The sequence below is a fragment of the Ammospiza caudacuta genome, chromosome 19 (genome assembly GCF_027887145.1).
Source record: "Ammospiza caudacuta isolate bAmmCau1 chromosome 19, bAmmCau1.pri, whole genome shotgun sequence".
Lineage (NCBI taxonomy): Eukaryota > Metazoa > Chordata > Aves > Passeriformes > Passerellidae > Ammospiza > Ammospiza caudacuta.
Genome location: NC_080611.1, coordinates 12,125,451 through 12,243,115, shown reverse-complemented (window position 1 = coordinate 12,243,115; position 117,665 = coordinate 12,125,451). Strand labels below are relative to the sequence as shown.

General features: G+C 53.2%; 2 protein-coding genes across 2 annotated transcripts; both read left to right on the top strand.

Moving 5' to 3' along the window:
- The first annotated feature begins 203 nt into the window (after positions 1 to 203).
- Positions 204 to 102,084, top strand: RPTOR (regulatory associated protein of MTOR complex 1). Its single transcript, XM_058817064.1, has 35 exons — positions 204 to 517; positions 11,055 to 11,157; positions 13,139 to 13,221; positions 27,180 to 27,338; positions 30,188 to 30,334; positions 32,446 to 32,621; positions 36,899 to 36,958; positions 39,759 to 39,859; positions 40,751 to 40,895; positions 47,750 to 47,825; positions 49,358 to 49,459; positions 52,890 to 52,973; positions 53,886 to 53,996; positions 55,967 to 56,041; positions 56,500 to 56,565; positions 57,127 to 57,318; positions 58,755 to 58,895; positions 60,152 to 60,269; positions 61,813 to 61,953; positions 62,785 to 62,943; positions 68,462 to 68,580; positions 72,153 to 72,256; positions 73,029 to 73,203; positions 73,981 to 74,091; positions 78,919 to 79,024; positions 80,824 to 80,938; positions 81,350 to 81,474; positions 83,245 to 83,349; positions 85,297 to 85,344; positions 92,363 to 92,469; positions 94,949 to 95,076; positions 95,832 to 95,918; positions 97,669 to 97,785; positions 98,025 to 98,154; positions 99,380 to 102,084. The coding sequence occupies exons 1-35, from the start codon at positions 356 to 358 to the stop codon at positions 99,446 to 99,448; spliced, it is 4,047 nt and encodes a 1,348-aa protein (XP_058673047.1). The 5' UTR covers positions 204 to 355; the 3' UTR covers positions 99,449 to 102,084.
- A 1,047-nt stretch (positions 102,085 to 103,131) lies between these two features.
- Positions 103,132 to 108,093, top strand: CHMP6 (charged multivesicular body protein 6). The gene is made up of 8 exons (XM_058817404.1): positions 103,132 to 103,230; positions 103,721 to 103,830; positions 104,539 to 104,626; positions 105,615 to 105,701; positions 105,790 to 105,855; positions 105,933 to 106,013; positions 106,295 to 106,349; positions 107,502 to 108,093. Exons 1-8 carry the CDS (start codon positions 103,168 to 103,170, stop codon positions 107,552 to 107,554), a joined length of 603 nt encoding a protein of 200 aa, XP_058673387.1. The 5' UTR covers positions 103,132 to 103,167; the 3' UTR covers positions 107,555 to 108,093.
- The last annotated feature ends 9,572 nt before the right edge of the window (positions 108,094 to 117,665 follow it).

Genomic DNA, 117,665 nt, shown 5'->3' with positions numbered 1-117,665 from the left:
GCTCGCCGAGCCGCCCTCGGCCCGCCGGTGTGCCAGGGAGCCGCGATGGGCCGGGCGCCGTGCCCGCCGCAGGGAGCGCGGGGCCCGCGGGGGTAGAGGTGCGAGGGAGGCCCCGGGCCCGGGCCCTCGCCGGTCCCTCGGTGCTCCCCGGGCCGCGCCACCGAGCCCGGCCGGGGCCGCTGCCCGCGCCAGGTGAAGGCGCCGCGTGCCCCGGCTCCGTCCTTGCCCGCGCACCGGGGAACGCCGCCCCCGCCGCCCTTGGCCCGTCGTGCCCCTCCGGCCGGAGGGACCCCCGGCCCCGCTGGGTGCCGGGCTGGACAGCGCTGCCCAGCCGGTGCCCGGAGCTCCGCCGCCCATGGAGTCTGAGATGCTGCAGTCCCCTCTCCTGGGGCTCGGGGAGGAGGATGAGTCCGACCTGACGGACTGGAACTTGCCCCTGGCCTTCATGAAGAAAAGGCACTGCGAGAAGATCGAGGGCTCCAAGTCTTTGGCACAGAGCTGGAGAATGAAGGACCGGGTAATGCTCCAGGGCACCGTGGGGTTTGCACAGGAGCACTCGGGGGACAGGTGGAGCAGGAGTCGGAGCTCAGGGGGTGCTGAGCTGTAGCCAGGTGAAGCTGGCTGTGGATCCCATGGTTTGTGTCCTGGTGGTGAGGGGTGCTGAGCTGTAGCCAGGTGAAACGCTGGCTGTGGATAATGTGGTTTGTGTCTCAGTGGTGAGGGGTGCTGAGCTGGTTTGTGTCCTGGTGAGGGGTGCTGAGCTGTAGCCAGGTGAAGCTGGCTGTGGATCCCATGGTTTGTGTCCTGGTGAGGGGTTAGGGCAGCAAAGCTGCAGCTGCCCCAGAGGCACTGGTGTGATGCTCACGGCACTGGCTCATGGAGCAGCTCCATCACTTGGGCTCTTTAAATGCAGCTTGGTGTGTTCTGGGCAGGGCTGTGGAGTGCCCAAGCTCAGCAGGAGCAGCAGGTGCAGGAATTGCAGCAGTCTGGGGGTGCAGCTGCACTGGAGCTGCGTGGGTTTGCTGTGCCAGCAGTGCTGGGTGCAGGGGACACTGAGGCTGTCCTGAGCACTGACAGGCTGTGAGATGTTGTGAGATTTTGGAGACAGGACATGGTTTTCTGATGGAGCTCTGATGTGTTATAGGATATGGTTTTCTGATGGAGCTCTGATGTGTTACAGGACATGGTTTTCTGATGGAGCTCTGGTGTGTTACAGGACATGGTTTTCTGATGGAGCTCTGGTGTGTTACAGAAGCTCCTGTGCATTGACAGGCTGTGGAGCTCTGGAGGCAGGACATGGTTTTCTGATGGAGCTCTGGTGTGTTACAGGAGCTCCTGTGCATTGACAGGCTGTGGGATTTTGGAGGCAGGACATGGTTTTCTGATGGAACTCTGGTGTGTTACAGGAGCTCCTGTGCACTGACAGGCTGTGGGATTTTGGAGGCAGGACATGGTTTTCTGATGGAACTCTGGTGTGTTACAGGAGCTCCTGGGGTGTCTGGGGACCTGTTGTGTGTCACTGACAGCACTGGAGGTGACACAGACATGTTCCAGCTGGGAGTCTGGGATCCTCTGCTGCCTCTGTGGGACACCTTCAATGGCTCAGTAAAGAGGAAAGCAAGCACCTAAGAAATGTCCTGGACATCATCTGCACTCATTCTGCCCTTGGGAGCCGCTTAGGTTCCAGCCTTGCTGGCTCTCCCAGTTCTTGCACCCATAACTTTGTGTTTGTAGGTGTTTCTGGATTTCTGTCATGTTCACGCTCCTCTTGTAAAGGATGGAAGAACTCATTGAAATGCAAGCTGTAATTTCTGTGCCCAGGCTGTGCCTGAGTCTCAGTGTTCCCAGAGTGGAATTGCATTGCTCAGAAGTTCTGAACCATGATCTGAAGGTGGGACTTGGCAGCTCACTGCTGGAGCTGAGCCTTGGGGTGTGATGTGAAGGCAGCACAGACACCACGCTGGTGCTCTGCTCCAAAGGCTTCTGGCACACAGGAGACTTTCTCCACTAGACTGTGGAGGTGTGATGAGCTTGCTGGGCTATTTTAGGTCCTTCCTGGGAGCCTTCCTGTTCCTCCATCCCTGATCTGCAGAGTTGCCTGTTTCTAATTGAGGAATGACTTTGCCCTGCTTGTGCTGATCAATAGGTTGTGCAGCAGCAGCACAGATCAGGGGGTGCTCAGGGCTTCTCTGTGGCTGCTGTGAAATGTTTCAGGTGCCTGCTGCCATCAGTGGCCATCCCAGCCCAGCTCCTGCTGCCTGGCTCCGTGGAGCTGCAGTTCCCTGCTCTGGGACTCTCTGTGCCATGAACCTCGTGGCTGTTGCTGCTGCTGCTCTCTGGGGATGAGCTCAGTGGGGCTGGGCCCTGCTCACTCCCCAAGAAGCTGAATCTGACTCTTGTGAAAGAAGAAAATAGAAGCAAATCTCAAATTTTCAGTTTAGTCCTTCTGCTTTCTCTGCCAGCTGGAGATAACTTCAAACACCAGTACACCAAATAACTTCACACCAGGGCAGTGGTGCAGCTCAGGCATGGTTTATGTCTGCACCCTTTGGACAAACTTGCTGCTGTGTTTAATTACTTTTTGTTTAAGAACAGGTGCCTAGGAAGATACCAAAAGCAGGTAAAGACACCTGAGAGAGCAAGAGCAGCTGATTTGAGAATGCTCAACCTCATTACTTTTAGATCTCAGCAGCTGTTTGTCATGTCTTGTATTTTGTTCCCCTTTGCAGCCGTCACTGGCTGTCTCCTGAGTGCTGAATGTGAGGTAACAAGGGCAGAGCCTCAGCTGGGGAGGGAAGGGGCTGAGGATGGGGTTTGCAGTGCTGCAGGGGGGATGGCTGGGGTGAATATTTGCACCCAGTGAGCTGGAGTTTGCCTAACCCTGCAAACAGTTCACGGAATCTGGTCAGGTCTGACCTCGTGGGAGTAGGAGGTGGAGGGAGGGCAGCCACTCCTGCTGCTGTTTTCCCGTGGTTCAGGTTTGTCCAGGGAATGGAGCACCTGCAGAAACCCCAGGAGCTTGGGGTTGTGGGGTTTTCCTGTGAGCTGTGAGGGCAGCCTGTGCCGTCAGGGTGAAGCTGATGGGCTGTAGATTTCCCTCTTTTTGTTCCTGAACTGCTTTGTTTTGCTCTCTGACATCACAAATTATTTACTTCCAGTTTTAGCTGTCTTCAGGAAGTTTCTTCTCTTCCTCTTCCCTCTCCTTGCAGCACTGTCCCCAGTGCCCTGCAGCCCTGTCAGTGCCCACAGCCCCTGGTGTCCCTGTGTCCTTCCAGCCCAGCCCATGGCTCAGCCCCTTCCTTCCCTGCAGGCCCAGGGGGAGCCTCTGTCCCCATCCCCAATTCCTGCAGCTCCTTTTGTTTCTTGGCTGCCTTTCCCACAAGGCAGGGCTGATGGAGCTGAGGTGTGCTCCTCTCTCTGGGCTGCTGCTGCTGCTGCAGGGGATGTGCCTCTGCCTGTGGGCTGAGTGTGGGGAACATTCCAGAACCTTCAGTGTCATCCATGAGCTCCTCACAGCCCAGCCTGGGGCCATTCTCTGCCATTAAACACCCCAGCCTGAAGAAGTGCTCAAAGGGGAGCCCAGGCAAGGCTCTGCACTCCCAGGGCAGGTAAAGCTGTGGCATTTCCCCCTGTGAATTCCCATTCCCCCCTGTGAATTCCCATTTCTCCTCTGTGAATTCCCATTCCCCCCTGTGAATTCCCATTCCCCCCTGTGAATTCCCATTCCCCCCTGTGAATTCCCATTCCCCCCTGTGAATACCCATTTCTCCTCTGTGAATTCCCATTCCCCCCTGTGAATTCCCATTTCTCCTCTGTGAATTCCCATTTCCCCCTGTGAATTCCCATTTCTCCTCTGTGAATTCCCATTTCCCCTCTGTCAATTCCCATTCCCCCCTGTGAATTCCCATTTCCCCCCTGTGATTTCCCATTTCCCCTCTGTGAATTCCCATTTCCCCCCTGTGATTTCCCATTTCCCCCTGTGAATTCCCATTTCCCCAGTGAATCATGGAAGCCCCAAGCAGATTTTGCCTTATTCATGGAGGAGTCATGGGGAGTGAGCAGAGCTCTACTACAGTTTGAGGAAGTGATTCACAGATTTGGGAGTGCAATGACTCCTCTTTTCATCTTGCTTTGTTGCTCTACAAACCCCAGAGTTTATGTGGAGTTGAAGGTTCTTTAGAAGGCAGAGCTCTGAGAAAGGGAGAATCAGCAGAGTAATGAGTGGTAAATGTAGAGAAAATAAGTGAGAATTCACTGGTGTCCCCCGCCCCTTCCTCCAGGAGGGTTGCTCTGAAAACATTTAATCCTTCCTCTCCCCCTTCCCTGGACTGCATATGCCATCAAAGTGACACTGCTTTGATCTATTATTTATTTAAAGAATATTTTTAACACAAGAGGGTTGGAATTATGCTTTGTGTATTGAATTAAATCTCTCAGCCTCTGTAGCAACCAAAGCATATAAGTTGATTTAAAGAAAAAGACTCCAAGTACACCAGGTTTTACTGACAAGTTGCTATTAAATTGAGAATATTTAAATTAAGATTTGCTGTATTTATATTGATTTCTAAGATAAGCAGAGAGCAACAAAGCTGATTGTAATAGTCTCACCTCAACTTTTTTTTTCCTGCTGCCTCATAACTAGCTGAGTGAGAATTAAATCCTGTTTTTATGAGAAGAGGAATCCACAATTAGGTTTCTCTGGAAATGCAGATTTAAGCAGGACTGCATACAGATGTGCTTGATTCAGATGAGCAGAGTTTACCTGCTCAGGATAGCAGGGAGGTGCCAGCCCCAGGGCTGGTGGCCAGAGGGGTCACTGATCCCTCTGGGGCTGCAGCTTTGCTGCCCCTGCCAGATCTGATCAGCCCCTTGGTCCCTTTGGTGTTTGTCTTGTTCCTCTGCTCTTCTCTGGCCTCTTTCAGTGGATTGGCTGATGAGTTACTCAGTGCCAGGTTTGTGTTGGTGGCATCCTGCAGTGCCAGGTTTGTGTTGGGGGCATCCTTCAGTGCCAGGTTTGTGTTAGTGGGGTCTGAGGCGTTCCTTCTGCTCTCCTCGTGCCACAGGCTGTGCCAGCAGCACCCTCACCAGTGCTTTTATCAGTGTTTGCATTTATTGACCCGTCCTTGCTCAACTGGGACAGGGTGACCTCCTGCTCTTGCTGGGCAGGGATGGAGCAGAGGGTAATGAGTGTAATTAGTGCAGTGCTGTGCAGAGGGCAGAGCAGGGGCAGTGCCCGGGGAGGAAGCTGTGGGAGCAGCCAGGGGTGGGTCAGGCCAGCACTCTGCAGCTGTGGATGGAGCTCTGGGCTGGGTTTCCTGCAGCCTGGCAGAGCCTGCAGCAGGAGCTCAGGTTGCAGCCAGCTCTGTGCCCTCCTGTCCATGCACACCACAGGAAGGAGCTGGAATGGGAGCTCAGAGGGATAGAGGGGCAGGGCCAGCGTTCTGTGCCATGTTCTGTGCCCTTCGGCCCAGCCTGGCCCTGCAGGGGAACTGCTGGGCTGCTCCTGGTGCTGCTCCTGCTCTCCTGGTGCAGGAAGGTGCCTCAGGGCTGCTCCTGATCCAGGCTGTGCCTCAGGGATTGCTCCTGATCCAAGCCCCAGTGCATCCCCAGGCAGTGACTCCCAGAGATCTGAGGGGCCATCCAGGAGTGGTCGGAATGAACCTTGCAGGGAAGATCTGGAGCAGCATCAGCTGTGCCTGGGCAGACAGGCACCTCCTAAAGGCAGTGGCAGCCAGGAGTGGGAATGCCGTGCAGCCAGGAGGAGAAGCCTGCAGGAATGCAGAGCAGAGATGAGGAGCAAACCCTGTCACAGATAGATGGGGAGTGACACCTGGGACACGCCTCTTGTCGGCTCTTTGCAGGTTGTATGGAGAAAGCAAAGATCATGGGAGCAAAGTGTATGCTTTCTATTATTTTTATTGTCTTTAAGAGGTGATTGGCAGGGAAGGAAAGCCCACTTTGGCTCTAAGCATGCCAGAGTGGTTGGAAAGCAGCGTTTGCTGCTGTGCTGTGACAGCCAGGACCAGCCTGCTGCAGTCTGGAGATTTAACCTGGAGCACAGTGGGGAACCTGGGAGCTCTGGGGGCCCTGGGGCACAGGGTGCCCTGGATGTCACTGCTGTCCCACAGAGGAGCTGCACTGGGGAGTGCCCGTGGGTACCTGGGCAGTGAGTGCCAGCAGGACTCAGCCACTGGGAGGTGCTTCAGGGCACTCAGGGCTGCAGCAGCTCAGAGTGAGCTTTGTCCTGCCAGTGAGGACTGCAGCTGTGGGCAGGAGCTGCCTTCGCTGGGCACAACAAAGCCCCGAAGAGAGTTCAGAGTGGCAGTGCTGAGTTCCGAGGTGAGAGGAGGAAACCAACCCTCAGGAGGAGGTGACCGAGGAATGTGGAGCAGGCTGGCACACCAGGAACCCACTCTGGGCTGCACATGGCTGGAGACAACCTGCAGAGCTCTTGAATTATTAATGCCAGCTTGAAGGAGTTCTTTGCATTCTGCTGCTTCTCTTGCTGTGGAGAAGCACACGGAGATTATTTTTTTTTTCCTTAACAATTTATTTATCTAAAACTTTACATTAAAAAAAAATTCCTCGAACCTGAAAGCTCTTCTTTTAAGGTGCTTTACCTTGCAAGTGGTGCAGGAGCTGAAGGGGCAGCAGGGAGCTGTGTTCCCCTGGCTGGGGGAAAGTCCTGTCCAGGTGGGATAGGGAGGGAACCATTCCTTCAGGAGCCTGGCACTGGTTCTGTGCAGCTGTGGGGGACTGCAAGGCTTGGCTTGCCTTCAATACCTTCAGCCTTTTCTGATTTCAGACTGATTTCAGACCCCTCAGCCCTTTCTGATTTCAGGCTGATTTCAGGCTGATTTCCACTGTTCCTCAGTGGAAGGTGGTGCCAGAGCCCTGGGGATGATGCAGGACTGATGTCACCACTTGTCACCTCTCAGCTGGGAGCCCAAAAAAAGGGAAGTTTGGCAAAGAACAAACAGGAACCTCTGGTGTTGCAGAGTGAACTGAACCCAAGGGAGAACAATGTTTCCTCCTGTTAAATGTTGCTGTTCTGCTCTCTCTGGAGACCTCCTTGATGGAACATTTCATGGCAGCTCTCCAAAGGAGCCCACAGTCAGGAGTTACCTGAGGAACACCTCGCTGGTGGGGAAGAGATTTGTGTTAAATCTCTAAATGTGGGTAGAGAAAAATGTGAAAAAAAGGCTTCAAGGAGGGAATGAATTTCCTGCACAAGCAGGACACATCCTCCTGGCCAGGGAGGGTTTTCAAATGAGACTCACACCAGGATTTGGAGTTTGGAAATTTGTCTCAGGATCTGTGTTTAAGGCTGATAAGTTCATCCTCAACTCTGTAAAATAACGTAGCCTCATATATTTCAGTTTAATGCTGACCTAATCTTGTGTTTGTATTAACTCCCAGAAGCAATTTGAACTTACTGGCATAAACCCAGGCAGGTTTCTAACACTTGAGTGTTCATCTGGGTAATGTTTAAGCAGAATATTTTCAGCTTGCAAATTGCAGTGTGAAAATCAAATATTAATGGGGTCTAAAACGTCCAGTCTGAGATGTGCCACAAAATGCAGAGTTTCTCATAAATGCACTGACTTCTTCTTGGTATTACTTGAACTAGGATATGAAGCAGTTCTGTGGCTCTGAGTTCCAGACCTGGTCTCACCCAGGCTGAAATCAATGTGTGCCTTGGTTCCAGCCTGGCCTGGAGCCACCCCAGGGATGCTCCAGTGCATCAGGTGGGCTCCCTGGGATGGTAAACCTGCACGTTTTCAATCAAACTCTGAACATAATGGTTTTTTCCCAGCTGAAAATACCTGCAGATATTGCACTGTATCACCTGCAGATCTGTTTGGCCTCTAAATGAAATAAGAGGTGAATTAGGAATATTTTAGAAGGTCTTTAGCATAAGATGTAAATTTTAGTGTCAAATGCTTTAATAAGCAGCTTCTCCCTGAGCAGACACAGAACTCCCTCTGCTCCCCCATCCCATTTCTGATGGATTGGGATGAATTCTCTGCCATCACTCCTCAGGAAGAGCATTTTGCCCGAGTGGATTTGGCCATTTCAGGATTGCAGGTTGTGACCCAGCGTTATTAAATCACTGCAAATGGGATGCAGTACAAGCTGGGGAGTTGTAGCCCATTTTTTAACATACAAATGACACTCCAAAGTGCAGAGCCCTCAGTAAGAGCTGCTGTGGTTTGAGCTTGAGCCTCTGCTGACAAGGCATTTTGGATATTGGTTTTCTTACAAACTCACCAAATGTTCTCCTGCTTCATTTTTAAATTCCAACAAAAAATCCATGGAAATGTATTCTGATGGATGTACTCCTGAAACGGGGGAAAGAAAATTTCCACTGTCTTAATGACAGATGAGAATGTCCTCGTGCTGCTTGCATTAGGAACCTTTAAATATGCAGTGAAGTGTCTGGTGTGTTCCAAAAGAGTTCGGAAATGGGAAAAGCATTATCGGATTTTTTTTGATCAGTCACCTGCATTGTCCCCCCCAAACCCCTGCTGAGCCTGGGCTGAGCCCAGCGTGGGCAGCAGGACAGGGATTGTCCCCTGTGCCCCTCAGGTGAGACCCCACCTGCAGAGCTGGAGCTGCTGCAGAGCCCAGGGGAGGCTCCAGGATGGTGCCAGGGATGGAGCAGCTCTGCTGGGAGGAGAGGCTGGCACAGCTGGCATTGCTCACCTGGGCAGGAGCTTTGGGGTGAGCTCAGTGTGCCCTCAGAGAGGCTGGCACAGCTGGCATTGCTCACCTGGGCTCCAGGATGGTGCCAGGGATGGAGCAGCTCTGCTGGGAGGAGAGGCTGGCACAGCTGGCATTGCTCACCTGCGCAGGAGAAGCTTTGGGGTGACCTCACTGTGGCCTTGCAGGGCCTGGAGGAGATGATAAGAAATGCAGAGAGGCACAATTTCCAAGCGATGGAGTGCCAGGACAGAGGGAATGGGCTCCCACTGCCAGAGGGCAGGGCTGGATGGGATACTGAGGATAAAATGCTCCCTGGGAGCAGCAGGGAGAGGCAGAGGGATGGGCTGTGCTCTCAGGTGAGCTCCTGCCAGCACAGCCCACGCTGTGCAGTGCAAGGCTCTCCATCCCTCAGGGCAGAGGGGAAATCACCCCATTTGTCTCTGGGATCAGTTCCTGTTCCTCTCCTGGCTTTGCTGTCAGTTTTCCAGGAGAAACACTTATTTAAAAGCCTGAACCTGGGAATGGAAAATAAATGCCAGCCTGTTCAGGATCAGCCACCAATCAGACGTTACCAGCAAAATACTGAAAAATAAGTCAGTATTAGAGTGCAAATGGGAAACAATAAATAAATGAGATGGAGAAGATTGCTTGGCAGGATACTTTCTCTTGCAGGAGTGATTTATGTGTTTCCAGGTCTAATAAGTCATTTTGTGTGTAGTTTTCTGTGTTTCCCTGGGGTGCTGAGCGTGCGTGTGGCAGCGTGGATGGCCTGGCAGTGTTCATGCCCTGCCACCCTGCAGCTCCCTGGCTTCCCTGGGGGCTGCCAGTGCCTGAGCTGCCTGGGGAGGTGTCCCCAGGGCAGGGCAGGGGCTCTGCAGTGCCCAGGGAGTTTGGGGGTGGTTTTGGGTGGTTTTGGGTGCTCCAGGGCCCTCTGAGCTGCTCAGGGCAGTCAAGGTCTGCAGGGCTGGGCTGCACCTTGCAGCTGCTCCTGGCTCTGCTTTTTCTGGGGTGTCCCTAATGGTGACAAAGTGCTCTAAGGGACATGTCCTGAGTGTTGAACTGCAGCTCTGGGCATCCACCCATCCGTGGGCACATCCCGATGAGGGAATTCCTGCCCAGGCTCCTGTTTCCATGTCCTGAGTGCTGAGCTGCAGCTTTAGGCTTCCATGCCATCCATGGGCACATCCTGCTCAGGGAACTCCTGTTTCCAACCCTTGCTGCAGAGTGCTGAGTGATTCCTGGCACGAGGAGCTCCTACAGGACTGCAGGGTTTGTTAGCCAGAGCAGGGCTTGGGATGAGGCCACAAACCACAGTTCTTGCTGCTTTTTTATTCCATGTTCCCATCATGGCCATGGGAGTGAGGAAACACTGCAGGATTTCTGTCCTGGTCTAGAGCCTGTGAATGGTGTCTGGCTGCTCCAGTTTCTGGATAAATTACACATTTATGTGGCTCTAGGGTTTTCCCTAAGTGTGAAATTTGGGATTTCTTTTCCCCTGCTGCTGAGGATTGCACAGAGCACCCTGGGGAGGTGGGGATGTGGGTGGCCTTGCTGCAGGCAAGCCCTGAATGCCTGGAATCACTGAGAGCCTCAGCACCGCTTCTGCTTTCCTCCTCTGGCTGGGTGTTGGCATGAGGGAGTCTGGGAAAAACCCATAAAGATGTGGAGTGATAATTTCCAGTATTTTTAGCTGGCCAAGGTGGTTTGTCATTGGTTTAATGCAGGTTTTGGGTCCCAGCTGGGGATGGGTGGGTTTGGGTTGGTACATTTGGGGTGCCTGGATGGGATAAGCCCACGTGGAGCAGCAGCTGGAGCCAGGACTCCTCCTTACAGGGCTCTCCAAGAAAACCCAACACGTGAAGAAAACAAAATAAAACATGCACTAAATACATTTGTTTTGGTTTGTTTGTTTAATTTTTTTCACGGTTTTGTTTGTCACTTGGGGTTTTTCCATTGTAATTCTTTTAGTTTCAATATTAGAGATCACACATTGCATTATAATATTGGTCAGGGGCCCTGAATAGCACTGCCTCATGTTTTAATAATGTGTTTCAGCTGGACAATAGCTAATTTAAGATGAGTAGCAGAAGTTCACTGGGATCCATCTCTACGCTCAGAAAGAGAAGAATGGGCTCTGGAAATAATAACAAAAATAGTAACATGGAGTCTAAGTACTGTTCTAATAAAAAAATGAAAAATTTCACCAGTCAGGCCTTGCTTTAAATAGTCCATGTGCCAGAGCAGGTGGGAGAGGTTGGCTGAAGCCCTGCAGAAGTTGTGGGAGGGTGAGGTTTGGAGCCCAGGGCTGCTGTTCTGCTCTAAGGCTGTGTGTGCTCTTATCTTTGCAGATGAAGACTGTCAGTGTTGCCTTAGTTTTGTGCCTCAACGTGGGCGTGGACCCCCCAGACGTGGTGAAAACAACTCCGTGTGCCCGCCTGGAGTGCTGGATTGGTGAGTGCCCAGAGCCCCGGGCTCCCCTGCTCCCACAGACACAGCATCCAGCCCAAAATCGTGCGCTGCCAGGCCTTGAAACTGGGCTGAGCGGAGGGAAATGTGGGATGTGATTTTCCTCTGGGTTAATGAAGAGTCCAGCTCCACCTGCTGCCGTGGGTCATCTCTCCTGCTGTGCTCTGAAATGAGATACCATGGAGAAAAACAGCTGTTAATGAGCTGCTTTGCTTGCTTGTAATTGTTTTAGATTTATAAATACCTGAAGGAAATCTCCGAGCAGAGACCTTCAGAGTGCTGGGATCTGCAGAGCTTTCAGTGCCCCTTCCCTGCCTCAGCCAGCAGAGCAGTGAGCTCTGTGAAACACCTTGAGGTAGCTGCTCTGGGCCTGTTTTAATTGGAATCATTCAGGAGACCTGGAATTGTTCCCAAGGATGTTTTGCCAGCAGTTCAACACCTGGGTTTGCTGCTTTCATGCAGCATTGCACTCAGTTCCTTGGGTTTTTGTGAAGAAAATAAAAGTTCCCTTGGTTTTGGAGAAAAAAGTCTAATTATCAAGATGAGACAATTCTGAAGCAATATTAGAAGGAAATATCTTGTGTACAGAAGCTTTCTCAGGCTTGGGTTTTCTGTAGGAGTTGGGAATGCTCAGCCTCCAGCACATCCAGGGCTCTGACAGCCCCAGGGGCAAAGTGATCACTGCACAAACAGAACCTCTTTACAAACTTCCAGCAGGTTTTCTAACCTTTCTTACCTGCCTTGAGAATCACAGCACCTCAGGTTTTTAACCTGAAGTGCTGCTGGAAGCCCTGAGCAGGCACAAGCAGGTGCCTGAGAGCAGAGCACAGCCCTGATGTCTCATTGATACACGAGCAGAGGGGCATTGCAGAGGCATTTAAATAAAGTCATTAGTGCCTATCATTAGCAAAGAGAATTTTGAACGCAGTTTTGTAATTAAATTTTCAGTTTGTTTATGCACACAAGTGCTCCTTCCACTTGCAGCCAACTTGAAATCTCTGAAAAAGGTAATTGGGGAAATATCTGATGTTTTTGTGCCATCGGTCTGAGGAGCACGGGGATGCAGAGGTGTCTGTGCCACATGTGCAGGGAACTCTCTGGGTGCAGAAATGTCTGTGCCACATGTGCAGGGGCTGGGGAGCTCTCTGGGGTGCAGTTGCTGCTGTTCACACCTGAGCTGGGGTCACCCCTGGTGACAAATGCCCTCTGAGCAGAGCCACGTGCAGCTCCTGCTGCTCCTTCCACGTGCAGCTTTTATTCAGTAAAGAAAAATAACTCAAAATCCTGCCTTCATCCTGCTCTATTACATTTTGTTTCTAACAAAAGTATGTTTGCAAAAACTGGGAAAAAAACCCTTCACTGATCTGGTTTAGTGCTTTTAAAATAATTGATATTAAATGGGAAAATATTAGCTTGTAGGGTTTTTTTTAAAAAGAAAACTTGTTAATTGTTTAATTACATGTCCATGGTGTTTGAATAAAGCACATGGCCTGGAATTGTATTGCTATGTATGGATTGTGGTAATTATCTAGCAATAAAATTAACTTCTTAAATATTACAAATGGCACACAATCTCTGCAAAGGAAGCAAAGGAAGTAAATGAAGCAGGATTTTGCATTCATCAACAGAAAATGTTTGTCATCAAATATTTAACCAATTTGAGCTCTTGTCATTATTTACAATAGAAATAGAAACCTTATTTCATTATTAAAAGAAACAAATGCAGTGCCTCTCCTGTCTTTCAAAACAAAATTGTGTTCTGCACCTCAGTGAGAGAAATCTTCCACATCTGACAGTCTGTAACGGAGCTGGATTTTTGTTGGACTGAGGAATTTGGGGACAGTTTTTGGGAGTAAATTCCAGGAGGAACAAGGTGTTAGTGAGTTTGATGATGAAAGGAACCTGCATGGAAACATCCCTGAGTGCTGCGCTGGGCTGAAGCTGCTGCTGTGTGTTCTGTTCCCAGATCCTCTGTCCATGGGGCCTCAGAAAGCTCTGGAGACCATCGGGGCCAACCTGCAGAAGCAGTACGAGAACTGGCAGCCCAGGGTGAGTGTGGGCTGCTGCTGGGGCTGCCCTGCCTGGGGCCTCTCCTCCACCCAGCCTGGGGGTTTGTTTCCAAGGGTTTCCAAGGGTATTTGTGTCTTGGAGCTTTTAGGGCAGATATTCGTGTACAGCTAAGACAAGAGAATTTCCTTTTTGTGTTTTTCCTCGTGGCACATTGACAATTTTCAAACCCCAACAGCCCGAGAATTTAGCAGAAAATTCAAAAAGCGCCTGGAATCAAAGAGGAGGAAAAGCATGTTGGAGCAGGGGTGAAAACAAGCCGTGTTTTCTGTGTTCTGGCTGGGGAGGAGGCCAGCTCAGGAGCAGCAGGCTCCCTGCGTGGGCCTGGTGGAGGCAATCCCAGAGCTGGGCTGGTTCCTGGTTCCTGCAGGAAGGCACAGCCCTGACACATTGCAAAGCCAAACACGTCCTGCTTTATTGCACTCCACAGGGCTCTGGAGCTTTCTGCAGTAATAAAGAGAAGTTGGTGTGCCATCTGCAATAAAACAATAGCAGCATTATTGAATTTCCTAGAGCTTTCATATAAATACTAATACATCCACTTTGGTCTGTTTCTTGGGGGCTTGGAATGGTTGAGGAGTGGATGGAAGGAAGACAATTTGGGGGAAACCAGGCAATCTGGAGAAAAGAGCAAATCATAACAATCTTCTGAAACAGCTGCTATTCCCAGCTGGAGCTGCTGCCATCAGCTCCTTGTTGGGAATGCACAAGGGGTGCTGATTGCTGGCATGGATGGTGGCAGTGGTGACCACTGTGTGACCAGTCCTGTGGCACTGCTGCCAGCCGGTCCTTCTGTTCAAACATCCCCCTTTTGCTCAGTGCAAACAGCTTTTCTGTAAGAAATCTGCACAAGGGGTAAAACATGAAAATTCCTTGTTTCTGGAAGCTCCCAGGCTGCACAGCTGATGGATATTTCCTTCCAGGTCTTATTGAGCCCCTTTCTAAATAATTTATCAGCTTGCCATTGCTTGAAGTATTTGTTCTGATTAAATTTAAGACTTTGCTTTATTGTTGTGTAGCTACATAAATTTGTGTGCTGCGGGAGTAGAAACCACTTCAGCTGTTGTTTCCTCTGCAAAATCCTGCAGTTAAGCAATATTCAGTCATTTCATGCAGTTCTCAAATGAAGATTGTACTGGGGGAGAGGGTAGGAGATGACAGAGCCGTGGGCTCGATCTGTCTTGATAAAGGCTTCCCTAAACAAGCACAGAGTTCCTGCAATTCGGTGCAGATTTAATTGAGATGCCGGTGAAAAAGTGGAAGGAAAACCGAGACAGCTCTACACTAACACCCCCTTGGGCTTGGGGCTTAAGCTCTACTGGGCAGGGAAGGGTTAAAGCTGAGGGTAATCTGGAAAGAGGCTCAATTACAGGGATCAAAGGGGCTGCTTAAGCAGCTGAGGATGGAAGGAGAGAAGGGAGTGAAAGTGAAGAGCACAGGGCCCGGTAATGCCTGGGAGAGGGGAAACCTTCCCTGGGACCTGCAGGCACTGGGGAGGGAAGGGCTGCAGGAGCTGGGGCTGCGGCTGGCAGCACCAGGAAACGAGACAGAATTGCCCAGAATAAAATAAACGGAGTTTCTGTGGGATGGTGCTCACATGCTCTGTGCTTGAAATATTCAGGTAAGGAATTGATCGTGTTGGAATGGGGTTTATCTGGTGCTGACCCCATTCAGTAGCCCTGTGGGAGGTGTAGCTCTGTATTTAAAATATTTAAATAAGGAATTGATCATGTTGGAGTGGGATTTCTTAGCTGCTGACCCCCTTCAGTGCCCCTGCAGAACCCTGCCTGTGTGAGGTGTACCCTGTATTTAAAATATTTAGGTAAGGAATTGATCATTTTGAAATGGGATTTATCTGGTGCTGGCCCCATTCAGTGTCCCTGCAGAACCCCTGTGTTAGGCAGGGGTATTTAAAATATTTAGGTAATCATGTTGAAATTGGATTTCTCAGTTGCTGACCCTCTGCAGAGCCCTGCCTGTGTGAGGTGCAGCTCTGTAGCAGGTGCCCAGCCAGGGCCCAGCTTTGCTGTGCTGGCAGGGAGCAGCAAATATTTCCCTGTTGTTGGGGTGTAAATTCAGATTTCTTGGCAGCACTGCACCTTGTGCCACTGCAAAGCAGGGACTTGCTTTAGCTCAAGAGTCAAGAGCCTTTGCAAGCAGGGCTGTGAGCTGCCAGTGCTGCTGCAGTGGGATGGTTTATGGCATGCAGGAGCTGGTGGGGATTTTTATGAGCAGGAATTACTGCTCTGCAAGCCCAGTCTGGCTGGGGAGCACCAGGGGGTTCTGCTGGCTGGGGCACTGAGTTCCTGCACCCTGCAGGCTGTGTGTGAAGCCCCTGTGTGCCCTGATCCCTGAGCCAGGCATGGATTTGCTGCCTGGCTCTGCTCCCCTGTTCCCCTGCTGCCCATCTCCTGCCCAGCCAGCCCAGGGCCCTGTGCCTCCATCCCTGTGGGTGTGCATGCAGCCAAAGGCTGGGCTTGGATGAGGCACACTTTACATAATTCAGGACCTGCTATGAAGTAGTCTGGACCATATGCTTATTAAATTTGCATGAAATTATAGATTTTTTTCCCTCTTCGTTAGGTCTGGCTTTTGGCCAGGTTCTCCCTTTAACTCCAAACTGACCAGAGCACTCAAAGGAGTTTTTCCTCCTTCACTCCATCATTTTGCTGCTTCTGTTGGGATTTCAGTGGTGCACAGATCCCAGTGGCACTCCTGCACCAGGTGCTTTTCACCTTTAATCTCTGTTGAGCTCTCCCAGTGCTGCCAGCCAGGCCAAAATCTGCGGTTCATAACATTCCTAGGAGAGGTGAGGATGCAGACACAGCTCCTGCATGGCTCCAGCTGAGCTGCTGCACTGGGATCTTCTGTACAGAGACCTTCCAGCTGCAGGGCACCTCTCCTGTGCAGTGAGGGGTTTTACATCCTCTGAGAAGCAGCTGAATGGACTGTGAGGGGTCTGTAGCTCTGTAGGATTGCCCCCAAAGCAGTGATATGCCATCAGCACTCCCTCTGCACCAACCCACACCAGTGAGGCCAAGGGACTGAGCCTCCACATCCCCCTTACACCCGCTTGCCTGCATAAAACAAAGTCAATTACAGTATTGATTTTTTAATTCGAGTGCTACGGTTCTGCCTCCCTTTTTCTTCTCTCAATTTCCTCCTTTTTCTCTAAGAGAGTCGTTGGGGCTGTGTTAATTCTCTCCTGGAAGGAGCTGATTTCATTAGAGCTGAATGGATTATACCTGAATGGGCATCCCTGGGGTGAGGGAGATCTCTGAGCCATGAAGGGGGATGGAAATCCTGCATGGGGAAGGGACTGGGGAAATCTAGAAGACAAGATTAAATAAACTTTTAGGAAGCCTTTGGGAAGGGTGGTTGAAAGCAAGAGCTGGTGTTTGGGAATGCCTGCAGCTGGAACGTGGCTCCTTGGGCAGCTTGTGAGGAAAGGGCTTTCCCATTGCTGTCTGATCCAGTCTCACCCGCTGTGTGCTGCCTCCTGTCTGCACCAGGGAGTGATGGTCTCTGAGGGCACATCTCCCACAATATGGATAAATTATCTCTTTTGTGGCAGGCCTTCAAGGAAACAGTGATTTTCTGATCAAACAGGCTGCTTCTCCCTCTCTTCTAGTCTGCTTCCCAACAGTTTTCTCTTCATTTCAAAGGAAGTACAGCCGAGATACTTGAAGTGGATCATTGAAAGGCTCTACCTTTTAGTGCATGTTGTCTGTTGTTGATGCTGTTGTTCCCCTCATTAGAGATCTCTGGGCTTTGATTCGGTGTCTGAGGTTTCATTCCTTCATTGCTTTTTTCTGCCTAATTAATTGGGAAGTTGCTGCTGCACATCAAAGGGGGAGTATTTCCTAAAGAGTAACTACTTAAGCATGAAAACTAATTGAACACATGACCTAATTATTGGTCTCTCAGTGAGTCATACTTTTCCTTTATTTCTGTGGAGTTTTTCTTTTAAAACAACAGCAAATACTAATTGCTCCTGCAGAAGAAATACTGTAGAATTCCAAAGGGGAGCATGGAAAAACCTGTGCTTGGTCTCCAGTAGGAGATATCTGCAGATGTAGGAACATGCAAGAAGAAAATGAATAGGAAGGAAAAAACCAAAAAGACAGTGTGACCTTGTTTAACAAACCCAGGTTTTCCTTAGAGGACTATGTTTGTTGGTTTTTATTTCCCAACAGCCTCTTGAATTTGGCAGCTATATCAGGCTCTGCAAAATTCTGCTGTATCAATCCTTTGCTGTCTTGTTAAAGATCAACTGTCTTCAGCATAAACCAGCAGGGCTTTTATTCAGGGAAAAAAATAGTCTGCCACAGAAGTGGAGTCAACAAGTCTAATTGTCTAATTGTGAAACCCAATTATTGCTGTCCTTCTGTCTGAAAACCTGTCGTGGTCAGAGTGTCACTGCCTCACTGAAAACCCCTCTGGAAGCACTGGGCCAGGGAAGCACAGATTTCAGGTTCCAAGGGATGAGCCCACTCTTTAGTGCCTTGGGAATATGGGGAAAATGAGGAGGAATGAGTCCTCACCCGGGGCTCCTCCTGCCTGCTCTGGGAGCAGCTGTACCTGGCAGGGCCCCTGGAGCAGGGATAAGTGAGGATTTGGGAATTGGCTGTGCCAGGGAGGAGCTCCCTGCTGCAGCTCTGGCTACAGCTCATGTTTGAATGCTTTTGATAGTGAGAAAAAAAACCCCCAAACTGATAAATCTTTAACACGCCACTGAAAGTGGAAACTGTGAATTTGCAGCAGTGGTGTACTTAATACTGATTTTTCAGAGATTCTCCTGGAAAAATGAGTCACAAAAAGGAAAAAAGTGGTTGGAGGCAGGGAGTGCTGTGGGGAACGTGTCCAGAAGCTGCAGAGAGCAGGCAGTGGCACTGGGCTGTTCTGGGAGCTGAGCTGGCCATGCACTGCAGCCACGCTGGAGCCCAGTCAGCAAACTTGAAAGTCACTTGAGTGGGGAAATCTGAAATCCTGTGGGTCTCTGCACCTGCTGCAGGCTGGAGCTCTGTGGGCAGGATGTGCTGGAAGGAGGAGATCACCCAGCATCTGAACTCCTCTCAAAGGCCTTGCCTTCCCCTCCACACTTCTGGCAATAACTTCATTTCCCACGTTTCGTCCTTCACGTCTGTTTTGGTTTGTCCTCTGCCATCAGAATGGGGCCAGAATTGGCGGGGAGGAAGGTTTGTGCTTTTGAGGGTGCTTTCTGTGACCATTGATGTCCGCTTGTCAGAGATGGGAAGAAAGAGCTGACAGGAAAAGGCTCTTGGAGAGCAAAGCAGCTCTGCCTGGCAAAGCTGATTAACGTGTTTCTGTAATTACCACCCAGCTCCGGGTGACCTATTTAAAAGCACCTTGGCTTTGTGCTGGGGGGAGTGCAGAATGCCAGGGATGGGGGACAGGGAGGAGCCCCCTGCAGATCCCCTGGCAGCACCCTGGGGCTCCGTGCCCCGTAAAAGTGCCTGGATCCCCTGGGCAGGATGCAGGGCTGGACACTGGCACCGGCACTGGGAGCTCCCTGCTAACAAACACCACCAGTTCTGTGCAAAACTCAGAGATAAAGAGGAAATTATTCACATTTTTATTTATATTGCTGCTCCTCTCTAAGGCAGAATGAGGAAATCCTGAGTGCTTTGGTTTGAACTCCTTTCCTGTGGAGATTAACAAGGCATAAGCCTTGGAATGATTGGCTTGCCTTCTCCTGACTCATTAAGGTGTTTTTAATCAGAAAATTGCTTCATTAAGCAATTACTTTGCAATCAGAGGAGCACTGAAATTACTAAACAATTATTTAGGATTGAGAAGATGAAGTTCTTGCCCTGCACGGGTCCGGCCTTGCAGCTCCTCCCTGGAACACAATGCAGTCAGGCCAGGGTGTAAGGACAGCCAGTGTGAGAATTTACCAGTTTGTACTGGTCCAGAACCAAACTGGTTACCAGTTTGTACTCCTGCAGCCTGAACTGGGCTCCCAGTAAGGTGCAGGTTTCTGTTTAACAACCAGGAAGGTGCAGAGCCTTTAAAGAGTTCGTAAAACTGAGGTTCTAGAGAAGGAATGGAGCTGACACTGCTGCTTAGGAGTTAGGTGGTTTGACTAAGCAGGTTTGAAAGATGTGGCCTGGGGTATTCCTAAAATCCAGTTAGGGCACCCTGTGATGTGACCCATCGAGCTGTCACCAGGCTGAGGGTGCAGATCTGCCATATGAGAAGGAAGTTTGAGTTCTTTTACCATCCCCTCTGTTTAAAAGCAAGCAATTATTTACACAGCCCTCTCAGAATAGTTTTTGAGCAGAGAGGGAAGGATTTGTACCAAACACAGGAAGGTTGGTGGGTGGAATTTCTGTGAACTTTGGCACAAACCTGCAGTGTGAAGCAGCTTGTAACTGCTGAGGAACACACCTGTCTTGTGGATGTATTGTAGCAGCAACTCAAGGTTGGTTGTCCTGATTTTTGTCTTCCCTGTCAACATCAGTTCTCATGAACAAACTGCTCCGAGGCGTTTTTTTTGGAAGTGTTATTGGATCCTGAGCTGCACAGTGAGGATTAGGTGCTTTGGAATTCATTTCACATTGGACTTGAAAGCAAGGTCAGAGACTGCAGAGGGAAGGTAAAGTCCCCACTGCTGGCTGCAGGCACAGGAGGGGACGTGCCAGGCTCAGAGCTGGCTCATGCCACCTTCCTGTGCTGGCAGCAGCAGCTCCAGAGGGAATCAGCACAGGGGAGATGGAGAGGGGCTTGAAATGCACCCATATATCTGCAGAGGATTGCCTCAGACTGGCAGGAGTCTCCCTTTGCCTTAGTTTAGTATTTAAATTAAAGCATCTCAAAGTTATAATTTGTTCTCACTGTAATGAATATTTTTCAAGTTAGCAATGACTAATAATTTTATCAGTAATGTTTTCTCCTGGCCTGTGTTAACCAGGTTAAGCTGCTGCCTGTAACGTCAATTTGGGATTTCCAGCACACTCCCTTGTACTTAAATATGCAGTTTTTATTATCTTGGCCTAATCCTCATGAATTTGTATCAGGGTAATTTTATGTGCCCACAGCCTAAAATTAAAACACCTTGAAGGAGGTGGTGTTTTTTTCTTTTTTTTAATATAAAATTAAGAAGCTTGGAGTCAGTGGATATGGTTCAGAATAATTTGCATTTGCATGATGTGTCCAACCCAGGAGTTATTGTGGCCATCTCAGCGTGGGCTTGAGGTGATTGGGTTTGTGATTGATGGGCAGTGGGGATGAGCTGCAGTCACTTCTTACAGGGCTGAGTTATCTCTGAGCTTATCACACAACAGGCTCGGGGTGTGTCTGCCCCATGGGCTCTGCAGGCTGCCCTGGGATCCTGCTGGGTCCTGCCCTGGGATCCTGCCCTGGCACTGCTGGGTCCTGCCCTGGGATCCTGCCCTGGCACTGCTGGGTCCTGCCCTGGGATCCTGGGCTGGGATCCTGCCCTGGCACTGCTGGGTCCTGCCCTGGGATCCTGGGCTGGAATTCTGCCCTGGCACTGTTGGGATCCTGCCCTGGCACTGCTGGGTCCTGCCCTGGGATCCTGGGCTGGAATTCTGCCCTGGCACTGCTGGGTCCTGCCCTGGGATCCTGCCCTAGGTCCCCCCCGGGATGTTTATTGTGGAACTGCAAACCCAAAAGTGTTCATGAGCAGCTGTAAATTCATCTGTCCTCTGCTGTGTCTCCAAAGACAGTGTAAATGCAGGATCCCAAGCCTTGCTTTGATGCAGGAGAAGAGCTGTGCTTCAGTCAGTACTGAAGTGAGATCAGGGGGAGGTGCAGGGCTGCGTTGTTAATCACCGTTCTGGATGAACCAAGGAACAAAGTATTTTTGTTTGGGAGTGGAGCCTGTAGTTTTTCACTAGAACAGCTTCCCCCTCAGCAGGCCTGGCAGCAGGCCAGCCTGGCAGCACATGGAGACAAAGCCTGGAGTAATGGAGTGGGAAGGGAAATGGGTGAGTGCAGATCCTCCTGCACAGCCCTGTCCATAGCAGGCACTGCTCCTGCCCCTCCCTGCCAGGCATGGCTGGGGCTGTGCTGCATGAGTCAGCCTACAAACACATCTTGGAGCTTCCCGGAGCCTTCCCTCCACGGACAAAATTAGGGATTCTCCCCCACCTGCCTGTTTTATCAGCAAGGCTTTATATATGGACTTTCCTCCAAATCTGTGTTGAGATCTTGTTAAATATCCTCTGGGAATCCAAATGGGTTTATATCAAAAAGATGCTTCCTCTCATCTCTGTGCTCTTTGATTTCTTCAGGAGACTCTACAAGATAAGAGTTTGATTTGGGAAGTCTGGCTTCTCATTAGGGATGCTGAATGGGCTCTTCCCCAGTGTTTGTTCATGGCTCTGTTTATTTATTATTATTCCACCAACGTGCCCAGCTCAGAGCTCAGCCTGGATTTCCTCTGGATTCCTTTGGACACTGATGTCATTCTTCCTGCTTTCCCCTTTCCTGGTACCCAGGTGCTTTCAGAGGGATTTTACCATTTCCAGGAGATGCTCAGTAATTCAATAGTTGAGATAACTCAGTTTATACTTTTTGGTTCCTGGAGATGGGATGGGGGTGTTGGATCTGGGGGGTCTCACTGTGTCACCCACGGTGTTTGGGGATGGCTGCACCAGCTCTGGGCTTCTCAGCTTGCTGAAATTGTCTGGTCTATCTTGAATTTTCCTTTTTTTCTTTTTTAGTCATGTTCCTGTTTGCTGCTTAGATGCTCCAGTGTGTCCAGGAGATTTCAAAAGTAAAATATAATGGTGCTGCTCTGCTCTGTGCACCACATGTTCATCCTGGCTGTGAATTTCTGACATATATGTGCCTGTTTTATGTGTCTGAGCCCCACTTTGTTCCAGACACTCTCAGGAACACATTGCATCAAACTGGCAGCTGCCTCATGCAAAGTGGAGTATGAATTAATTCAGTTTTATGCTCTTCACTTAAAAGAAAACTTAATCCAGGATTTTTAGTGCTCATCTTTAACAGGTCTTCAAGCATCTCTGTCTGGGGTGTTTTATCCTTTGTCTTAGAGTGAGATATTTGCCTTAGTGTGGCTGAATTCCCAGGGAAGAGCAGGGATGCTGATCCAGGATGGAGCCCTGAGCAGCAGGGATGGGTTTGTAACTCAGCCAGGAGAGCTGTGTGCAACCTGCCCACCTTGCCCTGGAAGCTGCTGGTGCCATTCCTCTTGGGTTTCAGTCTCTTACTTCTTTGGGAGGCTTCCTATAGTGGAGTTTTTCCAAGTTGGGCATTGTTCCAAAACCCCTCTCTTGGAATAATTAGCTTGCTTTGATTCCTTTTAATTAAATCATGTGGAGTAGGCTGGCTGTGTGCATGGCAGAGTCACAGGTTTAATGTTCTCTCTGCTTTTGGAAACTGGGCTGCAGATCTGCTCCAAGAGGCAGCTGCGCCCTGGGCTGCTCCTGGGGATCTGGATTAGGGGGAAACACTGCTGAGGATGAGGGAAAGCTGCATCTCAGAGTTTGGGATCCATCCTGGGGAGGCTTTGCTGGCAGCCCAGTGTGCAGGTGATGGTTCTGCACTGGAGTAACTGGGACTGGTTCCCCCAGGAAATCCCATCTCAGAGTGTGGGATCCACCTTGGGGAGGCTTTGCTGACAGGTGATATGCAGGGTTCTGCACTGGAGTAACTGGGACTGGTTCCTCCAGGAAATCCCACCCAGCAGGAAAGGAAACCTTCCATCCCAGGGTTGTCCATGTCCTGCAGGTGTGGAATCATGGAATTGCTTTGGAGGGGACCCTACAGGCCCCCCAGAGCAGCAGTTCAGGAGGAGCATTGGAACCTCAAACCCTGCAGCTGAACTGCCTCTGCTTTATTTCTTTCACTCACCACATGCAGTGCCTTGTGTGTGCGTGCCACTTGCATTTGGGATTCTTTGTCACCCAGAAGCTGTTTAAAAAAAACTCCGTCTCCAGCCAAATAAAGCTTTTATATCTCATTATGAATTCTGGGTAGGAGCATCCTTCTTCTGCAAGGAGGTGTAAAAGGCAGTTTCAGTATAAAATACTGAATGTTGGAGTAGTTGCTTCTGTGGATAAATTTGGAACACATTCAGTAAGGTATCTTGGGGATAAAAGGGGAGTGACTTCAGGATTTGTTCTGCTGAATGAGAAGAGGATGGATGATGTTAGAGCTTGTGAAGAGCAGAGGCTCTGGATGCCAGCAGAGACATTTGTCATGCATTTTTCATACGCTTTGTGTCTGCTGGGCCAGGGTTGGGGTTTTGGCGTGGGATCACACACAGGCTGTGGTCTGAGTCCATCTGCAACAAAGACTGAGCTCTTGGGCTGCAGAATGAAAGGGGAAACTTGAATTTTATAGCTTTGATGAGAAAATAGGTTTATCCTCATGTTTTCTTAAGGGGAAAGTGTCCATCTCCCTGCTGACAGAGCTGTGGGGCTCCAGCAGTGCCTGCTGGGCTGGGCAGTGCCAGAGGTGATGGAACCTGGGCATCCGTTCCTCCTCAGGGCCCTGATCCTGAGCTGTCCCTGGCCTCAGCAGCTGGCAGGGTGAGCAGAGCTGGGCTGGGGAGGTGCTCAGGTGACAGCCAAGCCCTTTGGCACAGCCACGGGGTTGCTGCAGCCCTGGCTCTCAGGAAAGGGGGCTCTGCCTGGGGCTCCTCCTCGGTGTCTTGTCCATTGAAAATTGAAGGCAATCCTGTCACTGGGTGAAGTGTCCAAAGCAGAGCCAGTAATTCAAGCTCAAAATGCAGAGGGCTGTGGGAATTTCATCAGCCAGTGCATCCTGACATTCCAGTGGGGCAGGAGCCGATGGATCCACTGAAGGGGATTTTCCCCTCTGTGTTGGAGAGGTCACTGCTGTGCCCTGCTAGGCAGTAACACCTGGCACCTTTCCCTTTGAAAGAAGTAAATCCCTTGTGAAACAAACAGGCAGTAATTTGGGAGGTCATTCTGTGGGGATGTCAGGGCATGATTGACACCATGCTTCAGAGTGTCACCATCTCCCTTCCCATTTCAGCATTACACATGGGAAATGTTCACAGGAAAACCACTTGGGAGTTTTGGCACCCAAACCAGGAAAAGAAACCCCCAGACTGGTTTCTTTTCCTGGTTTGGGTGCCAGGACTCCTTTCTATTGAAACTCCTCCCATTTCCTGCAAATCAGTACAGTGTTTTATCAGTCCTGAAGTTCCAACACTGAGAGGTGAAATGTTTTAAAAACTGGCATTCTAACTGTCTCAAGTTAACAGGGACAAGGCTGGATAAACCAGAATGTTTCACAGAAATGTGACAATACACAAGCAGAACTTTTGACTTTGCTGTGTGAGCAGAATAACGAGAATCTCCTGATCAGGCCACCAGGTTATTGCCTTGGACAGTAGCTCTCCAGTGGGGCAGGAGGTGATGAGGAGCTCACAGAGGAGCAGCTGCCATCCCCACCAGGGTGCTCTGGACAGCTGTGCTGCTCCAGGTGAGGGTGAGGAGGGCAGTGTCCTGTCTGTAATGGCACCAGGGAGCTCCTTGCCAAGCTGCAGCAAATACCTGTCAGCAGCACCTGAGGGTGGCACGAGGGCAGCCTGCTGTTCAGGGCATTGGATCATGAAAAGAGGGGAGAACAGCCCCAAGTCTGGGCTGTGGCACCTGCAGGAGCTGCTGGGGTGAAGCCCCACAGAGCTTTGGGCTCTGTTACCTTTTGCCCTCATTAGTGCTGGAAAGCTCCTGCTGGGAGCTGGAGGGGAAGGAATCAGCACCTTGACACGGAAGGAAGAGGAATAATGATGGGGGAAAGAAAAAGCCAAAAAAGGCAGCACCTGGGCTGGTGTGTTACTCACATACCTGGTTCTTGTCGTGGCTAAAACTCCCACCTGAGTCCTGAGCTGGCACCAGGGCTCAGACTGTGCTTATTCACAGCTCCCTCCCTCCTTTCCATTCCCTCCTCCTCGTGTTTCTCCAGGCCCAAATGATCTGTTTGCAGTGTGGAAATTGAGATCTACAGACTTTAGTTTTGGAGTCTGAATCCACCTCCATTAACTGCGAGCTGTGTTTAATATTGATGCTCCAGGGACGTGAGGAGGGATGGAATGAGCCTGTTCTCCGGAGGGGAAAAAGCTGAAATTCCCCAGCACTGTGCTTTGGGTGCCTGCTGAAGCTGCCAGCAACCAGGCTGGGATTTAAGGGGCACATTTTTGCAAATCAGTGTCTTCATCACTGCTCTGAGTGCAGAGAGGAGGAGGTGGGAAGATTAATGCAGCCTCTGGGCTTTCCTGAGTGCTGAGGTTCCCAGAAAGGATGAGGGTGTCACATCACTGCTTCTTGCTTCTTATTTTTCCTCCTTTTGCTTGCTTTTCTTGGGTGTTGCCATCATTAAATGCTGCCATTCATTGTTCCCTCTCCCCTGCTGCCTGGAGACTCTGACTGTTAATTGAGCAGCGCTGTATCTGCTCTTCAGGCTTCTCAGATAAACAATTCAAGTCCTTCATCCTCTTTTCCTGTGATATTTTAACATTTTCTCATCTTTGGCTGTTGCAGAGAAAAACCCAAAAAGCCCAAATTTCTGCAGTTTTGGTTTATAAACAGGCTCCCAATGGCAGCTCTTGGAGAGGTGTGTTTGTCCTGCTCTTAAACTTGGGTCTTTATTTCACTACATCAGATTGAAGGTTTTTATTGTGATTCTGGGGTTTCAGTCTCTGCAGAGACTGAAAGAAGATAGAAAGAGCCAGGTTTTTGTCTTTCAAAGGACAGTTGAAAGACTTTCTGTTGTTATTTGGCCTTACTTCAAAAAAATGCTCTTTTGAGCGTGACAAACCAGCTCCTACCTGGGTGTCTTGAACTGAGCCAAGCTAAGAGGGGTTTGAAGCATTGGGGTTTTTGCCAGTTTGATTTTCCCTCCATCCTCCAAAGTGCCCTGAGTTCAGTGCTCACAGGAGCAGTAACAGGGTGTCCACAGGCACGGCTGGGGGAATACAGCAGTTTTTCCCAAGGCAAAGGGCAGTTTCCAAGGGCTCTCCATCACTTTTCTCCCTTCTTACCCGACTGTGTGAATGTCAAATTCCTGGGCCTTTTGTGTCCTTTTGTCTCAAGAATGGTGCCAACCTATACAATTTTCTCTCTCCAAGAGGGAAGGAATTTGTTCAGTTGGAGGTGTAGAGAGGGTCTGAATTGGAGGATTAGGTCAGGGGTTACTTGTGAGACTGGCTAATGCTGAAACAGGTTTCCCCTTCCTACAGCTTTCTGAATGTTAATAATTGAAAAATGAGTGGGCTAGGTGGGACTGGGAGCTGTGCTGAGCTCCCTCCAGCCCGTGCTGTTGGTGTGTGTGGGTCCCACGGCAGCAGACACACTTTGTTTATCCAGCCCCACTGTGAAAGTTCTGTGTTTGCTTTCCCAAAGCAGCCAGTTCCTATCCACACTGCTTTGGGAAAGGAAACACAGAACATTGGCAGTGTGGGGTACCTGCAGCAGAGGCTGGACAGAGTTAAAGAATAAAGCAGGGATTTATTGAAATGCCTCAAAGCATCCACCTTGGGCAGCACAAGAGCCCAGCTAGGGCTACACCCAAGATGGATGATGGGTCGGGAGTTTTCACATTTTTATAAGTTTTGCTCCATTTCCATATTGGGGTGCATTGTCCCATTACAGCTCCAGGTTTTTCAGTCCTGTCCTCTCAGTTTGCTCTCCTCAATTCTCTGTTGTTTGCACTTTTTGAGCCTTTTGGGCCTTTTTGTTGTTTACACTTTTTGTACCGAAGCTGCAGTGGTGTCCTTGGTTCTGGGGCTGGAAAAGGATTGGTTTGAGTGACTGAGCTGTGAGAGAACTGCTGACACTTTGTGTAAAATTCAGAGTTCTTTACCAATGCAGTACAGACTCTGGGAGTATAACGGCTCATACCTGAGGCCCCGTTGGCAGGGGCTGTGAGCAGTGACCGTGTCCCTGCTGTCCCAGGCCAGGTACAAGCAGAGCCTGGACCCCACGGTGGACGAGGTGAAGAAGCTGTGCACGTCGCTGCGGCGCAACGCCAAGGAGGAGCGCGTGCTGTTCCACTACAACGGGCACGGCGTGCCCCGGCCCACCGTCAACGGCGAGATCTGGGTCTTCAACAAGGTGGGTGTGCCAGCCTGCAGCCTGCACAGGGACATCTGGGTCTTCAACAAGGTGGGTGTGCCAGCCCTGCGGCCTGCACAGGGACATCTGGGTGTTCAACAAGGTGGGTGTGCCAGCCTGCAGCCTGCACAGGGACATCTGGGTCTTCAACAAGGTGGGTGTGCCAGCCTGCAGCCTGCACAGGGACATCTGGGTCTTCAACAAGGTGGGTGTGCCAGCCTGCAGCCTGCACAGGGACATCTGGGTCTTCAACAAGGTGGGTGTGCCAGCCCTGCGGCCTGCACAGGGACATCTGGGTGTTCAACAAGGTGGGTGTGCCAGCCCTGCAGCCTGCACAGGGACATCTGGGTCTTCAACAAGGTGGGTGTGCCAGCCCTGCGGCCTGCACAGGGCACAGCTGCCTGGGACTCCTGCACCCACACTGCTGTGGGAGGGGGGGAGCCTGAAGTCTGCCCAGTGCCACCTCCCAGTGTCCCAGGGTGTCCAAGCCACAATGCCCAACCTGGCCTTGGGCACTGCCCACCCTCACTTGTATAATAACCAGACAGGACTCAACTTCTTCATGGAGGAAAAGCCCATTCTGTATTTACGTTGTTTATATTGATAAGTTATTTGGGAGTGTTCGTTAAGATGGAGCAACACGTGGAACAATGGTTCTATCTGTAAATAAGATGGTTCCCTTCTTATTTCCAGAAAGAGGAGCTGTGGGCACTTCACTCTGTTGAAGGCAGCTTCCTTGGTTTTCATTTTAATGGATCATTTGGAAAGTTGCACAGAAGCTAAAGCTGTAATGAATTTATAGGAAATTTGAGAAGGTACCCTGTTAAACTTCATTGGTGAGCAGTACAGTGAGACTCAGTTTATTGGTTGGTAAGGGCTATTGTACATGTCTATAAAATTTTCTCTTTCTAGATGTGTTTACATATTTTCTTCACAGATTCTTATGGGGCAGATTTCTTGGTTTTGCAGGTGTTGTTGTATCAGTAAGGAGCAATGTTCTAGTTTAGTTGCTGTCTCCTGTGCAAATCTCAACATGGCTTCAAAAGGAAAAAAATCAACCTGCCCCTACTTCAGACATGTTTATTCTGACATTTTGAGGAGCTTCTCTGCACATTTTCAATATCTCTGATTGTTCACTAAACAACTGGGGATAGAATCTGTTCATCAGCAGTTTTCAGCTGAGCTGTGGTTTTGGGAAGGGGCACAGAGGGATGGTGGAGCAGTGCTGGAGCAGGGACTTCTCCTCTAGGGAACAAACTGTGTGTCCAGCCCAGGGTGGCAGCAGCACCAAAGCATCACCCTTCCACTCTGCTTTAACACCCCTTCTTGCTTCAAACGGCCTCATTTACATATCATTAGCAAATTGGATGGTTTATGTGACCCCCACAGTGGAGTTGGAACATAAAATTCTTCTGCTTGGAAATACCACAGTATTAATCAGAGCTATAATCTGATCATAGCTGGAGCAAGATGCCTTGGAAATGTAAAGGTAAAACAATGCCTGCCCATAAAATGTCCTTGATGGGATGTGTCAGAGCAGGTTTTTATGTGGAACTTCCTGGGCTTGGCGTGTGCTGCACGTGAGGGGTGACCTTAAGAAAGGCTGTGCTGAGGACAGGTAGTTCATTCCTCATCCCACCCCACAGTGATTTGCAGAGCTCCAGCTCCCTAAAACTTCAGCTTTTATCAACAAAATTTCCCTATTCATGTTAATGAACCAACCCAAACTGTTATATATGGGCAAAGCTGGGATTTGGAAATGCCTTTCCCCTCCCTGCCTTGCATAACACATGGTTTATGGTACCTCCTGTCTTTATCGACGCTGATACGTGCCCTTGAAAATTTGATTTTTGTAAAAAGTTTACCGGTTTTATTACAGCTATTTTAAGTCTCTTGAATTTAAATGAGAGTTATGATCCCATCCATCATCTTGCTGATGTTAATAGGAACATCACAGCTTTTCCTGAGGATTTTGGGCTGAGCTCAGGCTTGGAGGAACACCAGGTTACTCTCTGCCTGCAGCTGAAAAGGATCCTGCTGGCAGCCACTGGCTGTTTGGTGCTGACTCTTTGCAGGCAGGAATCTGTGGTTTATATTTTCAGCTCACTTGGTCCAGGATTGGCTCCTCAGAACTGGTTTTAAGTGGCTGATTTTTATCCTCTTGCCTCCAGTTATTTGGGGGCGTTCATTAAGATGGAAGACAAGGAACAAGATCCTCCTTATTTCCAGAAAGGGAACTGTGGGCACCTCACTCTGTTGAAGGCAGCTTTGTTGGTTTTAATTTTAATGGATAATTTGGAAAGTTGCACAGAAGCTAAAGCTGTAATAAAATTATGAAGCATCTCGTTAGGCTCAGGCGGGGTAGTGCTGATGGGCTGCAGGGGCTTAATTAGCCATCCTGATTTATTGATGGGGTTTTCAGTTTAAGATGTTTGATGTTAAATTAAAGACAGCTGGTTTGCATCCTTTATCAGTGTTGCAGAAATTTGGGATAAAATTGGACTATTAAATGCTGTTTGGAGTTGTTAGCACATATCAGAGCTCTAAATATCTGATACTGAAAACTCTTGGCAAAGTTTTGGGCTTTTTTTTTTTTTTTTTAAGAGTTGGTTGTTTCAAGTAATGCCACAATAAAATCTGCTTGTTGCTTGTGTTGACTTGGGCTCACATCCTCACTATTGGCAGATCCTGACTGAGGTTTGTATTCACCAATAATTCCAATCTAGGATTTATTTAGGGCTTTCAGAGTTGGGTTTTGTGGACCCAGTGTTGGGTTTTGTGCACCCAGTCCAGGCCCTGCTCCTTCCCTGGTGACTGCAGTGGTGCTTTCCTCTCCTCTCCCCCCGCAGAACTACACCCAGTACATCCCCCTGTCCATCTACGACCTGCAGACCTGGATGGGGAGCCCTTCCATCTTCGTCTACGACTGCTCCAACGCCGGCCTCATTGTCAAGTCCTTCAAGCAGTTTGCACTACAGAGAGAGCAGGAGCTGGAGGTGAGAGCTCAGCCTGCTGCCCTTCACTGAGCACAAATGGAGTTCAAGCTTGCTTTGCTGTGTACACTGAAAAATGTGTTTAAAACCGTGTTGGAAGGCAAATTAATTTGCGAATAGCTTTGCCACTCTGATCTTTCTGGTTCAGTTTGCTATCCCATTAAACTTGGAATGATTTTTAATACAAGCACTAATTAAATGTTAATGTTAATAGAATCAATTTGGGCCCTAATGGTCTTTTCTGCTGAGATGAATGCCGAGGTGAACAAGACATCATTTTTTTGGTTGCAAAACTCTGGGATCTGGGGCTGTATTTTGATGCAGTTGTGGTTTTGTGCCGTTGAAGTGAATGCAAAAATGTGGAAGAACAAAAACTTGATCCACACTGGGATTGTCCTGGTGGTTCCAGTTCTGCAGAGTGTGGAATGTGTTCCCAATGAAAAGCTGTCTTTGGTTGCAAATGGAATTAGTAATAAATTTATTGAAGCAAATCTGAAATGCAAAGTGAAAGGGAAGAAGTTGGAATGTTCTGTGCAGCCTCCCCCCTGCTGCCTGAAGCTCCCATTTGTAAAGATTCACTTCTCACACTTCTAGGACACTGGATTAGAAACCCCAAAGCTTCAAGGAAGGAATATTAATTAATCAGGCAACTGAGTGTCACAAATAACCTCCAAACAGATGTTAGGTGTCCCTGCCTGTCAGTCCTTTCCTTTGGAATTCCAGATTTTGGAGATGCTTTAGTGGGGGCTTTTTGGCAGGTGGAAATTCCAATGTACTGAAGAACACAGCCTGATAGTCTGGGATATATAGATAATTTAATTATTCCTTCTCTCCATAAAATAATTCCATATTTTGTAACAATGGGAAACTTCCCATGGTCTGTGGCTTGGGAAGAACGTGGAACTGCCAGACAGGATCAATAGAATTGGAGCAGGAGTCAGAGAAGGGGGTCTGAATGTCCTTCCCCAGGTTTCCCCATCAGCCTGGGGCTCCACTGGGATATTTTGGGGCCTTTCTCCTTTGTGGATACAAAGCTCTCTCCAGCACTGTGGGGTTGGTTTCTCATTCTGTTCCCCAGCAGGCTGAGCAGGTCTGACTTCTCCCTCCCTTTCCCTGCTGTCTTCACCAAATTCCTTTTGCCCTTGGCTGGTGCTGAGCTCCAGAGGGCTTGGAGGCTGCTGAGGGGGCAGCAGCCCCAGGGACCCCTCTGAGAGGCAGATCCAGGGCTCAGGTGGAGTTTGTGCAGGGAAACCTCTGCAAATCCAGCCAGGGGAGGAGGATGAGCACGAGTGACAAAGCCTTTGTTCCAACAAACATTCCATTCCATCTTCCCTGGGATTTATCATGCTGTGAGGCTCCATGGGGCAGCTGCTTTAGTGCTGCAGCACAGGTTAACACTGCCAGTTAATCTGGTGATGAAAATACTTCCAGGGTTATGTGTCTGCTTTTCATTCTGTCCTTAGCTTTCATTAACTCCTGGTGCCTGACTGAGGCTGCTGCTCGTGGGGAACAGGGAGCAGAGCCCTGCTCACAGCGGCACAAGAGCGTGCAGGGGAATTCATTTGGAAAATTATAAATTATCCAATTGTTCAGATTCATGAAGAGTGAAGCAAAGCTGCAACTCATGCTCCAGAGAGGCTGCCAGAGTGATCAGGATAATTGTTCCCCATTTCCCTGCAAGCAGATCAGAGGAGTTTGCTCTTCCTTTAATCTGCCAGAGGGATTCTCACCTCCTGATTCCACATCTTGCCCTAATGAAAGAAATGCAAAACGTTGGAAAGAAACTTTGGTGGCTGAAGTTCACTTTGTTTACCTGGTTCACAAAGGTGCTGGGAAGATTATTGATGTTTTCTCACCCTGAATTATTAGTCTCAATAATAATTATTTGTCTCAAAGATCTTATTCTTAGTCATAATCTTAAACAGGAGAATCCCCGTGCCTTTGGAGAATGGGAATGTTGGTCTGTAGAGCATTTTTATAGACTGAGGTTTGGTCTATGGGGTATTTCTGGACTGACTTTGGACTTTGAGTGCTGGTAATGGGATATGAGTTAAAGCTGTGCTGGTGCAGCCACACTGGCATCTCTCCCTGAGGAATTGCCTTGTTATCCACAGGTGGCTGCCATCAACCCCAACCACCCCCTTGCCCAGATGCCTCTGCCCCCCTCCATGAAGAACTGCATCCAGCTGGCAGCCTGTGAGGCCAACGAGCTGCTGCCCATGATCCCAGACCTGCCTGCAGACCTGTTCACCTCCTGCCTCACCACCCCCATCAAGATTGCTCTGCGCTGGTGAGTGGGGACCCCCCGACCCCCCTGTCCCCTGCCTGGGCTTGGGGAACACAAAATCTGCTCCTAAAAGCTCCCCCTGCCCCTGCCTGGGGTACAAAAGCTGCTCCTGATCCAGAGCAACCCTGCAATATTGACCAGCAGGGTTTGAACAGGGCACTGGGGATGGAGGCTTATTAATGAGAGCTAGAAAGGTGGAAATATTGTTATCTTCTACTTATTGTGTTTTAGTTTCCAGCTCAATATCTAGGTTTGCTCAGATTAAGGGGGTTACTGATCTGGGAATTAAATATCTGCTTCCTCAGAGAGCAGGGATGGTACACAGTGCAATACAGCTCTCTGCAAAGTGTCCTTTGCACAAATCAGATTCCAAATATTGCAGTTGCTGTAAATAATGCAGTAGCTCTAAACAGTTCTGGAGTGAGAGGAAGGGAGTGATAAACCAGGGAAAGATGTTCTGGAATGACAGCCCAAGTTAATTAGGCAGGAAGGTAGAAAAGGCTGCTCCAGAGGGCAGGAGCTTTCCAAGAGCAGAGCTCACCCAGCACCAGGGACCTGAGCTCAGAGGCTCCATTCCCAGAGGCTCCATTCCCAAAGGCCCTTCCAGCTGCTCCTCTCAAGTTTGTGCCTGGTCCAGACTGGAAAAACGTCAGGGCATTTGCTGGATGAGGTTTGAACAGGCAGAAGCCCACAGACACTGCAGGTGGTGGTGAGGAATTGTCACCATAGCTCCAAGAGTTACTCACTGCCCTTTGGGGATATTTGTAATTAATCACAATTCTGTTTCACAGCAGCAGCAAACCAAGCGAGTTCCTGTGGCCAGGCTCAGGTTTGGGTGTGTGAAGTTCTGTAGGAGAGGTTTTCTGGTGGGTTTTGTTTGTTAGATATGCTGAGAAAGGTTTTTTTGGGATGCTGTGATCTGCTCAGGAATTTCCTGTTCCTCATCTCCATGGGAACGTGGCTGAGGGGCTGAGCAGGGCAGGTTCTGCACAGGCCACACCTGCATGGGAGACCCTCTGAGCTGTTTGACAGGAAAGGTGTTTGTAAAACTGCTCAGGGAAGGGTTTAAGCACCTCAGCCTCTGCTGGAAGGTGCCAAGGGAGCTCCTGGGTAGTGAGGAATTTCCTCCCATTTCCAATGCAGTGGTTGTGTGGTGTTCACTGCACTCTCAGGAATTTTGTTCTCTGATGAAGGTTATGCTCCTTTGTGCTCCCAGGTGATTGGCATTGTTGCAGGTGTGGTTTTATCCATGCAATCCTGTAAATAATAAGTGCTGCTGTGGATCATTGGTTTTTACTGATGTTAAACACAGCAAATGCAAAAGCAGACCCTCTGCTGCAGGCTGAGGGTTTGAGCCAAGCTGCGGTTAACCAAAAATCAACACAGAGACCTTTGCCATTAAAACTTCCCTTTTCCTTCATCTCAGCCCTTGTCCTGAAGCTGACCCAGAACCCTGTGGAACTGCTTTTGAAATGCAACATTTGTGCAGCTCCAGACTGGCCCTCTAATGAGGTTTCACACAGGGAATTTATGGGCAAGTGGAAGCTCGGATAAACGTTTATCCATCCCATGTTGTTCTCTGTAGCAAAGTCACTGAAGGACAAAATCCCTCATCAGCTGGGGCTGCAGCTGCAGCCACTCCTGTCTGATTCCAGGGAGGTGAAGCTGCTGCTGGGAGGAGGAGCACAGGCCAGCCAGGCCCTGGGATGTGGGGCAGGGAGCTGCACTGGTGCCAGCTGCAGTTCCAGGAGCCTGGAGGGTGCCCTGCCCGTGTGGATGCTCGCTGTCCTTGTGTGTGTGGTGGCTGCTGACGTGGTGCACGCAGATCTGCAGCTATATAAAGCTGTGGGTGAGGCAGGCTGGGGGCTAAGCTGCAGGGATTGTTAATCCTGAGGCAGGCAGGGCTGCTGAGCAGCTGTGGAGCTCTGCTTTACTGCAGGGATTGTTAATCCTGAGGGATCTGGCTGTGCAGCTCTGCTTTACGCGGCTCCCCTGCAGGCACAGCTCAGGGCTGACTCATGTGCCAGCGAGCTGAGCCACACACTCAGTGCCCTCAGGGCCTGGGGGCTGTGAGATCCTGTCCATACTGAGGGGTGGGATCCTGCAAAGGGCTGGAAAAGCCCCAAAGAGCCAGGAGCAGAGCCACGGGGAGGTGGAGATGGGCACTGTGTCCTGCAGAAGGCACAGCCAGCATGGGAAGGGAATGGAAAAGGACCAGAGCTGTGCCTGCTGCTGCCCTGTTTAAGGTGTTTTGGGGGCTTTTCCCTAATGTATTTATTGTGTTTTTCTGCTTGAGGTTTTGGGGTCAGCTCAGCCAATCCTGTGTCCCACATTGGTTTAGACAAACTACACTGGGTTTCAAACTATTCCCGTGATACTGAGCACCATTTCCTGCATTTCTGGGAGGGACCTGAAAACCCATCCAGTGCCACCCCCTGCCATGGACAGAGACACTTCCCACTGTCCCAGGGTGTCCAAGTCTGTCTAACCTGGAGTTTGAGGTTTATCTTCTCTAATCTGGGACTATCAGCACCTTCCACTGTCCCAGGCTGCTCCAAGCTGGCCTGGGGCACTCCAGGGCCACCACCCTGCTTTGGGGGCAGCAGATGTCACCCTGCAGAGCTGTGCTGCTCTCATGGTCCTTCCAGACACCCCCAGAAGGGTTAAACTCTCCAACCTCATCCCAGAGACCTGGCTCTGCCAGCCTGAGTCTGCCTGGGGCTGTTTGGGAGGGAATTTCCCTGCATGGCTCTGTAATGCACTGTCATAAGAATTTTATATTTCAGCAGATTGCACAGGGATCCCACTGCAGGTTCCTGGGATCTTTATGGCTTTTCTTTGTGCTGGATGACACACACATCAGGAGAGCAGCCTGGGGACCACGAGCATCCAGAGCCTGTCCCAGTCCTGGGCTGCAGTGGATGCTCCTCAGGCAGGGGAACTGGAGAGGTGCTCAGGATCTCAGAAATGAGCTCTGCATGTCCTGTTTTTAATAAGTAATTGTTCTCCCCTTCATCTGGGGAGAAACCCTTTGGACATGGATAATGTGGCTCTGGTGAGATGGGGGAGATGGGACTGCTGGGCAGCTGAGCCCTTGGTGTCCCAGAGAGGGGGAAATGAGATGCACAGAGGGGCAAATTCCTCCTCAAAGAGCAGTGAGGGGGTTCCTGAGGGGCTGGGGCACTGGGCTGGGGATGTGGGGCTGTCAGGGGCAGCCATTCCAAGCTGGAATTGCAGGATTTCCATCCTGGAGCTGTCAGGGGCAGCCATTCCAAGCTGGAATTGCAGGATTTCCATCCTGGAGCTGTCAGGGGCAGCCATTCCAAGCTGGAATTGCAGGATTTCCATCCTGGAGCTGTCAGGGGCAGCCATTCCAAGCTGGAATTGCAGGATTTCCATCCTGGAGCTGTCAGGGGCAGCCATTCCAAGCTGGAATTGCAGGATTTCCATCCTGGAGCTGTCAGGGCAGCCATTCCAAGCTGGAATTGCAGGATTTCCATCCTGGAGCTGTCAGGGGCAGCCATTCCAAGCTGGAATTGCAGGATTTCCATCCTGGAGCTGTCAGGGGCAGCCATTCCAAGCTGGAATTGCAGGATTTCCATCCTGGAGCTGTCAGGGCAGCCATTCCAAGCTGGAATTGCAGGATTTCCATCCTGGAGCTGCGTTCCCAGTGCTGCCCTGTGCTCCCAGAGGGGCTGCAGGAGGGGGCAACTCCCCCCTGCCCACACCCTCTGCTCGAGCAGCTCTGGGGATTTTCCAGGCACTGCTGACAGGGCTGCATTTCCAGGGCTGCTGTTCCTGGAGTAGTGGGACTTGTAAGGCTGAGGAAATGGAGTCAGCAGGTTTTTTAATGAAATAACAGAGGTGTCTGAACCTGGCGTGTTCCTCTCGTCTCTGCCCGCCTTGCCCTAATCCAGGGAAGCCCAGGCAAGGCTAAGGACTTTTCCAGCAGCACAACCACAACCTCCCTGCTCTGTCCTGCTCTCCCAGAGGCTTTGCTGGATGCTATGAGCCCTTTTCCCCCTCCCTGGTGTGCTGGAACACTTGTCACCATGACAGCTGCCGTGGCCCAGCTGTGACACCTGGCGATGGAAACGGCCCCAGGGTGACAAATGGGTGACAAACTGAGGGCCTGGCTTGGCTCTGATCACACCCTGCTGAAGTTCCCTGCCCAAAGAGCATTTTAAAGGCAGGAGCAGGGCAATGAAGAGCCCTCCTCCCCACAGAGCCCGGTCATTAAGCACTCAATTAGTGAGCTGTGTTTTACTGTCTCTCCCCAGGTTCTGCATGCAGAAGAGTGTCAGGCTGGTGCCAGGAGTCACGCTGGATTTAATAGAGAAGTAAGTCAAGCTTTAACTGTACTGCTGTGTCCTAGAAAGGGTCAGGAGAGCAGAAATCTGGGTGTAAGTGTAAATTCTGAGCAGAAGGGTGATCCCAGATCTCCCAGGTGCTCAGTGAGGGGGGATGGAGCTGCCAAGGGTCCTGAGCAGTAATGGGGTGAGATCACAGCAGCTCCCATTCCCTCAGCCCTTTTGGCATGTTTGCCATCAGCTGGGGTTCAAAAAGCCTCTCAGTGCTGCCAGCCCTTCACAGAGGTGTGCTGGGTTAGCCAGGTTCATCAGCAGGGTTGAGGGTTTTAATTGTGTTAATTTTATATAGGAAAAATTGAATATCTCCTCTCAGCTGGGGAGAGTGAGTGATAATCTGTATAAAGCTGCATTTCAGGGACACTCATTGGACCAAAATAAAAATACACTTTACAACTGACAGAGCAGAGACAAACCCTGTCTCTCAGAGGAGGTGTCAGAGAGGTTTTCAGGGAGAGGATTCACCATTCTTGGGTGTTGCTGCCTCTGAAAGCTCTGGGGAAAATGTGCTGGGTTTTGGGTTTCTCGTGGCCTCGAGGAGATGGAAAGCAGGAATGAAACCTCCCTGGGGCTGAGTGCCAGAGGGGTGCACAGCTTTGGGGGTGAGGAGGAGGCTCACGCCACCTCAGGCCACTGCATAAACAATGGCTGTGGCAAGTTAATGAATTTACAATTGCTACAAGAGTCTCTAATCAGAGACGTGGTGAGGTCACTGGAGGGCTGAGGCAGCTCTGACTCAGCCTCACAGAGCACTTGCAGCTTAAATCCTCTTTCAATAAAGGTTTCCTGGCAGAAATGGGTTTTTGTTCAGGCTCTCGGTCTGTCTGTGCCACAGCACACGTGTGTGCCAGCAGCAGCTTCCTGTGGATATCAAATATTTAAACCTCATCATCTTCCTCTGCTCCTTGTATCAGTTATGGAAAACACAGATTTTTATTGCAGTCTGGAGACAGAGCTGGAATAATTCCTGGATTGCCTATGTGTATATTGTAATTTATAATTCAGTTGTCTTTAAAGCTGGGGAAGGAGTTGATATTGCAATTAAGCTGCAGACTTTGAGGCTAAATGAAGCTGCACCTTCTCTGAAGGGCTCCAATTTCCAATTATCCAGGCTCAGCCCATGTCCTGATGAAGGAACGTGGGGTGGGTCCTGATGTGCATTTCCATCACACATCATCTGAGATGAAGCCAAACAATGCCTCAGCTTAGAAATAGAGATCTTTGCTGGAGCCAGACAGCAGAATACAAAGGAATTTTGGTGGAGTGTTGGGAATTTGGGAACTTCTGGCTGCCACCTGATGAGACTTTTGTTGGCAGCATCTCTGTCCATGTTCCTCCTGCCTTGGGGGCACTTTTCTCTTTGATCCCAAGGCCTCAGATCATCTGTGCTGGAGGTGTGGCTGCTGAGTGAGCTGGGCTTTGTGCTGCTGTCAGAAAGTTTGGGAAAAACCTAAGGAACGGTTATGGGAATAAATCCCTGGTAATGGGAATCCAAAGCTGGATGCCAAGGATTGGGATGTACAAGGATGCTTTAATCTCTATTGCTGCACTGGGCTCCCTCTCCCCAAATCCCCTCTCAGGGCACCAGGAATGGTCTGTGGCACTCCTGGGATTTTCAGCTTGGGTCCATTGTGCAGAAGGAGGGAATTGTGAACAAAAATCCTCGAGAAGGGGAAAGCAAACAATGGCTGGGGTATGTTAATGAATTTACAATTGCTAATCAGAGACGTGGTGAGGTCACTGGAGGTCTGAGGCAGCTCTGACTCAGCCTCACAGAGCACTTGGAGCTTAAATCCTCTTTCAGTAAAGGTTTCCTGGCAGAAACCTGCTATGGGGCTGCTCAGGAGAGTCTGTGGCTGTGCTGGGCCCCAGCTCAGGTCCCTGTCCCTGCAGAGGAGCTGGGTCCCTTGTGCTGGGGCTGGTGACAAAGGGCCCCTGGGGATGTCACCACATGGGGAAGGTCCTGCTGTGGCTGAGCCTGCTCCAGGCTGTGGTGCACCAGCACCCCATCCATAAAAGTCACCACAAATAACAAACGTGAGACTGAAATTAATGTTTGCTTCCACTTGAAGCATTATCGAATGTCAGGGGCTGGAAATTGCTCGTGTTTTAATGTCTGTTTATTATTTATAGTGGAAGGTGATAATTCATGGTTTGCCTTTGCCACCTGGCTTTGGCAGTTCCAGCCCCTTATGGAGATCTCAGTGGAAGGTGTCAGAGGGGGTTTCTGTCCCCCAGGGGTGGTTTCTGTGTCCCAGGGATCCCAGGGGGGCTGAGCAGGGATTCTCCCCCCTTGGATCCAGGGAAGCCCCCCTGGATCTGCTGCAGAGGCTGTTCTGCAATGCAAATATTGACAGGGAATCCTCAGCAGAGCCTCTGTGGCCTCGTGTTCCCCGTGCTCGCTGCAGGGGCTCCATCAGCAAACACTGCGCACAGATCTGTGCTGCTCCTCTGCTACCCACACAGACAGGAATTTTTCGTAATACGGTAATTTCTGGCTGGTTTAGAACTGTGTTTGTACATGGGGATGGTGCTGCTGCATGTGTCAGAGGAGTGAGTGGCCATAGAAAGGCTTCCTCTGTTGGTGCTGATACTTCTGATATTTAAAAGCTGTCACAGAAAGGCAATTGGGTTAAATTAGGAATAAATCCACAGATGTCTCTGCAGGTTGCTGCATGTTTTTGAAACTTCCTCATCCTGTTGCTGGTACCTCCTCATGAGGAGAAAGGCACAGTTACAGGGGTCTCATGAAGGGTTTTATTCCCCACTTTAGGATTCCTGGGAGGCTGAACGACAGGAGAACCCCCCTGGGGGAGCTGAACTGGATCTTCACAGCCATCACTGACACCATTGCCTGGAACGTGCTGCCCCGAGGTGAGGCTGGCCAGGGAGGGGGATGAGGAGTCACATCCATGAGGGGCTGAAATGAGCAGAAAATTAAACTGGAAGAGCAGATCAGGATGGAGCTGAAAGCTAGTTTGTTTTTTATTTGCTCTTTTTACCAGAGCATTGCAGAGACCTGATGATTAGAACGCAGAAAGGGTTTTTCTGTGCTAACACAATTGTTGTAGCTTGAATAATTCTCTTTCTTACTGAATCTGTACAGAGCAATCTGTTTTCTTCCAGCCTTGGTTAATAGCATGAATAAAGGCTTTTTTCCCCCTCTTTGCTGGTAAGGCAGTTTTGTTTCCCATGAGGAACTTCATCCCTCATTTCTCCACCCCTGTTGTGCTCTGAATTGGTACTTCTGGAGCACAAGCAGCCAAATTTGTAAACACTTCTCCAACCCTGCTCTTCCTAATGCTCACACAGCATCAATTCTTCTCTGCCCTGTAGAAGAGAGCACATTTGCTATCTTTTAGGATTCATTTTGGCTTCTCATGAGCACATCACACTGCCAGTTAACAGATGGATAGTTCTTGATTAAACAGTACACAGAGGTCCTGTTCTCCCTCAGTAATTTTCCAAAAACTTAGTCAGGATGAGCTGAGATGAGACACCAAAATGGGAATTTGATCCAGAAAAGGCAAAAAGAGCCCATGGTAGGAAGTGTTTGACTGAGTTAGTGGAGGATGGATGTATGGTGTCTGAGGGAGCTCTGCAGGCGCAGTTTCCCTTTCCTGGTTGTCATCTCATCCCTGCAGAGCTGCTGGGGGTTCCTCCTTACTGGAGCAAAATGTTATCGTGGTTTGATGTCCTGAACCCTTTTTACATCACACCTGAGGTGCTGCGAGGTGCCTGTGCTGACCCTGCCATCTCTCTCAGATCTCTTCCAGAAGCTCTTCCGGCAGGACCTGCTGGTGGCCAGCTTGTTCCGGAACTTTCTGCTGGCAGAGAGGATCATGAGGTCCTACAACTGCACCCCCGTGAGCAGCCCCAGGCTGCCCCCCACCTACATGCACGCCATGTGGTGAGTGCTGGGCTTCCATGGGCCTGCAGGAGCACCCTGGGGTGCTGGTGGGTGTCCTGCCCGTGGTGGGTGGTGGCACTCCAGGGTCCCCTCCTGCCCAGACCATGCCAAGGTTCCACCTGGGTCTGTGCAGGGCTTCCTTGGGGCAGGATTGTGTTTGGGTTCCACCCTGACCAAGGAAGGAATGGTGAGTCTGACTCCATGTGCTCAGAAGGCTCATTTGTTATTTTATTATACTATATTATATTAAAGAATACCATACATATATATATACATATATATATACACACACACACATATATATACATATACACACTATATATATAATGATACTATATTATATTAAAGAATAATATATATACACACTATATATATAATGATACTATATTATATTAAAGAATAATATATATACACACTATATATATAATGATACTATATTATATTAAAGAATCATATTATGATATTATACTATATTAAAGAATACTATTCTTTAATATAATATACTATATTACGTTAAAGAATACTATTCTTTAATATAGTATCATACAATAATAAATAAAATAAACTTTACTAAAGAATACAGAAAGGATACAGACAGAAGGCTAAAAAGATAATAATGAAAACTCATGAGTCTCTCCAGAGTCCTGACACAGCTTGGCCCTGATTGGCCAAAGAGTGACAACAACTCACAGCAGAATCCAATTAAACAATCACCTGTGGGTAAACAATCTCCAAACACATTCCAGACCAGCAAAACACAGGAGAAGCAAAGGAGATAAGAATTGTTTTCATTTTTCTCTGCAGCTTCTCAGCTTCCCAGGAGAAAAATCCTGGGCAAAATCCACAGAAAATGTGGATGTGACAGGTCAGTGAGTGGATCAGGGTGGAACAGCCTTGGCAGCTGAAGCCCCTCCCCAGAGCTGCTCCTGCTCTGGGACGCTGTAATTCTGCACAATGTTCCTGTAATTCTGTGCTGCAGGAGCTGCCCCCCAGCCCTGGCAGCTGTCACTCAAACCCCGCAGAAATGGCTCATCCTCTGCCTTTGTTCTCCCCAGGGATTGTGTGGGGTGGGCAGGGTCCTTAGCTTTTGTTGCTGCAGTAGGAGAAATTCCTGCTGTGGAGTTCCTCAGCTTTTACTGTTGCTTTTAAGGTGATTAATGGAAATGGAGGTGGTACAGTTATCAGAAAGCTCTTAAATGCAGTTCTGCATATCAAACCAATGTCCCACAACAATTATAGTAAAAATAATAATAATAGCAACAGTAATAACCAAAATTCTGACTTTTATTTTCTTGCTCACTGTAATTAATAGAGCAGCACCAGGTGCAGAAGGGGGCAGTGGCACTGAGGGGCTCCTGGGGCACAGAGCAGAGCCTTGCCAAAGTGACGGGTAAAGGCACTGAGGGGGCTCAGCACTTCCAGGAGCTTTTTAAGGGGTTTGCTCCATACAAACGTGCAGGAAGGTGAGCACAGAGAGTGGTGGTGAATGAGTGCAGCACTGACAGCAGTTCTGAGGAGCTCAGATCCTCAGGGCAGCTGGGACAGTGACAGCTGAGCCTTCAGGTGCCTTCCAACCCAAACATTCCATGGTTCCTGCAGGGAATGGGGCCAGGCTGGCAGCAGGGAGCCCCAGGAGCCTGTGCAGGTGCAGCAAACACTGAGGAGGCATTTGCAGGTCCCACAGAGCTGCTTTAAATATTAAAATCCTGGAGGAAGCTGGGGAGCCTTTGCCTGGAGCTGCCAGGACCTGAACATTCCGAGTGCTGGGACGTGCAGACAATGAACCCTGAGTGCTTTGGGTCAGCAGCTCCTGAGCAAAACTGCTTTGGGCACTTGTGGCTGGGATGGGCTGTTCTCCCAGTGTCACCAGGGCTGGGACAGTGGGGACAGGGCAGGAAAAGCCACCCTGGGGACCCTGAGCTGCTGCTGGACGTGGCAGGGCTCCAGCCATCAGCTGCACTCTGCAAGTGCAGCAGGGTAGGACTCGCTGCTGCAGGAGTTTCAAAATTAAACCAGTAAATTTCTGGAGTTATTTATGGCTTGCTTTTTTGCCAGCATATTAAAAATCTATATTTTCTGTTCCTTATAGGGACATAATTCATTCTTATTGCCAGCCTATCAAAAGCCTGTGTTTCTGGTTTCCTGTGGGAATATGGCTTGACTTGGAGTTGGTGTTGCCATCCATGAGCCACAGGAATGAAACTGGGAGCTCCTGGATCCCACTTTCATCTCTCTCAGACTCACATGGCAGCACAGTGGGGTCTGCAAACACATTTTCTTGGCTCATAGTGTGATTCTGGAGCAGAGTGGTGCTGGAAATTCCTTTGGGAAGCTGCAGGATGGTGCTGGGGACACCTTTGTGAAGCCCCTCAGAGCACATCACCCCTGCTGCTGCTTTTTAGGATTTACCAGAAGAAATTCCATAAGAACAGGACACAAAGAGCTCTTTTCCACGTGAATCCTGAACATTGGTGAGGTAGAGAGCAAGGGAGCAGGGAACTGGCACACTTTATTCAGTGCCCTCCAAAAAACGTGCAGTTTGCAGCAAATCCAGCAAAGGGGAAAATTCCACTTTTGGCCGAGGTGGCTCACTGGTTATTACGAACTTTTAGTAAGGACAGATTTAGAAACTAATTTAGGGCTCCTTGAAATATTTTCTAAAAATAATTACTTGTCTATCACCTTTCACTCAGGAATTTGTAATGGATGCCTGATCTGAAAGCTGCAGACCCATTTTACAGGTGGGATGAGCTGGGTGATGGAGGAGGGCAGGGGAGCTGGCCACAGGTGCTGGAAAGGGTGAAACTCCAGCCCGGGCATTTTGGGGCTCCTGTGCAACCAAGGTCTGTGGCTCAGATCCAGCAGAGTTTTCTGATGGGTGTTTTATCCAGACTTTTCCCAGATTTTTGATCCCCAGGCATTATTTTGGGGAGCAAGTCTGGCTGCTGTGATAAGGTCTGCACGTGGTGGGAGCAGCCTGCAAACTGTTCCACCCTTGAGCTTCAATTTTCACCTCCTGGATGATTCCCACTGCCCCTTTTGGCACCAGATCAACCTTTGTGCTCTGTCTCCTTTGCTTAGCCCATCTCTGATGTGCAGGGTTCCCAGGTGACCTGGGCTGGCCCTGAGCTGGCATCTGGCACAGCTGTGACACAGCTGCTGGAGCTGGGAGCTGCTCTGCCTTTTCAAAACTCAACCCTTCAAGTTGGTTCTGGCCAATTCATTTGTATCCGCAGTATCCTTTTGAGCTGGAACTTGAGGAGAAGTGAGAATTTCCCTTTTTTGAGGGGGTATTTGACCCAGGAGCTGTCAGCCTCCTCCCTTCACCAAGCAGGGCAGTGGACTTTGGGTCAGGAGAGCTGATCTCTGTGGCTGTGCCCCTTGGACACAATCTGACCCGTTATTTCTGGTTTTCCTGCTTTTCTTGGCTTGAGTTGTGCCTCTCAGCCCCTTCCCCTGGGGCTGTGTCTGTGTGCTGCCCTCACTGCAGGGCCCTAATGCAGGATTAATATTAGCATGAATATTAATATCCATTGATTGGCTGTGCTGTGCAGCTGAGAGTGGCTCTGTCTGTGGTGCCTGAGCACAGAGCTCTGTCAGCACCTTGATCTGTGCTGTGATGGATGAGGCTTTGTGCATTACTGCTGCTGCCAGCTGCTTTTATTCACGGCCTCTGAAAAGACCTAATAATGTGTTTGGAAATATTTCCTAACACAGGTCATATATTAAACCCCAAGTGCCTTAATTATGCTTTGGAAGAGCTACAACCCATCCCTAACAGAAACACCGTGGTGTGTTTGCAGGCCATGAAATTTGGGTTGAAAGGAGCCATAATGTACTGCAAATCCAGGGAGCTGGAGATTGGGGCTGGAAACAAAACCATAATGCAGCAAGGCAATTGCAGGTGGAGCAGGATGGATCAGGGCTGCCCAGCCATCCCTCAGGGAAATGAGGAGCTGGAGCTGCACCCAAGCACTCAGGGCTCTGCAGGAGGAAGGTGGTTGTTGGGAGAGGCATTTGGAGCTGCTGAAGGATTAGATTAGTTCAGATTACACTGCAACCTGATATTTTTTGTGTCTCTGTGTTAGTCTTACCATCTCCAAGCCCCATTATCAGACTAGGACACTTTGCTGTGGCACAGAAATAGCAAAGCCTGTGCCCTAAGTCGTGGCTGGAGCAGGGGGATGTGCTGGGGGAAGAAAAGGATTTCAGATTGTGCCAGATATTCACAGCAATAACCAGTTTATAAAAATAGCTGTGTCTGAGCAGCTTCCAGCTGTGCCCTAAAGCAGCTTAGGGAGGTGACAGGGTGGCTGCCACACAGGTGAGCTGGGCTGTGTCACAGGGTATGGGTGGCACTGGGCTGTGTCACAGGGCATGGCTGGCACCGGGCTCCAGAACTGATGGGGAATGTCTTGCCCAACAGACCCAGTGGCCTGGGAAATATTTAATGGCTCCAGAAATGGGGCTTAGAAGGAGGAGCTGCCCCAGGGCTGAGGGGTGGCTTCAGCCTCCCTCCAGCTGCTCCTCCAGGCAGGGAACCTCCCGTTCCTGGTAGCTGGGTGGTGCCAGGTAATACCCAGCACTCCCAGGGGAAAAGAGAGCATCAAGAATACATTATTAAAAAAAAGAGCAGAGTTAAAAGCATTAGATATTGAGTCAGCCCAAAAATTTGAGTGTAAGAAAATCAGCCCCCAGGAGCTGCCAGCTAATGGGTACCCGTGGGTGCAGGCAGGCAGCTCTGACTGGGCTGGGACTCTGCTCTCAGAAATCTCACATCCCCAGTGCTCCTGGGGTTCCCCTGCCTGGCACTGGGTTTGGGCAGTGAACAGTCCCTGAGCAGGGCTGGTTTGTGCTCTCTCTGTTCCTGGGGTTCCACTGCCTGGCAGCTCCTGGGTTTGGGCAGTGAACAGGGCTGAGTTCCTGCTCTCTGAGTTCCCAGTCTCTCTGGGGGTTCCACTGCCTGGCTCCGGGTGGGTTTGGGCAGTGAACAGGGCTGAGTTCCTGCTCTCTGAGTTCCCAGTCTCTCTGGGGGTTCCACTGCCTGGCTCCGGGTGGGTTTGGGCAGTGAACAGGGCTGAGTTCCTGCTCTCAGTGCTCCTGGGGGTTCCACTGCCTGGCTCCGGGTGGGTTTGGGCAGTGAACAGTGCCTGAGCAGGGCTGGGACTCTGCCTTCTGTTCTTTGCTTAAGTCCAAACTTTGCAGCACTTCTGGGAAACAAGGAGGCAGCTGATGAGTCTGTGTTAAATTATTGAACATTCAGACAGTCCTGTTGCAGTGAAAGGGTGGTGGGCTGTGGTGGGGTCCCTCCACACACCATTCCTGCTGTGGTGCTGCCTTGGCTTTGGGATAAGCAAAATCCATTTTTGTAACTGAGTCAATCTTCCTGCTAAGGAGAGCTTTCAACTTTGTGCAATTACTGCAAGGTAATATTAAAAATAATCCTCTTTAACACCTTCTTTGATAGCATAACTCAGTGGAAGGCCTGGGTGTTTACAGGGTTGTCACCCCATGGATCCATCAGTGTGTCGCTGTCAGGGTGGAGGGCCTGGAGTTACTGGGGAGAGCAGTGAGGAGGGAGCAAAGAAAGATGTTGTGTCCCAAATGCAGTGAGAACAAATCTTGCAGAGCGCTTTGCAGGCAGCATCTCTGCTGAGGGGGTGCTCTGATCTCTGCCTTTCATAAATCACGGGTGGGATGCAGCTCCTCCCATCCTGGGTCCCTGTGCTCCCAAATTTATCTCTTGTTTGTGTGATGGGATTTGGGCAGCACGTCCACGGCGTGCCCACCTTTCCTGTTCCCTCCGGGATATTAAAGCTGCCAAACACTGCTCCTCATCCTCCTCCTCCTCCCAGCCGTCCCTGTCCCCAGCCCTGTGCCAGAGTTCTCCCCACCCTCCAGGGTATATCCCTTTCCCATTCGTTTGTGGCTTGCTTTGAATCCTGCAATTATTGTAACAGGAGTTTAATGCCATTGTCTGTGCAGCCAGCACAGTGAGTAACCTGTGTGTAACCCTGAGGCTCTGAGGAGGGAGCAGCTGTTGCACTGGTTGGAAGCAGAGAAGTTTTACTTTGGTTGCTGGTGTCCCATGGGCTGGGAGGATTTGTGTTTTGCACAGACAGAACGGGAGCAGCACTTCGGGTGGTTTGGAAGGGTTGGGGAATCATTTCAGGGCTGCTCTGGAACGGCTGGAGAAGCATTTGAAGCATTTGGCTTGAGCAGAGCCTCTTCCACAGCTGCCATTAATCAACAGCCCTTGCTTGTGGAGAGCAGGAGGGTTGAGGTTTCACGTTGTGGTTTTTGTTTGGGAAAGTTGGCAGAGCTTTGGATGGTTTGGGTGGTGTTGGCTCTGTGGCTCTTTCCAGCAGCCTGATTTTAGAAGCATCAAAAAGAGATTTCATTTTAATCTACTCCAATCTCTTTTCAAATTTTTTGTTTGTTCTTTCTGATAACACTTAAAGCCTTTGAGATCTGACCTCACAGGGCTGCTTTGGGCACTTCTGTAGCAGTATTAGTGCTGCTGACCTAAAATTACTGTGAGGAGCTCGGCATCTTCTGTGTGTGCTGCTGCAGTGAGTGACCCTCAGAATCCGTCTGTGGGCAGCCAAAATCAGAGCAGTTGTCTCTGCTCCCTGAACCATTCTCCTGCATAGTAAAACACCTCAAAGGCCCTGTGCGCTGACACTCTCCAGTGCTGCAGAAACTCCTTCAGGTGCTTTTCCCATTTCTCCCTGGAAACAGGGAATATTGAGCACTCCTGAGCCAGATAGCACTGCCCGCTTTCCCGGATGGTCACAATTCCAGTTTCCCTTGCTGTTCCTGAGGATAACCTGTGATTCCCTCTCTCCCTGCAGGCAAGCCTGGGACCTTGCTGTGGACATTTGCCTCTCCCAGCTGCCCACCATCATCGAGGAGGGAACTGCCTTCAGGGTGAGTGGGCGCTGTCCCAGGGTTGTTAACAGGAGTCACTGGGGGTTTTTCTGCTTTATTTAATCTCAGAAAACAAAAAATTTTAATATTCTATTTAATTTAAATTCCTTTATTCAGAATGGATTTTTCCTGATATTCCTTTGACATTCCATGAAGTGAAACTTCAAGTAATAATTGCTGTACAAGCTCAGGTCCCTGCTCCACCCTGATGTCTCTCTAATTTCAGCAGCATTTTTGCAGTTTATTTATATTCCCAAACTTCCCCAGGTTTCCTGGCTGTAATTGCAGCAGGAGAACTGTGGGCTCCTGCCAGGCTGGGGGCTGATGAGGATGCCCTGAGGCCTTTATCCTCCCACCCTTCCTTCCTCACTCTGTGCTCTGCTTTACAACGTAGAAAATACTATTTTTCCTCTCCTGGCTTACGTTCATTTTTACTTTCAGTCTCTAACAATGCCATTGGAGGCCTTTTTTATTAGTGTTAACCCTCAGCTGGGCATTCTCTGTCAATTCAGGAGATTTCTGAATGTTCTGGGGTGGGAAGAGGCAGAGACTGGCTGGGATCAGGCAGGAGGTCACGGACAAGAGTGGCCATTCTCAGCTGGACATCGATTCAGGGTGGGCTGGGAGCAATTTCCAGGCTGCTTTTCGGGCCTGACAAATGGGGTTTGGTGTGGATTTGGGCTGGAGTGGAGGCAGGCTCAGCCTCAGAGAGCAGCCGGGTCCAGCCTGGGTGGTGCTGGCCAGGAGCAGGGAAGGGACAGTGCCCGTGGTCACTGTGGCCACTGGCAGGGCTGGGCAGCAGCTGGGTGAGGCACAGGGACCTGCTGGGGGCTGCCAGTGCAGCCTGGCCTGGCACAGCCTCGGGGCTGGGGTGCATCAGCGGCACATCTCAAACCTCTCCTGGCTGTTCCAGGCTGTTCCTGCCTGCTCAGAGCTGGCAAACACAATAACCTGGTGGGGAAGGGGCTGGGGGCTCCCAGTGCTCCCATAGGGATGGGTCTGGGCTGGGTTTCTCTCCCTCCTCCATCTCTGCCCTCCCTCCTTCCCCACTGATTCTTGTTTCTCTGTGGGTTCCTGCTGAGCGCTTTGGTCAGTGCATTGTCACCCCGGGTTTGCAGCACATCCTCAGGGTGATGGATGGATGAGGAATCTGTTCTCATTGCACCTGGGCTGTGCCTGCCTGGCTGGGGCAGAGGCAGCTCTGAGTGCTGCTGCAGGAGTGAAACGGCCTCTGCAGAGCAGATAAATCCTCTGCTGCTCCATCTGCTGCTCTGGGGAGAGCAGCCAGCTTCCCCAGGACCTTTGTGCTCACTTTTCCCCTTTCTCTCCCCTTCCCTCCTTCTCCCCACCACATTTAAGGGATGTGTGCCTGCTCAGTCTTTGGGGAGGTTTTGCGCCTTTAGAAACCCCGAGCAAACACGAGTCAGTTCCGAAGCACAAACCTGGGAAACGGTGAGGGCCAGGGGTGCCAGAGCTCCTGCCTGCCCTCCCTGGTGTTTAACCCAGGCTGCTGTCCCTGTCTGCTCCCCCAGCACAGCCCCTTCTTCGCCGAGCAGCTCACGGCATTCCAGGTGTGGCTGACCATGGGCGTGGAGAACCGCAACCCCCCGGAGCAGCTGCCCATCGTGCTGCAGGTCAGTGCTGGGCCTGGGGGGGTCCCTGTCTGTGCAGGGGTGTCCTGTCTGTGCCAGGAGTGTCCCTGTCCATGCCAGGGGTGTCCCTGCCTCTCCCTGTCTGTCCCAGGGGGGTCCCTGCTATGCCATGGGAGTCCCTGCCCATGCCACGGGTGTCCCTGCCTTTCCCTGTCCCTACCAGGGGTGTCCCTGTCACTCCCTGCCCATGCCAGAGGGATCCCTGCCTCTCCCTGTCCATGCCAAGGGTGTTCCTGTCCATGCCAGGGGTGTCCCTGCCTGTCCCAAGGGTGTCCCTGTCACTCCCTGCCCATGCCAGGGGTGTCCCTACCTCTCCATGTCTGGCTCTGCTGCCTCTCTGAGAGCAGCACATCTTCCTTGTCCCTCCTCTGGCACCTCCTCTGTGTCCCAGCTCTGTCAGGCAGAGACTTTTATCTTGCCATTTGCAGAAAGTGGAAGTTACTGGAGCATAAATCGTTTGGAAATGTCTTTTATCCCTCTGGTACAGCCTGGGGAGTGCTCCCTTTAATGTGGGGCTGGAGCCCTGCTGCAGGAGCATCCAGCTCTGCACAGCTGCAGGGTGGGGGACACTGCTCAGATGAGGCAGAGCTCTCGTGTTGGAAGGAGAGGAAATCCAGGGGAAGCAGATCTCAGTGTTTGAGGTGATGTTCCATGGCAGGGCCAGGATTGCAGCTGTCATCTGCAGCCTGCTCTGGCCTCCCCTCCCCTGCAGTTTGTGCTGACAGAAATAATACAGACCCCAGCCAGGCACCTGTGGGCAGCACAATTTAAAGCTTTTCTCTTAAAGGAATGTTCCTTGTCCAGGGATCTGGGAGGAGAGTTTCCTTCCCTGTCAGCTGGGCCTGTGACTGACAGCACCATCCATCTCTGCAGGACCAGATTTTAATTTCCTGAGTCTCCCAAGCCTTGGGAGATGAGGTGGATAAGCAGATGTGTGGTTTGTCTCTGTCACTGCCATGGAGGCAGGCAGGATTGTGCTCCAGCTCCAACTTTGCTGCTTTCCAAGGGATTGTTTGGCACCAGCAGGCTGTGCAGGAGCGTGACTGCAGTGGAACTGAGAGGTCACCTGGCAAAGGAACCTGTGTTCCTGCCTGGAGCAGTCTGAGCCGGGACAGTGTAATTGTTGTTATAATTATAGCACATTAATTGTACAGTGCAATGAGATGGGCTGGTAACAGGTCTGAGCATCCTGAGAACCCAAACCCAGCTGATCCAGGGCAGGAAGGGAGGGAGTTTCAGACCCCAGGGAGAGGGAGCAGCAGCAGCAGCACACACAGCCTGGCCAGCTTTGATCCCTGTGGGATTCACTCTGTGGCATCTCCTGTGCACAGACACTGCAGGCCTGACTCCATCCTGCCTCTGTGAGGAGCTGCCTGCTAAAACACAGCCTGTGCCATGGCCCTGAGCCCCTGTGTCCTGGCTGGTCCCTAATTTGGGTGTTGGGTGGAATTAACTCCCCATTTCTGCCTGGTGATGCAGGGCTGGTGTGGGGGGTGGCACAGCAGCACCTCCAGCATCCACCAGAAGGAATAATGGAATGAAAGAGATGTCCCCCATCCTGCCCCCAGGCTCTGCAATGTCTCAGCCTGGGCTCAGGGTGTTGTGCAGAGCCACTGGGGAGCTGGGAATGGGAAATCCTGCGAGGCCAGGGCTTTGTTTGGGGTGACAATGGCAAACCAGAGCCTTTCCCAGTGAGTCCCAGAGCCTTTCCAGTCAGCCCCAGAGTGCTCTGGGGGGATGTGCTGAGAGGGCAGAGTGTGGAGCTGGGGGTTCCCCCAGGCATCCTTTGCAGTCAGTTCCCTTTCCTGACAGAGTTTGGGTCCCTTAGTTTCTCTGCAGGCTGCAGGGTGCCAGCTGTGCCATGTCTGTGCCCCCTGCCAGCTCCTGCTGCTGCCCCAGCCCTGTTCCAGCCTCCCCTGCTCTCTGCTCCTGCTGCAATCCCCAGTGCTGCCCCTGTTATTGCTGGGCTGCCTGATGGGATAGGCTGGTGCCAACCAGGGCAGGATGACCAAAGTCCTCTCTCCTGTCACCTGTCCTGGGATCTGAGCTCTGATATTCAGTGAGCCCACAGCAGCAGTTATCACATCCCCCTGCTCTCTTCTGGACTTTTCCTGCACCACCTCAGTGCCCAGTACCAGTCACCCAGAGTGTGAGATGTGAGCCAAGCAATTTAGTTATTCTTCAGTATTAAACATGAAAAATAATCTCATTTCAATATGCAGCATGCAAACACACTGAGGAGGGGATGGAATTGGGGAGGTAAATCAAGGAGCCTCTTTCCCTGAGATCCATGCTGAAGGATGTTCCTCAATTTAAACTGAGGATTAAACGTTGCATTCCAATATCTTACATCTGTTAAGGAGATTAAGAACTGCAAGTCTATCTGTTAATATTTCACACCAGGCTAGGTATAAGCCAGCAAAGCACCACCTCATTAGCGTTGTCAGACTCCGTTTTAATGAGATTTTTATTAACGACCAACATGACCTTTTGCTCCCTCTTAAGTCTGTGCTATTGATTTGCCAAGGAAAACAAAGCCTCTCCCTGTGCTCCTGAGCCTGGGGAGCAGAGGGAGCCTGGGCTGAGCTGTCCCTTGGCTCCTGCTGCAGGAACCACCCAGGGAAAGGCAGCTGGGACCCTCAGGGATTGCTGCACCAGGGACATAGCAGGGTGCCAGGCTGTCAGAGACCCTGCACAGGGGCATTGCAGGGTGCCAGAGACCCTGCACAGGGGCATTGCAGGGTGCCAGGCTGTCAGAGACCCTGCACAGGGGCATTGCAGGGTGCCAGAGACCCTGCACAGGGGCATTGCAGGGTGCCAGGCTGTCAGAGACCCTGCACAGGGGCATTGCAGGGTGCCAGGCTGTCAGAGGCCCAAGAGAAGTAAAGAGAGTGGTAAAGAGAGAGAAGGCAAGAACGTGGTAAAAAGGAGGAGAGGAAGAGTAAAGGAGTAAGAGAGAAGACGAAAGAATAAAAGAGAGAATGAGGGGTTCCTGTTACAGTAAATCTTCTGTGCTGAATATTCTGATTCTCACCAACCAATCTAATACAAAATACAAATCCTATAGCATTTACACACAGCCTATAAGAATCATTACATTACGACACTGTGTTACATTTTAAATCCTAAAAACTCCTCTTTGGGCCCTTCTGCCAAGCTGCAGGGTCTGCTGTGACCCTTGGGCCTGTCTGCAAGCAGAGGGTGTTGTTCCATCAAAAGGGGATCTCCTTCAGCTGGCCACACCATTGTTTTCCAGTTGTTCAGTAACTGAGGGATCTCAAAGCTTGCTTTCATTTCAATCTCACTCACAGTTTCATATTCCCAAAATCTTTTCCCATGCAATCATATTGGTAAGGCTGTCCTGCTTGCCGTCCCCCAGGCAGTGACCCCTTGTCCCTTGCTGTCCCTGCAGGTGCTGCTGAGCCAGGTGCACCGGCTGCGAGCGCTGGATCTGCTGGGCAGGTTCCTGGACCTGGGGCCCTGGGCTGTCAGTCTGGTGCGTGGGGGCTGCCGTGGGCTCCATCCCTCCCTCCCTGTGCCCTGCAGGGCGATGGGTGCATGCTGCCTGAGGGCAGGGAGCTGGGCAGCACAGCACAGCCCTGACAGTGAGCCGGCCGCGTGCTGGGAAAGGGAGAGGTGTCACAGTGTCACACGGGCTCGTGTTCATCACACCCTGCCCAGTGCAGCCAGGGGAGCTCCCAGGGAGCAGCTGAGTGGGAAATAATGTCAGGGACAAACCAGGAGGAAATGTATAAAATAAATAGCCAAAAAAGCACATGCGTTTATTATGTGTTCTTTCGGCTTACTGGCTGCATCATTTTCTTCTCCTCCTTGATCTGTTTGGTGTCTGGGTTTTACAAGCTCTTGTGAGCAGGCAGCAGCTGCATTCTGCAGTTTGCAAAGTGGTAGCACAGTGTGGAGCATAAATAAGAATTAAACAGGAGCAGTTTAAAGCACTCCCGTAAATGGAGCTGTTTGATGATAAAAGTGATGAAGATGAAGCAGCAGCTGGTCCTGGAGCAGCTCAGTGATGGCACTTTGTAGTGCTGGGCTTTACCTCCTCCTGGAGAGACCTGGTAATTCCCAGAGGGAAGGCTGGGATTCCTGAACGCTGTGTTGAGCTGGGAGAGGCAGCAGGGCTGAGGGAGGTGAGGATGAGGAGCACAAAACAGCCCAGGTGTGAGGAGAGGAGGCTGGGCTGGGTTAACTCAGGGTCTCCATGGACCCAGGTCTGGAAGTACCTGGTGCCATTCAGGGTGAAAATAACAACAGACAAACACTGGGGATCCCCTCTTTTTGGGGAATTGCTTCCTAGCAGGTTTCTCAGCTGTGTCTGTAACAATGCTGCACCCTGGGCCCTGCTGAGTGATTTGGGTTTTACTGACAGGGATTTGCTCTCTCCCTCCAGGCCCTCTCTGTTGGCATCTTCCCCTATGTGCTGAAGCTGCTGCAGAGCTCAGCCCGTGAGCTGAGGCCTCTCCTGGTGTTCATCTGGGCCAAGATCCTGGCAGTGGACAGTGTGAGTATTCCTGCCCCAGGCACAGCCCTGCTGCTGGGCTTGCACATAAACAATGCAGCTGGTGAGTGACTGCAGGTGAATTTGTGGAGTGCTGTCTCTGACTCAGTGGTTTGGGGGTGCAATTAGTGGAGCACTGTACAATTGTTAGGAGAGGTGCTCACATTCATTCAGGCACAATTGGAAGTCCATGTGGAATGTCTGAACTGCTGTGGATGTTGGATCTCTCCTCTTTGGGGGTTATTTTTGTGTCTCTCCTGCACTTCAGTATGGAGCACAGCACTGAATTCGTGAAGGTTTTCCTGCTGTTGATCCAGCATTGTCAGGTTTAGTTTTATGACAATATTTTCATTAACATGCTAAGAGGATTTGGGAAAGCAAAGAAAATGAGAACTATTCATCTCAGAGCTCTTCTGGAAAGCTCATTCGTGGTGCCTCAGCCCCAGGTGTGTGCAGGGCTCAGGTGTGATTCCCATGTGCTGTCCTGCCCCTCACACCTTCCCTCCCATGCTCTGGCACTGCCTCACTTGTTAGTAGGCTGAGCTTTACAGCAAAACACACCAAAACACCACTCTGAACGGGTGGGTTTGGGTTTCTTTGTGCTGTTTCACTCCCCCATTCCAGCAGCACATGGTGGGAGTGGGAGGGAGCAGGAGGAGGTGCTGAGGATGCTGCTGGGGGGGCACAGGCAGCAGCTCCCTGCAAGCAGAATATGTGCTGTGAGTCTGGACTGGCACGGGCAGCCTGCAGCCTGGCTGGGTCGGGCTGTGCTCCCACTGCCACAGGAGCTGTTTATTCCCTCAGCAGGAGCAGGAGGAGGTGTCAGTGCTGCTGGGCTGCCCTGTGTTGCCAGCATGGAGGGGTCCAGGTGTGTTCCTGCTCCCTCCTGAGCCCCAGGGGCTGGGCAGCAGGGGCAGGGCAGCACGGTGGCCTGGGCAGCTCCCTGTGCTGCTGTCCAGGGGGAAGGCACCCCCACCCCACTAATCCCTGCTCTTATCCTAATCGAGACAACAAGCCTGCTCATTCTCCCATTAGCACTGGGGGAATGCCTGACAGCCAAGCTCACTGCAGGCCACCTTCTCATCCAGCTCGTCTCTGCACCCACAGCAGCCTTGTTCCCCACAGTAGCAGCAGTTTCACTCCTAACCTTACTAGTTCTCAGCTTACTAACTACCCTCGAGGTAGCAGTAGTGATAATCCAAGCCTATGTTTTCGTACTCCTGCTGAGCCTCTGCCTGCCCAGGAGCTGTTTCTGTGTGAGGAACACACGGTGCTGACCCTGGCAGGCTCTGAGAGCAGCCTGGGCTGAGCAGGGCTCGGGGAAGCCTCTCCTGTAGCTGCAGCCTGGCAGCAGTCCAGGCCCTCTGCTCCTGCCTCTGCCAAACCAGCAGCTTCCCTCTCCTCAGCACTAAAATATTCCCTTGCATCTCTGCCTTGCCACCCCCCCTCCCCTTTCAGCAATCAGTTCCCTCCTTCCCCTTCTCCTCCTGATGAAAAATGCATGATCCTGTCCCGTGCCACAGGGAGCTGTGCCAAGTCAGGGCTTCCTCCTTTCCATTTTCACTTTCTCCACGTGGATCCTCTCAGAGTGACCCCAGAAGTGGAGCCTGAACTGGTGTGTCAGCCCAGCCCTGAGTTCCCCCTGTGCCCCCAGGGCCTGCTCTGCAGCCTGGGCTGCCTCTGGTGGGACACACAAATTCCTGGGGAGGTTCAGCGTGCCCCAGAGGTGGCTGCTCTGGCTCCTGCCCACACAGGGCTCCCATTTCCTGCTGTCTGTGGCACTCTGGCAGTGCCAGAGCCTTCCCTGCCCTGCCCCTTGTCTGGTGCAGCCCACAGGAAGGGCTTGAGCTTCATCTGGCTTCTCAAATGGAAACAAGGTGGGAGAAAAATGAGAAATGAAAGGTTTGTGGGTCATTGGAGGAAGGAATGTGTGTGTTGTGGTTCTCACTGTGCTTTTCTTGTCTCTCTTCCAGTCGTGCCAGGCTGACCTGGTGAAGGACAATGGGCACAAGTATTTCCTCTCAGTCCTGGCAGACCCCTACATGCCAGTAAGGACAAGTCACATTTATTCAGGCTCTTTGGCATTTCCTTGCCTGTTTTAGCTGGTGTTCTGCAGTTCTGGTGCCATGTGGGGCTGCCTCCCCTGCAGTGGCACCCAGAGCTGGGCTGTGGGCACGGGCACCACCCAGCCCGGGCTGTGCAAACTGCTCTGGGCTTCTCAAAGCAGGGGGTTGCAGCTGGGGCTCCAGGTGCCTGCTGGAGCAGGGAACTGCCCCACAGCTCTGGCAATTCCCTCTGCAGCAGCTGGGTTCCCATAAGGGTGTTTGGGGTCTCCCCAGAGCTGGCTGGGAACATGCTGGGGTGTAACAGGGCCTAGAAATGGGAAGGAAAGCTGGGATTTTCTCATTCTTTCCCATGGCACAACCTGCTCTGGGGCTGATGCCCTGTTGGAGGGTGGGCTGTGGCTGTTCTGCCCCCAGCTCAGCTCACTCCGTGCTGTTTTCAGGCTGAGCACAGGACCATGACAGCGTTCATCCTGGCTGTGATTGTCAACAACTACAACACGGGGCAGGTGAGTCCCAGAGCCCTTCCCCTCATCATCCTCTGCCACCTCTCTGTGCCTCGTGCCTGGCTTTGTGCAGCTGTCCTGGCTTGCACTAAACCTGAGCTTGGAAACAGAACCGGGACGTTGGTTTTTGTTATTTCTGTGTGGATGAAGAGAAGAACTGGCCTGGAGATGTGACAGGCATTCTGTACCCAGCCCCTGGCAGTGGGGCACAAGGACAGGGTCCCTGCACAGCCACTGGCACAGGAAGGGTTCTGGTGCTGTCCTGATGGCTGGGAATGCTCTGTGCATTGAGCCATAAACCCCGGGGCTCTCACAGGTGCAAGGAACGTTTCCAAAGAAGAAAAACCAAGCTTTATGCATTGCAGAAAGCATTTTAATGCTCAACTATCTAATCAGCTCTAGCTGCCTTTCCCTTCGTGCTGCTGGTGTCTGTAACAAAATCAGTCTGGAACCACTGAACGATTATTTTCTCTTGGCTTCCTGACTCCTTCAGAAACAGTCTGGTTGTGCGGGGACGGGGTGGGAAGCTGTCATCCCAAACAAAAGGCTCGGTTTGTGTTGCAGGAGGCGTGCCTGCAGGGGAACCTGATAGCGATCTGCCTGGAGCAGCTGAACGATCCCCACCCGCTCCTCAGGCAGTGGGTGGCCATTTGTCTGGGCAGGATCTGGCAGAACTTCGACTCAGCCAGGTGGTGTGGAGTGAGAGACAGCGCCCATGAGAAGCTCTACAGCCTTCTGTCGGACCCAATCCCAGAGGTAAAACTCCAGCTCTCCTGTGAGCCCCACTGGAGCTGGCAGGGCTGGAGTTCTGCAGAGCAGGGCGCTCTGAGCTTTGGGTTTGTGTGTCTGGTTCAGAGAAGGAGCTTGCTGCTGTTTCTGCAAGGTGATGCAAATCAAACAAGCCCAAAAATCAAAATTTATCACCCTAGGAAAGGAGCTCCCAAGGAAATGTGGAGGGAGTTCACAGAGCCCCAAACCCCTGGGACCTGGGCACTGCAGTGCCATGGTTTTTGCTTCCTTGCATCAGAAGCTGTTAAAAATGTGGTCCCAGAACTCACTGTGTTTTGCAAAAATCCCTCTGGTCTTTTTGTCCAAGTAAGAAAACTATTCTCCCCTGCTCATTGTGGAAATGCATCTTTAATTGGCTGTGGTTTACCTCTGTGGCACTCCCAGGAGAGGAGGGATTGTGCAGGGCCTGGCAGTGACTGACAGAGCCCAGCACACCCAGCACACCCTGGGAGAAGGGAGCTGAGATAGACAGCTCTGATAACGTGCAGGGATTGGGGATGAGATCCCCTCCACATCCAGCTCTGTCATCCTCCTCCTCTTCTTGTCCCTGGCCCCATCCTTCCCACTTTCAGAGCACTGTTTCTGCACAGGTGAGGTGGCTTTCCAAAGCTCTCCCTGATTTTTCTCCATTTTTCCATCATCTAAGCCCATAACTGAAGACTGTAGTCAGTACTCCTGTAAAAGATCCACATCCCAACAGAGGCTGTGTGTACCTAATTCCTGTTAATTAATATTCAAGGCAGCACCAAGTGGAAGAGCCACCCATGGGAAGGTCACTGAGTATTCTGGGAAATTAACCATATCCTGCATCTGTGGATGCTTAAAACTGAGTTTGCTGAGGCTGCTGGGGCTGCTGCTCCCCAGGGCCTCCCCTGACCCAGCAGCTCAGGTGTGACCGTGTTCACAGGGGTCCCAGGATGAGGGAAGAGATGAGGATCTGACTCCATGTTTCAGAAGGCTTGATTTATTATTTTGTGTTTATATTATATTCAAACTATACTAAAAGAATAGCAGAAAGGATTTCATCAGAAGGCTGGCTAAGAGTAGAAAAGGAATGAATAACAAAAGCTTGTGACTGACCGAGACAGTATGGACAGCTGACTGTGATTGGCCATTAATTAGAAGCAACCACATGAGACCAATCACACATGCGCCTGTTGCATTCCACAGCAGCAGACAATCACTGTTTGCATTTTGTTCCTGAGGCCTCTCAGCTTCTCACGAGAAGAAATCTTAAAGAAAAGATTTTTCATAAGACATGTTTTATGAAACTCAGGTTTGCAGCACTGACCCAGCAGCTCAGGTTTGAGCACAGACCCAGCGGCTCAGGTTTGCAGTGCTGCTGTGTGTGGGGATAACTGAGACCCAGAGGGGACAGGCAGGGCTGTTCTTTGTGCCCCCAGGTTCGCTGTGCTGCAGTTTTTGCCCTGGGCACCTTCGTGGGGAACTCGGCAGAGCGCACGGACCACTCGACCACCATCGACCACAACGTGGCCATGATGCTGGCCCAGCTCATCAACGATGGCAGCCCCATGGTGCGCAAGGTGAGGGGATCTACAGCTCTCCTTCAGCTGGGAACTGTGCTGGGACTGTGCTCCGGGGCTGCCCCTGCTCCCTGAGGCACGGCCTGTGCAGGGAATGAGGGAGCTCTGGCCAGGGAAAAGCCTCCCTGCCTTTAAACCCCTCACAGTGGCTCTCCTGTGGTAGCAAACCCCCAGCCAGGTAATAATTATTGACTCCATCATCCAGAAGGCATGAAAGACACTTTATTGTTAGCAATCTACAGTTCTTCTAGAAACAGTGGTGGAACTAAGACCTGGTTGGTCTCAAAGTGAAAATTTTTCACACACTATTGGTGGCTATCAATAACACACTCTAGAGAACCATATCTATAAACAGTGGTTGCAGAAAGAGAGATAATAATTGTTTGAATTCTTTTCCTCTAAGTTTCTCTCAGCTTCTAGCCAGCTTCCCAGGATTTTTCTGGGAAAGTCTGTGCCTGCTCTCTGTGGCCAGAGAGCTGCTGCCACCCTCCCCAGCTTTGGGAGAGCTACAGTTTCTGAGGCACCATCGTACATCAATAGTACATTAAATGGTTTTTGACATTCTGGATTGTTTTTGAGGGCTGTTCTGAAGTGTCCTAATGTTTGTGTTTACTTTAGTGGAACATCAACACCCTGGCAGTTGTCAGCAGCATTGCAAAGATTCATTTCTGTTGTCTCGTTCCAGCATTTAATCAGTTTAATTCAGGAGGGAGCTGCGTGTCACACGGAATGCTCTGGGAGATTCATAAATCTCTCCTTGAGAGATCAGTCCCTGAGCAGAGACAGCAGCCAAAGGCAGCTCTGTCTCCTGCCTGCTGTTCCCAGGGGCTGGGCAGTGCCATGGGGGCTCAGTGCCCCCTGCCCTGGCACAGCCCTGGCTCTGAGGGAGCCACACACACCCCGTGGGCTGGGCCAGGTCAGTGGCATTTTATCAGTCTGACAGACTGTCAGAATCAGCCACAAACCCCAGGGTGGTTTGGGCTGGAAGGGACCCTAAAGCTCCTCTCATGCCAAGCCCTGCTGTCCTGGGCAGGGACAGCTCCCCTAGGGCAGCTGCTCCAAAGGGAGGGAGCCAGGTAGGAAAGGCTGTGAGGAGTCAGGTGTGAGACACAGCCCTCTGCCTTTCTGCAGCTCAGCCCTTGAACTGAGGGAGAATTTCCACCCTGGGTGGCCACCCAGTCACACTAGCGGTGTTGGTCAGTGTTTGCCCTCAGTGCCTTGTTTCTCATGAGATGTTTCTTGTGCTCTTTCCCCAGGAGCTGGTGGTGGCCCTGAGTCACCTGGTGGTTCAGTACGAGAGCAATTTCTGCACCGTGGCCTTGCAGTTCATAGAGGAGGAGAAGAATTACCCTCTCCCTTCTCCAGCTGCTCCAGGTGGGGCTGGGCTTTGGCTGGCCAGGAGATCCAGGGCCTGGAAGTACTTGGGGATTATTTAAGGAGTTTGCCCAACACAGTGAGCTTCTTGTGGGTGGGGGTTTATTAAAGAGCCCTGTTGTGCCATGGTGGGGACAAGGAGGGGACACCTGGTGTCTGTTGAGCCCTGTGAGATGTTACACTGGGGAAATCCATCCTGCACTGAGTCCCCACCTCAGCCTTGGCTGCAGCTCACCAGGAGCCCCTGCCCATTCAGAGAGAGGCTGCTCAAGGCAGCTCAGGCTCATTTTCTGTCTCCCCTCTGGAGCCACACGTGAATGTTCAGTGTCACAGTGACCTGCTGAGAGCTCCAGCACACCATGAACCAGCCCTGCTGCTGGGAGGGCCAGACAAGGAGGGGAAGAGCTCTGAGACTCTGGCCCCATCCCTTTTGTTGTGTCTGAGGTTTTGTGTGAGGAGTGAGATGTCCTGGTGAAGTTGTCTCTGACCTCACCTTTCCTTTAGATGTAAACTGCAGTGGGAATCTTAAAGGGTAACAGGAGGATCTTGGAGACCAGACTGTGTGCTGTCTGCACAGAGTGGTTTGCTCTCCCTGTCCTGTGAATATCTGAATCATACTGGAAAATGAGCTCCTCCCCGTTTGCTGCAGGAGATAAACACTGCCTGTTTACAGGGCTTTCCACAGGGCTTTTCCTGATCCAAAAGAATCCTGAAGTGGGACACTCTGGGAGCACTGGGCCCCCACCACAGTGCAGCCACTCTGCAGGGAAACAGAGCAGCTCCTCTGAGCCCATGGGACATTAATATGATTTAAATCAGGCCTGAAATTTGGTCAGGAAACCAGAATTTTCAGAGCTCCTGATGATGAGCAAATGCAGGGGGGTTTGATGAGCAGCAGCAGAGAGGAGCTGGCCAAGGCTGCCTCAGGCTGTCCTGACACAGGGGCTGGGCAGTGGCAGAGAGGAGTCACCAGGGCCCCTGGGAGGCCCTGGCAGGGCTGGGCTCACCTGGCCTTGCTGGATGTCCCAAACTGCCCTCCTGGACAGCAGAGATGGGATCCGTGCTGGATCCATGGCCATAGTGCGTCCCCGTTTAGCCTGACAGAGAATGAAAAACTCTGTGCACATCAGGGCTGTTTTAATGACCCGTTTGCATCAGTCTGACAGACTCAGAATCAGCCACAGAACCCCAGGATGGTTTGGGCTGGAAGGGACCCTAAAGCTCAGCTCATTCCAAGCCCTGCTGTCCTAGGCAGGGACACCTCCCATAGGGCAGGGAGGTTAGTGGGGCACTGACCCAGCTTTGGGGCTGGCTTTGGTGCCAGCCATGGCCTTGCAGGGTCCTGGCATTTCAGTCTTGGAGAAACCCAGCAAAGTTTGAAATTTTCAGGTTGGTTACCCCAGCCAGGGCGAGTGGCCGCATACAGAGGCCATTTCCCAGGGGAAACAAAGCCATTTGCCCAGGCTCTGGGTGTCACTCGCACGTGGCACTGGGGGCTCTGAGGCCAGCTCAGCATCACTGCTGCCCTTGCCTTGCCTTGCAGAGGGCGGGAGCCTGACCCCGGTGCGGGACGGGCCCTGCACGCCGCGGCTGCGCTCCGTCAGCTCCTACGGCAACATCCGCGCCGTCACCAGCGCCAGGAGCCTCAACAAGAGCCTGCAGAACCTCAGCCTCACCGAGGAGAGTAAGGCAGCTCCCTGGGCCCCTGGGCCAGCCAGGGAATGTCCTGTGTCCCTGTGCCAGCCAGGGCACCTGCCCTGTGCCCCCTGTGCCAGCCAGGGAACGTCCTATGTCCCTGTGCCAGCCAGGGAACGTCCCCTGTGCCCCCTGTGCCAGCCAGGGAACCTCCCCTGTCCCAGCCAGGGCACTCCCCCTGCCCCCTGTGCCAGCCAGGGCACCTGCCCTGTGCCCCCTGTGCCAGCCAGGGAACGTCCTATGTCCCTGTGCCAGCCAGGGCACCTCCCCTGTGCCCCCTGTGCCAGCCAGGGAACGTCCCCTGTGCCCCCTGTGCCAGCCAGGGAATGTCCTATGTCCCTGTGCCAGCCAGGGCACCTCCCCTGTGCCCCCTGTGCCAGCCAGGGAACGTTCTATGTCCCTGTGCCAGCCAGGGAACATCCCCTGTGCCCCCTGTGCCAGCCAGGGAACCTCCCATGCCCCCGTGCACAGCCCAGGCTGCAGCTGGCGCTTCATCCCGAATTGTCCAGCTCCCACAACCTGGATGAGGAGCCCCCTCATAATTAGTTGCAATTTTCTGGTCATTAGCATTGATTTTCTGAGTGTTTGGGGACTGAAAATGTGCCTTCTGGCTTCTGGGCATAAGTGGATTTTTAACTCAATCTTTTGCCCGTTCTGTGTTTAATCCTTCAGTATGAAAAAGGGGAATTGTGGCTTTGCCCCCTGGGTGAGGGGTTTCCTTCCCTGAGCGTGGCAGGATTTAGGGAAGGGCTATTTTGTCTGGGTGAGAATGGTTCTCCTGCCAGTCCTGGTTCCAGCACCTGCTGTTGTGTCCTGGCAGCTGGGAGCTCCGTGGCCTTTTCCCCTGGGAACCTGAGCACGAGCAGCAGTGCCAGCAGCACGCTGGGCAGCCCTGAGAACGAGGAGTACATCCTGTCCTTCGAGACCATCGACAAGATGAGAAGAGTCAGCTCCTACTCGTCCCTCAACTCCCTCATCGGTGAGCAAAACCTCCCTGCCCTGCCCTGGGGCTCCAGGACATTCCCCTCCCTGCCCTGTGTGCCCGGGTCACCCAGCGCAGGGGTGGCACTGGGAGCTGCTGGCTCCAGGTCTGAGCTGCTCTGAAATCCCGTTGGGAATTCAGGCACCAAAAATGTGGGGGCCACAACAGCTTGGCTTTGAAGCACCTGTAGCTTTTCAAACAGTCTGAGCCATTCTGGCACAGCATCACAGGCACCATGCAGAAGGACCTGGCTTTTGGAATGGCCTCCTTCCAGGGAAAGCAGCATGCACAGGGAAATGCTGGGGGAAGGCTCTGTGTTCCCTCTCTAATCACTAAATGGGCCCATATTTCACAAATCAGTGCAAAGAGAGTAATTCAGGGAGAAATCACCTTTGCCTTGACCAAAGAAACATTTTCCCTGCTCTGTTTTCTGGGAGAATTAATTGTGATTTGGCCCTCCCCAGCTGAAAGATTCAGGGATTGTAATTACTGAGCCCCTGTGGCAGTTTAAAATCATGAGTTCATTAGGAACTTGATCAGTTAATTTGCTTTTGATTATCAGTAATGACATTGGATCTTCTGAAGCATGGCAGGGATGTTAGGAAATTTCTCTCCATCTTGAGCTAGGACTGGAGTTTTCCCATTTCCAGTGATGGCTGGTGTGTGTCTCACCAGAGCTTTGCAGCACAGTTGGAAAGGGCTCTGGAGGGGAGCTGGAGGTGGTGAGGGGAACTTTGGAAAGAGAGAGCAGCTCTCCAAGGCCTCCCTCATTCCTGATCCATCAAAGAGCTCAGGCCCAGCTGGAGCTTGGAGAAGTGTTTAAAATTCATGACTCGCACAGAATCCCATTACCTCCCCATTTGCCTGCTGCAAGCCAGGCTTTTCTCATTCCTTCTGAGGCATCACCATCCTCCAGCCCTGTCTCCTGCTCCCCCAGGAGAGGTGCCACCAGCCCCAGCCACCCCCTCAGCTCTGCAGCCCGGGCTAACCCTGCTCCTTAATGTGCCTTGAGCTGCTGCAGGGGGCAGAGACCTGGGCCTGAGGGAGTGCAGTGCTCTGCTCTTGCCTTCTGAGAGAGAAAATGGGGCTGTGGCTCTGCAGAAATGCCTCTGCCAAGGAGTGCAGTGCTCTACTCTTGCCTTCTGAGAGAGAAAATGGGGCTGTGGCTCTGCAGAAATGCCTCTGCCAGGGAGTGCAGTGCTCTGCTCTTGTCTTCTGAGAGAGAAAATGGGGCTCTGGCTCTGCAGAAATGCCTCTGCCAGGGAGTGCAGTGCTCTGGCCTTGTCCTCTGAGAGGGAAAATGGGGCTCTGGCTCTGCAGTAAGGCATCTGAGATGGCCAGAGCAATGGGAAAGGTGTCTGGGGCACGTGGGGAGACTCCAAGTGGAGCAGAAATCTGGTGTGCAAAAGGGAAAGGAGAATTTTTCAGCCCCAGGTTGTGTTCTGTGCTCTGCATTCCTGTCCTAGGCTGATTCACTGATCACAGAATTCCAGAATGGTTTAGGTTATTCCAGAATGGTTTGAGTTGGGAGGGACCCCAAAGCCCACCCAGTGCCACCCCTGCCATGGCAGGGACACCTTCCACTGTGCTCCAAGCCCTGTCCAGGCTGGCCTTGGACCCTTCCAGGGATCCAGGGGCAACCACAACCTCCTTTGCTCCTCTCTGGCAGCTTTAGGAACCTGGCATGTGAGAGATTGTTCTGGATCAGCCTCTTCACTGGCACTGAGGCACCATACAATGGACTTCTTCCCAAAAACTTGAGGAGAACCTCTCCATTCCTCCTTGTCCCAATTTACAAGCAGTTCCTTGGCTAGCTGTGGGCCAAATGTGCCCACTGTGGCTCCCCAAATGCCACCACACAGGCTCTGAGCCGAGCTCTGTGTTCTCTGGCAGCTGCTCCTTGGCCAGACAGGCCAGCACCAGGAGAGACATTTATTTCTGGCCCACTTTTCCAGCTGGCAAGAGGCAGTTTGTGGTTAGTCAACAAAGACATCATTTTGGAAGGGAAGCTGAGCCTTGCTGCTTTTCCATACAGCCACTCATTAATCTTGGTGTCCTGGAAATGTTCAGCTTTAAGATAGGAAAAGGGATGGAATTAAGATGGGGGTTTGCATACCTCGGGGCTGATTATTCATATCCAAACTGCTCCATGAAAGCCTTTGTCCCACAGAGAGCTTGACTGGAAAGATTATCTTAAGGAGTGATCAAAGAAAGAGGAAAGTAAATCTGGGAGCCATGAAATGCAGGGGAATTGTTGTCTGCTCCAGCAGCAGAGGCTGGGGGTAGAGAGCCGTTTGCCACTTCCCAGGGTGTGCCTCAGAGACGGCTGAGGCGGCTGCAGCGAGGATGAGGATAAGGATGAGGAGGGCAGGGGGGGATGTGGACACTGAGGTGCAGGAAACAGAGAGAATTGGGGCAGGGGAGCCTCCTGCTCTGTGTTAATGAGGAGGAGCTGGTCAGCCAGCAGCGTGTGCAGCGGGGACAGGCACAGCAGCAAAACCCAGGGATTTGGGTGGGGTTTGAAAATGGGAACTGCTGCTCAGTTTGGGGCTGCTCAGAGGGGGCTGTGTCCCTGCTGGTGGTGCCTGCCCTGGGGAATTCCTTCTGCTGAGCTGCTCCTGTCCCCTTCACCTGGGGTCCCTCCTGGCAGGAGGGGTTCATGGCATGCACACTGAGCACCTGTGGTTGGCACTGAGGAGAAGCAGCTCCCCACATCCTCAGGGCTGTTCAGCCTGGAATATTTCAGCTGCATTTCCCTGCACAGCATTACCTGTGTGCTGTGTGAGGGTTTCATTCTGGTCCCTGCCCAGGAGCTGAGCTGGGAGCAGGGAGCAGCCTTGGTCTGGCTTTGCTGCCCCATCTGTGGGGCTTCAAACCGCTGCAGAGATTTTTACAGGGGCTTGGAAAGAAGCTCTGTCCCAGGCTGGCAAAGCAAAGGGAATAAATAAAGGCACAGTAAAGCAGTGGGGTTTGCAGGCACTGTGCTCTCCCTGGAGCTGCTGGAGCCCAGCCTGGCCTCAGGGCTCACAGGTGAGCTGGACCCCACGTGTGCAGGGAAAATCCAGCTCAGGGAAAGGCAGGCAGTTTATTTTTGCCATTCTTAGCAGAGAAGGATGGTTTTGTAAACACGAGTCCACCTGCAAGGTGCACTGAGCTGGCTGGGAGTCAGTGACTAATTACAGAGCTGTCTGCTTCCATCAGTGCCAGCCCTGCTCAGCTTCTGGTTTGCATCTCAGGGACACTTTGGGCACTGGGGCCCTGGAGGTGAGATGGAGCTGCTGTTCCTCCTGCTTCTGCCTTTCCCAGGGACTGGAGCTCAGGATCTGGCGGGGAGCAGTGTCAGAAGTGTCACTCCTGCTCTGGCAGTGGGCTGGTGGCAGCAGGAAAGAGCAGCAGCCCTGAGCCCCGGGTGCCTTTGGAGAAATTCCCTGTGTTCTCCTCAAAGGCTGCCAGGTGAAGGGGGAATTGCACTGGCACAGTTCTGCTGAAAGTCTGGTTTTTCCCTGACACTTAGATGTATAAAAAGTGCCGCTGGGTTTCTTGCTCTGTGATCGAGGTGCTTACCAGGGCCCCTGGGAAATCAGCTGGGTGCCCCCCTCACTCTTCCCCCTCTCCCTTTGCTTTTACTCTCTTTTCAAGGGCTTTAAAGAATTGAAGGCATCCAGATTTCCCAGTGGCCCTTATGTAAGAGGCTGGAGTGTGGGAGGCAGAGCTCTGGGCACAGCTCTGGGCACACCTCAGACATTACCTGGCTGCTGCTTCACGAGCTGAGCCTTTCTTCCTCCCACACCTTGTAGCACTTTGCCTCTCTCCCTTCTTGTGCTTCATCCTTCCCCCTTCAGTGTTTCTTTGCTTGGTAATAGAAGCTTCCAGGATTTAACATTGTTATACATTTACAGCCTTTGCAATTTTACTGTATTATATAAATATTATACAATATTACATAAATATATGTTTATGGCCCTTACAATTTACAGCCTTATAACAATTTACATTGTTAGAGGTTTTACAGCCTTGCCAGTGCCTGAAGGGGCTCCAGGAGAGCTGGGGAGGGGATTTCCACAAGGGCCTGGAGTGCCAGGACAAGGGGGAATGGTTTCCATGGCCAGAGGGAAGGGTTACGTGGGGTATTGGGGAGAAATCCTTCCCACAGAGAAGCTGTGGGTGCCCCTGGATCCCTGGCAGTGCCCAAGGCTAGGTTGGAGTAACCTGGGATGGTGGAAGGTGTGGAACAGGCTTCGGGGTCCCCCCCAGCCCAAGCTCTGTAGGATTCTCTGGTTTGTCCCTGGGAAGGTTGGGATCAGCTGCAGGCTCTGCAAGGTCACCCCCAGCACACAAACAGCACGGTCCAGGTGCTCCCTTGTGAGATTCCCAGGTGCAAATGTCAGCAGCCATCACTTGGAGCATCCTTTGGGTGGGACAGAGCCCCTCTGCAGGGGCTGAGAGGCAGGAGCTGGGTCTGGGGGCTGCCTTGGCCCTTTGCAGTGATCTGTCCCACTCTGGGCACCTGGGGCAGAGCAAGGTTCCCCCTTCAGCCCCCTGGAGCTCAGACCTGCTGTGCCCCAGCCTGCTGTGCTGCTGCAGGGACCAGGTGTGGCTGTGCCAGGTGAGGAGCTGCCTGGTGACCAAGGGGCTCTCTCCTCCCAACTTTATATTTAGATGCCTCCAGAAACACGAGAGGAAAAGCAGTAACAGCTTGATCTGTCATTTAGCACTGATTGTGACTCATCTGAAATCTCTATTTTAGCTCTTTTTTGTTGTTAGTGCAACCACTTTAACATTGTCCAAATGGCTGCACTCCCAGCCGGGGCGTTGCACGATCAGGCACCGGCAGGGTCGGAGGCAGAACAACAAATTCTCCCCCAAAAGCAGCAAAATAAAATGTTCACAGGAATTTGTCAGTTGTTGCAAGTGCTTATTAATTTGATTTGTACTTTGAATCTGTCAGTCCCTTCTGCCGAAATACCGAACAGCTGATGGGCTCATTAAATAACAAATTGGAGGAATTGATACAAATGTCAGTAGGAAAGACTGAGCTGGACTTGCTGCTTCCTGAGGGCTCCACTCCTAAAGCTTTGCTTTAAACACTTACTAAACTTGTAGAGTGTGCAAATCCCTGGAGAATTCACTTAAAAAACCCACCACAGTATAGGGCAGTAACCGTGGGTTTACCCCATTCAGTATTTCAGACATTTTCCACTTGGCCTTTGCAGGTGATTTGCTTCAGGAGCCTGGAAAAGCAGGAGTTTGACTGGAGATGATTTAGGGAGTCTTTAATTTATTTTGCTTCCTCCCACTTTGATTTCACAAGCCCTTGCAGAGTTCACAGCCAGGCAAAAGCAAGGCAGAATGCCCATGTGGGATGTTTGTGAGCTCCTCTCTTGATGTTCCCCGAGATGCCATCAGGTTGTTCGGAGTTCTAATGAATTTTCTCACATCAGATCAAAGAACTGGAGCTGATGGATTGTCATGTGCTGCAGGGCTTTGGGGTTTGTTGTGGTTTTTGTTTTCCTAGGTGTGAGTTTCAACAGTGTTTATACCCAAATTTGGAGAGTGCTGCTTCACCTGGCTGCTGACCCCTATCCCGACGTGTCCGACCTGGCCATGAAGGTTCTCAACAGCATTGCCTACAAGGTGAGTGCCTGTGCTCACCTGTGCCTGCCAGCTCTTTGGATGTGGATTTTCTCATGCTCAGGCAAGGCTTAGGCAGACTGACCTGGATGGGTCTGTTGGAGGGCTCTGCCTTTTGCAGAAGGAGCTTTTAATGCTTCACCCTGATAAACTCTGCTCTGAACTCTGATCAGGTAAAATGAACAAATGGGGGAGGGCCTGGGCTTGTTTTAGGGTATAAATGAGGTCTAGATCAGTCCCTGGGATAAACCTTAAGTATCCTTCATTAAATTATCCCTTTGCAAACTGATTTAGATAATGCAAGTGGGACTGGCCTGCAGACTGAAGCCACAACGGCTCTCCAACCCAGGTGAACTAGTACATGTGAGTCAGCATGCAGACCCCTGCCCCTCCTCACCCCAGCCCAGGCTGGGTGCCTAAACCTCCATCCTCATCCCATCTCATCCTGGGGGTGCCAAGATGTCCCTGGAGGTGTCACCCTGGGGCAGAGCTGCTCCCTGCCCGGGCCAGGCCACCCCAGGACATCCTCTCACCCTGTGCCTCCCCTGGCTGGGCACAGAAAGCTCTGTGGGACCCTTTCTGGCCTCTCAAGCATCCAGACCATGAGCCATTGCAATGGGAGCTCTCTTACTGGGCCTTTCCAGGGAATGAGCCCAGATCCTCAGCCCAGGGCTGCAGTAAGAGATGCCAGCATAGTGCACTGCCATCCTAATGCCTCATAGATCTCTGCTTGGAAACCACTTTATCTCTAGAGACAATAGTTACTGACTTGGACTCTGGTTTGTTCGTGCCAGTGAGTGGTAAGGGCTGGGTTTGGGACAGGATTCTCTTGGCAGTGGGGGCAGCAAGCTCAGCCCTTCCCTGGAGAGACAGGGGTACAACAAATGACAGGCTGGAGGTGCCAAACGAGGGCAAGAAGGAAAAGAAAGGGTGGAAAATTTCCCTCTCTCTGCTCTAGATGCATGAAACTGTTTAAGTTCTGTGTTTGGAAGGCTCTCTGCAATATGAGATGTTGCTCCTGCTGTTAAAAGGGACATAAAGAGGAAGCAGATCTGCTTTTCTTGACCCAAATGCGTTCTCAGGAGTTGCTCCCTGGCCAGTGGAGGGGTGGGTCAGTGTCAGCACTGGTGTCCACGCTGCTGTGCCAGCAGGAGCTGTGACCATTGTGCTGTCACATCCCTGGGGAGGGCTGATGGGGGTTCTGTGCTGGCTCTGACACGGGAGGGCCTGGCTGTGCTGTGCTGACCCAAGCCCAGAGCTCTGGGACTCTGCATCTCACCCTGCACGGCTGGGCCAGCTGCTCTGCCCCTGCTTCCTAAGGCAACAGCTCTTCCAGCAGCCTTGGAAAACAGGAAGCATTCCCACTGACAAGGGCTGGATCTGGGGATGCTTCAGGGAACAAAATTGTTTGTTCTCCTTTGCCTTAGCCCCAAGTGCCCTAAGGACAGCGTCGCTCCTGGGTCGTGCTGTGCATGTGGGGGCTTTGCTTTGGCCAGCACCACCCGCCTTGGGTGGCTTCTGACGAGGCTTTGTGATGGAACCAAACCCCCAGACACAGCAAACAGGCTGTGAGCTGCTCAGCACAGGGGGCTGTGAGGCTCAGACCCTGCCCTGGCTGTTCCCAGTCCCATTCTGGCCATGCCATGAGCAGTGCTGCGGGAGCACGAGAGCTCGAGGCTCTGTGGGAGCTCAGGCAGGAGCTGGCCAGTGTCTGGTGCAAATCAGTGACAATTAAATCCTTGCTAAGTGTGTCCTGAGACCTATCCTTCGTGCTGCTGGAGCTTGCTGGGTGTGGAAGGGAGCTCTGGACGTGGGCACTGCTCCTCCCCGGTGTGTGCATTGCTGCCCACTCAGGGGCTGAATTTTACCAGTGAATGCAAACAAAAATTGTTTTCCTTGCTTAAACAAAAATACTGCCTCAGGTGATGTAAAACACTTGAATGTTCCAGGGGTTTCATATTTTGGTTTAATTACTGTAAAATTCAGGGAAGGAGAGGCTTTATTTTGGAGCTGGGCCAGCTCAGGTTTTTTTCCATTGGCAGAGCTGAGCAGAACCCAGCTCAGGTCTGGGGGGCCTGGCTGGGGCTGGGGGCTTCAGTAGCAAACTCTCCATGGGGTTCCACATCTGGAGAGTGCTGGGGGACTAAAGATTGCAGAGCCATGGAATGGCTTGGTGGGAAGGGACCTTAAAGCCCATCCTAGGGCAGGGACACCCCCGCTGTCCCAGGGTGCTCCAAGCCCCATCCAGCCTGGCCTTGGGCACTGCCAGGGATCCAGGGGCAGCCCCAGCTGCTCTGGGCACCTGTGCCAGGGCCTGCCCACCCTCCCAGGACAGAGTTTCTCCTGACTGTCCCATCCCAGCCCCTCTGGAGACATCCAAAGTGACACTTTGCTGTGTCACCTGCTCCAGCTGGCCCTGCCCTGGCAGAGCTGTGACCTGGGTGATGTGCAGAGGTCCCTCCCAGGCCCAGTGCTCTGTGATTGTGTGATTGCAGTTCTCAAAGGAGAGCAGCGTGTCCTGCTCAGGATTTTCCTGGAGCCAGGGCCGTGGGTCTGTTCCTCCAGAAGGGCTCAGGGCTGTGCTGGGTGTGAGCAGCCGGTGTGTGGGCAGCCCAGGCGTGCAGCCTTCCTGCAGGAGCTGCTGCTGCTCTGTTCCCTGGCCTCATTAGGCACTGCTGGGCCCCTCCCAGCCTGTGCTGCCCTGCCTTTGGTGGTGATGGTGCACATGGGAATGGAGCAGTTCCCCTTCCCGGCCTGAGCCTTGGAAAACGCCCAGCCCTGCTTTTGTGAGCACCGAAACAAACAGCAAGGGCCCAGGCCTCAGTGTGGGCCTCCAGAGACTTGCTGAAATCAAAAAATAGTAAGAGGAAGGTTTGCTTCAGCCCAGGCTGCTCTGTCCAGGTGTTTTTAATGGAAAGCTTGAGACTGAATCACAGAATCATTTAGGCTGGAAAAGCCCTCTGAGCCCATCCAGTCCAAGCATTCCCTCAGCACTGCCAGGGCCACCATGACCATGTCCCCAAGTGCCACATCCCTGTTAAATCCCTCCAGGGTGGGGACTCCAGCACTGCCCTGGGCTGGAGAGCCCTTCCAGGGAAGGAATCTTCCCCAATGTCCAACCTGACCCTCCCCTAGCACAACTTGAGGCCGTTTCCTCTTGCCCTGTTGTCCCCTGGGAGCAGAGCCCAGCTGCCCTCTCCTGTCAGGGCATTGTGCAGAGCCAGATCCCCCTTGATCCTCCTTTCCTCCAGGCTCAGAACGTGCTTTATGATTTATGGTCATGGTGTGAGGGCCAGCCTGGTGGCTGTGGGGGCACTGAGGGGGCCCAGGCCGTGCCCCTGCCCTGTGTTTGGGGTGCAGGGCAGGTCCTGGCTGCAGCCAGAGGCACTCTGGGGTAATGCTCCTGCCTGAGCCAGCAGTGGGAGCAGCTGGTGCTGGGGGCAGCTGGGGGCTTTGTTCTGCCCCCCGGCCATAGGGAGCTCCCTCCCTGCCCTGGCTGTACCAGGGCCGTGCCAGGGCCGTGCCGGGCCATGCCAGGCCGTGCCAGCTGCTCAGGCCCCCCGTGTTCTCCCCAGGCCACGGTGAACGCTCGCCCCCAGCGCATCCTGGACACCTCCTCGCTGACCCAGTCGGCCCCTGCCAGCCCCACCAACAAGGGGATGCACATCCACCAAGTGGGGTAAGTGCAGCCCGGCCTTCCAGCACCTTCTGGGGCTGGGCTGGGTGCTCCCTGCCCTGCCCCATCCCGGGAGCTGCCCAGGGACTGGGAATTGGGAATGAGGAGGGAAAGCTCTGGGAAAAGGGGGGAGTTTCTGCCTGTTTTCCTTTAGGGCAAAGAGTAACAAGCCCACTGGGTACCAGCTGAACTGAAAGGAGGAGCTGCTGCTTGGCTGCTTTCACCTTCCCTGAGCTGTGGTGCCCAAATTCCCAGTGACGTCTGAGCTGTGCCTGCTGCACTTGGAGCTGATAAAAGCTGGGGTTAACTGATGGACAAATCACCTGCCTGAGCTGCAGGGAAACAGAGAGTGCTGGGGGCAAAGTGGGGGCTGAGAATGGGAATATTGCCCAAAACACCTCTCCAAGAGAAAACAGCACACGTTAGATCTGCTGGTTCCATACCCAGTGTGCACCAATGAGATGCCAACAGAGGGCCCAGCTTAAATTCAAATGGTTTTGAATGGTTTTGAATTCAGTCCCTGGTCAGGGTGACTTAGGTCAGGCATCACAGATTCCCAGAACATTGAGGTTCATCCCCTCAGGGTGCAGCTGGCACAGACAGAGTTCTCTCTTGGTTTGGGGTGGGTTTGGCCTTTGGAGCTGTGATGTTTCTCCAGAGGAGGCACCACAGCGAAACACAAACCTTGTGAGGAGGAAACAAAGTGAAAATGACATAATGCACAGCAAATCCCATGTGCAGCGATACCCAAAGCCTGTCCCTGCTCTGTCCTCAGAGGGTCCCCTCCCACCACGAGCACCAGCAGCTCCAGCCTGACCAACGAGGTGCCCAAGCCGGCGGTGAGCCGGGAGCTGCAGCGCCCCAGCGTCACCAACGTGGGCGTCCAGTACACCCCCCACTCCCACCAGTTCCCCAGGACAAGGAAGATGTTCGACAAAGGCCCAGAGCAGGTAAGGAGGCTGCTCTGACAGCCTCTCCCCACTGGGGTTTGTCCCACTTTCTGCTGGTTGCGGTTTATTTCTGTGCATCCCTCGTTTGCTTCCAGCTGCTGCTAATCCAGGTTGGCTGCCTCTAAGCAGCCAAATAAAAATTGATTAATTTATTTTCTTCAGGATAAATTGTGTTTTACAGCTTTTGATAGGGCATTATTCACTTCTGCCACTAAGCAGTGTGTCTAATCAGAGTCCATGGCTTAGTGTTCTGTAAACATTCGTGTGCCTGAGTGACACCCCAGAGGCAGATCCCTGCCCTCAGGGCTCTCCAGCCCCAGCAGCAGCAACACCTTCCTTCTCTGGGCTTTGGCAGCACCAGGATTGTATTTCTGAAAGCTGAAACCTGAGGGAGAGGAGCAGCTTTTCCCTTTTCCCTTGGGGTGTCCTGTGCTGTGAGACAGACACTCATCCACCTTGGCACCAGCTGTGTCTGGATCCCGAGTCATCCTCACTGCTTCCCACACCCCATCCCTGGGACAGAACTGCTGCTGGGACCTGCCTGAGGTGCCATGGGGCTGCTCCAGCCCAGATCCTGCAGCTGAGGGAGCGTGCACCTTTGCAAGGAGTGACCATAACCCTGACCAGATGTGCAGAGCGACCATAACCCCAATCCCAGAGCTGGGTGTGCAGAGTTCCCTGTCCTGGGCAATGTGTTTGAGGGGTTGGTGCCTGTCTGGGGCAGGGGGTGTCCCTGGGGTGTCCCTGCAGGGGCTGAGCCCTGTCCCCTCCCCACAGACAGCTGATGATGCTGATGATGGCGTGGGACACAAGAGCTTCATCTCGGCCGCGGTGCAGACGGGGTTCTGCGACTGGAGCGCCAAGTACTTCGCCCAGCCCGTGATGAAGGTAACCCTGCTGGGCTCTGCCAGCCTGCCCTGCCTCCCTTCCCTTCCTGGGGAGGCAGAGGAGTGGATCTCCTTCTATCCTGCTGCTCCTGTCAGTGACAGTGAACAGAGTGGCAGAAAAGTTAATCCACAAACAGCAGAGGTTTATGTCCAGAAGGAGACAGAGGAGTCCTTTGACTTTATTCCAATAAAGGGAAAGGCCATGGGACATTCCCCTGGAGTCTCTCCAATTTTTGGAGCATGCAGCCTCCTTTTTAGCCCAATTTCCCAACCTCATTTCCCTTCTCTCTTTCCCCATTTCTGAGGTGCTTGAGAGGTTCAGACTTCCTAAAACACCTCACACCAAAGATTGCCCTCTAATGTACAACCTTCCCTTTTAATTTTTAATTCTTGTGGAATTCAGGGTTTTTTATTCCTCATTGTTTCTTTCATCTTTCAATGCCTAATTTCATTTGTCAGCAACCCTAAAGTTTATTTGTACAAGCAAATATCTTTTTCCATTCATCAGTCAGTGGAATCCTTCCCATTGTTTCTTGTATCTCCCAGTGCTGGTTTTATCTATGTTTGTAAAGACAAATCTGCCATTCCTCTCAAGAGGGAGCACAAGGGTCGCTGAGGGTGGGACAGGCAGAGCCCATGGGGGGAAAGCTCAGCTCCCCATGGAGCACAGCCCACAAAAACCAAAGGAATGAGGAGAGGTTCTGTGTCAGACCCCCAGCTTTGCGTGGCTGCACTGCAGAGTTGTTCATCTGAAATGCTGTGCTTCTCTGCGTATAGAGCATTGCATTATGGCTAAAATGAGTTGGTTTTTAAAGTAAATTAATGGAATAATGAAGGCCCTATTTCCCAGAAAGGGCAGTGAGAGGCTGGACAGTGAGAGATGCTGTTTTCTCTCTGAGCTGGCTGCGGTAGAAGAGGCAGAGCAGTGGTGGGGAGGCTGCCCTGGGGCAGGACAGACCCTCTGCCCCCCTCGGGTGGGGTTTGGGAGCTGTGCTCTGCTCCAACATTGACACCTTTAACTCACACAGGAGAAAATGAGAATGGCTGCATGCCCAGAGTGCCTGGGGAGGCTTGGGGTGCATTATTGTTGGGGTTTCAAGTCTAAAATAATGTAAGAATTTGTGTTAAAGCAAAGAATAAGGGTGATAATGATAAATTTACATCCAGGTCTCTTTAGAAGTGATTTGTTTGGGTAACTAAATTCTCTCTGTGTGAAGTGAGAGAGAAACTGAAACCTTGTTCCAGGAAAAACTCAAACCAGAGCTCTTAAGAGATGGGCAAAGATATCAGTGACTGGAAGGAGAAGCTGTTAAATTCCCAGAATGTTTTAGCTGCTAAATTCCCAGAATGTCTCGTTCAGCCAGAGCTCAGGTTTCAGGTTCACGTATGAAACAGAAGGAGCAGTAAATCTCCCTCATTAAAGGCAGCTTCCAGGTGCTCGGGGAGTCTCAGGGAGCCCAGAGGTGTCAGGGCTCGGAGCTGCATCTCTGGCATGGAGGGGTTGCCGTGGGCAGGGACGGTGCCAGGCTCCATCGGTGCCCTCGCAGGGTGTTTGTGTCCCGGCAGTGCTGCTGAGATAACGGGGAAATGGTTTTAGTGCTGCCTGCTCCGAGGGGCTGAGCCATCGCGCGGAGCTTCAGCTGCTGGGCTGGGATAATTGCCCGGGTTTAGGGCTATCAGAGCAGGGCAGGCTCTGCATTTCCAGAGGGAATCGCCAGGGAAGCATTGCCTGACACTTCCTGAGCTGCTGGGAAATTCTGAAATTCCCAGTTCTGAAATTCCCTCTCTGCTGAAACCACCCAGGAATTCCTCAGGGCACATCTAGGGTGTGGGGCTGAGTTGGCCAAGCTTCCACCTGGGCTTCTTCTCCCCTGTGAAATTCTGAAATTCTCTCTCTGCTGAACCATCCGGTAATTCCTCAGGGCACATCTGGGCCGTGGGGCTGGGCTGCCTGGCCAAGCTTCCACCAGGGCATCTTCTCCCCAAGATGAGCTTCAGAGCCTTGATTCAACCCAGACCAGGGCACAGGAGGAGGAAGATGATGTCTGAGCTCTTAGTTCTTATTAAAATCATTTGTCTGCTCCCTAAGAAAACTCTTCCCAGGGAAGAGGGGGGTCTTTATTAATAGAATAAATCAGATTAGGCAGCCAGGTACGGGCAGGGGCAGTGGGGACATGGGGAGCTCTGTGGAGGAGTGGCTTTACTACTGCTTCCTGCACATTAAATAGACTAAATTGCTTCAGGGGAGGCAATAAAGAACGTGGAGCGTTCCTGTACTAATTCACAGCAGCCAGGGAGAGGAGAGGCATGGGAAGGGGAATTTCTGCTCTGTGTGTCCCAGCCCTGGCTCTGGAGGAGCTTCTGAGCTGGGAATTCCAGCTGGTGAGTTCTGGGTGAAGCTTGGAGAGCACAAAATTTGTGTTTTCTAATGACACAAGGGAGAGCTTTGATCTCCCTGTTACTTCTACAGTGTTGGAAGGCCAAAGAGAGGGAGTTTCCTGCAGGTGTTCCCTGTCCTGACAGGGGATTGTAGCTGATTTTGGGGCTGGGCTGGCTGCTCTGTGTGCAGGCACTGCAGAGTTTCTCTGAGAACTTTCCCTGGGGTTTCTTGGCTGGAAGTCAGGAGTGACAGCTCGGGTGTGCCTGAGTTTCCATGGAGTCCCTGTTCCTGCAGCAACAGGGAACAGTCCTGCCTGGTGGCTGCTGCCTTTTGGGAGCTTCAGCCTCAGGAAAAAGGCAGAGAGAGAAGAGCACCAAGTGCTGATGGAGAAATGACATTGATGCTTCATTCCAGCCGTTCCTTTGGAGCTGCTGCCTGCCTTCATAAACAGGGAAAGACAAGACAACTGTTCCTGTAATGAATAAACATAAAATGACTGTGAGTGCATCTTTAGTCATATTTAATTGATGAATTTAGTTTTGCTTCATGGACCTTGCCCTGAGAATGCTCTCACTGGAAAGACTGAGGGATTAATTTCCAGTGTAAATCAGGGGCCCTGTTTCAAGCCATCAGTCCAGGTTTGATTTATTGATTATCTAATCAAATGAACGGAGAGAGGAAAAGCTGCCCTGGAAATGCTCCCTGTGCCAGGAGGAGCAGGTCCCTGCCCAGCTCTGGGCTCTGCAGAAGCTTTTGCTCTTCCTGCAGCCCCTGGTGGCTCAGGGCTGTGCTGGGAGCCACGGGGTGCAGGAAAGCCTCGGTGCCAGCTGTCAGGAAGTCCCGAGGCAGGGAGAGCAGAGCCAGCATCTGTTGTTTGCAGGGCTGGCAGAACATGCAGGCAGGAGCTGGGAAGGATCCTGGAAGGTGAGAATTACATAAGCAGCCCTCCCTGCTCAGCCCTCCCTGCTGCTGCGCTCTGCCTTGGCCCTGGGTGCTGGGAGGGGAGGGGGATCCTGCACTGCTGCAGGGATGGGAGCCAGGGAGAGCTGCATTGACCTCTGGGGCTCGTGCCAAGGGCTCCCTGCTCCCCTCCTGGCTCCCACTGAGCTCAGAGAGGGAAACCTCTGCCGGGAGGGTTCGGCAGCTGCTCCCTGCGTGGGGGAAGGATCAGTCATGGTCCCCATCCTGCGGCTGGAGCGTGGCCAGAGCTGGCCTTGGTGTTTCCATGGATCCTCCCTCCCCCCTGGCAGGATTGTGCCCAGAGCCACACAGGTGGGTGGGTGTGGGGGCCAGGACAGCCCTCACCTGCCTGCTCTTACCCTGCCCTGCTGTGCCAAGGCTCTTTCTTGGGCTTGCTTTAATTTATTCCCAGAGAAGCTGGGTTTTCATTAAGGTGTAGGTGTCATCTCTCCCCTCTCAAATTCCTTTGATGTATTTTAGCTCAGGTTTGTTTATTGCTTTTCATTAGGGGTCGTTTGTCATTGCTTGTCTAATAGGTGTTGTGCTGAAATGAAGTGCTTTTTTCTTTGCCAGGAGGAAAGGTGGAGGGTGGGCTTCTTATTTTTTATTTATTTTACAGAAGCAGAAGTCCAACTCAGTAGCAGCAGTTTTCCAAAGGATAGCATTGTTTGAAGGCAGTGTTTGTAATAGTGACAGATGATTTAAGGACTTTCTTACAGGGTTTTTTGTGGGGAATTTGTCTTCCTTCTCCAAGAGTTACTCCTTTGGAGCAGCCAGCACCAAAGGAAGCTGGATCAGAACCCTGTGGCTCAGCTCCTTAATTGATCCAAGGATGGTTCTGGAGAAGGGAATCTTGGATAATTTTTAAAGTATGAAAAATGCCTCATACATATCTCCTGCCATGGTTTGGGGTGAGATCTCAGGAGTTTATTCCTGAATAATGTGGGAATAGCCATGGTGGGAGCAGCACTGGGGCTGGCCCCGTGCCTGGAGCACAGGTTTTGTAGGGGAGCCATGGAGTGCTGAAACCTGGAGCTGTGGGTGTGAATAAATATCATCAAATGGCTCAGGGTGGCTGTGACTGCAGGGCCACTCTCCAGTTTCAGGGGGAATTTTGTGTATAACCAAAGCCAGGTGACACAGGGGCATCGTTTTCAGACCAGGGAACCAGAACAGGGCTGTTCCTGGTAAATGGTGGTGGGAACCTGAGCATCCCGGGGATTTGGAAATGTGGCCATGCCCTGCTCGGCCAGCAGCCCTTGATTAGCAGGAAAAGAAAGATTTCAGTGTGTTCTGAGCTGGCTGCACAGGGCTGGGCTCCCTCTTTGATCTCGGCTTGCCGCGTGATGCTGAGGAGCGCAGGGAGAGGAATCTGTGCTGTACCCAGACCAGACCCACAGCGCTCAGAGGGGACAGGAGGGACGGTGGCATCACCCAGCCAGTTCCTGGGGGTCACAGCTCCTGTGTGTGTGTGTCCCTGTGCCGCAGATCCCCGAGGAGCACGACCTGGAGAGCCAGATCCGCAAGGAGCGGGAGTGGCGCTTCCTGCGCAACGCGCGCGTCAGGAAACAGGCGCAGAAGATCATCCAGAAGGGTGAGTGCTGGGGCTGGGAGCCCCAGTTAGCCCTGGGCCCAATTAGGGATGGCCCCCTGCAGCCCCTCAGCTGGTGAGAGCAAGGCAGGTGCTGCTGCTGCTGCTGCTGCTGCAGGTGTTTCTTACCTGCTGCAGGTGTTCCCTGCTGCTGCTGCAGGTGTTCTGCTGCTGCAGGTGTGTCCCAGCTGCTCCTGCTGCTGGTGTTCCCATCTCCTGCAGGTGTTCCCTGCTCCTGCAGGTGTTTCCCACCTTCTGCAGGTGTTTCCCTGCTCTGCAGGTGTTTCCATTTGCTGCCCCACCTCTCTGCTCTCAGCTGCTGGCTTTGGTCACCAGCTCAGCCTCTGCTTTTAAGGGGATGGAGGGTGCAATGCTGGAGGGTCAAATCCAGAGCTGCAGGCTCAGGGTTTCTGGGACAGACATGGTCAGGAGACACCTCAGGGATGTCTCTCACCTTCCCTGCTCTGCTGAGCTCTGTGAGTGCTGGTTTGCCCTTTGCACCCCATTTTATTTGGGGTATTTGTGTGTGTGCTGCTCCCAACATGCCCCAGGTCTGTGCTGCATCAGCAGGAGCTCCCCAGGAACCTGGGGCTGAATCTCTGGGGCTCTCTGACGCAGCTTTGGGCTGGAATCCTCTCAGCACAGGAATTTATTCGAGTAAAGTGGAGCCTAATGAGGCTTCCTGAGGAATTTGCATTGCTCAGATTTTCCCTGCCCTGAGCAGCAGAGGCTGGGGAGCCTCAGTTCCAGCAGCTCCTGGTGCCTCCCCAGGGCATTCCCAGAGCAGGGCTGGGGGCTGCTCCTCCCACGGATGCTCCTGGAGGCACACAGGGCTGCAAACCCCAGTGTGCTCAAGGAAAAGGGCCCAGGGCTCAGCCCTGTCACTGGGGGGCTGCTCCTGGGAGTGCAGTGTGGAGCTTCACACCAGGAATCTGCAGAATATCATCAGCCAGAGAAATGCAGCAATGATCCCAGAGCCCAGGAGATGGCCTGGGAGATCTGATGGAATACAAAGAAGGGGATTTTTCATGCTTGCCTGGAGAAGTTAAATCTCTTTCTAGACAGTGTTCATATTTGGTTGCTTGACCTGAGTGACTGAAATGCCACTATTCATTAAAAAAATAATGAAAACGTAAAATATTAAAAAGAATTAAAATAGACTCACAAGCTTTTAATGAAAATTAGATTCAATGGATGCATTCTAAAACAAACTCGGGTTGAATGGATGTCTCCTGGGCTTAGGGGTTTGTGTGATGAATTCAGAGAGTGCCAGAACCCAGCAGTGCTGGGGTCCCTGCACTGTTTGTGAATAGCAAACTGCTCTGAAGACAAGATAGGAAAAGTCTTTACCCATCATTTTAAGGTCTCCATGGAAAATACATTTTTCATTTGCAAATTAACCTAAAATTTAAGGGGACTCAAAGGGAAGGTTAAATAAATAATCCACAAGCTACAGTGAAATGCTGTATCTTAAACTGAAAAAAAAAAAAAAAAAGGCATTTAGTTTGTATTTTAGGTAAATGGTGTTGGTTTTTCCCTGCACACAAACTGGCATTTCCCTGGGTGTGGCTGGGCTTTTCTCTTTGCTTGCAGCGTGTGACAAACCCTCTTTGAAGGATGAAGGGTCTGTCACCACAGTTCTTGGTTTATGCCTCAAGAGCTGAGACAACTGGGGGTCTGAGAAACCGCTGGGAGGGCTGGGGAGGGTTCCTGGTGGGAACTGGGGTGAGTTCCTGGTGGCACTGGGAGCTGGGGCTCTGCAGACCATTCCTGGTGTGAGCTGAGCTGCTGCTGTCCCCCAGGCATCTCCCGGCTGGACGATCAGATCTTCCTCAACAGGAACCCAGGCGTGCCCTCCGTGGTGAAATTCCACCCCTTCACCCCCTGCATCGCTGTGGCTGACAAGGACAGCATCTGGTGAGGGCTGGGGACGTGGGACAGCAGCTCTGAGGGCTGGGAGTCACAGCAGGGACAGCTGTGCCCCTGTCCTGGCTCTCTCAGCAGCTGGAGGTGTTGAGATCCTGCCCTGGCAGGGTGGGCAGGCCCTGGCACAGGTGCCCAGAGCTGCCCCTGGATCCCTGGCAGTGCCCAAGGCCAGGCTGGACACTGGGGATTGGACACCCTGGGACAGTTGGGGTGTCCCTGCCATGGCAGGGGTGACACTGGGTGGGCTTTGAGGTCATTCCAATCCGAACCATTCCACGATTCTGTGATGTGTTATTAATCCAACCATGCCAAACTGCAAAGGAGACATCCCAGACTGGGTAAGGAGTGCATCTCTACAGCTGGCACAGAGAGCTGGAAGCTCAGTGTTTGTTCCTCCCACAGCTTCTGGGACTGGGAGAAAGGGGAGAAGCTGGATTACTTCCACAACGGGAACCCCCGGTACACGCGGATCACGGCCATGGAGTACCTGAACGGGCAGGACTGCTCCCTGCTGCTCACTGCCACAGGTGAGGGACACTCTGTACAGCACACCGTGTCCCACGGGGGGCTGGGGACACTGCCAGCCCAGCTGAGCTGCTCTGGACCCTGCTCTGTCCCCTCCCATCTGCTCCCAGCCCAATCTTCCCCCCGTGTGGTTATTAATTGTTGTGGATCTCCAGGACAAGGTGAGAGATGAGAATTGAATCCAAGTTCTTAGAAGGCTGATTTATTATATTATGATATTCTACTGTATTCTATTCTATTCTGTTCTATTCTATGAAAATGATCTACTAAAACTATGCTAAAGAAAGAGAAAGGAGCCATCAGAAGGCTAGAAAAGAATGAATAATAAAAACCCATGACAGACCAGAGTCCGACACAGCTGGAACTGGGATTGGTCATTAAGTAAAAACAATTGACATGGAGCTAATCAGAGATGCTTTAGAGGGTAAGCACCCTCCAAACCACATTCCAGAGGGACAAAACATGGAGAAGCTGAAGCTTCCCAGCTTTCCAGGAGAAGGAATCCTGGCAAAGGGATTTTTCAGAGGATATCACAGTGACAGCCCTGCACTGACCTCCTGCTCTCAGCTCACACTCTGAGGATTTCCAGGCTCACACTTGCAGGATCTTCCTGGCAGTGCTGAAACCTCTCAAGCAGAGTTTCCAAGGACTGACCAGTCCAACACTTGCTGAAGCCATTCCCACCTGAGTGTCTTGCCTGTCACTGCAAGGCTGTGGTCACCCCTGCTGTGGCACACCTGGAGAAAGGTGGTTTCAGCTGGATAAAGGCGATTTCAGCTGGATAAAGGCGATTTCAGCTGGATAAAGGTGATTCCAGCTGGATAAAGGTGATTTCAGCTGGGGAAAGGTGGTTTCAGCTGGGGAAAGGTGATTTCAGCTGGGGAAAGGTGGTTTCACTGGATAAAGGTGATTTCAGCTGGAGAAAGGTGATTCCAGCTGGATAAAGGTGATTTCAGCTGGATAAAGGTGATTTCACTGGATAAAGCTGCTGCCCAGAGCTGAAAATGCAGCAGCAAAGCACAGGAGCTGCAGTTCTGTTCCTTGAGCAGGCAGGGCTCAGCCTCAGCACCAAAGCCCCCAGGTGGTTCTGGGTTTCCCTCCAGTCCCTGTCTCACCTGGGCAGGGGCTGCAGGAGGAGATCTTGGCCAGAGGCTCTGCAGAGCTGTGAGTCAGATCTGCTCCTCTCCCAAGGAACCATTCCAACCTGGCACTCAGAGTGTTTTCAGCAGCTCCTCCTGCTCAGCTGCACAGGTTGGGTGGAATTAAGGGAGGGGGAAGGGGATCTGAGAGAGCCTTCAGGACATATTTCTTTCAATTTATTGATTCTCAGCACAAAAGTTTCACAGATGGGGAGCAAATTGAAAAAAATACACAATGTTCTTGAAAGATTTGCTGCTGATGGGCTGGGCTTTGATGCTGCTGCCTCTGTGGGGCTGTTCTGTGTTGAGTGGGTACTTGTGTGGCCCTCGGCACCAATCCAGAGATGAATCCTGCAGAAAATGAATGTCAAGGAAATGGAGAGACTCTGAATGTCAGGTGTTGTTCAAGGGAGGAGAAAAGCTCTTCCAGAACAGCTCCAGCAGAACAAAGCCTGAGGTTCTGTGGATGTAAATTAGAGAGGGAAAACAACCCCAACAGAAAGTGTTCAAGTGACACTCTGGGCTTTGGGGTCTGTGTGACTTCAGCTCTGCTTCTCCTCTCCTTCCTGGAGCACAAGGGGCTGCAGCACCAGCAGTGACTTTGCTTTGTGTTCTTTCCCTGTGCTCCCCCAGACGATGGTGCCATCAGGGTGTGGAAGAACTTTGCAGACCTGGAGAAGAACCCAGAGATGGTGACAGCCTGGCAGGGGCTGTCAGACATGCTGCCAACCACACGAGGTGGGTGCCACTGAGCTTTCTGTGGGGGAAAAGCTGAAAATCATCCTCGGTGCAGCTTCGTGGGTGGCACCTGTGACCTCCTTTAGCCCCAGCTCCCATTCTGGCTCCTGTTCTCCCCTGGTTATTGTGGGTCAGGAGGGGGCAGGGGGACGTGTGCTCTAAATCTGGCACGTGCAGAAGGACAGCACAGTGAGACATTGGCCTGCTTGGAGTGCCAGGAAAGCTGGGCAGAAAAGGGTGTAAAAAGGAGCACTGGCATCCAGCCACACGTGGGATGAAGCCAGAAAAGCAGTTGGTGTAACCCTGAAATCTGTTTTAGGACATTTCAGGAGGTTTTAGGACATTTCAGGAGGTTTTAGGATATTAAAGGAGGTTCTAGGATGTTAAAGGAGGTTTTTGGATGTTAAAGGATGTTTTGGGATATTAAGGGAGGTTTAGGATGTTAAAGGAGGTTTTGGGATATTAAGGGAGGTTTAGGATGTTAAAGGAGGTTTTGGGATATTAAAGGAGGTTTTAGGACATTAAAGGAGGTTTTGCAGCATTCCAGGAGCGGGTGTTCCTCCTTCCCAGACCCCACCAGGTGCTAATGCTGCAATTCTCTGTCACTTGAGCATTGCTAATCAAGGCTGCAGCTTTCCCTGGCTGTGCTGTGGCTCAGTCAGGGATTGATGAGGAGGTGCTGAGGAGGCCCATGCTGTGCAGGAGGTCACATGGGATGACCACCATCATTCATCCTGACCTTAAACGCTGACAGTTCTCATTTCTGAGCTGATGTGTTCATGCCAGGAGCCTGACCCAGCCCTTCCAGCTCTTCAGTGCATTTCTCTGCTGAGAGAGCTCCGGGAGCTGCCTGCTTCCATCTGCCAGAACAGGACTGGGGAAACTTTTCAATCTCTTCTCTTTAGCATTGGGTTTTTCCCCTTGGCTTTTCTTTCCTTTGTGGACTGAAGCAGTCTGGGGCCTGTTTTCTTTTGCCTTGCACCTTCCCAGCACACTGGGCAGCAGAGCAGGACAGAGCTGTTTGTGGAGAGAGAAATAAATGTAGCCACTTCAAAAGAGCTGAAGTGGAGCAGGTCCCTGTGGAGATGGATGAGAGCCCTCAGAGTCATCTGTGCCAAGCCCACAGCTGGTCCAGCCCTGCCTCACAGAGCTCAGGATGCATTTTGGAGCTGCACAGCTCAGGAGTTTTACTGGAGTTTGTTTGCTCCGCTGTTGATTTCCTCCCTCCTCTCTCAGCTTCTCCCCTGTGCCACAATGTCACACTCACCTCTGAGCTGCACTTTGGAACAGCCAGAACTGGACTTTGGGGCCATTTCCACTCTCAGAGAAGGAGAAGGGAATGTGTAATACCTGAATTCATCTTCTGGGAGGGGCAGCAGCACGGGGCAGGCACAGAACTGGCACAGGCAGGCACAGAACTGGCACAGAGCTGGCACAGGCAGGCACAGAACTGGCACAGAAATGGCACAGAACTGGCACAGGCAGGCACAGAGCTGGCACAGAGCTGGCACAGGCAGGCACAGAGCTGGCACAGGCAGGCACAGAACTGGCACAGAAATGGCATATCCATCTCCTCTGGGAGGGCAGAGCTGGGCTGGCACAGCTGCTTCCCTGCTGCCCTCCCAGCTCTGGGCACACAAACCCTGAGCCATCCAGCAGCCCCAAGCTCCCGGGATCTCCCTGTCTGTCTGTCTGTCTGTCCTGGCCGTGCTGGGAGCAGCCCCAGCCCCAGCAGGGCTCCTTGCTGTGTGCTCCTGCTGCCCTCCCAAAATTGCTGTGCTGCAGGGAGGGAGGGAGCCATGGGCTGCTCTGGCTGCTGCTGCTGCTTCTCTTTCACGTTCCTCCATTGGAGCTGCTGTTTCTGGTCCCTGTTTGAGGCTGGGCTCTGCTCTGGCTGGCCCTGAGCAGCACCCCTGACCCTGTCTGTCTGTCTGTCTGTCTCCACAGGTCTGGCCCGCAGGGTGTCCATCTACCTGGACAGAAGCAAGCAGGGAGGTGAGTGCTGCTGTTCCCTGTGCTCAGGGGGGTGGACAGAGCTCTCTGGGGTAGCTGGGTGGGATTTGCTGTGCTTTGAGGGGTCTCTGGGTTCCTGTGGAAAGGAGGTGCTGGGGTTTATTTGTGAGGATCCTGTGGAAAGGCTGGCTGGGGTTTATTTGTGAGGATCCCGTGGAAAGGAGGTGCTGGGGTTTATCACAGGGTGCCCAGAGCAGCCCCTGGATCGCTGGCAGTGCCCAATGCCAGCATGGGAGCAGCCTGGGACAGAGGGAGGTGTCCCTGCCATGGCAGGGGTGGCACTGATGGGCTGTGCCCAGCCCCAATCCTTCTGGGATTCTGGGACTGTGACAAATGTCACAAACCCCACTCTGCTGCATGGAGGGAAGGTGGGGGAGCCCCCAGCCTTGTCCCACAGGATCTGCAGGCTCTGTGAGGCTCTGGATGCTGGCTGGGTCCCACGGGGGTGGGCAGCAGATGGTGGATGTGTCAGGGCATCCCTGGTGCCGGGGGTGTCACCTCAGGATGTTCATCAATGATTGATCTTTGGTGACTGATCAGGGCTGGCTGTGTCTGCGCTGATTCATCAGCCAGGCCCCTGCCAGGGGCTGATTCAGAGCTCCTCAGTGCACTTCAGCACATCCCTGTGCTCTGGGAGCTGGGGCAGAGCTGGGCAGAGCTGATGTGTGGCTGCTGCTGCTGTGCCTGGTGCTGGAATTGCCCAGGCAAGGCTAAAATTAGCAGGGCTTGGCTGCAGGGAATCCCTGGGCAGGAGCAGGAGCAGGGAATTCCAGAGCAGGAGCTGGTTCAGGAATCCCTGAGCAGGAGCAGGTTCAGGGAATTCCAGAGCAGGAGCAGGTTCAGGAATCCCTGGGCAGGAGCAGGTTCAGGGAATCCCTGGGCAGGAGCAGGTTCAGGGAATTCCAGAGCAGGAGCAGGTTCAGGAATCCCTGGGCAGGAGCAGGTTCAGGGAATTCCAGAGCAGGAGCAGGTTCAGGGAATTCCAGAGCAGGAGCAGGTTCAGGAATCCCTGGGCAGGAGCAGGTTCAGGGAATTCCAGAGCAGGAGCAGGTTCAGGGAATCCCTGGGCAGGAGCAGGTTCAGGGAATCCCTGGGCAGGAGCAGGTTCAGGGAATTCCAGAGCAGGAGCAGGTTCAGGGAATTCCAGAGCAGGAGCAGGTTCAGGGAATCCCTGGGCAGGAGCAGGTTCAGGGAATTCCAAAGCAGGAGCAGGTTCAGGGAATTCCAGAGCAGGAGCAGGTTCAGGGAATCCCTGGGCAGGAGCAGGTTCAGGGAATCCCTGGGCAGGAGCAGGTTCAGGGAATTCCAGAGCAATCCATGCAGCTGCTGCAGGGCCAGGGCAGCCCCTGCTCAGGGCAGGGCAGGGCCATGAACTCTTCTGCAGCTGCCTCTGCCCTCTTGGTGACAAGGGCAGCCCCAGCATTCCCCCTTCCCTCTGGAGAGCTGTGAAAATGTGTGGAATTGGTGCTCTCTTGGCAGCAAAGTAATAAAAGTGTGTGGAATTGGTGCTCTCCTGGCAGCATCAGCAATGCTTGGGTCCTGCCCCAGCCCTGGAAGTGCCCCAGGCCGGGCTGGATGGGGGACAGGGGGACAGGAGGGACAGGGGGACAGCTCCAGCCTGCTGCAGGAGCTGGTCAAGGCATCAGGCTCAGGCTCATCCTGAGAGCAGGGGGCAGAGAGAGCAGCAGGAGCCCCCATCAGCAGGGAGGGCTGGCACAGCTCTGGTCGGATTGTTTGATGGCAATAAATTCCCTGGAGAAATGGCAGCTCCAGGGGTTTGTGTTCTCTTAATTGAATTCCCAGCATCCCAGCTCCTGCTGTCCCTCGCTGCAGAGCCTTGGCAGGAGGAGGGGGACACTTTTTGAGAGGATGTTGTAGAAATTAATGAGGAGTGAGGTCATCCAAGCCTCCCACTGCTTCCTGGAAATTGAAGCAGGGATGTGCTTCACTGCTCAGCCGGGAGGGCCCGTGATTAAAAATGATCACTCAGAGCCCAGGATGCTTTGTGTGGTGTTCCATGGATATTCCTGACTCCTCTGAAATGCCAAGGGCAGCCTGGCCACGCTCCCTGGCATTCAGGGCAGTGCAGATGTTGGGAATGCAGCTGCTCTCACCACATGGTACTGGAGGGTATCCATGGAATTGTCCCCTCCAGGCAAACATCTCTGGCTCAGGGACAATGCTGAGGGAGCAGCCAAGGGCAGTTCTACCTGCATTTACAGCCAAGGGCAGTTCTACCTGCAGGAGCAACTGCTGGTGTGGATAAACTCAGCCATACAAAACTGCCTTTAAAAGGCTCAAAAACAAGCAAACAAAAACCCAAACCAAAAAACACCAACACTTCCACCACAGCCATTTAAAAACTCCTTTCCCTGAGCTGTGGAGGATTTGCTGCTCATTATCTAAGAACAAAATATCCCTTAGGGGAAAGCTGTGCTCTGAGCTGCTGATGCATTGCAGCAGTGCAGGGCTGGGAGCAGCAGCATTCCAGCAGCACTGTCCCGTGCCAGGGGCTGTGCCAGCTCTGCCCTGTGCCAGCTCTGCCCTGTATGCTGCTCTCAGCAGCTGGGACAGTGACAGGGCAGGCAGAGCCAGATCTGGGGCTGGGCAGGAGCTCAGAGGTGCAGGAGCATCTCAGTGAGGAGCAGCTCAGGTGTTCAGGTACAGGAGGATCTCAGTGAGGAGCAGCTCAGGTGTTCAGGGATGCAGGAGGAGCTCAGTGAGGAGCAGCTCAGGTGTTCAGGGATGCAGGAGGAGCTCAGTGAGGAGCAGCTCAGGTGTTCAGGTACAGGAGGAGCTCAGTGAGGAGCAGCTCAGGTGTTCAGGTACAGGAGGAGCTCAGTGAGGAGCAGCTCAGGTGTTCAGGTACAGGAGGAGCTCAGTGAGCAGCAGCTCAGGTGTTCAGGTACAGGAGGAGCTCAGTGAGCAGCAGCTCAGGTGTTCAGGTACAGGAGGAGCTCAGTGAGCAGCAGCTCAGGTGTTCAGGGGTACAGGAGGAGCTCAGTGAGGAGCAGCTCAGGTGCTCAGGTACAGGAGGAGCTCAGTGAGCAGCAGCTCAGGTGTTCAGGTACAGGAGGAGCTCAGTGAGCAGCAGCTCAGGTGTTCAGGTACAGGAGGAGCTCAGTGAGGAGCAGCTCAGGTGCTCAGGTACAGGAGGAGCTCAGTGAGCAGCAGCTCAGGTGTTCAGGTACAGGAGGAGCTCGGTGAGGAGCAGCTCAGGTGTTCAGGGGTACAGGAGGAGCTCAGTGAGGAGCAGCTCAGGTGCTCAGGTACAGGAGGAGCTCAGTGAGCAGCAGCTCAGGTGCCAAGCCCAGCAGCCAGAGCCCTGTGGGTGGGCTGCAGGCTCAGTTGTAGCATCCTGGAGTAGGACCTCTGTTAATTAAAAAGGAAATGATCATTAGTATTCAATCCCACGTTCCCTCCTCATCCCAAAGTGCTCTGAATTGAGCATGGAAACATGAGCCAATCCTGGATCATCTCTGCCATGCTTGTACGTAGAAATAGTTCAGCTATTTCTGTCCCACTCCATACTGTGAGTGCCAGCTCTGGATGGAACATTTCACAGTCAGAGGAAGCTTTCCTTCCCCTCACACACTTCCAAGTGACTGACATTTCTGTGCGAGGGCTTTTCTGCTCCTCACACAGCCTGGAGTTGTGCTTCAGCACTCCCAGTTCATCCCATTTTGGCCAGGGCACACTGGGGAGCACCGGGAGCAGAGCCCCCAGCCCAGGCCAGCACCCACCACCTCCATCCTTGCTTTGGGTGATCCAAATCCTGCTCCTGCCTCTTCCAGGGACCACAAACTGAGCTGAACTGTTTAAGTTTTAATAAGGAAGGCAGGAAATGCAGGGTCTCCAGGCACACCATAGGCAGCTCCATCCCTGAAGTGTCCCTGGCCAGGCTGGAGCACCCTGGGGAAGTGGTGCCATGGTATGAGGTGGATTGAGGTGGTTGTGAAGGCCCCTTCCAGCCCAAACCATTCCAGGATTCCACCATCATCTCCCTCCTTTTATTCCAGCCTTGTCCTTTCCATCTGCTTGTCTCTCATGGCAGCCTTGGTGTAATCCCTGTGGAGCCTCTTCCCTCAGTGAGACCTTCCCTGCCCATCTGTGTGTCCTTCCTTGCTGGGTATCCTCAGGGACAAATCCTGACAGGCACAGTGAGAGAGGCACCAGAGATGGCAGCTCTGCCCCCAAAAATGCCAACTCTGTCCCCAAAAATGCCAACTCTGCCCCCAAAAATGCCAACTCTGCTCCCCTTCCCTGTGCCCCTGCCCAGAGCAGCCCCTGGCAGCACAGCTGGGCAGGACCTGGTGCTGCTCACAAGGAAACCTTTTCCTCAAGCTGGGAAATGTTCCTGGGAGCTCCACAGCTCCCCAGGGATGGGCATGGCCAGATCCATCTCAGCTCCACGTTTCTGCTGTCACATGGGCCCTGAGCAGGTGACAAATGCAAACCCTTCAGGGTGTTCATCGTCCCCAGCACTGCCTGCCTGTTCTGCTGCCTCCGCAGCCCTGGCAGCTGCCAGCACAGTCCCTGGGGCTGGGATAGAGGTGCAGGCTCCCAGAACAATCCCTGGGGCTGGGATAGAGGTGCAGGGCTGGGATAGAGGTGCAGGCTCCCAGAACAATCCCTGGGGCTGGGATAGAGGTGCAGGCTCCCAGAACAATCCCTGGGGCTGGGATAAAGGCCCAGGCTCCCAGAACAATCCCTGGGGCTGGGATAGAGGTCCAGGTTCCCAGAACAATCCATGGGGCTGGGATAAAGGTGCAGGCTCCCAGGCAGGCTGCAGGACAATCCATGGGGCTGGGATAAAGGTCCAGGCTCCCAGGACAATCCATGGGGCTGGGATAGAGGTGCAGGCTCCCAGAACAATCCCTGGGGCTGGGATAAAGGTGCAGGCTCCCAGGTCAGCCCAGATCCCTGCAGTGAGGTGAGGAGCTCCCAGTGAACATCACTTGTGGGACTCCACAAAATCAGAGGGTTTTGGGAAAGGTGCAAAAAGCAGGCCCCCAGATACAGCAGAACTGTGGTTAGAGGTAAGCAGCAGCCATGAGACTGGTCAGCAGAAAAATTATTTAAACTGTAGAAAAAGCAAAGGCAAATGGAACAATGGTCTGTGCATTAGCGCTTGTCTGAATAGCTCTCTAAGCTGCAGAAAGTTTATCTAGCAAGATATTAGGAAGGTTGAAGCTTGATAATGGAGCTCTGTGCGTTGTGTTTTAAGGCTCACAAGCAGGTATTGTATTTGAAATAAGCAAGCATTGTTTAACCAAAGGTACATGTGCTTATAGTGGTTGGATAGAGCTACTGTCAATGTGCTTTTGCTGTGTGTGATTGGGCAAGAAGCTTATAAAGTGAGTTGTAACATTAAGTTTTTTGCCTAGATTGTGAGCTGCTGACATCTTCCCATTGTCACAATCATGTAATGAGACTGATGCTGGAAAATAAAACAGCTCAAGGCAGGTTCCTCAGCAGCCCCATCTCATTCATGTCTGTAAATAACCCCCTGCCAGCATCAATCAGTGACCCCCTGGATGGGGCAGGACCAGGAATCCACCCAGATGTGGTGTTCAGGGAGGAGACAGGGGCAGTGTTTCTGTGGGGCTGCAGAACGAGGTCATTGCATCACCTGGAGCAGAACTGGGTGTTCAGAGGATGAGCTGCTGTTCCCTTTGTGCTCTGGATGTTCTGGTACAAGGCACTGGTGGTGGCCCCGTGGTGACAAAGGAGCCCCTTGGGGCAGCCTGGTGTCCTGTGGGGATGGTTCCTGCAGCAGACCCAGACAAAGCACGTTTGTGCCTCGTGGAACAGCTCATTGTGGGGTGAGACCCCGGGATGGAGGCACTGAGGGTGCTGGGGCAGGAGCTGCAGCCCTGCATTGCAGAGGGCTCTGCCTCCAGCTCTGGGTGCTTATGAAACGCTGCTCAGCACCACAGACCAGGGCTGGCATCGAGGGGAGGGTGGGATGCTGCTCTGGGAGGCTGGGGTGATGCTCAGAGGCAGGAATGATGTTCTGAGGGGCAGGAATGCTGCTCTGAGGCAGGAATTCTGGTCTGAGGGGCTGGGATGCTGCTCTGGGAGGCTGCTCTGAGGGGCAGGGATGCTGTTCTGAGACACTGGGATGATGCTCCAAGGCTGGAATTCTGCTCTGAGAAGCTGGGATGCTCCTCTAGGAGACAGAAATTCCTGCTTTGAGAAGCAGGAATGCTGCTCTGAGAAGAAGGAATGATGCTCTGAGGGACAGGAATGATTCTGTATGAGGCTGGGACGATGCTGTTGTGTGAGGCAGGAATTCTGCCTCACAGGGGCTGGAGACAGACACCAGTCCTGGAGTTCTTCTCTGGTTCCCTCCTGTGGTGCTCCCGGGGTTTTGTTTGTGTTTCTAACGTGGTGTGGATGGGACCTGGTGCTGAACATTTTGTTCCCGAGACCTCTCAGCTTCTCAGGAGGAAAAAAATCCTAAGGAAAGGATTTTCATAAAAAGATGTCTGTGACAGGAGCTGCTGACTGAGTCTCAGCTGGAGCTGTGTGGGGTGTGTGTGTGTGTAATTCTGTGTGAGGTGTGTGTGTAATTCTGTGTGTGTGTGTAATTCTGTGTGAGGTGTGTGTGTAATTCTGTGTGTGTGTGTAATTCTGTGTGTGTGTGTAATTCTGTGTGTGGGGTGTGTGTGTGTGAGGTGTGTGTGTCTCTGTGTGTCTGTGTCTCTGTGTCTTTGTGGTGTGTGTGTGTGTGTAATTCTGTGTCTGTGTGTGTGAGGTGTGTGTGTGTAATTCTGTATGTGTGTGTGTAATTCTGTATCTGTGTGTCTCTGTGTGAGAGGTGTGTGTGTGTATAATTCTGTGTGTGTAATTCTGTGTGTGTGTGTGTGTGTGTGAGGTGTGTGTGTGTAATTGTGCATTCCTCTGGCGCTGGCAGTGCCCGGCACACCCTGGTGCCCTGCAGGGCTGCAGCTGTGCCCGTGCTGGCGCTGAGTGCCCCTGCCTTGCTGTGTGCCAGGAGCAGGGATGGTGGTGGACTGGGAGCAGGAGACCGGGCTGCTGATGACCTCTGGGGACGTGAGGATCATCCGCATCTGGGACACGGACCGCGAGATGAAAGTCCAGGTAACGCACACCTGCCTGCTCGTGCAGCCCTTCCCAGCCATGAGCTGCTGGGAGTGCTCTGTGAGGAGCTCCTGGAGCCCCTGCCTCCCTGCCCCAGGTCCCGTTCCCAGGTCAATAAAACCCCACAGATGCTTAGGGACTGTGTCAGGGCTCTCCTGCAAGCTCTGCTCTGCTGGGTGGGCAGCAGTGCCTGGGGAAAGCTGAGGCTCTGCAGTGCACAGGAGGGCTCTGGGATGTGAGGGCAGGCTCTGGGATGTGAGAGCAGGCTCTGGGATGCAGAATCAGCCTCTGGGATGCAGAGGAGGGATTTCAGGTGCAGAAGAGGGCTCTGGGATGTGAGGGCAGGCTCTGGGATGTGGGGGCAGGCTCTGGGATGTGAGGGCAGGCTCTGGGATGTGAAGGCAGGCTCTGGGATGTGAAGGCAGCCTCTGGGACGCAGGATCAGCCTCTGGGATGCAGAACCGGGCTCTGGGATGCAGCTGGATTTCACGTAACAGGTAACTGCAGTAGTGTAGCACTCTGTGAAGGCACACACACACCCCCTGTGCCACAGAACAGGGAAAGGCCCTGCAGAGCCCCTGGCAGCCACCACACGTGGGAGTTTCTCAGAAATCCCGAGGAGAAGCAGGTGGTCGGTGAGAACGGAGGCACCATGCTGCAATGAAAGGGAAGTGGAGTTTTCAAAGCTTCTCGAAATTAATTACCCTTGGATGAACATTAATTGCGACACTTTGACCCTGCGATGCAGGATAATTAAGCCTCTGTTCATCTTAATTACTTTCACATATTATTTTTCTCTATGCAAATTAGGGAGCGGCAAAATCCAGGAGGCGAAAATCTTTTAAATTATGATGATTAATGATTGCGCCGAAAGTATCTAAAAAAACACGTTGTTTCTTTTTTTAATTGCAAAGATCGGGTGTTGAAATTGGAGTGATTGGAACTTCCTGACTCAGTGCCTGGGAAAGTGCGAATCAGCACAAAGAGCAGCGATAATCGAGGCAGATAAAGGCTCCCTCTTTGAACCACACAAACCCACACCTCTGGAGGAACAAGTGCTTCATTTGCACTTCTGCTGCTTCAAAGGGGGAGCTGGGGGTGCGCAGAGGCTGCAGCAGCCCCGGCCCTGGTGCCTCTCCCGGGATGGAGAAGCGGCCCCGGGGGTGAACCTGCACAAAGGTAGAACCAGGAGTGAGGTTGGGATGAGCTCCTGCAGCTTCTGGAGCAGCCTGGGCTGAGGAAGCTGTGCCCTGGCAGGGCTGGGGTGAGAGGGGCTCTAAGGTCCCTTCCAACCCAGCCCATTCCTTCGTTCATTCCTCCTTTTGCACTCCTGAGGGACTTTAGGGTCCCTCCCAACCCAGCCCATTCCTTCGTTCATTCCTGCTTTTGCAGTGCTGAAGGGCTCTAAGGTCCCTCCCAACCTGTCCCTCCCAACGCAGCCCATTCCATCCTTGTCATTCCTGCTTTTGCAGTGCTGCTCAGCATTTTTTGCTGGTTTTAACAAAGTGCTTTCCCTCTCAAGAGGCACAGGGATTATTCTGAGCAATTCTTTGGCCTCCAGAAGTGGAAAGGGGGGAAGTGGCAGTGTGGGTGCTCCCGGCAGAGCTGTCCCTGCAGCTCCAGCTGCCTTTGCCAGGTCCCTTTCCCAGCACGGGTCTCTGATGAGATGCTCTGGGGGTCCCTGTCACACGTGTCACAGCAGGGACAGGAGGCACAGCACTGCCTGGATTGCTCTGGGGCTGTGCCAGGGGCCACAGTGTCCCTTTGGGGCACCAGAGCTGCCCCACCCTGCTCGGTGTGAGGCTGAGGATGAGGAGGATGGGGCAGGACCTTGGTTCAGGGGCTGAGTGAAGCTGTGTGTCACAGCTACAGCAGAACAGATACAATTGGCTGTGGCAAACCCCAGCTCCCAGCCTGGTTTGGTAAAAAATGGAAGTAGACGAGTACCCAGGTGAGACAATGATGGGTCAGATTGGAACTTAAACCAGAAATTCCATTCCATCCTGCAGGCAGTCATCCCCCAGCCAGTGAGCTGGGCTGTGTTAGGAACCCAAGCAACCAAGGGTCCAAGCAGCAGAACTTAGAATTCTTTATAAAAGAGAGTCCCTCAATGAGCACTGGCTGCTGTCACCTAAGCTCAGTGTGCCCATGTCCCTCCTGCACTGAGAATGGCACAGGAGGCAGGATTGTAGAAAGTGCAAAGGCTTTATTCAGGAGAACTGCGTGGTTTATATAGAATGACGCCACACATTCTGTTTGATTAGTAACCAAACCACCTTCCCCACACACCGTCCTTGAGAAGAACAGAGACACAAAGCAGAAAATCACCCCAGCAGATTGTTTGTACTTAACGAGTGATCGCATCCTTCCAGCTCCCTGGGAGTTCCCAGAGCCGCTTTGCCGTTTGTCTGTCCCTGGCGTCCCCATGTCCCGCTGTGTGACCGACACCGTGGTGTGTCTGTGTGTCTGTCTGTGGCAGGACATTCCCACGGGCGCTGACAGCTGTGTCACCAGCCTGTCCTGCGACTCGCACCGCTCGCTGATCGTGGCTGGGCTGGGCGACGGCTCCATCCGAGTGTTCGACAGGAGGATGGCCCTGAGCGAATGGTACCGGTAACCCCTTCCTGCCCGGGCCCGGGGCCTCCCCGGCCTCCTCTGCTTTCCTTGAAATTTCCTTGAAGTTTCCTTTCCTTGAAATTTCCTTTCCTTTCCTTGAAGTTTCCTTTCCTTGAAATTTCCTTTCCTTTCCTTGAAATTTACTTGAAATTTCCTTTCCTTGAAGTTTCCTTTCCTTTCCTTGAAATTTCCATTCCTTGAAATTTCCTTTCCTTGAAGTTTCCTTTCCTTGAAATTTCCTTGAAATTTCCTTTCCTTGAAGTTTCCTTTCCTTGAAATTTACTTGAAATTTCCTTTCCTTGAAATTTCCTTGAAATTTCCTTTCCTTTCCTTGAAATTTCCTTTCCTTGAAATTTCCTTTCCTTGAAGTTTCATTTCCTTGAAATTTCCTTTCCTTGAAATTTCCTTTCCTTTCCTTGAAATTTCATTTCCTTTCCCCTTTTTCCTTTCCCCTTTTCCTTTCCTTTCCTTTCCTTTCCTTTCCTTTCCTTTCCTTTCCTTTCCTTTCCTTTCCTTTCCTTTCCTTTCCTTTCCTTTCCTTTCCTTTCCTTTCCTTTCCTTTCCCCTCTTCTTTTCCTCTTCCTCTTCCTCTTCCTTTTCCTCTTCCTTTCTCCTTTTTCCTTTCCCCCTTTTTCCTTTCCCCCTTTTTCCTTTCCCCTTTTTCCTTTCCCCTTCCCCCTTTTCCTTTCCCTTTTCCCATTCCCCCTTTTTTCCCTCTCCCCTCTCACGTGTCCCTTTGTCCCCAGCCGTGTCATGACGTACCGTGAGCACACAGCCTGGGTGGTGAAGGCTTACCTGCAGAAGCACCCCGAGGGCAACATCATGAGTGTCAGGTACAGGGAGCTCTCCTGGGGCTCTTTGCACACTCACACTTTGGTTTTTTGGTTTTCTCCTGGGGCTCTTTGCCACCCTCACAGTTTGGATTTCTCCTGGGGCTCTTTGCCATACAGTTTGGTTTTTTGGTTTTCTCCTGGGGCTGTTTGCCCCGCTCACACTTTGGTTTTCCCCTCAGTTCTGGCCCTGGTGCCCAGCAGCTGGCAGGGTGAAGCTCTGGGGTCTGACTCGTGCTGCAGTGATCACCTCCTGCTCCAGACTGTGTGGAGGGAGGCAGGAGGGATGTGGGGCTCTGCTGGGGGGGTTTGGGGGTGAACAGGGGCTGGAATCACCAGGGGTGTGATGGGGAAGGGAGGGAGCAGGAGCTGGGTGTGAATATCTTGTGGTGAGGGGGCTTCGCTGCCAACGCCTCCGTGGGGACATCTGGGAAGAGAACAAGGTGAATGGTGCATGAGGCAGGCACATTCCTGGGCAGGATTCCTGTGCAATTCCCTAAATCCATCCCTGCTGCCTGGTAAATACTGCAGCCAGAGCAGCAGGTACTGATTTGGCCATTAAGGAGCAGCAGAACAGAATTTATTGTCACAAAGCCACCGTTTGCACACAAAGAGCCTGTTTCTCTTGATTAGAAAATGGAAACAAAACATAATTTTCTGGGCTTCAGAACATTCCTGAGGCAGGGGGATGGGCCAGCAAAAATGTATTAAGATTTTCAAACAGGGGATTATGTGATGCAGCTGCCAGATTTGTCGAGCTCCCATATTGGAGTTTTTAATCTTCCTCTCCATAAGCTCCTGCAGCAGCTCCAGGGTCAGTCCCTGTGCCCAGGGCTGGCAGTGCCCTCTCCCCAGAGCCCTTCCAGCCTGGGAGCTGCTCCTGGGGCTGCAGGGCTGGGAGGGAATGCTGGGCTCCAAAAGGTCACAGGAGCTCAGGCTGTGGGGCTGAGCCTCCTCCCAGTTCCTCCCAGTTCCCCCTGCTTCAGCTGGCAGCAAAATCCCAGGGAAAAATGGCAGGACCTGGTGAGATCCTGGTGTCCAGACACTTCTGGGTGAAAGGAGGCACCAGCACATCCCCTCTGCCTGCAGCTTCCCAAGGCAATTTCCTGCTGGGCAAAGCAGCAAGAATTTGGGGCTGGGTGTGCTGGGTGTGCCAGGGCAGGGAGGGCACACTCAGCAATGGGCTGGGACTGAGAGAGGCAGTGAGGGATCAGTGTGGGGTCAGCAATGATTGCTCAGCAGTGTGGGATCAGTGAGGGATCATCAGTGTGGGGTCAGCAATGAGGGATCAGCGGTGAGGAAACAGGAATTTGGGATCAGCAGTGAGGGATCAGTGTGGGATGAGCAGTGAGGGATCAGGAATTTGGGATCAGCAGTGTAGATCAGCACTGTGTGATCAGCACTGTGATCAGCAATGATTGATCATCAGTTTGGGATCGGCAGTGTGGGATCGGCAGTTTGGGGTCACTCCTAGCTGTTCCCTCAGCATAGAACGTGCTGTGGGTGGGATCAGATCCTGCCCTGGTGGAACCCAGCCCTGTCTGTTCCCTGTCCCAGTGCCCCATGGAGGGTTTGGCCCATGGGCAGTCCCACAGCTGCATGCCCTGGGGCTCTGGGGTCTCTGTGGCCCTGTCCAGCCTGGCTCTGGGGTCTCTGGTGGCTCTGGGGGTCTCTGTTGCTGTGTCCCAGCCTGGCTCTGGTGGCTCTGGTGGCTCTGTTGCTGTGTCCCATCCCGTCTCCGTGCGTGTTGCAGTGTCAACGGGGACGTGCGTTTCTTCGACCCCCGCATGCCCGAGTCCATGAAGGTGCTGCAGATTGTCAAGGGGCTCACGGCCCTGGACATCCACCCCCAGGCCAACCTGTTTGCTTGGTGAGTGCTGCTGCCAGCCCTGCAGCTCGGGGAGCCCTGAGGGAGCCCGGGGTGGTCCAGGGTGGTCCCAGGGAGGGAGCTGTGTTTTCCTGTCCCAGGTGCCCAGTGTGCTTCTGGCCAGCAGTCAATGCTGTCCCACTTGGGGACATGGCCTGGCCCACAGCTCAGCCGTTCTGCAGCAGCAGTTTTGTCCCCTCCCAGCACTCCCAGTGACTCCAGTTGTGTCCCTTCCCTTCCAGTGGCTCCATGAACCAGTTCACTGCCATCTACAACGGCAACGGGGAGCTCATCAACAACATCAAGTACTACGATGGCTTCATGGGCCAGAGAGTGGGAGCCATCAGCTGCCTGGCCTTCCACCCTCACTGGGTCTGTACCTGCTGCTGCCATGGGGGGTGGCACAGGGACCCCTCTGGGGTGAGGGGAGCTGTCCCAGCCCAGCCCTGCAGGTTCCAGCAGCTCTGGGGTGAGGGAGCTGGAAAACCTGAGAAAACAACGAATGGATGGGAAAAAATCCATTTAAATAACAAGAGTTATTTTAGAAACCCGCAGATCAGCTCACAAATATTTAATATGTAAAGGGAAGAGCAGTTTGCTCTTTAAACAAGCAAAGCAAAGCCCTGTCCGGAGGGGCCAGGTCCCCTCACTGCAGGAAATTCTCATTTTCAGCCCAGCCACGGCTCCTAACGAGCACATTTGCAATCATTTAGAAAAATTATGTTGGCAGTTGGCAACTAACAGTGCCCATAATTTCTCCCTGTGGCTGAAATGGGCCCATAACTCCTGCAGAGCTGTGGAGCAGCCGGGTCACTGTCACCTGTGCCTGGCACTGCTCACACCTGGACCTTGGAGTGAGTCACAGGAGGGAGCTGGGAAGGGAATGGAGCACAGGAGGGGCTGAGGGAGCTGGGAAGGGGCTCAGCCTGGAGCAAAGGAGGCTCAGGGGAGACCTTGTGGCTCTGCACAGCTCCTGACAGGAGGGGACAGCCCCAGGTTGGGCTGCACTCCCATGGAACAGGGACAGGAAGAGAGGGAGCAGCTCAGGCTGGGCCAGGGCAGCTCAGGGTGGGCACCAGGAGCGATTTCCCCATGGAAAGGGGCTCAGGGAACTGCCCAGGGAGGGTTGGGATCATTGGCACTGCCCATGGAAAGGGGATCATTGGCACTGCCCAGGGAGGGTTGGGATCATTGGCACTGCCCATGGAAAGGGGATCATTGGCACTGCCCAGGGAGGGTTGGGATCATTGGCACTGCCCAGGGAGGGTTGGGATCATTGGCACTGCCCATGGAAAGGGGATCATTGGCACTGCCCGGGGAGGTTGCAGTGCCCGTCCCTGCAGGTGCCCCAGCACACCCAGGGTGGGGATGTGGCACCCAGCACAGGATGGGTGTCCTGGGCAGGTCACTGTGGGCTCTTCGTCTGTCCCTCTGGGCCAGCTGTGACCGTGTCCGTCTGTCCCTCTGGGCCAGCTGTGACCGTGTCCGTCTGTCCCTCTGTCCCAGCTGTGACCGTGTCCCTCTGTCCCTCTGTCCCAGCTGTGACCGTGTCCCTCTGGGCCAGCTGATCGTGTCTGTCTGTCCGTCTCTCCCGCAGCCCCACCTGGCCGTCGGCAGCAATGACTTCTACATCTCGGTGTACTCGGTGGAGAAGAGGATCAGATGACGGCCCCAGGGGGGGCTCCTGTACATAGAGAAATCATCGACTTGAATGTTTCGTGTTGGCTGCTGCTGCACCCCATAACTTGAACATTTGTTCTTCTGACTTAGCTACTGATGGGTTTGACAAGGGGAAGAGACAATCTCCTGGTTTTGTTTTGTTTTGTTTCCCAGCTATATCCTCTCAAAGCTACAGAAAAGGAACATTTATTTTTGTTTCCAGAGGTTGGCTGCTGTGTCAGAACACGGCTCCTGAGCTCCAGAGGACTCGGATGAGGCAATGCCCTTGAGAAGGGTCTCGTTTTAGTCTCTGTTCCTTGTTTGGCTGCAGTGTGGGTTCTTCAAGGACTGTCAGGACTCACTGCAGCTCCACGGGACCCTCCAGCTGCTGCCAGCCCTGTGCCAAACCCACTGCTGGGCCAGGGCAGCCACCCCAGCGTGGGATGAGCTGCCAGGGAGGCAGGGCAGCATGAGCCTCCTCCTCCTCCTACTCCTCCTCCTCCCTGCCTGCCCCTGCTCTCACAGAATGCAAGGACAGAGGGGGCCTGGTGGCCTGGGCAGGCAGGGGTCCTGCAGGAGGGGGCTCAGGGAGGTGGCCGGAGCAGGGCAGGATGTCCCACACCCTAAAGCTGCATGTGAGGAAGAGGAGGGCAGAAAAGGAGCGAAGATCTCCAACATCCCAACGAGCCTGGAGCACATCAGTGGTGTCACCAGCTTCCACCAGGCCCAGGGTGCCCGTGGGGAGCTGGGGGCACCTGGGGCACTGCTGCCACTGTCCCTGTGCCACCTGCACAGCCACCGTGCCCACCCTGGGCTCTGTGTGCTCCCCAGGGCTGTGGGCACCAGGAGATGCCAGGACTGGGCACCTGGAGCTGGACACCATGGCTGGGGCTCACCTGGCCCTGTGGGAACAGGAATGGGAGCACCTGAGCATGGAGAATGGTGAGGAGGAGGAGGAGGAAGGCAGCTCTGAGCTCCCTCGTCCCAGCTGTCCAGGCAAGGCCTGCTCCATCTCTGCACCTTTCACGTGGGAATAATGAATGTTTTGTGCCCTGGGATCCCTTCTGGGGCTGGGCGTGGTGTGGGAAGGCAGAGCACAGCCAGGGGACAGGTTTCCTTGCGGAGGGGCAGAACTCACTTAGGGAATTGCCAGTGTTCCCCCAGCAGTGCCACGGGAGCTGCAGGATCCAGCCGGGTCAGGGAAGGGCTCAGAACCCCTCTGTCAGTGAACTGAGGGGATGCAGTGAGGGAAGGGCTCAGAACCCTCTGTCCCTGTGCAGGAAGGGCTCAGAACCCCTCTGTCAGTGAACTGAGGGGATGCAGTGAAGGAAAGGCTCAGAACCCCTCTGAACTGCCAGCAAACTGCCAGCTGTGCAGGAGAAATGCAGTGAGGGAAGGCTCAGAACCCCTCTGTCAGTGAACTGAGGGGATGCAGTGAGGGAAGGGCTCAGAACCCCTCTGAACTGCCAGGTGTGCAGGGGGAACGCAGTGAGAGAAGGCTCAGAACCTTCTGTGAGTGGACTGAGGGGGACGCAGTGAGGGAAGGCCCAGAACTTGCTGCCAGGTGTGCAGAGGGGATGATGCAGTGAGGGAAGGGCTCAGAATTTTCTGTGAGTGAACTGAGGGAATGCAGTGAAGGAAAGGCTCAGAACCCCTCTGAACTGCCAGCAAACTGCCAGCTGTGCAGGAGAAATGCAGTGAGGGAAGGCTCAGAACCTTCTGTCAGTGAACTGAGGGGATGCAGTGAAAGGAAGGGCTCAGAACTTTCTGCCAACTGTGCAGGGAGAATGCAGTGAAGGAAGGGCTCAAAACCTTCTGAACTGCCAGCTGTGCAGAGGGAACGCAGTGAAGGGAGGGCTCAAAACCTTCTGAACTGCCAGCTGTGCAGGGGGAATGCAGTGATGGAAGGCTCAGAACCCTTTGTCCCTGTGCAGGGGGAAAGCATTGAGAGAAGGGCTCAGAGCCCTGTGTCCCTGCTGGCCATGCCTGCCCCGTGCCCCCCGTGCTGCTGCTGGCCCTGGCACCGTGCCCCTGTGTGCCCCTGTGTGCCCCCAGGCCCAGGGGGCTCTGCCTGGAGAGGTCCCCAAGCACAGTTTGGGTGCCCTGAGCGCCATCCCCGCCAGGGGTCACATCCCAGGATAACCAATCAAAGGCTTTAAACCCCAAAACTACCTAAAACCCCCCCTGTAAGTTACCCAGAGTTAATTATGGTCTAACAGAGCTGTGCCTCGTCCCGGGCTGCCCGCGGGGGTGGGAGCAGAGTTTGGGATCTCACCTAACCCTTAACACTCACAGCTTCAGAAAAAATGGATTTTTAACTCGTATCAGTGTGTTTGTGAAAGGAACAGGACATTCCTGGCAGTGGGAGCTGCTGCTCCTGCCTGGCTCTGGTGCAGCCCCACGCCCAGGATGGGGAATTTTAAGGAATTTTTGGGCTTTTACCTGAGCGTGTGTGGGCTGTGCTTCCACAGGTCTGATGCAGAGATTCAATCATGGGATCACAGAGTTTAACCAAGGGTCTGGAGAGCGTCCTACCTTAAAAGTTCACTTATCTCTATTTATTTTACAAAAATAAAGTTTAAAAAAAATATATAAAAACCCCCACACGATTGTAATGTGAGAGTAAAACCGATTACAGACAAATAAATGGTTAATAAAAAATAAATGCAGAAACACTTGCTGGTGTGAGGATCCTTCTGTGGGGCTGGGGGAGGCCCGGGAGGAGCCAGGTGGGATTTGGGGTGCAGGGCTCAGGGTCTGGCTGGTGCCAGGGGGGTGTTGGTGACAGATGTGTGTGCCAGCCTGGTGCAGCAGCAGGAATGGCAGTGCCAGGGTGCCAGTGCAGCTCTGGGCACCGGCTGCGGCCCGAGGGATCTGTGGATCCTGGCACTGCCAGGGACACCATGGGCTCAATGGGCTCGGGGTCTCTTCCACCCCAAACAATTCCATAATTCCATCACTTGGGAATGAATCAGTGTTATCCCTGTAATCCCATCCCTACAGCCTTCCTCCATACTTGCCATCCCCTAGATGATAGATCCCCAAGATCCTATTCCCTACATCCCACTCCCTGTATTGTTATCCTCTTTTTTTTTTTTTTTTTTTAATCCTCATTCCCGGTATTTTTATCCCCATTCCCGATATTTTTATTCCCATTCCCAATATTTTAATAATTCCCATTCCCGATATTTTAATTAATTCCCATTCCCGATATTATTTTAATTAATTTCCATTCCCAATATTTTTACCCCTATTCCCGATATTATTTTAACAATTCCCATTCCCGGTATTATTTTAGTTAATTCCCATTCCCGATATTTTTACCCCCATTCCCGATATTATTTTAACAATTCCCATTCCCGGTATTATTTTAGTTAATTCCCATTCCCGATATTTTTACCCCCATTCCCGATGTTATTTTAACAATTCCCATTCCCGGTATTATTTTAGTTAATTCCCATTCCCGATATTTTTACCCCCATTCCCGATGTTATTTTAACAATTCCCATTCCCGGTATTATTTTAGTTAATTCCCATTCCCGATATTTTTACCCCCATTCCCGATGTTATTTTAACAATTCCCATTCCCGGTATTCCCGTCCCCAGCGCGCCCCCCAGCGGTTCGCTCCCGCCGCTGCCGCTCTCGCTGCGCGTTGTGCGGGGCCGGGCCCCTCGCGGCCGCCGTCGGGGGCGGGCCGGGCCGGGCCGGGCCGGGCAGGAGCGGCCATGGGGAACCTGTTCGGGCGGAAACGGCGGAGCCGCGTCACGGAGCAGGACCGGGCCGTGCTGGTGAGGGAGGGGTGGACCGGGATGGACCGGGCCGGGCTGGGGAGAGCGGGACAAACCGGGGGATGGGGGGAGAGCGGGACGGAGCGGGCCGGGCTGGGCTGCTGGACGGGGGGAGAGCGGGACGGAGCGGGCCGTGCCGTGCCGGTATGCGGAGGGATGGACCGGCTGGGGCTGAGCGACCCCCGGTGCTGTCACTGACCCGGTGGGGACAGACCGGGCAGGGGAGCGGCGCTGCTGGAGGGGGCGTGGAGCTGTCAGGGCTGAGCTGTGACCCCTGTCCGTCCCCTGTCCGTCCCTTGTCCGTCCCCTTGTCCGTCCCCTTGTCCGTCCCCTTGTCCATCTCTCTGTCCGTCCCTTGTCCGTCCCTCTGTCCGTCCCTTGTCCGTCCCCTTGTCCGTCCCCTTGCCCGTCTCTTGTCTGTCCCTCTGTCCGTCCCCTTGTCCATCTCTCTGTCCGTCCCTTATCCGTCCCCTGTCCGTCTGTCCCGCAGCAACTGAAGCAGCAGCGGGACAAGCTCCGGCAGTACCAGAAGCGGCTGAGCCTGGGGCTGGAGCGGGAGCGGGCGCTGGCCCGGCAGCTGCTCCGGGACGGCAAGAAAGAGTGAGGGACGGGGACAGGGGGACAGGGGGACAGTGCCACCGCCGGGGTGGGTGACACCGGGAGGGGACATTTATCCCCATGCCCGATATTTTCATTGATTCCCATTCCTGATATTTTCATTAATTCCCTTTCCCGATATTTTAATTCCCGTTCCCACTGCGCTGGGGGAATTGGGATGTGGAAGGGTTTGGGTTGGGAGGGACCTCAAAGCCCACCCAGTGCCACCCTGCCATAGCAGGGACATTAAACCCCATCCAGTGCCACCCTGCCATAGCAGGGACATTAAACCCCATCCAGTGCCACCCTGCCATGGCAGGGACATTAAACCCCATCCAGTGCCAGCCTGCCGTGGCAGGGACATTAAACCCCATCCAGTGCCACCCTGCCATAGCAGGGACACCTTCCCCTGTCCCAGGGTGTTCCCATCCTCATCCAGCCTGGCCTTGGGCACTGCCAGGGATCCAGGAGCTGCTCTGTGCCCCTGTGCCAGGGCCTGCCCATCCTCCCAGGGCAGGATTTATTCCCCATACCCAGTTTGCTCATCCTTGCTGCTCACAGGAGCCGCTGCAGGCTGCCCCGTCGAGCTGCACACAAGTTGTCCCCTTTTAGCAGAAGCCCAGAAGGAGATTCGTGGCTGTGGTGGGCTCCTTTGGGCTCCAGTTGCTTCACCCCTCTGCTCTGTGTGTCCCCTCCCTGTGTGTCCCTCAGGAAGGCCATGCTCCTGCTGAAGAAGAAACGGTACCAGGAGCAGCTGCTGGACAAAACAGAGAACCAGATCAGCAACCTGGAGCGGATGGTGAGCCAGCCCTGGGGTTCTCCTGGGGTGGGGATCCCCTGGAATTCCATTCCATTGCAGCTGGCAGAGGTCCAGCCTCTGTCCAAGGGCAAATGTCTCCAGAATTGTGCGTGAGCCACGATTTTCCCTGGAGACACAGAGTGCTGTGTTTAAAACTGCAGGCGCCCTGCTAAATGTGAGGTCTGGAGATTGCCGAAACGTTACTCACAGGGGGGATGGCTGCACTGGGCCTTCCTGCCTTGTGTCAGCCCTGTCATTTCAGAGCTGCATGTGTTTGGGTTTGGGGAGGTCTCAGCTGGGGCTGGCAGCTGGAAAATCCAGTGAAATCACCTCAAGGGCTGTTGGACCTGCTGGTGTGGATGTTTCCTGCTGCTGGTGCCGCTGACAGCGCTGGAAGGGCTCCCCTGATTCCTCCTGGCAGCCTGTGTGTGCCCAAGAATGGCAGCCGTGGCATCATTTAGGTGGGAAGAGCCCCCTGAGCCCAGTCAGTGCCCAGCTCTGCCAGGGCCACCTCTGTCCCCAGCTGCCACGTCCCCATGTCTGTCACAGACATCTTTTATGGAAAATCCTTTCCTTGGGATGTTTCCTCCTGAGAAGCTGACAGGGCTCAGGAACAAAATGTAAACGTTGATTATCTGCTGCTGTGGGATGCAACAGGTGCGTCTGTGATTGGTCTCATGGGGTTGTTTGTAATTAATGGCCAATCACAGTCAGCTGTTATCATTCCTTCTTTTTCTATTCTTAGCCAGCCTTCTGATTAAACCCTTTCTTCTGTTCCTTTAGTATAGTTTTAATATATCATGGAATAATAAATTAAGCCTTCTGAAACATGGAGTCAGATCCTCATCTCCTCCCTCACCCTCAGACCCCTGTGAACACCATCAAACCATATCTGTTAATCCCTGCAGGGCTCACAGGGCAGCCTGTGCCATGCCATGCCATGCCAAGGTGTGACAGGCTCCTCTTCCCTTTCTCCTCCCCACTGCAGGTCCAGGACATTGAATTCACCCAGATTGAGATGAAGGTCATCGAGGGCCTGAAGATAGGCAACGAGTGTCTGAACAAAATGCACCAGGTGCAGGCTGGGGCACTTCAGGGGGGGCTGGCTGGGGCTGCCTCCCTGCTGGGCCCTCCCTCACCTGCATTCTGGCTCTGCCCTCCAGGTGATGTCCATAGAAGAGGTGGAGAGGATAATAGGAGAGACCCAGGATGCTGTGGAGTACCAGAGGGTGAGTGCAGGGGGCCTGGGAGCAGCCTGTGCTCAGAGCTGCTGGGCTGGGATTGATGTCCTTCCCTGTCCCCACAGCAAATAGACGAGCTCCTGGCTGGCAGCCTGACTGAGGAGGATGAAGATGCCATTCTAGAAGAATTAAATGCCATTACTCAGGTGGGGTTGATGTTTCTGTGGTTAAAATCCCCGTTTTCAGGAAGCTGTTTTTAGCAGCAGTTAAAGTTCCTTTTTGCTACTCTGAGAGCTCATCTGGGGGGAATGTGGGACATTGTCCCCCCCTTTTGCTACTCTCAGAGCTCATCTGGGGGGACTGTGGGACATTGTCCCCCCCTTTTGCTACTCTCAGAGGTCAGTCTGGGGGGAATGTGGGACATTGTCCCCCCATGCTTGCCCACAGCTGTGACATGTGTGACACATTGTCTGTAATGTCCTCACAGGAACAGTTGGAGCTCCCAGAAGTTCCTTCAGAGCCACTCCCAGAGAAGATCCCAGGTATGTTCTCCTTGCACAGCTGTGGCTCCTGGTGCTGCTGTCCCTGCCGTGTCAGTGTGTTGGGAAAGGGGGGTGGGACAGGCCCAGCTGAGCCCTCACTGCAGGAGCAGCCCAGGCTGCACTCGCTGTCCCATCAGCATCTGGCATTGCCTTGGGCAGCTCCCTGGGTGACACTGCTGTCCCTGTCGCATCCTGCACCGGCTCTGAGGCACCTCCTGCCCTGAGACACCTCGTTCCATCGGGAGCTCCATCAGGAATCCTTCCTTCCCTGAGCCAGCCAAGGCTTCCTCCCACAGCCCTGGGCCAGGCCCATCCTGCAGCTCGGGGTATTTGTGGATGCTGGAGTCACCCTGCACACCCCTGCATTTCCCTGAGGCCTGGCAGGACTTGGAGCTCTTCCCACCTCCCTTCCCAGTGCTGTGGAAGCAGCTGGATGAGGATCACTGGGGTCCCACAGTTCCAGGGTTGACAGAGCTCACAGCTGACGGTCCCTGAGTGTTCCTGAGCGATCTGAAGCCTCAGTGGATGGATTTGTGTGGGAATGAAGCTGGGAAATGGGAGAGCTCACTAAGAAAGTCACCAAACAGGCCCTGGTGGCCCTGCCTGGCAGGGAAGGAGCCCACTGGCATTCATCAGGTGTCTGTGCTGAGGAGCTCATACTCAGTGAAGACTTCTCCTGGGACAGCAGAGCCCTGAGCTGTCGCTCACAGGAGCTGGACCTCCCTGTTGGTGCAAAGAGGAGCTGGAAGGAGCCACTTCCCTCTGTGGAATCTGCCCAGGAGCAATCTGGCATGAGGGGAATGGGGCTGGTTTCCTTGGAGCTTGTTTACTCCTAAACAGGGTTCAGATGTCAGCACTGAGGCCAAACAAAACAGCCCAGGGGTGAGGGCAGGGCTGGCCCTGCTCCTGCTCCTCCTCTTCCTCCTCCTGCCCAGGATCTGTCCCTGGGCTGGGCATGCTCTGAGAGTCTGTAATTCTTCAGTGCTGTGAAACAGGAGCATTTGCACGTGGGAATGTGGGATTATTTATAACCAATTTCTCTCAGTCCAGGTGCTGTGCACAGGGGACTCTGAGCCCTGGATCCCCCTCAGGAGGTGGCTGCAGGATATCTGCATTCCCTGCTTCTGTAACAAGTTTCTTTTCCTTCCACAGAAGTGTCACCCATCAAGAACAGGCCAAAGGCAGAGCTGGTGGCAGCATCTTAACTCCCAGTGCTGGGGATCCCCCTCCAGACTCTCCCCCTGGACAGTTTGCCCTCCCAGAGCGTGCTGGGAGCAGGCAATGCCTTGGCAGCATCCCAGCTGTGCTGGGTGGATTGTGGAGCAGGATTCCCTGCACGGGGTGGGGAACCTCAGCTGATTATCGCTCTTGTATCAAGATTATTTTCTAGTGCTTTCTTTTTTTGTAACTTAAACTCCAGACTCACTCAGCTGCGCTGTCTCGGGATTAAACAGCAACTCCAAATCATCCAAAGCCAAATTTTTCTCTGTAGGTTTGATTCTGGTGGTCAGTCTGCCTTTGCTCTGGCCAAACCCCAGGAAATGAGAGTGACCATGGGCTGGGTGAGCAGCAGCCTGTGGAGCACTCTGGTGTCCGTGTCCCTCTGTCCTGCTCTGTCCTGGGTCCATCTGTGCAGGGCTGGCCCTGTCCCTGTCCTGCTGCCCCTGGGCAGTGCTGGAGCTCTGGGCTGGACCCCCTGGCTCTCACAGAACCAGCCCCAGGCTGGGGTTTGCTTTGGGCCCAGCCTGGGTGCTCAGCCCTGCTCCTGCTGCAGCAGCTGTGACCTGCTGGGAGCTGAGGGGCCGGGCAGGGCTCAGCCCTGGGCACGGAGCTGGGCAGCCCTGGGTGGCAGAAATCTCCCCCAATGCCAGCCTGGAGCTCCTGCCAGTGCCAGGAGCCATCAGGAGCCAGGATTCCTCAGGATGGGTGATGGATCCACAGACTCTGCTGCTCCTGCTGATTTCCTCGGGGACTGGACACGTTTCCTTGTGCTGCTGTGGACACTGAAGCAGCAGGAATCACCACTCCAGAGTGCCCTGGGAGCCCTGCAGAGAGTCCCAACCCTCTGAGGACTCGGGGGATGCTGAAGGCTCTGGAACGCTGCTGGCAGCCCGGTGGTGGCAGATCTGGCTGCTCTTGGAACGAGCTCACCTGCCAGCCTGCAGATGCTCTTCAGGACACTGCAGATCTTTATTTATGATGTTCTTGAAGCCACAGCCCTTTATCTGCGTTTCTGTGACAGCAGAATGACTGGAGGGTCCTTGGAGACTTTGTGGGGCTGTTATTGGAGTTGTGGGATCTGGTGCTAGACGAAAAGTGACCCCAGGGACTGGGGTGCTGCCCGTGGTGCTGGGCCAGCAGCAGCTCTGGGTGGAGCTGTGCTCTCCATGTCCTCTCTGTTATGTTCCACAGACTGGCCAGGGCATCCTCATCCTCCTCGTGTGTCCCCAAGGCAGTGAGTGCCTTGGAGCCACCCCATTCCCACCGCTGTGTCCTCAGTAATGTTCCATAGCAGCCCCTGGCCCTGTGTTTGACACCAGCACGGTGCTGGCAGAGCCTCTGGAGCTGCATTGGATGATCCCAGGGCCGTGTCCCTGCTCACCCCAGCCCTGTGGGGACAGCCAGCCCTGCCAGGACAGGACAGGTCCTGCTCTGCTGCCGGTGTTCATTCTCTGCTCAGCCCCGGCTGAGCTGCAACGCAGCCCGTTCCCAGCAGAGAGAGCCTTGGCTTCACCAGAGCCCTGCTGCCAGGAGAAATTCTTCTCCTCCAGGGCTCCTTCAGCGGGTGCTGGGCTGTCCAAGGTGGCCCTGCTTCACCTGCAGGGATCATTACTTCCACTGCTGGTGCTTTGGGGAATCCCTGTTCCCTGGGGTTGGCACGGCCACGGGAGAGGCCTGAGGAGGGTGTGCTGCATTCCCTCTGCTCTGGTTTTGTCTCTGGTGAATGTCCTGGCAGCAGCAGCAGAGAGGATCCAGCCCTCCCAGGGATGCTGTGCCAAGGCCGGGCCAGGTCCTGGTGGCTGCACTCCTCCTGGGTATGAGGAGGGAGCAGGGCTGGTGCTGAAGGGGTTAATGCAGCTCCCTCCATTGCTTGTTGCCACAGTGGAGAGGCCATTTACTGATCCAGCAGGAGGGTTTGGAGCAGATTGGCCACAGCTCGCTGTGCCAATCGCCGTCCCCACAGCTCCTGGGTCTCCTGGAGGAGGGGCCAGGTTGGGCTGTGACCTCTGGGCTGTGCTGTGACAATAAACTGGCTCCAGTGGCTCCAGTGACTCCTCTCCAGCCTCGTGTTTGCACAGGGAGTGTCGCGGATGAGCAGGAGCTGCCTCGCTCCTCCCTGCTCCTGGGAGAGATGTGGGCAGGGGATTTCGGAGCAGGCTCCGTGTGTGACACAAACAGCCCTGCTTGGCCCTGTTTGCCTGGATGGCCCCGGGAGGTGACAGTGCTGGGACAGTCCTGGCACAGCCCTGGTGTGGATGGGATTTTTGAGAGCCTCTGCACTGGGTTTACAGCAAGGCCAAATCAGGGATTTGTAAGAATTACTCTGGAATTGTCAAACTGTTCCACGAGCACTCCGTGCCCAGACTCAGGGCTCACATGGACGTGTGCCTCCCTCCTGGAGGACCAAACTGTCCCATCCCATTTCAGCTCCCTCTGTAGGACTTTGTGCTTCCATCCCTGTGGAGTTGTCCATCCCCTGCCCCTGTGTGTGACTGTCCCTGTCTGCGGTGGGCACAGGGGCTGGGGACCCCCACGCTCTCCCCAGTGCAGGTGAGGCCCCAGCTGGGCTGTTCCTGAGCCTGTGGCCGTGCTTGGGCAGCAGCTGCTCCCTCGTTACTCTGCATTTCCATCTCTCCTGCTGCAGGGAGCCCCGGGATGCCCCCAGCGCCCCCTGCCAGGCCCTGTGTTGAGTTTGGAGTGTTTAATCAGCACTGCCCGTGCCCCTCAGCCGTGGCAGCGGGGTGAGAGCCAGCTGTCCCCGGGGGTCTGCACACAGAGCTCTTCCAGCTGTGTTTGACTTGGCCAGATGTTGAGCGAGGGGAGCGTGGGGGCAGCGCTGCTCGTGGGTAATTAAACCCTGGAGAGGAGGAACCAACCTCAGCTCCTGCCTCGGCTGAGCCCTCCCTGGAGCCCCCGGCCCTAGCACGGCCCTGGCACAGCCCTGGCATGGCCCTGGCACCTCTGGGGAGCTTCTGGTCACTGGACAAGCCCAGGGCGGGCACAGCACAGTGACAGTGACAGGGAATGTGGCAGTGCCAGGGAATTCCAGCAGCACTCCCAGGAACAGCCACTCCTCCTGGATCTCGGTGCCATTCCCAGCACTGCTGTGGGATTGCCATGCAGGGGAAGGGGAAACGAGGAGCTCTGCTGGGCGATGCTGCTGCCCATTCCCTGCTCCCCCCTCAGGGACAGTCCCTGTTCCATGGGGACCCTGCCCCATCCCATGGGATCTGCCTGCAGAGCCTTCATCCCACACCCCAGTGAGGTCTGAGACGGGGCAGGAATTCCAGCCAGCCTTATGCAAGCAGCAGTGCCTTTAAATAGACTCCTATTCCCTGCTGTCCAGCTGGGCACCAGCCCTGCTCCCTGGGGCTCTGCCGGGCCCTCCCCAGCCACCCCCACCCCTCCGAGTGCCCACGGGCAGCTGGCACGAGCCTGGTTTGGGGCACAGGCCTGGAGCTGCCTCCCCTCCTCAGCAGCCTCTTCCCGGGGCTTGGAGGGAATTGTGTAAAATTGTGTAACGGGAGGTGGTGGCAGAGCCCTGGCAGTTTCTATGCCAACACAGCTGGATGGCAGCGCTGCCAGCACACCCCAGAACAGCTGCACTGCCCCAGAACAGCTGTACCCCCAAAACAGCGGCACCCCTGACATGCTGCCATGCTCTGCTGCCTCTGGTGTTTGCTGGAACACCCAAGGAAAAACAAAACAGAGCTGAGAACCCCAGAGGTGTCAAATCCTCTCCTCTGGATCCTGCTGCTCTTTGGCACCAGGGGCTCAGAGGCCTGGGGGCTCTCCCTGTCCCCCCTCAGCTTCCCCCCAGGGGAATGAGCTCACAGCGTCCCTTGTCCCCCACCCTCCTGGCAAACCCTGACTCAGAACCAGGCACAGTTCCGTGGATCTTTCATCCTCCTCCTCCTCCTCCTCCTCTTCATTACCCACACCCTGAGCCTGCCCTGCCCTGTGGGGGGTTCAGGTGCTTCCCACACGTGGGGGCACTGCTGGGGTGCTGCGTTCTGCACCCAAACCCCAACCCCTGCAGTGCCAGCCCTGGCTCCCTCCCTCTCCCTGTGCCGTGTTTCCAGTGCCCTGATGTCACGCTGAGTCACCAGCAGAGGAGAGGAGGCTTTGGCAGGGAACAAGCCCAAGTTTTGATAGTTCTACTGTGGGAAAAAAAAAAAAAAAAAAAAAAATCAGCGTAATTTCCTAATTAGAGCAGCGCTGGGAACAAAGCAGGTCTGTCCCCATGGCAGGGAATGTGACCTTTGCTGGCTCCTGGTGCCAGACGGGAGCTGCCACTGCTTGGCAGGGCTGAGGTGCCTCGGCAGGGCTGGAGCTGAGATGCCTGAGCAGGGCTGAGATGCCGCGGGAGGGCTGAAGTGCCTGAATAGAGCTGAGATGCCTGAGCAGGGCTGAGATGCCTCGGGAGGGCTGAAAAGCCTCAGCAGGGCCTGCGCTGATGCAGGAGCCAGAATTCTCCTCCTGGGGGACACAGGACCATGGCAATGGGTGGGAGGAGCACTGGGAGGTGGCATTGTCCCCGTGTCAGTGTCACCATTTTTGCTGACCTGCCCTGCCCTGCTGTGGAATGTGGCTCCTCAAGTCGTGGGTGAAGCCGTGGCCATGCCGGGTGTCCCCAAGGGCCAGCGCTGCCACGTGATGGGTGTCCCCTGCCTGTGTCCCCTGCCCGTGTCCATGTCCATGTCCCCAGCCTGTGTCCGTGTCCCCATCCCGTGTCCATGTCCCCAGCCTGTGTCCCCTGCCCGTGTCCGTGTCCCCATCCCGTGTCCCCTGCCATGGCTGTCACTGGGGCAGCCCAGCAGAGCCGTGCCAGGCTGCTCCGGGGCTGGCTCCCTCGTTAATTAGCAGGAGAGGAAACGAGAGCAGAGCAGTGCCAGGGCTGGGCTGTGTCTGAGGCAGGAGGAGCCGCTGGAGATGCCGAGCAGGGAGCTGGGTTTGGCCTTGGGGCTGGAACAGGAGCTGGGGAATTCAGCACCGTGGCCTTCAGGCCTGAGATGCAGCTTTGGGCTGCTCCCCGAGCTGGGATGGGCAGGCACAGCCCTCAGGAGTGCCCGTGGGACAGCAAACGTGCCCGAGGGGCTGTGGGGCTGTGACCAGCCCAGTGCCAGCTTGAGGGGCACAAGGGGGGACACGGGCAGGGGATGGCAGCGCGACCTGAACCTGTCCCTTCTGCCACCTCTCTGTGACTGCATGGTCACAGGCAGGGCTGGGCAGGGGGAGGCGGCCCCAGAGGTGCCCAGAGCCCCCCAAGGTGCCCAGAGCCCCCCAGTTTGCCCAGAGCCCCCAGCAGCACCTCGGCTCTGCCCCGGACGCGTCCCCGAGCTCAGCAACGTGATGCCAAATCCCATCATACCAATTATGCAAATCGCATAAACTATTCCTGCTATTCGGCAGGATCCCCAGAGAGCTCCTTAGCGCTGTAATTCAGCATTACTCACTCGTGGAACAGCAGCTGGGGCAGGTGAGGAGGGACAGTGAGGAGGTCCTGGTGCGTTTTGGGGCTCCCCCAGAGCACAGTGCCCTGCTCCCCCAGCCCCAGGGCCATGGCATGGCTGGGTGTGCTGTGGAGCCCCCAGGGATGGCAGCAGGGATGTGGCACAGCCAGTGCCAGCCTTGCTGCCCTTTGCCCTTGTGCAGCAGCCAGAGCCTCCCTGCACCCCTCATTCCTCCCTGCACCCCTCATTCCTCCCTGCACCCCTCATTCCCTCCTGTATCCCTCCTTCCCTCCCTCCATTTTCCCAGGCCCAGCACAGCATCCACACTGCTTTGTTCTCCCACCCACTCCATGTTTCCTCCATCACTCTGGCTCCTCCCTGAGCCTGCCCTCCCCGGGGAGAGCCGAGGCTGCTCCGGCCCTGCCAGGGCAGGGGGACACGCAGGGGACACGGGGCAGGGCTGTCCCCTCGGCCAGGGGGACGCTGCTGGCACCAGGAGTGTCCCAGCCCTGCCCGGCTGCCTGCAGCCCACAGCCATGGGGAACGGTGCTGGGGTCCCTCTGGGGGTGCCACCAGTGTCCCCAGGGGTGGCACCCAGTCCCTCTGACCCTCGCCATGGGCAGGGCCAGGTGCTCGGAGGCACAGAGTGACACGGGTGTCACACCGGGGAGCAGAACTGTCCCCAAATCCCTGGGCACAGCACTCGCACTGCTGGGAGTTTGCTCAGCTGCTGCTCCCAACAGGAGTAGGGGAGCCCTGGGATGATGAGAGGCCAGGTTCTGTGCCGTGCCTCAGTTTCCCCTGGGTGCAATCAGCCCACCCCACTGGCCCAAGCCTGAGGTGGGAGCTGGGATGGCTGGGTCCAGCCTGCAGAAGAAGGGCCTGCGTTGCTCATCCTTGGCTAATCCCCAGTAAATGGCTTTGCTGGGTTTGCTCAGCAGGATTTAACTGCTGCGAGCTGCTGGCACACACAGGATGTCTCCAACCCAGGCACATCTCCAACCCAGACTCTCCTGAGTCTGAGCATTGGATGGCTCAGGGAGCAGCTCCCACCAGCACCAGCAGTGACAGGATCGTGGAATGGGCTGGGCTGGGTCTCAGGTGTAGCTGGGTGTGAATTCTATCACCATCTGTTAAAGGTGGGGCAGTTATCTTCTGTTAATTGGGCAGTTTTCTTTATCTTTTCCACAGCCAGTCCTCCCTCCAGGAGATCTCTTCTGTTAATGGCCATTTATCATTAACTATCTTCTGTTAATGGGCCATTAATTATTAATTATCTTCTGTCCATGGCCACTGAGTGTCCCTGCAGGGCTGATCCAATCCCAGCATCCCATGGGGAGATGCTCCGCCCAGGGGAGGAGCCAAGCATTCCTACCTGGATCCAATCTGAGCTTTGGGACACCCCAGCAGCCTCTGCCCCCTGCACTGCCAGAGGAGCAGCTTTGTGCTGCCCTGCCTGGCCAGAGGGAGCCCAGGCCCATCTGCAGCAGCCCTGGAGCTGCAGAGGAAAACTCCCCCCTTGTGCAGGATCCCTGCTGCAGCAGAGCCACAGCTGGCACTGCAAGAGGGCTGAGCCCCCCTGGCATGGGGCTGGGACACACAGGTTGTATTCTCTCCCTATCAGTGGTTTGTATTTGTCTGTACTATTGCATTTATATTTTAGTTTTCCTAATACAGAACTGTTGTTCCTACTTCCATATTTTTGCCTGAGAGCCCCTAAGTTTCAAAATGAAACTATTATAATTCAGAGAAGGGGGTTTCCATTTGCCATTTCACAGGAGGCTCCTGCCCTCCTCAGCAGACACCTGGCTGTTCAAACCCACACAGGTGGGAGGACCTTAAAGCTCATGGGACACTCTGCTACCCCTGGCTGCTCCAAGCCCTGTCCAGCCTGGCCTGGAGCACTTCCAGGGATGGGGCAGCCACAGCTCCTCTGGGAAAGCTGTGCCAGGGCCTGCCCACCTTCACAGGGCAGAATTTATTCCAATATTTATCCTAAACCTGTCAGCTGTCAGCTCGAGGCGCCTGCTGGAATCCTGGTGAGCAATGACTGCCCTGCATGGGAGAGGTGAGTTTGGGAGGATGCTCCAAGACCTGGAGCTGTGTGGGGTTTGCTGGCCCAGCTCCTCAATGAGGCGCCCCAGAGGAATGGGGGCACAGCCTGGGGTTGAGGAGGGGCCCCTGAGGAGGGCAGGGGGCAGAACTGAGGGAGGTGTTCAGGGAAAACACATCCTGTGCTCACAGGGGCTGGTTTGGCTCAAACGCACCTGGCTGACTCCCCAGTGACCCCCAGATGTCAGAAAAATCACGTTTGGGTTATTCTAGAAATAAAAACTTCCTGACACAGCACAGGGAGGGCTCACAGTGATGTCAGGGCTCCAATGGAGAAGCCATCTGCCCAGTGCCACAGGACAGGCATTTCCTGGGAATGTCATTAGCACGGTGACACTCTGCACACACCTGCCCTGCTCAGGCTGTGCTGGGCACCCGGGGCTGGCTGGGCTCAGCCTTCCCTCAGCACACCCTGAAAAGAGAGAACCAGGGGCTGCCACAGAGCCAGCAGGAGTGGGAGAGGAGATGGGGATGGGGATGGGGATGGGGATGGGGATGGGGATGGGGATGGGGATGGGGATGGGGATGGAGATGGAGATGACTTTTTATCCTGGTCCTGTTCCGTGCCTGGTCTCTCCTGCTCTGGCAGTGCCAGGAGAACCCAGTGACCACCTGGAGCAGCTGGGGCTCGATCTTCCTTGGGAAACTCCGAGCATTTCCTCGGGGACTGTGACAAAAGTCAGCACTGTCCCCTCTGCTTCCTCCTCTCTGTGCTGGCCAGTGCCACATCCCTCTCAAATGCCCCAGGGATTCCAGCCCACCTTTATTTCTCCTCTCTCCTTTCTTTTCAAGTCGCTGAGGATGTGGCACCTCTCGGTGACCCTGCAGTGCCACATTCCCCTCCCTGGGCAGTAATGCTGCCCTGCAGCACCTCCCTGCCGTGTGCCTCCCTGGCAGGCACCGGGGTGGCATTTTGGGAGCAGGGACAGTGTCCCCAGGCTGGGAACAGACAGGGAACTGTCCCTTTGTGCAGCTGTTGTCACTGGCCTCGGACATCACTGCTCCAGCGACTGCTGCCATCGGTTGTCACTGCCCTGGTTGTCAGTGTCACAGCCACCACTGTCGCGGCCATCACTGTCCCATCCCCACCCTCGGTCCCTGTGCCAGGCACTTGCCCCGTCTGGGAGCGCTGGCACGGTGCCACGCTGGTAATTAAGAAGGAACCTAACGAAACTTCGAAAATAGCACAATTTCCTCCCCACACCTGCAGCCGAGCGGGGTGGATTACATAAGTGATTGTTGCCACAGCAACCCCGCTCCACCCGGGGCTGGAGGTGGCCGGTGCTGCTGGGAGGGACGGATGGATGGATGGATGGATGGACGATGGATGGATGGATGGATGGATGGATGGATGGATGGATGGATGGATGAATGGATGGATGATGGATGATGGATGGATGGATGATGGATGGATGATGGATGATGGATAGATGATGGATGGATGGATGATGGATGGACGGACGGACGGATGGATGGATGATGGAAGGATGGATGGATGGATGGATGATGGATGGATGGATGGATGGATGGATGGATGGATGATGGATGATGGATAGATGATGGATGGATGGATGATGGATGGACGGACGGACGGATGGATGGATGGACGGACGGATGGGGGATGGATGGATGGACGGACGGGCCCCTGCCAGCCCCGGCGCTGCTCCTGCTCGTCCCACTGCTGTTCCCAGCCTGCCGTGGTGTTCCCCACGCTGCACCCACGGCCCGTGCTGGATGGGCCCGCCCTCACACGGGCACATGGAGCAGGGGGTGCAGGTAACCCACGGGGCTCTGGCACCATGGTTACCCTGGGCACGCTCCAGCTGCCGCCGAGCCCCGCCGAGTGAATCACCCTGACAGAGAGGCAGCGAGCAGCAACCAGGAAAAAAAAAATTTTAAAAAATAAATCAAAGGCAATCAAAGCAAAGGCTGAGGCATGAGGCAGAGGCAGGTTTTTCCTGCTGAGAGCTCCCAGGGTGCTGCAGGGTGGCTATGCCACCATGGGCTTGGGCACCGCTCCAGCATGGGCAGCCCTGGGCACTGCCAGCCAGGACTGGGACCTGGCAGGGGCCAGGGACAAGGATAATTTGCTCCATGTGGCTCTGACTGTGGGGAAATGAACTCCCTGGATGCTTCCAGGGGGATCTGAGGGAGAAAGGTTTCCAGCACTCAAATTCCAGGGGATAAGGAGAAGCAGAGCACGGGTAGAAAGTGGAGCGGCTGTCTGCGAGCAGGCCTAGATGGAAGAGATTCTCTGAGGGCCGTCCCAAAAGGCCTCTTTTATTATCAGAAATTACAAATCCTTTTATCTTCCTCACCAGAGGAACAGCTTGTTTGAATTGCTGGGCTGTCACACTGGAATTAGATGCAAGAACCCCCCACATCCATGACGTAGCGAAGAACTTACATAACGTAACTAAAAATAAGGTGATGGAGAGGCAGGGAGAGGCACTCTACTCCTGGCTGCTTGATGCTGAATCCTTCACTGGAGAGCCAGAGAGGTGCTGGTGTCTGGCTGAGGGAGCTGACT

Excerpts from the sequence above, each read along its gene's own strand:
- RPTOR (XM_058817064.1), top strand. The coding sequence starts at position 356 with ATGGAGTCTGAGATGCTGCAGTCCCCTCTCCTGGGGCTCGGGGAGGAG. Across the intron at positions 58,896-60,151 it reads GCAGCCCCATGGTGCGCAAG|GAGCTGGTGGTGGCCCTGAG; the intron begins GTGAGGGGATCT and ends CTCTTTCCCCAG. Across the intron at positions 98,155-99,379 it reads TGGCCTTCCACCCTCACTGG|CCCCACCTGGCCGTCGGCAG; the intron begins GTCTGTACCTGC and ends TCTCTCCCGCAG.
- CHMP6 (XM_058817404.1), top strand. The coding sequence starts at position 103,168 with ATGGGGAACCTGTTCGGGCGGAAACGGCGGAGCCGCGTCACGGAGCAG. Across the intron at positions 103,231-103,720 it reads AGCAGGACCGGGCCGTGCTG|CAACTGAAGCAGCAGCGGGA; the intron begins GTGAGGGAGGGG and ends TCTGTCCCGCAG. Across the intron at positions 104,627-105,614 it reads TCAGCAACCTGGAGCGGATG|GTCCAGGACATTGAATTCAC; the intron begins GTGAGCCAGCCC and ends TCCCCACTGCAG.